This window comes from Lycium barbarum, chromosome 4 (genome assembly GCF_019175385.1).
Source record: "Lycium barbarum isolate Lr01 chromosome 4, ASM1917538v2, whole genome shotgun sequence".
NCBI classification, from domain to species: Eukaryota; Viridiplantae; Streptophyta; class Magnoliopsida; order Solanales; family Solanaceae; genus Lycium; species Lycium barbarum.
This window is the reverse complement of record NC_083340.1, coordinates 146,806,247-146,912,656: the sequence shown is the minus strand read 5'-3', so window position 1 is coordinate 146,912,656 and position 106,410 is coordinate 146,806,247. Positions and strand designations below refer to the sequence as shown.

The window sequence follows — 106,410 nt, the reverse complement described above, 5'->3', positions numbered from 1 at the left end:
GCGTTTCTTTGAAATACTTTTGTGTTTGATTTGGAAAGGAAAGGAAATTATTAAAGTATGGACAAATTAAAGGGAAAAAACAAAAGTAGAGCCACAATTCAAACACGTTTTCTTTTATGTCCCAAGAAAAAGTCCACACTGTACATTCCGTGTTGCGCGGTGTTAGTTATATCATCTACAATTGCCATCATTTTTCTTTTATATTTACGATTTTTGCCCTACTACTCTTTTCGTTAACTTTTCCTTTTTTCATGAACTTCTAATAATAATAATAATAATAACAATAATAATAATAATAATAATAATAGGAGGTTACGGAGGATGTGAATGAGAGTAGAAGACTAGTAGGTAGTGAAGCATTGCCTCGCTTATCCTTCCATAGTAGTAGTCATAGTATTTCCTCCGTAGATTTTGTCCTTCGGTTTTTATTAATATTTTGTTGTTTTTTGTATTTCGATTATCATACTAGTTTGTTGTAATTATTGTCCCTTTTTTATCCGGAATTCTCTGTCATGCTTTTTATACTTCCTCCGTCCCAAAATAAGTGTCGCCTTAGCAAAAATCACGCCTATTAAGAAATCAATAAATACAATGCTGAGTTTACTAAACTATCCTTTTTATTAGATATTGTTTGAGGATTGAACAATATTAAAGAAGACTACTTCTTTAATGTTAAGGGCATTGTTGGAAACATTTATCAATTTTTATCTTGAATTCCTAAGATGACACTTATTTTGGGTGGGAGGGAGTAGTATTTTATCATGATTTCTTCATTTTCGTTATTTCTTTGTCCGACCTGCTTTAATATACTTTTTCTTCAGTCGAGGGTCTATCGTAAACAACCTTTTTATTTTTTAAGATACGGATAAGGTCTGAGTATACTCTACCTTCACTGGACCACACTTATGGGACTACGCTAAATATGTTGTTGTTGTTGATTTAGTTGTTTCTAAATTTAAGCAATAATTTTGTTTAGTTTAAATTAAAATAATATACATCAGTACGTACTTAAACACTATAGGTGTTTGATTCATTTTTAATCAAAGCATTCAAATGTTTTGGTTCATTTTTAATCTAAGCATTCAAATGTTTTTCTTTTTGAAGTAGCGGCTAAGTAAACATCATCAGTATCGGAACCAAAATGAGTTACCATCAAAGAATATGATCATGAAATGGTTGAGATTGCTCTATCTTATAATTAGAAACTGGGAATCTTTTTATTTTTTTTAATATATTTTTTTAAAGAATGACAAACTTCTTTATAGAAAGTATTTTACACTTAGTGAGCCTATTCGCATAAATTTGAATTAATCAGAACAACAAATTTTGAAAACAAAATGGCTAAGCTAAACCAACAAAGAAAAACACAATGAGTTTGTGATACTATAATTCAGATAGCGATGCCTTAATCCTTTTTTCTTTTGTATCATAGTCATTTAAAATAAAAAAAAATAAAAAAAGAAGGCATGAAACACAAATTCACGTGCCTCAATCAATTTAAAATCAACATCCATTAAAGTTGCACCCTTTTACTCGTGACATGTTGTTAGAGGACAAGCACTAAATGGGCATTGGATTCTGTCCTTAATTTCACGAAAGAATTTTGTGGTCCAAGTATATATCCAAACGCATCCTATTTATTTTATTTTTCTTGCTATTTTTTTGTAGGTGAATAATACAGCAAATAATAAAAAAGAGACTACATAAAAATGATAATGTTTGATGAGATTGAAATCTTAAACCTAAATTATCAGTAATGTTATGTCGGAAAAAGAAGTGATTATCTTACTTGAACGATTCTTCTTCTTATTTGTTTTTTCTTGTGAGAAACTTTCCTTCTTCGTCTTTACCCGATGAGCATAATTTTTACTCGGAAATTATGAGTGTCTTGATTTGGTTACCAAAATTCATGTCGACCCTAATGTTATTTATTCAATATATTTATTTTAATTTATTTGACTGGGGATGAATTTTAAGAAACAGATAAAAAACTTTAAATACTATAAAATACCAAAAATACGACATGACATATCAAATTATTTCCTCATCTCCACTTTATATGACATTATTCATATCTGACAAATCAGATAGTAGCTTTTATTGTGATCTATATATTACAGAATATGACCATACGAACAAGTGACACGAGTATGATAAAAGGTCTAATGGATGAGACAAACCATCTTAACATATTGAAAACTTTGTACATGCATATAAATGTATATGACAAAATTATGCTCGAATACGTATGCAAGAAACTAAAATTTAAGCAATGTAAAACAAACTGGCAATCAAAACGAAAAAGACTACCATCAAGAAAACTACGTAAAAGTGTGTTAGAAAATTAAGAGATGATTAGGATCGTTTACTTATTCAACAAAACTGTAAAATTAGAAGATTCAAGTTTTCTAGAATTTTATTAAATCCACTCACGTGTTTGACGATTAACTTGAACTATCAATTAGCTTTGAGTAATTACATTATCTTAATTAATTTGAAATTCCGTCGTGTATGACTTATATGAGTTCATGGTTCCAAATTAGTTGACTCGAAAATATTTAAAAATTAAAAATTGTTGACTCCATTTCTTTCTTTGAGTGCTTGGATAATAATACTAATAATAACGTGTTGTGGATTTGGTCTAATATATTATCGAACTTTCCTTACGTTTTCTACATATGACTTAAATATAAGCCCGTCACCTAATAGCTATAGCCTACTATTGCTTATTAAATGTTTTAAGCATTAAATAGTATTATTGTTTAAATTTTTTCCACGAATTTGTGCTCCTTATGTTATCTTTACTTTACTCTAGCAGTCTACTGTGAATAATAATTATAATATTGTTATTCTTGTTGATTTTATTATTATTAAAAGGACAGATCCCTTTAGGTGCTAGATATGATCAATCGTGAAAAGTCATTAATAAAGGATCTGATTTTATTTAAGGGAATGACAAAAAAACAAGTTAAAGTCTACTATGATTTCATCTAGTCATTTATTTACGCTTGATGAAAATCTTAATTACTAAATCTGTTTGTATTTTAGGCCGGAATCATTTTAATTATTAAGTGTATTCTTTTATAACAATTTAATGGGTTTGAATAAATTTTGTTAGCATATACTTTTTGATATTTTTTAAAAATTGTGTCTTATATCAAGTGGACAGATTATACATATTCAGTAGCAAATGTAATATTAGAGAGCATCCCCATGAACAATTAATTGAAAAGGTCCGAATATGAATATAGTCAGATCAATTTTTCAACATTGGGAAACTGTTAGCGGGAGAAGTATATTTAAAACGAAAGATAATGATAAGAACTTTTAACGAATCTATGAAAGATATATAAAAGACAAGTCACAAATGTTTGGCATAAATTAGGACATCTTAAAAGACAAGTCACAAATGTTCGGCATAAATTAGGACATTTTTCCTATGAACACTAATGTTATAATTTTAAGAAGAATATTGATTGTTGTTAAACTAGAATAAGTAAAGCTTGTACGTATTGTCGAATCATAAATATGGTGCCTAACTATAAATAGGATCCCTATAAATAGCTTAGTGTGAGCACATGTTGCACGAGGCATTGGTTACAAACTAATAAAGGAGACTCATTCAATATTTGAAATCGTCAAAGAATTATGGCGGGTTGAATATTTGTTACTTCAGATAATTTTTTACTTTATCTGAAGATCGGTGTTTGGCTTTGAAAGTTGTAAATCCAACTTGAAGTAGTATCTCAAATATGAAGAACAACTTATAACCTGTTTTCTAGCTCAATTTTCACCATTGAAGTTGTATTTAAGTATATTCAAACATGAACATTCTTTCAAATATTCTTTACAAAAAGTATAACCAAATATAACTCCATCTCCATAAAATCCAAATAAAATTAAAATATTTGGAATCTATGGCCAAACGCCTATTAAGATTTCTTCGCTCTTGACCAGACATACCTGGTTCCAGCCATAAGTATGAAAAAGTATCCCGATAATGAATGGTTCCCCATTCCCTATTTAACAAGCTTTATGCAACACAAATTCAAATTAATCGGGACCTAATGTAGACACGGAGTGAAAATAAAGTATAAGAATACAACATTGAATACTTCTTTGAATTGAATAAATGTAAGTGGTGGAATCTTGATTGTGCTGTACAATTTGTGATGTTTCTAGGAAACTTCTTCAAATAGCGACCCCTCAAATAGAAATAGCTTTTTAAACTTCAGCTTATTCCTTTCTACTTCCTATCCACAAATAGAACAAGAGTGTGTTAGGAGATTTTGGTTTTATAGTAATTAACAACTGTTATTTTGATTATATAATACTTTTTGTATAGAAGATCAGTCAAAAATAACATAGAAAATTTGTAAAGTAATGCATAAAATATTTCCTTATATTCAAATTCTAATTAGGCATATAACATATCGTTTTCTCAGTAGGTAAACAAATTTTTTAATTCACTGACTATACAGTATTATATTTCATTGACTACTGATTGTGTCAATTGATGTAGATCGATTTAATATTAGTAAATATATCGCTAATGAATATTGTAGGATGAATGTGATTCGACCTTCATCTTTAATCAAGGATTTTGAGTTCGAGCCAATAGAATAGATAAATTTCTAATAGAATTGTTTTCATCTTTAATAAGTAGATTTTATTCAATGCGAATTCGAACTAGTAAGAACAGTGAATTTCAAAATCTGATTGAAAGAAAATTACATTGTTACAAATAAATGAAAAGTAAATAAGTGTTGCCACGGTAAGGCTTAAACAATCTAGATTGTAGGATAAGAGGTGTTTTTTAATATTTAAATAAACTTTTTAAAACTTTTTATTTTATTTTTAGGGAAGAAGACAATTTTTTAACAAGCCATACTTAATAATTTTTTTATACAATTTCGCTGCACCTTCCTACATCTGAAAATCGTGCATAAGTACAGATAGCTTCCAGGAAAAAGGAAAGGGAAAAAAAAGATTGTTCAGAAACTTCTTTTGTACTAGCAATAGTAATGACTTTATTAAACTTTGAACGATGTGGTTGTATAAAATTAAAATTTCATATTTATTGACAAGGATCCAACTCATATATGGCCAGATGGTGTTCTGGTAGTTATAAAGAGAGAAAATAAGAAAAATGGTTTTTGTTTGGGGTAGATTCAAAGTAGTCCTTTAAATATATTTTCGAATAATTTTATTTCTTTAAATTTGTAAAAAATGAACACCTTTTATCTCCGTCAAGTATTTAACAAAATATCTGTTAGATTCGATGAGAGCTTTGATGAGAGTTGTGAAGAAAAGCATTTAGTTATTTGGAAATTTAGCTTTTGTAATTTTTGCTATTTTGGTCTATTATACTAAAGGCAGGTGCAACTTTTTGAAAGTGCAAGTTCTGCTACTTTCGATCAATATTCGATGTCAAGTGCTATTTTTTTTTTGTCACGGTTTCTAGAATTTGATAGATAGTGCTTCTTGTTAAAAAAAAACACACACACACAATTTCCCTCATACCTAATCGATATAGTTTGTTAAAAAATTTAACGAAAACTAATAGTGCTATAAAGTTAAAAGACCAAATAACTCAAGAATATTATTTGTCGGCTTAAAACATAGTTAGCCCTTTGAACTAGTCAGGATATTTCATTTAAACACTCGAACTAAGCGTTGTTCTAATTGAACACCTCAATTCTTAATAAATGTTCCTATTAGACACTTTCGGTTCAAATTTTAGAATTTTTTTTGCACGTGTTTTTATTCGTTTATTAGGTAAATAAGTTAACCACATAAAATATATCATCTCCTTTAATTAAGCACATCAACCTCAAGTAGAAAATGCCTGAGTTTTACAACTTATTGAGGCGAATGCGTATAATAAAAGGAGATGATATTATACTTGGTTAACTATCCAATACACAAATGAGAACATACGCAAAATAGAAATTCAAAATTTGAACTGAAAGTGTCTGATTGGAACACTTTATAGGAGTTGAGGTGTTCAATTGAAATAACGTTTAGTTCGAGTGAATGCAATATACTGGGAAGTTTAAGCTGCTGGTTATGTATTAAGCCATATTTAAAACACTACTTTAAATCTAACCACAACTTTAAGGGATCGTTTTTCTCATTTTCTTGTTATAAATGCAAGATAGTGGAGAAACCAATTTAGGTTTAAACTTTTAAAGATATTGGTGAGAATACCAGAGAAAAATAATCTAATTTCAACTTTGACTACATTCAATAATGAGTAGCAAACAAGTGTACCACCAAGAAGTTAAAGACATTAAATTCATGGAACTAACATTCTGTACAAGGAACCAAAGAGTTGCTCTTTACATTGGATTTGTGGATTAACTCATTAAAGAACTTCCTTCTGTATGCATAATGCAGAGATCAACAAAGTGTATTCATAAAAAGAAAAGATGGCCCTGGAAAATGAATTTCAAATGTCATAATCTATATCTGTCGCGTTTTGTGCATCCGAACGTCTGATCAGATGTCCTTGCTCGTCATATAAATCGAGATTCTTACAAGGGGCGGGGAAGATAGTCCCTATAACACGACCTTGAACGAAAGCACACTGGAATATATGCTTCTTCTTGTACGTTAACCCAATCGACATATCTCTGAAAGTAACGTTCTTCACGGGAATTTCTTTACTACCGTGGATTTGAACAGGCACGCGGACTCCCTCACCGTGGATTGTTGTGTAGCTTATGTTCTCCAGTACAGGGACAGCTTTGGGGTCAAATTTCTCATCCGCGTGCTCATTGTAATCTGTTTTGATGACGATGCCAACCCTAACATTTTCGAATGTCAAGTTCCTGTATGTTATATCTCGAACGTATCCTCCTCTTCCAGGCGCTGTTTTGATGCGTACAGCACGTCTCGAGTTCCAGATAAAGAGGTTTTCCACAGTAACATTTGATACTCCGCCGGACATCTCACTTCCTATCGATACACCAGCACTGCAATTTAGCTCGGTCAGAGTTAGTTCCTAGTAAAATATTGAAGGAATAACATGTTACATAACGGGAGTTAAACTAAGTGAGTTTCTACGAGGAAATGACAAAAATGGTCCCTTATGTTTGGGAGTAGGTTCAAAATAGGCCATAAAGTATGCTCTGAACAGTATTGGTCCTCTAAGTTTGTCAAAAGCTGACACTTTGGTCCCTCAAAATATTTAATGAACTGTGTGTTTGATTTGAAGGGGAACTGTAAAAAGAAGATTTAATCAAAAACAGTAGGAAAGTCCCATCAAATCCTAGAAGAAACTACAACAAAATAAACTGTACTAGACACCAAATAATAGACCAAAAATAGTAGAATTTGCACCAAAAAAACTGCAATAAACCCTAGAAAGAGACGAAATGTTACATTGTACCTCCAAATGTGACTTCCTGCTAATCCTTTTTTTTTTTTGCACAGTTCCCGTCAAATCTATCGGACAGAATTCGTTAAATATCTAATGGAGATCAAAAGTTTTAACTTTTGGCAAAACTTAAACGACCAAAACTGTTCGGAGCATACTTTAGGAACTATTTTGAACCTACTTCTGAACATAAGGATTTTGTCATTTTCTACCGTGAATTGCTGCCATTTTTTCATTAAAATGGTATCTATCAGTCATTCAATCAGTCAACTAAACTTCCGTCCAAAAATAATTGTGGAACTTTAGTAAAACAATCATTAACCAAAAATAGGTTATGCCTCTTCACCAACAAGCGGCTGAACTGTCAATGCTCAACTAACATTTGCTAAAATGTAAGAAAAAGAAAAAAAGGATTTGATTTCTTGAACATCTATAACACCCCGAGATGCAATTGTTGTCGGAAACATCCAGTCGTGAAAAGAAATGTAAATGCACGTGCCTATATGGAGACCTCACCTGACATTGGAACGAATGACAAGGTTCCGAATGAGTATATTCTTCGAAGGTCGTCCATAAGCAATTCCATACTGATCCCATCCACTCTTTATTGCGATGCCATCATCACCAACGCTGATGTAACAGTTCTCTATCAACACATCTTCACAGGAATCTGTTCACTCCATTAAAACACATTAGAAGCTAATACTAAGTGACTCTGGCAACAGTAAATAAGAAATAAAAAAGTAGAGAGTGGATATCAGAGCCCTTTACAGTGATGCAACATCAGAATCATCGCATTTCAGAAAACCCTGTCCAGAACTTAAATTTTGTTGCTAAAAAGGATCATATATGAACAAAGAAATACAGCAAATTAATATGTCAAAACTTGAGCTGCTTAACCAAAGTTCAAAAACCAGCAGCACGGCTATCAAGTGACAAGTAATTTTCTGGTATATTTCCTTGCTCATTATTGATTAACTGAATACATCGATAACCTCTTAAACTTGTCAGTATATTTCATTAGACACTCGAACTATAGCTTTTCTGATTGAACACCTGAATATTGATAACGTGTTCCTATTAGACACTTCTGATTCAAAATTTTGAAAAAGCTTCTATGCATGTTCTCAAGCGTCCATTACGTAGATAAGTTAGCCACCTAAAGTATGTCACCTCCTTTAGTTATACGCATTAGCCTCAATAAGCTGTAAAATGTCAAGTCTTTTCCCATTGATGTTGATGTGTATAATAAGAGGAGGAGGCATATTTTATGTAATTAACTTATCTTTGTAATGGACACTTGAGAACATGTGCAGAAATTTTTCCAAAATATGAGCCGGAAGTGTCTAATAGGAACACTTTACCATGTGTCTAGGAGCTCAATTGGAACAGGCCGCAGTTCGAGTGTCTAAATGAAATTTAGAGGAAAGTTTAATGAACTGTCAATGTTCAGCCTTATTGGTTTGATTAAAGAGCCAGAAATCTTTAAAGCCAAAAGTTTACAAAACTTGAGTCTAAAATGTAATGGTGTATGCTTTTCGCAGACGACATAGTCCTGATTGACGAGACTCGTAGCGGAGTTAACGCTAAGCTGGAGTGTTGGAGACATACTCTGGAGTCTAAGCTGAGTAGGACCAAGACAGAGTACTTGGAGTGTAAGTTCAGTGAAGCACCTCAGGAGGCTGACTTGGAAGTAAGGCTTGGTACCCAGGCCATCCAGAAGAAAAGTGGTTTCAAGTACCTTGGGTCTATTGTGCAAGGCAGCGGGAAGATTGACGATGATGTCACACATCGTATTGGGGCAGGGTGGATGAAATGGAGGCTTGCTTCCGGAGTGCTATGTGACAAGAAGGTGCCACCAAAACTTAAGGGCAAGTTCTACAAAGTGGTGGTTAGACCGACTATGCTGTATGGGGCGGAGTGTTGGCCACTTAAGATCTCTCACGTTCAAAAGATGAAAGTTGCCGAGATGGATGTGTGGCCACACCAGGAGTGACAGGATTAGGAATGAGGATATTCGGGATAAGGTAGGGGTGGCCTCAGTGGAAGACAAGATGCGAGAAGCGAGATTGAGATGGTTTGGGCATGTGAAGAGGAGAGACACAGATGCCCCAGTGCGGAGGTGTGAGAGGTTGGCCATGGATGGTTTCAGACGAGGTAGGGGTAGACCGAAGAAGTATTGGGGAGAGGTAATTAGACACGACATGGCGCAACTACAACTTACCGAGGACATGACCTTAGATAGGAGGGTTTGGAGGACTCAAATTAGGGTAGAAGGCTAGTAGATAGTCTCGTTATCCGTTCTTATTAGTAGTCGCATTATTGCAATATAATTTCTTGTGCTCTGATTTCTGTTATTATCTGTTATTTCCTGTGCTTTGATTATCCTGTGTTATCTGTTCCGATTTCTGCTATTATCTGTTATTTCCTGTGCTTTCATTATCTTGTGTTATCTGTGTCGCTTGCATTATTTCATTTCCATATCGCTTTGAATCTCTTATCCGAATCTTTTAACCTTATCTGACTTCTTTTTATGCTTTTATTGAGCCGAGGGTCTTTCGGAAACAGCCGTCCTACCTTGGTAGGAGTAAGGTCTGCGTACACTCTACCCTCCCCAGACACGATGTGGGATTTCACTGGGTTGTTGTTGTTGTTGTTGTTGTTCACAGATGACCCAACCATGTCAGGAAAAGAACAACACTGGTAAACTCAGAAAATTTAGAACGTAAGGCTAGCTCAAGATTCATTTATCAAAAAAAACTGAACCTATCGAAGACTTACCTGGATCAATGCCATCAGTATTTGGAGCCCCAGCAATGGGTGCCAGGATTGTAACATTCCTGATTGTTACATTCTTGCAGTCGTACGGATGGAGTGTCCAAAAGGGAGAGTCTTGTAAAGTTATATTTGAGATTAGTATGTCAGTAGACCACATGATCTGCACGAGCGGTCCTCTCGTATGGTTAAGAAGCTTCGACCGGAATTTCTTCCACCATGCTTGACCCTGCCCATTAATGGTACCATTATGCCCTGTTAACGGTATAACAACATATGCATAATTAGATCCAGCAGTTGTTCCTGTATACTTTCACAAACATTCAGAATACTTCAATCTAGAAAAGGGGCAATTCTACTTTTAGTCCTCAATTACTGATGAATTCTGATTTTGGTCCTTATAATATTTGGTTGAGCATATTTAACCTTTGATTAACTAGAATGTGTACTTTTGGTCCCTTTATATATGAAATATGTGATATTTAGAGTATTTTTAGACTATAGCACCCTTAAATATGGAGTAACAATATAAATTCAACATAATGTCTATCAATTATATGGTCTAGCACGTTACAATTCGCTATTTATGAACATTCACTGTTTAGGGCTCAAAAGTGCACATGTCAATTAATTGAAGGTTAAATGTGCTTAATCAAAAATCACAAGGATCGAAATTAGAATTTCTTAATATTTGAGGGACTAAAAGTACTAATATCCCATCTTGAAAATCTGTTTAAGTTATTTTGAGCATGTAGTAGGTTCAAGTTGCCTTTATCATTACTGGACCTTTAAGAAACATGCAGTACATCTTATAAAGAATATCGATGAATGTGTGAAGGAAGAATCAACTAAGCAACCATGAATAAAGTGGTTAAGTTTTGTTTGCCAAATATCTCTGAAATTTTATGAAGATAATATTAATAAGAAAACAAAACTTTATATTTTATGGCACCAAGAAAATTTTGGATCATCTCTTTCTCCACTAGGTTCCCTTTATTTAATAGACAATAATTCCCATTCCCAGTGCTTATGGAGCATTTATTGACTAAGCACCGTCAAACTATGACAATTGAATCATACATGGATTGTCAAATGAACAATCTCAATGATTTGCATTACTTAATTACCTCAAAAACAGATAAATTCAATTTTCAGCAAAAACAACAGTGATAGTAAGAAATTATCAAAGGATACAAATAAACGACATACTCCCTCCGTCCCATTTTGACACTCTTTCCTTTTTAGTCAATCCCACAAAGAAGAACATCTTTCTATATTTAATAACAATTTAACTTTAAACTTAATGAGATGATTATTTTAGACCTCAAGTTTAAAAAATCTTCATTTCATTCTTAAACTTCGTGTCTAGTCAAATACCTTCACATATACTGGACGGAGGAAGTATAAACCAAGGACTTCAAAATTTTAAAACATTGTGCTGTTTTTGTGAAGCTCATGGTGAGTAGAAGAATTTCAAACTGAGGTCAGAGTCAAAAAAACACCTGTAATTATCACATCTTTGAGTTTTTGGCCATGGATTAAACTTCCATAGCGGGGTCCACGATGCTCTCTTCCATATCCATATGAAGGTAAGGGAGGCATGAGAGGCCAGTACTTCTCATCCTGTTGAATGCCAAATATACAAATACAAATACAAATACAAATACAGAAATAAAATAGCTTCTGTTAGTTCCCTACTAAAAAGAGGAAGAAAAAAAAGGCTTCAATTAAGGGAGGTATACTCATGTTTCAGATGAGACATTATCAAGTTATTTTGATCGTCAAGAAAACAATTGTGAGAGAACAATATTTCCATGAGGTGGCAGAAAAATGCAAATGTAATGAAAAAAATGTAGTCCACTTTCCTTTTGCAAATTATAAATACCTGTCCAAACTGAACTTTGCAGGCAAAACTGTTTCCGCACAAAAATGTTCCCTACACAACACTGTTCGGAACTGACAAGTACATGGATAATTCTTAAGTTAAACTAGTAGGCCTAATATTTTTTTTTTTTGGGTAAAGAATTCCTATTGTGTACTTAGGAGAGTCTTCTCAAAGCTCTCACTCCTAGCAGAATGCATGCTACACGAGATGCTCGAGGAATACAAACCAACGTGTTGTGCAATCTAACTTATAAGAAAGAGAGCATAATATAACACCCAGGAATTTAGATATCTAATGTATAACAACCTCCAAGGACAAGGCTATGAGTCTAGGAGGCTTCAAAATTTTAGATCGTAAAGCCATTTTGCTGATAAAAATTGAGAAAGGAAGGTAGCTAGGCTCTATGTTCGAGCCTTTTAGGATAACCGTACGATAGAACAAGACGTAACAAATAATTAAAATAGAATTGTTGAAATGGACGCGTGCTATAGAAGTAGCACGCGATAGGATGATGCCAACAAAAGTGAAAAGCAAGTTCCATAAAACGGCTGTAAAACCGAGACTGTATATTGAATCTCTAAAAGGGGCAGCCGGGTGCACGAAGTATCCCGCGTTCATGCAAGGTCCGGGGAAGGACTACACCACCTCAAGCCCAAAGGGGGGTGTCAGGGGCTGAATCCATGGCTCGAGCACGTGACCTATAAGTCACACGGAGACAAGCTCCCCTTCAGTGTTGAGTCTCTAAGGTGAAAAACATCCACAAAATGAGTGTTGCAAAATTGGATGTGCGGTGTTACAAAGATTAGACAACATAAAAAATGGTTTGATCACGTCCTACATAAGTGTGATGCCATAATGATTTGAGGTGTTAATAAGGGACGAGATAGACCTAAAAATTAATAAACTATAAGGAAGTTAACGTAAGGTACCTATAAGCTATCTGAATACATACAGATACGGCACAATGAAAGCAAAAGATCCATATGAGTGAATACAACAAACCAAACAGTCTATAACTAATCCCAACATAACTAATCTCAGCATTACTAATACACCTATTCAGTACTACTCTTATACACGTTACCAAATGACCCCTAAACAATTAGCACTATGTGAAACTCACAGGTCTAAGCAAAGCCAACCAAACAATCAAAGAAGAAACCACATACAAGTAGCATAAATGGGAACAATGAGGTACACAATTAGTAAAATATCAAAAAAGCAACTTTCACAGTTCATTGAGCAAGATCAAAACTTCTAATGCTTAAGTAAGACTTACATCAACACCCAATATAACAGCACCCTCAGCAAGGAAAAGAGTCATATGACTAGTAAGATTAAACGGCGCCGTTAGCCAATAACCAGGTGGCACATTAAGCTGCCCTCCACCTTTCTTCCCAAGTTTGCTAATTTCCAATATAGCCCTCTCAAATGCCTTTGTATTAACAGTAACACCATCACCAACACCACCAAAGTCTGTCAAGTTAAATGCCACTGGCCTGAACTTAGGCAACTCCCTAACCGGAAAAACTCGCCGGAAAATCAAGATTCCAGTAGTAGCATCCATTTGCCACCAAAAAATGGTTATCAAGAAAGTGATCCATAGTGAAGTGATTATAGCTTTGTGGGTTGTGAAAATTACTGGAATACATCTATGGGGGTGGTGGGGTTGAGCCCAACGCCACCAAAATGATGATGTTACAGTCTCCACCATATGATATATTCTATTTTTGGATCTTATTAACAACCCCAATTTCTACAACCAATCAAGATTGGATTTTTTTCTAATAATGTTAAGTGAAATATCAAGAAATGATATTAGTATAGAGAAACACTACTAACAAGCCAATTTCTAGAATCAATCAAGATTGCATTTTTTGTTGCTAACAATGGTAAGTGAAATATCAAGAAACTAAAAGGGTTAGAAGATAGATAATATAGAGAAATATTAAGAACAACCCCAATTTCTAAAACCAATCAAGATTGGATTTTTTTTCTAATAATGCTAAGTGGAATATCAAGAAATGATATTAATATAGAGAAGTACTAATAACAATCCAATTTCTAGAACCAATCAAGATTGGATTTTTTTTTTTTTTTTTGCTAATAATGCTAAGTGGAATATCAAGAAACTAAAAGGGTTAAGAGATAGATAATATAAAGAAATATTAAGAGATAGATAATCAAGATTCTATTTTTGTCTAATGATGCTGAATGAAATATTAATGGGGTTGAAGAATTGGAAGGTGAAGTGTAATGGTCAGAACTAGTGGGATTGTTGAGGGATTTGGATTTGGATTTGGTGATAGGTTTAAGTGGAATGAGTACATTCAAAGCAAAAGAGATGAAGAAGCCAAAGATTTGATTAACACAAAGATTTTGTGTTAATCTAGGTGACACTAGTCTGATCCATTTAGGACTTTGCTTATCATAATATATATAAATAAATAAATAAGTAAAGTTAATTAAGATTAGAGGGGATGTAGAATTTTTAGTTACTAGTTGCCATATGAACCTTAACTCATATTCCTTTCGTCTCAAAATAAGTATCACCTTATCATGTCATTAATCAAATTAATAAATATAATGTGAAGTTACTCAATTACTTTTATTTATTATATGGTTTTTGATAATTGAGCAATATAAAAAAGAATTACTTTTTTAATGCTAAGGGCATAATTGAAAATATTTGTGAATTTTTATTTTGAATTCCTAAGCTGCCATTTATTTTCGGAAAATATTTGTTGCTAAGGTAACACTTATTTTAAGACGGAAGGAGTACAGTAATATTTGTGTCTAGTGTTAAATTTATCGAGATTTACTAGATTTCGTAATATATATAATGAGTTTGCCCAAATTTCACGTGAACTCGTTAGTTCTCACGTAGATCCGTCCCTGATTAAGATTATTTAAGATATGAGTAAATTAATGTAATTTCCATAAACATCACTAAACTATAATATCATATTTTATGCCTTATCATATATTTTATAATAACTCTATGTTGTACCTTACTTTTTTTGTAGGTTTGTCTTTCAAATTGTAATGTCTATCATTATGTAACGATGTGAAATGATTCAATCTATCCAAATAATATGTTCATCAAAACAATACAATACAACATAATATGATATAATATGATGTATTATAAAACAATACGTAACAACCATCCAAACAAAGTGTAAGGAAAAAGTCGAATACATAAACGATGGCCCTTCAAAATTGGCTTTAAATTTGATTTGATACCTCAACTAAGGACAATAACTATTAAACACTTTAACTTCAATAAAAGTGTCTATTGAATATAATTGAGATTTTAGTAAGATAAACTTTTCATTACATTAAAGATCCTGCATCGGAAGATTATATTTTTAGCCTTCGATAATCGAGAGCTTTCGTTTCTATGATAAATTTGTGATTTTTATATGGCAAATAATATTTTAAGATATAAAATTAAGAAGAGGAATAACTAGATTTGCTAATAACTACTCTAGGATTAGATAATTTAGGAGTGTATCTATTTGACTGAGTTTACGTCGTTGCGCAAATTCTGGTCAAATTTTTGCTTTACTTAAATGATAGAATTAAATTAAATATGTAAATAATCAATTTAACTACCAAATAGCGTTGACTTTAAGGCTCATATAACTACCAATTTACTCTAGGCACATCACTTCAAGCTTCAAAGACTTTAAGGCTCAATTACGTCAGTCAACTTGGGAACCTGATGGCTTTAAGTTTTTTGTTTAATTTTTGGAAAGAAATTTAATTTGTTTCCTCCTTTTAATCCAAGTAATTTTTCTAGTAATGGTAATTTTCGTTAAAAGACCTATTAATGTGATATACAAGTGTGAAATAGAAATATAACCTATCTAATTTGTTTCATGTGTAAATGTAGGGTGCACATTCGATTTTTCAGTTTTCGATTTTTAAAAAGTGCCACCCTATCCGAATCAAAATAAGTTAGGTTCGGTTTGGATTTTCTCCCTTCCGTTCAAATTTTTCGATTTGGTTTTTCGGTATTCAGTTATGTCATATAACCAAATAACCCAACTTCTTTTTTCTTTAAAACATAGCCAGTGGAACACTCTGTCACCAATTTCTAGGTAGAAATAGCGTGCATCGATCACTTTTCAAACCTATAATTGAAAAATAGCCACTACGATGGAGTTCAAACTTCACAAGTGAAATTCAATAATGATATATGGAATTTCACCTATGCAATTTGAAATTTCATGACAAAAATTATTTTTTAATTATCGGGGCTGAAAAGTGGCCATTTGTAAATTTGTGTAAGCTCAAGCTATTTTTCCAGTAATGGTAATTTTCGTTAAAAGACCTATTAATGTGATACACAAGTGTGAAATCAGAAATATAACCTATCTAATTTATTTCATGTGTAAATGTAGGGGTGTGCATTCCACTTTTTACGATTTTTCAGTTTTCGATTTTTAAAAAGTGCCACCCTATCCGAACCAAAACAAGTTAGGTTCGGTTCGGATTTTCTCCCTTCAGTTCAAATTTTTCGATTTGGTTTATCGGTTATTTAGTTATGTCATATAACCAAATAACCCAACTTCTTTTTTCTTTAAAACATAGCCAGTGGAACACTCTGTCACCAATTTCTAGGTAGAAATAACGCTCATTAACCACTTTTTAAACCTATGATTGAAAAATAGCCACTGTGATGGAGTTCAAACTTCACAAGTGAAATTCAATAATGATATATGAAATTTCACCTGTGCAATTTCAAACTTTATGACAAAAGTTATTATTTAATTAATGGGGCTGAAAAGTGGCTATTTGTAAATTTATGTAAAGCTCAAGCTACATATCCAAACAAAGACAAAAGCCAAGAACTTCTAACTCTGATTGGCCCATTGTGTGTTGCTGTAGTAAGCTTCATCATCCATTTCACATTCTATGTAGATAAGCTTTTTGTCCTAAACAGACTGCCAAAAACATTACCACATTTCTCTTTTAAGAATTACACACTGCCTCTGTTTAGTCCATTTTCCCATGGCTTTAGCCATTCATTCCACTGCGTTTTCTAGCATCCCAATCAGGTCAGTAACAGTTTCTTCTTTTTTTTTTTATTTGTTTTTATTTTTTAACTTGGTATTCTGTAGTTCTATTTCTCCAGAAATTTTGCCAATTTGTTAAATTGCGTAACTAACAACAGCATAGCCAGTGTAGTCACAGCGGTCTGGGGAGGGTAGGGTGTACGCAAACTTCACGTCTACCTTGGCAGGTAGAGAGGTTGTTTCTCAATATGATAAAAGTTTAAATTGTTAGAGAGAACACATTAACATGATATGTCTCAACGCAACGTCTCACTTGTGTCTTATTATTTCTTATAAATCAAATATGTGGAAATGTTTTTTGTTTTTTTGGGTTGCAGTTATATATACCATGTTGAATTGTGTGAATGTCTTATCTGAAAGCATACACTATTTGAGAGAGCATGGGTTGCAGTCATATATACCGTTGAATTGTGCAACTGTCTTATCTGAAAGCATACACTTAGAGAGAGCACACTTTTAGTTACTCAATTATATCAAATCTCAACATGCCGCCTCACCTCTGGGTCTGATAAGACTTTTATGCTATTCGGGTGGCAGTTATATCTAGCATGTTGAGTTTTGTGACCATCTTGTCGAATAATTACACTATCACAAAGACCACACTTTTAGTTATTCAATTATGCCAAGTCTGGATGCATCGCCTCACCTGTGGGTCCGATTTCTTTTCATGGATCAAACATATGGAAATGCTTTTTGCTTTCTGCGTAGCAATTATATATACCATGTTGAATTATGTGATCGTTTCATCCTGATACTTAAACTATTAGACAGAGAACACACTTTTAATTATTTAATTATATTATGTCTCAGAAGATTCTGGTTTTATCTTGATTCAGGGAGCTATCTACAAAAACATTTTCAAGGAAAGTTACCACATGTTTGTTATCTAGAAAAACTAGATTGAATGCTGGTAAAGAAGTTTCAAGTGTTTGTGAACCACTTCCTCCAGATAGGCCACTATGGTTTCCTGGAAGTTCACCTCCTGAATGGCTTGATGGCAGGTCACATTAAGCTTGTGTGTTTTTAGTACATTTTCCTTTTTCTAAATGGTTCATTTTACAGATTTATGATTTTTTTTTCTTGTTCTTGAATTGCAGTCTTCCTGGAGATTTTGGCTTTGATCCACTTGGATTAGGTACATGACATAAATGCCACAAGGTTTTAATAACACTATAGTTTGCGAATTATGAGAAACGATGAATTTCGATGCAATTGTTGGAGAAAATGTGGGAGGTCACCGTTTCTGATCGAAGTCTTAGTGGGGTCGGAAATTATCCAACAAGGACTTTCACTAACTTAGGACCATTATAGTAATAGTTGGCAATTGATGGCTTTCCTATTATCAGGTCACTAACTTCCTTGATCTTCAGGCACTTTAGGCTGACATTAAGGTCCGTACAGTCTTACAAATTTGTTAGACCTGTTGTTTTTGGTAAATAGCAAACCCGGCCAGGTCACTCCTACTTGGTGAGGAGGCACCCCTTCTCGCAAAATTATAGGGCTATGTTGCCGGAGTTTGGAATTAAATGTTAGATCTAGATAGATTGTATCTTGTACTTCCTCCGTCTCAATTTATGCAAAGGTGTTTGACTGGGTCGGAGTTTAAATGGAAAAGGAAAACTTTTAAACCTTGTGGTCTAAAATAAGCCTTAGAAATTTTGTAGCTATATATCATTTCATTAAAGGTAAAACGAGAAGTTTGAAGTTAAATTGTTACTAACTAATAAAAGATTTCGTTCTTTTTGGGATTGTCTAAAAAAGAAAGAGTGTCACATAAATTGGGAGGAGGGAGAAAATTAAAGATTCTTTCTTTTTATCCTTTCCTTCGTATTCTTTAATGACCTACAATTGGATAATTTAACTGAATAATGGTCTCTCTTACAGGGTCTGATCCAGAATCACTGAAATGGTTTGCTCAAGCTGAGCTAATACATAGCAGATGGGCAATGCTGGCAGTAGCTGGAATTCTAATTCCAGAATGGCTAGAAAGTCTCGGATTCATCGACAACTTTTCATGGTTCGATGCTGGTGAAAGAGAGTATTTTGCAGACTCCACAACTTTATTTGTTGTACAACTTGTCTTGATGGGCTGGGCCGAGGGTCGAAGATGGGCTGATATAATCAATCCAGGATGTGTTGACATTGAACTAAAAGTACCTCACAAGAAAAATCCCAAACCAGATGTTGGATATCCTGGTGGAGTATGGTTTGATCCATTTATGTGGGGAAGAGGATCACCCGAACCGGTTATGGTGTTGAGAACTAAGGAGATCAAGAATGGTCGACTCGCTATGTTAGCCTTTGTTGGTTTTTGTTTTCAAGCTGTTAATACTGGACAAGGACCTATTGAGAATTTAATGTCACATCTTGCTGATCCTGGACATAACAACATATTCTCGGTATGAGATTACCATCATCTTGACAATTTTCCAGAAAGTTAAGAACAAATTATATGTGATTTGTTCATCTTTTTAACATTCGTCTTGTTCCTGTTTGCAGGCTTTTGCATCCCGGTGATGGTTTTACATTCAAGATAGAAAAGATTCGGACATGATGATACTTACAACCAAAAATGAAAATGACTACAATGTACCAAGAAATTCTTGTTTATGTTGATGCATTCATGTAAATGGACAGATCTTTGTAATTCATTCTTGACAAATATTACAGTTCTTTATATTATCAGATCTTACACTTATATCTGTTATAACATTGAATCCAGAATTCAATGGACAATGAATTGTTGTCCAAGACTCACAGATCCTTTAATTTAGGATGTGAAACTAAACATTACATTTCAAATGAAATGGAGGATTCTTAACAAAGGCAAGAACGCTAGATGATTTTTTCTCATCTACTCAAGCCTCGGTGGGAGGTAACAAATATCTGATGAAATAATTGAGTTGCGCGTAAACTCACCTAGACATTGTACGTTATATAGCCAGGGTCCAAATCCCAAAAGATGGGAAAAAAATGTTCGATTGATTTTTCCTATCCGTTCAAGCCTTGATGAATAGAGTAACCTAATGCTTGTGCACGTGGAAGGTACTGTCACACCCCAATCCTGGTAGGGCATGATGGGCACCCGACACTTACTTAGAGCCGAGCGAACCCGCTGCTTCTCGTTATACTTATAAATCTCACAGGACTCTTAAGTCATGAAATGAAATGCATAATGGAAGCTTTTCGAAAACATTCTTTTCGTCTTTCTCAAGTCTAATAAGATCTGTAATCATATGAATCTGTAAGTAATGCATAATGATACATCGGCTTAAATAGCCGCTTACAAGACTGGCATACTGTATACATGACTTTGTCTGCAAAGTCTCTAACATAAATCAATATACCATGACATGGATACTCTGACTCGGCAACACTCCGGAAGAAAATGGAGCTCGCCAATCCAGCTGGAACATCTTCTAGCCATATCCTCTACTCATCTGTATACACCTGCGTGGCATGAAACGCAGCGCCCACAAGAAGGGGCGTCAGTACGAATAATGTACTGAGTATGTAAGGCATGAGTAACAACATAACATAGATATGAAAAATAACAAGGAATAAGAGAGATAACCTGTACATCTGAATGCCTCGTAAGGCGGATGTCATGTATGCTTAGCCTTTAAAAAAAAACATTTTTATACATATACATAGTAACATGCTCGGCCATTAAGGCGCGGTGTCATATATGTAATATCATGCCCGGCCATTAAGGCTCGGTGTTATCATCATTAGCCCGCGTCCGGGGCAATATCATAACATGCCCACTGCAGTGGTGTGCACATCTACGTGCCATGCCCGGCCGACTATAGCGCGGCGCGGTGTGAGAAAATACATACATATATATAAAGCATGCATGAGAGCCCAATAAAAGCTATGAGTACATCGGAGTGACGTAAGGTCAGTAACCTCCGATTATATTATGGAATAATCATCGTTGCTTTGTCTCACCTTGAAGGAACAATTATTATAAGGTGAGACCAACAACAATGAATTAAATTGAGAGAGGTCAAAAGATAGCTCAATATTCTCATATCGTCATTGAAATCATAAACTTGGAACCTTTGAACATAAAATCGTTCTCATCATAGTCATCATAATAATATAAAGCTCATGTACATGGAAATCTCTATGAATAAAAATTATCTCATAATAACATGAAATCCGTATGCCTTGGATCTTGGATAAATAAATCCCTCGTAATCATCATCATGGTTATCATAAAAGAAATTATTCATCTTTACCATCATAAAAACTTTAAGGGTCATGAATCTCTAACATTCTTGGAAATGAAAATTTTCATGGAATTCATGCGTAGTTTGGTAGGAAAAGAATTATGCCTTTAAAAGCTCAATAACGTCATAAGGATCACGAAATTCGTGGACTTCTAGCATTTTCGAAATCAATGATATTATGATACGACACAAAAGGTTTATAACGATAGGATCATGCCTTTAGAAAGAAGGGGACTACCCTTAACATACCTGGAGGAAAATTTCTCGACTTCCAACTTACTTCTTGTCTTGCAATCCACTTAAGATTATTCGTCGCCTCGTAATCTACATATATAACCATTCATACCATTGTTAGGCTCGTCATCATGTTCGTCTCAAAACTTTAATTAAAATCTTTCTAAATTCTGTCGAAATTCGGGCAGCATCTCTCCTGTTTATATGCCTAGCCCGAAATCATAATATCAACAACCAATCAACAACAACAATACCAACATCATCAACACCATTATCCATGCCAAAATATCTCCTAAAACATCCCACACGATGTTTTCTAAATTTCTCCACTAACCAACTTGTGATACGACTATTTAATAACTTTATTTCCGTAAAGAAGCCGAAATTAATACCAATAATAACAAAAACAATACCCTCAACATTATACAAGATAATTATATATATATTTTCACCCAAAATGTTGTTCAAACCTCTATCCATAAGCCAACAACAACAACACAACAACTACAACTTTTATTTCTTGCAAATATTCCTTAATCAAGGTTGATAAAGAGAAAGATTCAAGAATTCATACCTTATATTTACTAAAGTGGCAAGATCTTCAATATCCACTTGTTTCCAAGCTCATTCCAACGCCAAACGAAATTATAACTGCGACAACACGCTGCCCGGACCTCGAGTGATATTCCGTAGCTTGAATTTCGCTCAAAATTCTCATTTTTATGATGTATATTTGCTCCCCTTTGTTGCTGAATTTTCTGGAAATTTGGAGAGCTTTTTATGACCAAAAAAGAGGGATTTTGACCCTTTTATAAGTGGCAAAGTCGGCAGTACTGTAGCAGTACTGTAGCAGCCCTGTTTCTGCATCGACAGTTCAGTTTGTAACGTTCATAATTCTTTACTCTGATGTCCTATCAAGGAGAGGTTTGTTTCATTATAAACTAGACTCGACGAACTTCATTTTAGGATTTTTTTTCACCTTAAAAATCGTAATATGCTAGGAGATATGCCCCTCCAAAGTTGACTAAAAATCTGCCCAACATTTCTTAAATTTTCGTCGAATTTATTTTCTTCAATTTGCTTGATCTCGAAATCTTCCGAAACTCTCCATGCATGATATTTATCATTTATTATACATGATAATGGCCATATTATTGTGTTTCAAAATAGTCTTTCCCGATTACGATTTACGAGATCATAATCATCCTTTACTTAAACAATATACTTAATAATGCCTCGTTCCTCATACTCCAAGGTTGTTTTACCTAGTCGTAACTCGACATACTTACATTCCAATTCAACCAGTGCTTCTCCGAGGTACGGGGTGTAACAGTAACAAGAAGTTGGTGAAATAGTCGAGGTGTGCCAAACTAACTTAGATAATGTCCATAATAAAAAGAAAGTCATTCTAAGACATTTGGGGTATATAGTCAGAGTTCAAGTCCCAATGTAGCAATGATTTTTTCTCATTTGCCTAAGCCTCTGGAAGGCACAGTTACCTGATACGTGGAAAGTAGTATCAATGTTTTAAAAGGCAGTTTCAGGACTCGTTCCGGGGTGAGGCACTGGCAAAAAGCCTCGGAGCTCACGTGCAGGGCTTAGTTCTTGTGAGGCTTACACCTTAAGCGCCTGACTGTATGCCCTAAACACGCCCAACTCTCGGGGCTCGCCTAATAGTTCTTACATAAATTATATGTTAAATTCCTTAATTATAATCATTGACCCTCACAATTCTTTAACAAATGAATGATGCTTAATAGTTATTCATCAATATAAATAAGAAAATTGGGTGTAACTCAAATAACAAGTCGTAGTATTGCATATTTACTATTTGAGAACATCGTGAGGGTGAATATCACTTAATATTTCTTTAAAAATACATAGCCGATTTGTGTATTTTCACTTGTCATTGGTCTTTTGTCCTATGCATCAAAATTATCATATTTTAATCTTTCGCTATTTGAAAGTAATTTTAATTTTATTCATGAAGGAGTTACGTTTTAAATTATAATACTGATAAAGTTTATTGATATAAAATGAACAATATGATAGTAATATTGTTTTAAGAAATTGTGATTTTTTTATTGTTTGAACGTTAAGATGTTAGAGTTGATGTGTATTCCATAATAACTTTTATTTAATTGTATTGTTTATACATGTAAAATTATGTTATATATAAGTACAAGTTGTAAGTTGGGGTGGCCAGAGGGTGAGGCTAGTAAGCTTTTGCTTCAGGCTCCCAAAGTTTTGAGGCTCCAAAAACTTTTATTGATGAATTTTACGGTTTAAGTTTCTCTTAGATAATATTGAAGATTGTAAAAAGAAGTACAAAATATATATAATAAAAGAAAGAAAAAACACTATCTATGTTTTAAGAGCAATGTTTTAAAACTTTGAACTAAACTACTCAAAATCTTCATATTATTAAATAAAGTTTTTACAATAACATCCTGGTAGGGGTATTCAAATGAGACCGAAAAACCGATCTGAACCGGTAAACCGAGTCAAACCGACTTAATAAATCGAAAACTGGCTTGGTATGACTTGATTTGGTTTTAAATTTTAAAAAACCGATAACATTTGGTTTGGTTTGGTGTTAAACCAAGAAAACCCGAATCAAAACCAATAGATACATACATATTTAAAATATTACACACACACACACACACATCTTCAAAAATTAGGGCTCATTCCAAGTCCAATACAAATTCAAATAATCAGAAAGAAAAGTGTAGCCTATTTAAGTTTAAGGTCAAAAGAAAAAATTGCAAATAGAATTTTCCTCTTATTCAGTTTTGCGATTCCCTCATTTACATGCCAATTACTACTAATAAGTTAGCATTTTATCCGTAACAAATTAAAGGGAAGAAAATGACAATTGGAATTTAAAAAGATTTGGTAGATGACTTGTCTTTCTGTTTATCATTTTCTGTTTTAACTTCTGTGCTTTCTTCCCAATGCTTCACAAACACAATGAATCTAGATAACAAAAACTCCAGAACGACTGTGTAATATCAAAAGACTATATGTAAGGAGGTTACTAGAATCATGAAAAGTAGATGTTATGTTTCTGTAATTCCTATACCCATAGCCATAATCCTATACCTAAATAAAGTTAATGAATTAATTAAGAAGATTCTTAGATTTGAATGGATCACGGTCAAAGCCGTATTTAGTTACCATTTGATTCAAAAGGTCTTATATTAATACATTCTTAAAATTCGAAAAAATTGAACCAAACCGATAGAATTTATACTATAATGCAGGGGCGGAGCCACACCTATTCAAGGGTGGTCATATGAACACCCTTCGTCGGAAAAAATTGTCAGATGCCTATATTAAATATAGAACTTTGTGGATATATACTAGTAATGAACAACCTTGACATAGAAAAGAAGGATGGCCCAGCGGCTAAGAGTGTGCAAACTCTGGCTGCGGACGCGAGTTCGAATCCTGCCATAACATTTAAAAAGTGTTTTGACTTTTTCTTTTAAAATTAAAAAAAGCCAACTTATTTTGTTTTAACATAGTCAAAATTTTATCTTCTACCCAAAACACCTTTTTTCCTCATAAACTAAAAACCCCCTTTTGCTTCTCTTTCTCGCCACAGCCTGCCCTTCTGCCTTCTCATGATCTTCGGTTGAGATACTCTATAGCTAAGTTGCTCCGACGGTTACACCTGAAGACTCGGTGTCACAATCTTTTGTTTTTCCTTCCTACAAGCTGTGACTGTTACACCTGAAGAGCGTGAGGCCATTGAACGTGTAAGTTACTTATTTATTCTTTAGCTTGCATAAGATGAAGTGTTCTATGGTAGAGCTTATTTCGTAATAAATTCTATGAAGGGGTAGAGTGTCGGTGGGAGCTTAAATGAATAATTCACTGTTGCAAATATTTTGACGCAACAGCGGGCCATATTGATAGTTGGCAGAAGCATTGTGTTTTTTTCATGCGCTATTTTTTTTCCTCACACATCCCCTATCCTAAAATATGAACACCCTTGATAAAAATCCTGGCTCCGGCCCTGCTATAATGGTTTGGTTTGAATATTAGAAAAAACCGACTTAATTAGTTCGGTTTGTTTGTAACCACAAACCAAGTCCAACCAGACCATGAACACCCCTACGTCCTGGGTAACGTCTTTAAAACACATGACTAATATCTTATTTACTTAAATTGATCATCACTAATATAAATACTAATGTTACTATATGAAATAAAAGACAAAAAGTATGAATAATAAAAAAGACAATACTAAATTTTTCTTTTATTTTTTATGTAATTTTACTTTGTTAAAAATATTTATTATAATCATATTATTTTATGGAATACTAAAACTTAAATACTCGTGGGGCTTACACGCCCTCCTTTTAAAACCAGTAGTATATAGACAGCTAATGAAATAGTCGAAGAGTACAACAAAGTTATTAAAAAGTATGTAGAAATCTTCCTAATTACTATAATTAGTTTAGCGGAAAAGCCTCTACTACCATAGACAAGGTCAATTCAAGATTCACCTTCTTTCTACCCAACCAAAATTCTAAAAAATCTGTTCTCTCAAACAACATTATGTGTCCTCTAGCACCCACCCTAACACTAATCTTTGACAAAATTACAATACCCCCCTCAAACCCACCCATCCACCCCCAAATCCTAACCATGACACATCATCATTCCATGGTCCAAAACAACCAAATCCAATCAAGAAACTCATCAAACACCTTCCAACAAAAGAAACAAAGAAACAACAACTGCAGTTTGTTTCTTTAGGGGAAGGTGACATGTCTAGTAACAAACATGGCCGCCGTTCCCCTCATCCTCCTTCTCCTTCTTCAAACAAACTCTCCCAAAAAACACCAGCATTTTCTTTTTCATATCTCCATTTTCTTCCTCACTTTTCTATCTAATCCACATCTTTCTTTCTCCATTTCAGAGGATGAGGCATTGATCAAATTCAAACAATCTCTAAAGAACACAACAGCTTTAGATTCATCTTGGCATAAAGGTACGAGTCCATGTGACAAAAAAAAGAAATGGACGCGTGTTCAATGCCATGGGAACGGGGTCGAAGGCCTCCTTTTAGGTGAAGCTGGCCTATCAGGAGAACTTGATGTTGGTCCATTGATTGCACTTCCAGGCCTGAGAGTTCTTGAACTTGCTAATAACTCATTTTCAGGAACAATCCCTGAATTTTTCTTGCTTGGTGCACTTAAATCCCTTTATATAGATGGAAACATATTTTCAGGAGAGATTCCTAAAGATTTCTTCTCCAAAATGGGATCTCTTAAAAAAGTTTGGATTTCAAGAAACAAATTTTCAGGACCAATTCCTGAATCTTTGGCGAACTTGAAATACTTAATAGAACTTCATCTTGAAAATAATGAATTTTCAGGTCATATTCCATCTTTCTCACAAGCGAGTTTAACATCTCTTGATATGTCAAACAATAAATTACAAGGTGAAATTCCTCAAAGTATGTCGAAATTCGGTGCTGATCCCTTTAAAGGAAATACAGAATTATGTGGGCAACAACTAGGGAAAGAATGCAACAAGGGAGATACCCCTCAACCTCAAGGAACACCATGGTTTAATTTGAAATGGATAATTCTTGCTATAGTAGTTAGCCTTCTATTGGTGACGATTCTCTTTCGGGCCAAGCGCAAGGAAGATCATTTCGACAAGCTTGGGAAAGAGAATCTTGATGAGGGGTTGCACGTGGCAAGCTCGAATAATAGGAAGAGCATGAGCATTCGTAGCAAGGGAGGTGACTCGATTCGTGGTTCATCACGAAGGGCTGGGTCCCAGGCTGGTGGGAAGGCTATGGGGGACCTCGTGTTGGTGAATGACGAAAAGGGTACGTTCGGCTTGCCTGATTTGATGAAGGCAGCTGCCGAGGTACTCGGGAACGGAGTATTAGGATCAGCTTACAAGGCAAAAATGGTAAATGGGATGTCTGTTGTGGTAAAAAGATTGAGAGAGATGAATAAAATGAATAGGGATGTTTTTGATGCAGAAATCAGGAAACTTGGCAAGTTAAGGCACAGAAATATATTGCAACTATTGGCATATCATTACAGAAAAGAAGAGAAATTATTGGTATCTGAATATGTTCCCAAAGGCAGCCTATTATATCTATTACATGGTATGAAAATTTCTTTCAGCTCCAATATTAATTCATCTACAGTCAAATTTCTATATAACAACGTCGTTTGTCTAAATATCTTGTGGCAGCTATAGCGAAATGTTGTTACATAGAATAGATAATATACATAACACGAAATTGATCCCAAAGAAAACTTGGTCATTATAGTGAAATGTTGTTATAAAAAGGTCCTACCGTATATCATATTTTCTACTGTGTTCAACTTCTTTCTGACATTTGCATGAGTGGATATTATCCACTAATGCGATCTGATCTATTCTTACCATTCCCTTCGATGACATTCAATAAAACTAGAACGGTACAGAGAAGATTAGCAAAGCTCGCGAGGATGTGACATGCACAAATGGAGAAGATCTATACTTACCAAATTCTTTCTCTATTTGTTTTATTAATCCCTTGAAATGGCAAATTTTAGGATTCATGGTTTTCAAAAGAATTGCTTTGTGTTGTGGCACCAAACAATTTGCAACAAATTCAATTGATCACAAAATTCACTGAGATAATACTTTCAATTCAAAGAATGCCTACTTTTACTCTTAAAAACTAACATTTTACTCTTAAAAAATAACATGTCAAAATCCAAATTCTAGTTGAGTTGAACTTTCACCAGTAAGCTTGCTGTGATTGTCAGTATATTTATATCCTTAAGTGCCTGGTTTGGAACTTTCTCCTAATATACACTTTGTTCTTTTATGTGAACTATCCTAATTTGAAATTTTACATGTACTTTCAGGTGATCGAGGGGTATCGCACGCTGAGCTAAATTGGCCTACTCGCCTAAAAATCATCCAGGGAGTTGCTAGTGGAATGTGTTATCTTCATTCGGAGTTTGCATCGTATGCAGTGCCTCACGGAAATCTCAAGTCTAGCAACGTTCTACTAACCGAAAAATATGAACCACTTTTATCAGATTATGCCTTCTATCCACTAATCAACAACACGCAAATTGTTCAATCCCTTTTCGCTTATAAAGCCCCAGAAGCCATACAAAATCAACAACTCTCTCCAAAATGCGATGTCTATTGTCTTGGAATCATAATACTCGAGATCCTTACGGGGAAATTCCCTTCTCAGTATCTCAACAATCAAAAGGGTGGAACCGACGTTGTTCAATGGGTACAGTCAGCAATAACTGACCAAAGAGAATCCGAATTGATTGATCCAGAGATAGTGTCTGCAACAGATTCCATCGAACAAGTGGTGAAACTCCTTCATGTGGGAGCTGCTTGCACTGTAAGTGATCCGGATAAGAGGATTGACATGAAGGAAACATTAAGGAGGATAGAAGAGATAAGTTTAACTTGATGGACATCAAATTTCCAAAAGGTGATAGGTTAGATCCGTGTGAAGCTTTTAGTTTCGTTACTGGCCAGAGCTCCTAAGCCCTTTGATTCCATTTTATCTCAGTCAAACTCTACACATCTCTCGAGTCATATATACATATAATTTGTACATAGAAAAGGTATAGAAATGGAGGCTTGCGAATGACACATTCAAACAAATGTCACATTCTTCTTTCAACTTGTTGAGATAAAAGAAGACAAGACAAATGACTGGAGCTGAGGTTCATTTGCCAAACAAAAAGAGTCTATATACAAGTACCAAAAATGACACTTCTAAATAACCAAAACTTGATGTTGATGCATGAAACTTACTTTTCTAATTGTACGTCTTTTTTATTGTATAGTATGGTTTTCTTTGTGTTAAAAAGGGACATGAATCCTCAGGCACTGGTCAATTTAGACATAGATTTTGAATATAACCTTTTGTTGATGTTAGCTCACGTTGCCACACAATCTAACGTGCTCCAACCTGGAGAGTATTATATGAGTTATTTCTAGCGTTCACTGTTCCAAAAACCTATGCTGCTCGAACTCTCCAAAAATATTGTTATACCTGTGTCAGATCCTCCAAAATACACTACCTTGGGAGGATTCAACACGCACCCCTTCAAATTTTTTGAAGAGTCCAAACAACATACCAAAAGTGAAGCATCCGAAAAAAGAAGTGGAAGTCTCTACATGGAAACTATTTATCATAAATCATTTAGTCAATTTTTTTGGTTAACCTAGTTTTCTTAACTCCTAAATATAAATAGAAAATTAGGATCATAAAACTGCAAATAATCCTCAAATTAGAATGATTTGAAATAATAGTTTGTGTACTAATACTTTATTTAGATGAAAATACACATGCATTGAACTAGAATGAGATACCGATCCAGAATTTAAAGTTTATGAATTTATATAATAATTTCAAGTTATGTAGTAATAATAATTGGGTTCACAATCAACTAATTACAAATATTTAATGAATTTCTTAATATATATAGAGTTTGAGCAAAAATTTGAGTTTCTGTGAATTCATATGTTATACTCTAGCTCAGTTCTGGCTCCGGAATGAAAGGTGTAGTCATAAGATACTCACTCAGTTTCAATTTATGTGAACTCATTTTCTTATTAGTCCGTGCAAAAAAAGAATGATTTCTTTCTAAATTTGAAAACAATTTACCTTTATGCAATGATTTATAACCACACAAAATATATGTGACTCATTTAACACCACAAATTTCAAAGTCTTCTCTGCTTTCTTAAACTGTGTGTCCAGTCAAATGGGTTCACATAAATTGAAACAGAGAGAGTATATTTTATGACATAAATGATAAAGACTTAATAATCAAGGATATTTCATTAATAATCAAGGATATTTCCGAAACTCACAAAGGAAAAAAGGAAGTGAGTTAGATAAAAAGAAAAATAACTTGGACAAAAAAAGAAATGAAGTGGCTTAAACAAATTCTTTTTGTCAAGAACTTCAGAGTTCAGACCAATCGATAGAATATTGATTAACACGTAATTAATTGAATACTACTTGAAAATAGTTCTTATACTTTGAATCTGAGTGTTCCCAAATGTTCTGGGAAATTCTTGTTCCCATTGAACCATTTGTATCTATATGCATCACAATGTAGATTCATGGATCTATCGATTCAAGAACCCATAATTTTTATTTTAGTCTTTTAACTAGAAGATCAATTCAAAAACTTTCAATTTTACATATTTCTCAATCTTGGTCAATAGAATTGTTGGGAAACAATGTGAAAAATACAACGGTTAATAATCTATTATTTATTGATGCTATAATAAAATACAAGTAATACTTGAGTTGTTTTGGGCGCTATCCGAAGAAACTATTTCAACAGTGTGAAATGCTTCTCATGTTTAAAGTTCATTAAAATGATGAAGTCAGAATGAAGTATATATAGGCGTCAGAAAAGGGTGGAGGAATATGGGTGCAACACGTGTCAAATGATGAAGTAGAGGTATATGTATGTCAGAAAATTGGTGAAGGAGTATGGGCGCGACACTGGAGAGGCGGATCTAGGATTTAAACTCTCGACTTTCAACTTTTAAGATTTTTAGTTTGAACCCGTTGTGTTTTACAAGTTATGGGTTCATATCTATTAATTATTGCAATTTTAATAAATTTTTACACATAAATTTATGCTCTGCGTGAAAGCTAGGGGTTCAATTGAACCTCCACTAATCATGCTACATCCGCCACTGGCGACATGTGTCACACTGCAAGCCAAGAGATGTGACACATGTTGCCTTTATATAACTCATTCAAACTTGATCATTACTCCTTCACGTCCAAAATAACTGTTGTTTCACAAAACCAAGAAAGTATTTAGTTCTCTTTTTTAAGTTTGCCCTTGACACATTCTCATATCCCATAATAATTATGTCAACTTAAAAAGAAAAGAAAATCATAATTAGGGTATCTTGGTCAAAAGCCATATTAACTTTTGAGAGTCAGTGATATGCTTAATCCAGAAGCTCAAACTTAAAATCTCAATTATTTTGGACCGGTGGAAGTATTGAACCTGACCATTTTAATGACACTATATGTTGGAAAAATCCTTTTTCTTATTTAAAACTGTTGGTCAAACTAGCCATATGAATTGTAACAAATGGAATATTAAATTTAATTAAAAGAAGGCATTTATAATTTCCAACAACTATCAAGAGGATGTACTTCGGAAACAGCCGTCCTATCTTGGTAGGAGTAAGGTCTGCGTACACTCTACCCTCCTCAGACCCCACGATATGGGATTTCAATGGGTTATTGTTGTTGTTGTTGTTATCAAGAGGATGTACATAAGTAAACACTAGAAAGGATAAAGAACACACAACAAAAACAAAAAAATAAAATAAAAATGGCGTCAAATTCTACTGCTTCCAAAATTGTTGCCAAACTAAACTTGAAGCCACGTCTAGAAGGTTTGATTTGTGGGCCTTTGATCTTTTTGACTATAATCTGTATTGATCCTTATTAAGAGAACATGCAAATGCTCTTAAATGATATTTTCCATCGTACCAAACACACCCTATTTTTTATTTTTGTTTGTAAACTAGGGAACCCGCAGAACCGCTACACAGGATATATAAACTGCACTAGATAAGCCCCGTACAACAAGTTCAGATGAAATCGATCCCAAACCTTCTACGTGAAAAAAAAAAAAAAAAAAAAAAACACTTGTTGAACCATCTCAGCTATCCTTGTGGTCACACCTAATATGTTACAAAAGTCTTCTTTTTAAAACTGTGCCGGTCAAACTAGCCAACATATATTAAAATTAATGGAATATTAAGTTTAATTAAAAGAGGGCAGTTATAATTTTCAACAACGACCAAGAGGAGGTACTATAAGTAAACACAAGAAACGATAAAGAACCTAGACAAAAAACAAAAATGGCATCAGATTCTAGTGAGCCTACAGCTTCCAAAATTGTTGCAAAGCTAAACTTGAAGCCACATCCAGAAGGTGGCTTTTTCTTTGAAACATTCAGAGATAACTCAGTTATTCTCTCCAAATCTCAGCTTCCACCTACATGTAAGTCTTTTTGTATAAAAACTTCTTTACTTTTTTGAGTTTATGTGTCTTGAATCTTTATGACTGTTATCTGTTTTGATTCTTATAATTGAGTTGCTCATGGTTTTTTTGGATCTTGGTCTGTTTTTTTTTTCTATGTGGCTGCAGTGAGAAGATAACAAAAATGGTCCTTTGTGTTTGAGGGTAGGTTCAAAATAGTGCTTTAAGTATGAACTTAACAGTTTTGGTCCTTTAAGTTTGCCAAAAGTTAACACTTTTATCTCCATCTAATATTTGTCGAGCTCTATCTATATTTGTCGGTTTGAGCCGAGGGTCTTTCGGAAACAGCCTCCTTACCTTCCAAGGTGAGGATAAGGTCTGCGTACACTTTACCCTCACCAGACCTCACATTGTGGGATCTAACTGGGTATGTTGTTGTTGTTGTTGTTTATCTATATTTGTCGGAAACAGTGGAGAAAAAGGTTTAAATATAGGCGCCAAGAAAGTCCCATCAAATTGTAAAATGTGCAACACAAAAAACTACGCTTAGACACTACAAAAGAGTAGATATTACACCTCATCAGACCCTCGAAATAAATTAAAAATAGTAGAAACTATAAAAAAATTACCTCTAAATATGAATTCCAGCTAATTTCCTTTTTTCTTTATAGCTCCCGTCAAATCTAGACAGAATTCTTTAATAATTGACGGTGGCTAAAAATATTAACTTTTAACAAATGTATACTTAAGAGACTATTTGAACCTGCCTCAAATATAATATTATCATTTTTGTTATTTTCTCCAGTCTGCATTATCTACTAGTATTTAATTAGGTGCAAGATTAGTAGTCAAACTAGCCATATGGATTGAAACAGATGGAGCATTAATTTCCAAAAACTACCTATAGGATGTATAAGTAAACACTAGAGAGGAAAACAACTGAGACAAAAAATGGCTTCAAATTTCATTGAGCCAACAGCTTCCAAAATTGTTGACAAGTTAAACTTGAAGCCAAATCCAGAAGGTGGTTTGTATACTGAAACATTTAGAGATAACTCAGTTATCCTCTCCAAATCTCATCTTCCATCTACATGTAAGCCTTTCTGTATAAAGTTCTTTACTTTTTTATTTATGGTTCTTGAATCTTTATGTCTGTTATCTGTATTGATTCTTACAATTGAGTTCTTCATGGGATTTTTGGATTTGCTTGCCGTATCTGACTCTTTTCTCTTGTTTTCCCTTGTTTTCTTTTGAGCCAAGGGTCTTTCGGAAATAGCCTCCCTACCTTTCACCTTTCAAGAAGGGGATAAGGTCTGCATATACTTTACACTCCCCAGACCCCACATTGTGGGATACAACTGGGTATGTTATTGTTGTTGGTCTGTTTTTCTTTGAGAAAATGACAAAAATGGTCCCTTATGTTTGAGGGTAGTTCACAATAGTCCTTTAAGTATGCACTTAACAGTTTTAGTCCGTTAAGTTTGTCAAAAGTTAACGCTTCCTATCAAATATTTAACAATTGTGTTAGATTTGACGGAAACAGTGTAGACATCAAGAAAGGACCTTAACTTTTGGCTAAACTTAAAGGACCTTAACTGTGTAGTGCATACTTGAGGGTCTATTTTGAACCTACCCTCAAACATAACGGACCAATTTTATCATTTTTTCGGCTTATTTTGTTCTTTCTGTTCTGAAAGTTTGCTATTCCTTCTATTTTTCTCATCTTCCACCTACATGTAAGTCTTTTTGTATAAAGTTCTTTACTTTTTTATTTATGGTTCTTGAATCTTTATGTGTATTGATTCTTACAATTGAGTTGTTCATGGGATTTTTTGAGCTTGGTCTATTTTTCTTCTGTGTGTCTGCAGTGAGAAAATAACAGAAATGGTCCCTTATGTTCGATGGTAGGTTCAAAATAGTCCTTTTAAGTATGCACTTAACAGTTTGGTCGGTTAAGTTTGTCAAAAGTTAACACTTTTATTTCTTATCAAATATTTAACAATTTATGTTCGTTAGATTTAACGGAAAACTGCGGACTTTTTTTAACTATAAACATCATAAAGTCTCATCAAGTGTTAACTTTAGGCAAACTTAAAGGATCAAAACTGTTTAGTGCATACTTGAGGGATATTTTGAACCTACCCTCAAACATAACGGACCAATTTTATCATTTTTTCGGCTTATTTTATACCTTTTGTTCTTTCTGTTCTGAAAGTTTGTTGTTCTCATCTTCCACTTACATGTAAGTCTTTTTGTATAAAGTTCTTTACTTTTTGATTTGTGTGTCTTGAATCTCTATGACTGTGATGTGAATTGGTCCTTACAATTGAGTTTGTCCATTGTTTTTTTTGGATCTTGGTCTGTTTTTCTTCTATGTGACTCCAATAAGAAAATAACAAAGATGGTCCTTCATGTTCAAGGGTAGGTTCAAAATAGTCCTTTTAAGTGCACTTACCAGTTTTGGTCCTTTGCTACATGTAACTATGTAAGTTTTTCTGTATAAAGTTCTTTACTTTTTGATTTATGGGTCTTGAATCTTTTTGACTGTTATCTGTTTTGATGCTTACAATTGAGCTGCTCATGGTTTTTTTTTTTTTTTGGATCTTGGTCTGTTTTTCTTTCATGTGTCTGCAGTATATGTACAATTATGTGGCTTTTGGGATATGTAGGTTCTGGGGTCTTATCGTGCTGTTTAATACTCCCTTCGTCCCAATTTATGTGACACTTTTCACTTATCGAGAGTCATTTTGATGAATCTCTGAAGCTGAATTGGATTAGATCAACTCAATATTTGAAATTAAAATTTAGGTATTCAAAAACTATAGGATAAGTACTATAAGCTGCAATTTTTCTAATCTCTATCGAGTGGAAAAGTACATTTTAAAATGTTGATAAAAGTTTATATAGTTTGAATCTCGAGAAGCGGAAAATGTCACATGAATTGGGACCGAGGGAACATCAAATTTCCAGTGAAAGAGAAGATAATTTTGCTATTTGTGTTTCCTAATGAGAACTGTGAGTTGTATTCAGGTGTTAATCTCAAGAATTTTGTCAAGTTTGTCCAGCATATCTCTTTTGAAAAAGCTAGTTTGTTGGCTACTTTATACCTTTTGTTTTATCACTTCTGCTGGTTATTGTGCCTTCTATTTTGTCTCACCTCAAGTTTGGTGGTGGCTTTTCCTATTTGAAAAAATTAATACCACGTATGCACTGAAAAATGTTCTAGATTGGAGGGTTAATAGGAAATGAAGGGGATATTAGAAGTGTATGTTCTTGGATTTGTGCTTAAACTTTTTGGACTAGTTAATCACTTGATCCCACTGTTTCAGAAAGAGGGCTCTCTGCTTATGCCGTTAGAACAAATCAGGAAGAGACTAATAGGACACTGCATAAAATATCTAATTAAGATCTTCAAGTTATTAAAGACGTAGTAATCCGTCTTTAGCAACAAATTTGGTGTCTAAGAAAATCAAAGCAAGAAGAATATAACAAATTGTTGTATTTCAGTTTTGTGATGCAATCTTTAGATTTCTGTAAGTTTGGACAAAGTATCATCTTATTCTTTGTTAGACACTTGTTGATATAATAGTCCTTGCGACTTTGCATGGACATCCACATTAGTAATATTTTATATATCCATGATTGAAGCACAAGTGTGCTATTGTAATGACCATAGAAAAAGACAATGTCACTCACCTTTAGAATAATGCACCTGTCAACTTAGGGGATATAAATTAAAGTGGCAGTAAAATAAGTTGTCTTATGTGAACTTTCTTGTTCAAAGAATATTACTTTGGTCAGAGTTCTTCAATAATAAGAATGTTGTATCCAACTGAGAAAGGAAAAGAAATACTTGCAAGGTTTGATCATACCAGTACTGATTAACATGTGGTGCCACTTTAAAATTATAGTTTCCTGGGGTTATTTCAAATCTCCAATGGACTAAAAAGCTATTCGAAGTTGGGGAGGTAATTCACTGCTTTCTCATAGTTGGGCCACGTCTAGTGTCCTTATATTTAATAAACCAATAGTGACTAAATAGAAGAGGTATTGACTGCTTCAACTCAAGGTTTAAAAAAATCAGGTGGATGAGAAAGAGCAAATTCTCAAGAAAATAGCATGAAATTGTCTATACAGTACTGCTTCAAGCCTAGTCATAAAATATCACAAATATACACTCCAACAAGTCTTGAAGTAAGGGCATTTATTGACAATTAAATTTTATTGGTTTGAATCCTATAAGAAATTTGGATTATATTCTAAAATCAAGATATATGGATATTTATAAAAAAAAAAAAAAAAAAAAAAAAAAAATCGGTGTACGAAACGTCCTCCGTTCACGCAAGGTTCGTAGAAAGGCCGCACTCCAAGAGAGTGTGATGTAGGCGGTCTATGCTAACACAAGTATTAGTGATTGATTACATGGTTTGAACCAAAGACAATTTAGAGGTTGCTCGACCCTAAATGTCTTACCTAAAATTCAAGATATATTAATCCAATAAATATTTGAACTAATATGAGTGGATTAATTATTTAGATTCAATAAATCAGTTTAAATAAAAACTTATATTATGGGGTTAGTCCATTTAGTTTAGCTTCTAGCAAATGAGCTCATCCATGTCCTTCAACTCCAAAGTTCCATTAAATCAAAGCATTTGTGACGAATAGATCAAAGATTAAGCTTCAAGCCCTTGAATTTTGAAACACAAGTCAATCGAACCCAAGAATATGAGATCAAGCCCTTAAGCCAACAATTGAAGAGGAGTATGAGGATATTTTTTCCCGACTTAGAGAAATTCTAGAGATTGTACTATACAATGTATTTGGAAATTAAAATACTGCAATTTGTTACATTTTTCTTGTCTTTGATTTTCTTGGACACAAAACTAGTTGTCACAAAGGAAGCAAAGATTCTATATATGATACATCTTTTAGTTATTGAAGACATGTAGTAACTTGTCATTTGCTAATAACATAGTTTTTGTGAATGGTTTCAGCCCTTTTGCATGATTGATATATAACTATATGCAAGCCCATTCAGAAGTTTAATCAATAAAATCATTTATTTTAATATATTATTTGGAGCACTTTTTTGTTTGTGAATACAAACCATCTTTTGTTTTCACCAATGACGATTTGATCAAAGTGTTCTATCTCCACATAGAGAATAAAGCATATCTGCTACAAATATCAGTTGGTTGTTATGCCGCTAATTGGTGAATTCCATTGTCTTTGAGCACTTAAAATGTCTCCTCAGGATGATGGAATTCTGTTTCTTGTTCTTAAGTTCTGACTGCGTTTAACTGTCTCGTGTATCACGAGCAGCATTGGCCTCATAAGAGAGAATACAGCTTGAAACTTTCATTATCAAATTAGTTTGTTTTTCCCTGATTATTCTGATTACACCTTTGCAGATAAGGTTGATCGACCTGTCAGTACATGCATTTACTTCTTGCTACCTTCTGGAACTGCGTCTCATCTTCACAGGATACCATGCGCAGAAACATGGCATTTTTATATGGGAGAGCCAATCACGGTGAGTACTATTCCCTCCCTCCGTCCCAATTTATGTGATACTATTTGCTTTTTAGTCAATACTAAAAAGAATGACATCTCTTCTAAATTTAGTAACAATATAACTTTAAAGTTCTCATTTTACCCTTAGTGATATTATTTGTAGCCACACAAATATCTAACTCATTTTAGATTACAAGTTTCAAAAAATCTTCCTTTCATTCTTAAATTACGTGGCCAGTCAAACACCTTAAATTGGGACGGTGGGAGTAATACACTATAGTGGATGACACTCTTTCCTGTAGTCTACATGGATCTTTATGCACCGGATTAGGATTATCTCTCATTATCAATGCTGTCTTTCTGCATCGTTCTGTATATTTGGTGTCTTGCTTTGTGTTAGGTATGAACTGCAAGTGATTTAGTTGGCATGACTCAATCACAAGTGTTAAAGCTAACTTTTAAGGACCTTAAGGTTCCTCAAAGTTCCTTTCGACACAGTTTCTACCATTTGGCTGCTCTGAATACTAAATGACACACTCGACTATGACTACCTAGCATGGGGCATATGACATGAAACAATATCTACATGCAGTTAGTTCAATGCAATTCAAACATTAGCTCTTTATTTCCATGCCTTTTCATCTTACCAAATATTGAACACTACTTGGCCACATCTCAGCAGTGGCTGATGTAGCCTTTGAAAGGCTATAGGTTTATATGAACTCATATCTCTGACATGGGTATAGTTGTATAGATATATATGTGTGAAAAAACCACAAAATCTCGAGGAAAATCTGAACTCACAATTCCAAAAGTACAATAAGGTTAATGTTTAAGAATCTTAAAGGCTGAACCTGTCAAGTCTTAATGCGGGATTCACCTCCGAATCTCAGTTGTCATATCTAGTCTGTAACTCTGGACGTAAACAGACACTTTCCTTCTGGGACAAGTTTCTTATTTTGGATCGTCATAATTGAAAAGAGATCTTTACGATTATAGAACATTAGTTATTCTCGTTAAGACAATTTTTTTTAATTATGTCTCTCACACAACTGACATTAGTTGTGTGAGGCACCTTTTCGACTCACAAACAAGTGGACCCAAAAGTGTGAGATTTGGTCAAGTTGTTCAGTTGTTTGTGAGATTAAAATGTATCTCACACAACTAATATCAGTTGTGTGAAGGCACATATAAAGTTTTTCCCATTAAGACTAATGCACTGCTTATTCGCCATTGTTTTCCTGAAATATGACAATGCTAACACTTTTCTGTGCTTTCAGGTGATGGAACTAAATGAGACTGATGGAAAGGTGAAGTTAACTTGCATTGGACCCAATCCCCTTGTTGATGATCAACTGGTTCAGTACACAGTACCTCCAAATGTATGGTTTGGCGCATTTCCCACGAAGGACTACAACATTTCTGCTGATTTGCAAGCAACAAAATCGCCTGCAAGGGATGGTGAGAAGCATTTCTCTCTTGTTGGATGCACCTGTGCTCCAGCATTCCAGTTTGAAGACTTTGAACTGGCCAAACGTTCTGATCTTGTTTCGCGTTTTCCTGCTCATGAATCCCTTGTCTCGTTGCTCACCTTCCCTGAGTGAACATGCTTATCGTGTCTTTGTTCTTTCACCACTTCCTTTGTGAGATCTGTAATGGTTCACGGAACCTAGTAGCTTTTGCACGGACCTTATATATATATATATATAGCGAGAAATCTACTAAACATCTACAAATAAATGACGGGAGATACTTGCTTGTTTCCTGTTTCGTCTTAGTACTGGTGTGTAATATGTTCAGAGTGGCAATAAAAGGCAATCAGTTAAGTTATTTTCAGTTGGTTCCTTTTTCCATCATGATGTTTTAGTTCCTTGCCATAATCATCCACAAACTTTTATAAAATTATGTAACTTTTTCTATTTATTGTTGACAGTCGAGAAATATATTTTGCTTCAAATTATATTTTGATAGATGTCATCAAAATTGTTTATGTTATTACTGCATATAATTTAAATCCTTTTTTTATTTATTACAAAGAAAAGAAGCTAAAAGGAAACAATACTAGAATTAATTCGACATACATCTTACCAATGGGTTATCTTAATAAAAGGCCATTTTTTATGACGGGCGCAATCTTAAGCTAAGTCTACTCGTTTATAGTGTTAATCGGTGGTGTTTCATGTTTGATTGGATGGTTTTGTGTCTATTACCTGTTCTTTCTCTTGAGTTGAGATCGATCATTTAGATAGGTGAGGGTAAACTAATGAGTGCTGATAATAATTAACCCTATAGAAGAGTTATTGGAACAATATTCTTATCGATCTATTAACAACGGGTATATTTACGCCAACATAATATAATTACGGAACAACCAATGAGGGACGGTCACAATAAGGTTTACAAGTCATTTTCTGATGTAATTGAAGGCAAAGAGGGAAGATTTTGTGAGACTCTGCTTGGCAAACCAGTCGATTATTCAAGACGTTTTGTTATTATCGTGGATCTTTCACTTTCATTACATCGACGTGGATTGTCTCGTGAAATAGCAAATAGAATGTCTCTCTCACTCCAACACTCCACCCACCTCCACACCCATCCCCAACAGTCCACCCAGCTCCACACTCATCCTCAACAGTCCACCCACCCTGCACCCATCCCCCATTCCAACACTCAAAGGCGGATTCAAGATTTAAATTTTATAGGTTCAATCATAATTTTTTTAGTGTTGAATCAGTTATATTTTAAAAGTCATGGGTTCATATCTATTACATATTACAGTTTTAATAATTTTTTATACATAAATTTATGTTTCGTATCGCAAGTTAGGGGTTCAATTGAACCCCAAATCAATAGGCTAGATACACCCCTGCCAACACTCTACCCACTCCTAACCCCAACCCCGACACGCCTCATGCACCCTCGACCCTTCCAACTCACCCTCATCTCTCTGTACCCCCACCCACTCCACCTCCACTTTTATATTGTTTGTTTAAATTATACTATTCGTCTTTATATGAGCTGAGGGTCTCCCGAAACAACCTCTCTGCCTTTCCAAGGTAGAGGTAAGGTCTGTGTACATACTATCCTTTCCAGATCCCACTTGTGCGATTACACTGGTATGTTGTTGTTTAACTATATTATATAAATGCTCTTGGTATAATATTTTCTGTTTACTTACCAAATATATAAAAAAAAAGTGAGAAAAATAACTTATTTTCTAGGAAAACATTATCCTTCCTACTAAACACACCTTAGGAAAACATTATCCTAAATACTGTGGCAGGTTATTCCTTAAGAAAAATATTTTTCTATTTTGTGGAAACCATTTGATCGAAATAATCTTTTGAAGAATAATGCATTACAAAAGATGCTTCCTCTTTGGACATTTAAGGATGACAAGTGGTCCAAGTTAGTACTGATGAATATTCATTGATGTACATAAATATAGTTTGAGTATTATTGTGAAGAAGGCATGCAACATTATGGGAAAGGGAAATAATTAACAATTAATAATAAATGCTAGTCAAAGTCAAGAAACTCCATTTTCCTTCTCATGGCACCCTTGTCTGCCTTTTGAGCCTGCACATGACAAAAGTGTTAGTACTAACATTATACAAGAAGGTAAATATCCATAAAAATGCTATGCAACTTAGTTCATAAGGAACCAGCTGCACCTTAGTTGTTCCATTTATTGGACACCCTTTTACTATTATTATGAAATAAATAATACTGTAACGTCTTACAAATAATTTAATTTTAAGCTCTTAATTTTCTCTTTTTTTTTAATCACATATTGTTTTATAGACACATAAATGTATAATGACACATATTTAAAACCGTATATTCCAAAAAAAAAAAAAAAAAACTTTCTTAAGCAGTCAAATACCATCACATAATATGAAACAGGAATAACTAATATGTAGAAAACACACTTGATCAAGCGGTTTGGCAAAGAAAAATATGCATGATGCTAGTTAAATATTAGCTTATAAATACTCCCTTCGCCCCAATTTATGTGGTCTGTCTGATTGACACGAAATTAAAGAAAGAAAAAAAGATTTTTAATTGGTGGTCTAAAACAAGTCATAGTTGTATAACTATAAATCATCTCATTAAAAATAAAATAAGAAATTTGAAATTAATTTGTTTCCAATTAATAAAGAAGTGGGACAGTACTGAGACAGACTATGTGTGTATTAATATATATGTCAAACTTAACCAGCACGGTTAAGGTTGGGGTTTCGGATTCGAACACTAAGTGATACACAGTCGTCTTTGTTAGAAAACACCGGGTCAGAAACAAAAAATATATGTCATATTTACCCTTTTGATTTCTGCTGCTGACACGCTAGTCATGTATGGCGGAAGCTCCTCCTCGTTAGACTCCTACATCATAACTATTGATCATGAACAAGCACAAAAACTAAAATAAAACACATGGGACGACATTGTTGTCGTTCAAACTTCAAACTGCAGAAGGGGATTCAAATTATTGAATTTATGGATCGAGAAACGTCTGTTAATATTGTAATATGACCTTCATTTGGATATAGGCATAAGCCTATTAGCAATGAACTTGGGCATCAAGTTTTAATATGTGTGGTGGATACATTTGTTCATGACATTACATATAGCATCACAAACTTGGAGACCAAGTACTTCTTGCTATAAATAGAAGGGCTTTCCATAGTTGAAGACACACCAAAAACAATTTGAAGAGCTTCTCTTTCTCTTTGTTTTCTTCTCTTCTTTTAGAGTATTATTGTAAGAGAGTTGTGTGTTGGGAAATACTTGTTTGAACCCTTTATTGGAGTGATCTTATGAGATTATTCTCTTGGGGGTTTTGGGATATTAGAGTATTTAATTACTCTAATTTTGTACTCTCTTTTGTTGTTTTGTACTCTCTTTTGTATCCGTTGGTGTTACTAAATTTGCTTCTCTTTTGGTTGTGGATGTAGGTCAAGTTGACCGAACCACGTTAAATTTTTGTCTCCTATTATCCTTGTTATTGTCTTTAATTGACTGCTTTGTCTAATTCCGCACTATCTCGGACTCCTGATCCTAACAAATACCTATACATTCGAGGAGCAAAAAGAGGAATCCGCCCGAGAGCTTACATTTATTTATGAATATAATTAGGCGAACTTTTTTTTGTGATTGTTACTACTCTATCACGTTTTTATAGTTTGTTGCCATGTTATATTCATTTCCACTATTCATTTTTTCATATTGTTTTGAATTTCTTGTCCTTATGCTGAGAGCCTACCGCAAAAAGTCTCTCTACCTTTTAAGGCAGGGATAAAGTCTGCGTGCACTCTTCCTCCCCAGACACCTCTTTGTGAGATTTCACTAGCTAGGTATGTTGTTATTGTTGTATAATTAGGTGAATTTATTCGATACAAGTATAGAGTTTGGCCAAAGCTATTAAATTCTCCCAAAGCCATAACTAGAACTCTAGATCGGGAGCCCCGGTTCAAAAGCAAATTTAGGATTTTAAGCAAATGGATACGAGTTGATCTCCCCCACTTTTTTTTTTTTAAAACAATGAGTGCAAATTTAATGTAAAATGTATGTTTTTTTATCTTAAAAAAAAAAAAAAACAAAAAAAACAGAATCAATATCAAGTCTCACGTACGATGCAAGTACTGTATAGGTATGTCACTAACAGCAAAAAGAACATACAAAGGTAATTTATTACTTACATATAAATTAGTAAATCATACTTGTTGCAAAATAGGTTTTCAAGTGATAGCTAAAATATTTGATATTATATCCGCGTGTAGAAGTTAAACTTTAGTGTATTACCCGTTCTCCAATCAACATAACATTCTCCCCACGAACAATGTAGAGACCCAAAGGTATGTCACAATAGAGATTTCCCACCATTTCTCGTTCTGAGGTATCTTCCAATACTATATTTGCTATATAAACAATGAAAAAACAAAAAATTGTAAGAAATAAAAGCTTCACAAGGCATAAAAATACAACTAAACAGGAATAAATTGCAAGAAATACTTAAGTTCAATAACATAAGTTACCATATTGATCGAAAGAACGGAATGTTCCCAAGAATTCTCTACCATCTCGTAGTAATATTAGAATTTTTCCTATAAAAAAACAGAAGTGATTCACTCGTATAAATAAAGACCACATAAAGCCAGTATGCATGAGTAGCCAAGATGAAATTAATATGCCTCAGAAAATTTCATGTTAGAGTGCACCAACCAGCAATTACAATAGTATTACAATAAAGGATCGGAAGCACTGATAATGTAAAGATTTTTATAAGTTGATCTACATACAACATGTAGTTCTTCATATCAAACTTAATACGGTAACGTAAAAATAGATTAAAGCCTATTATAATCGATTAAATTATATACTCCCTCCGTTTCAATTTATGTGAACTCATTTGACTGGGCACGACATTTAAGAAAGAGATAAGACTTTTGAAACTTGATCCAAAATAAGTCTTGAATATTTTGTGTGACTGTCAATCATTCATAAAGTGAATTTATTTTCAAATTAGGAAAGAGGTCATTCATTTTGGCACGAACATAAAAAGAAATAGGTTCACATAAATTAAAAAGAGGAAGTATTAATAATACAAAATATATTTACACTGTGTATAACTTAAAATCTTTGACGAACACATACTGAATTACAGATAGGAGAAAAGAATAGAGGGAATCAAAAGAGAATAAGGGTTCATACTATCAAGATAGCTTGCAAGGCTTGATGAGAATAAGTTGTTATCGGACTGTGGCCAATTAGACATATGTGGAATCTCAGGTTCTAACCAGTCTTCACTTAGAACATCTGTTGCGCCTTAGCACATCTGTTTTCTTGCTCGTTAACACTATGTTTTAATTACACAGCAAAGTAAAGAAATTGATTCTATGCCGCGACAACTTATATGAAATGACAGTTTTATTGATGCATTCCTCTTGAAAATGGAGAAGAAGAGAGAATATAAATATAGTATCAAGAAAGTAAGATGAGGACTCTAGCTTAAGTACTTGGCAATGGCATTACTGTGAACTATTATAGGAAAAAGCCATTTACTTTTAGATGAGTTGGTTTTTTAAAGTAGTGTTAAGTGTTTGGTAAGCCTTTTTGGACGGTGGCTTTTGCAGAAAAAAAGATACCATCTTTTTCTTCCAATTCCCAATTTCCCATGATTCTATCCATGACAATACATTTTCCTAGCACTAAATCCTTATAGGATGCTATACACTACATAGAGCACTATAGTGTGTTACTTGTGAATTTAAGTTATGTAAATTAATAGTGTAAATAAATCTTATATTACTAGCTAGTCCATTTATATAATTGATGAAGAGGAGTCTTGAAGTAACAGTAAATTAAGTTTTTTTCGATCCGTATGACTTATAGGTGATGATTTTGAGTCGTTAAATTGGTCATCGATGCTTGTGTCTTCAATGTAGGTTGTCTAATCACATCCCTTTGTGGTGCGATCCTTCGTCAAACCCTGCGCAAACGTGGGATACTTCGTGCATCGAATTACGCTACAGTATATTTAACTAATTATATTTTAGGCAATCATACAATGTTTACTTTATATCATACAATGTTTTATAGGAGGTTTTTGGTTGACATTAAGTTGTTTGGAACTGAGAAGCAATTATTGTTTTACAAAACAAAAAACTATACTTATAGTACAATGTAAAATCAAGGCACGGATTTTTCTCAGTTTAGTTGAGTTGGCGCTTTCTCATTCCAATAATTGCGAGCACTCTAATATTGAAGATATATGATTTATTTTAGTGTAGAAATATTTTGGTGGTTGGTTCAATTGAAATGGGAAAATTTCCTTCAATAATCTACAAACAATACAGTTGTTATCCATAAATACACATTTTTAGTTAATTAATTTATTAGCCCTTGATATTGAAGCATCTACTTTCTCTGTTCACTTTTACTTGTCCACTATATTAAAAATAAATTTTCACTTTTACTTGTCCATTTTAGCATATCAAGGAAAGACAAACTTTTTTTTTCTTGTTTTACCCTTAACATTAATTACTCATTTCCAAATCATTTTCCAAGTTCAATAAGACTATACACCAATTAATATGGGTATTATAGTAAAATACATACTTCATTTATTACTCCCTCCGTTCACTTTTACTTGTCCACTTTGGACTTTTCACGCTGTTTAAGAAATAATAAATGAAGTGCATAATTTACCAATGTACCCATAATAATTGGTCCATATTTTTATTGGATTTGAAAAATGATTTGAAGTGAGTATTTAATACTATGGATAAAACAGGAAAAAATAAATTGTCTTTTCTTGATATGCTAAAAGTGACAAGTAAAAGTGAAAATCTATTTTAGAATACTGGAAAAGTAAAAGTGAACAGAGAGATTAATTCTTAAGGAGCATGCAAAGTTAAAAGTGGATAAGTAAAAATGAATGGAGGGAGTAATATTTAGTGCTAGTCGTTTAATGATGCATCCAATGGCATGGACAGAATATTCTTTCTTCGTTAATGCAATTATTGCTTACTGTATAAAGATCTAGTTTATGTTCTATATATATTAACAGTCTTAAAATGTTTACAATATTTAAAGTCGTTTATTTTTAAATTTTTGTAAATCGAAAATTCTGACAAAATAGCAACTTTACATGTCTTACTTGCACTATAGCTTATTTTTGTATTCAATAATGAAAATGATTCGAAAAAAGTCGTATCAATCTTTAATTTGCTTAACCCATGCAATTTTTAATTAATATGTCCTTGAAGCCATGCAATATGATGTATTATAAATATATATTGTGAATGATTTGATTGAGGAAAGATTTAGTTGCTTCCATCTCTTCTAACATGACATCTGTTTTGCTTTAATCCCATAAGCTTTTGAGATTATTTGCCTGTTTATGCTTTTTAAATCTTAGTTATCTTAATTTAATCGCTGCTCATTGCTTTAATGATTAGTCGATAAAAAGGGTCATCACACTAATAACGCCCAACAAACATTATGACCCTTACTTTGTCCCACAATTCTTTTGTTGGTCGATAATTTGGAATAATTACTATACATGGGATATATATATATTACTTGCAACTTAAGCTAGCAAACTTATTTTTAGGTTGAGTTAGAACAAATTAAAGTTCCAAATAATATACTTTATCATACAGCTTATTTACGCTTTTGTGAACACACACACACAAAAAAAAAATGATAGACCATCAAAAATTATGGTGGGTGGTAAATATAGGTAAAAATTTCTCCATTAGTGGTCTCTGGTTTGAACCAAGAATGAAATTGTCTTTGGTAGGTAGAGCTTTACCCCCAAAGTGGAACTTCCCGAAATCTATGTTAGTCAAACCCCAAAATAGATTAAAAAAAAAAAAGCACTTTATACACATTTAGTAAGCACAAAGTTCTTATAAGCTAGGTGCTTATAAACCATCAGTCAAAGGCTATTTACTATTTACAGTAAGTTGGATAATCTGTCTTGACTGGGTATTTTCTTCTCCCCATTTACAAACATTCAAAACCAATTCAATAGTAATTTACAAATTGACAGCATTCTTGATCAACTGCTTAGTGGAATAAATATGTATACCTATTGACAAATATTGTATTACAATGATACAAAAAGATGGGGAGAAAAAAACCCATGAATATGTTCACTATCAACTAATTGTATAATCTGTCATTAGTTGACACAACATACAACAAAATCTTGGGGGAATGTCAACTTGTAGTAGTAAGTTTCTTCTCATTTATGATCTCCACAACAGCAGTATTGACAACAAGTGAAGCAACCTAAACATCCCAAGGCACCTAGAAACTGTGTGAGTGCAACTGCACACTGATGATTCATCTTTGAACATGTCCTAATGCAGCAACTGCAACAGCAGCATAGACCACACAACTTCCCGCAACAATTGGACGTTGCTTTCGCGATAATCTCTGCTGCTTCGTCCTCTATCTCGATGGCACCAGGAGGAACATTCTCAATTGTGGCAGTGAGGTTACCAAAACCAAAGCCAAGGTTGTGTAGCATTATCGTCTTCTGTACTAGACGCTCCTCTATCTTCTCATCTTCGCAATAAACCTGCTTTATTAAGCTTCGGTTACAGAAAGAAGGCAAGTATGATAGTGAAATGAATCATTTTTCTACCATATGTTAGTTTATTATGAGTCTTGTATCTATTATGCCATTATGGGAACACATTTCTGAAGAAAAAAAAACTTCTTAGTCTGGTGTGAGGTTTCCCATTGCTCGATTTAAATGCCACGAATGTTAAAAAGGGATTCTTTCGATTATGTCCCTTCGGCCAAACTTAATTACCGGTAGCAGCCCAAATATCCAAACCTATACACTGATATGTATATTATGCGTATAATATATGTATATTATACATATAGTATATGTATATCATATGTATAATATATGTATATTTAAGTATAAATATACAAAACCTGTACATTTTCTGGCTATTTTGTAAACTAGACCACCCAAAGGTATTGGGCTGTAATTATCCCAAATAAATATACCCTTAGAATGAAGTTAATACTAGGACATACTTGTTTGACTTGTTATTCAGATTGTCAGTGTCTCGAAAGTAAACTTCTATAGATTGCCATTACTCATTTAGCATGTAGACGAATCAGCTATACTATAAAATGCGTTAAACGAGCAAGTTTAGCCATTTGTGAATCCTATAGTTAGCCATTTGGAGAAGATATTAAAGTTGAAGTTTAACAAATTCGATCCTTACCTTCCTCTTTGTGGTTGGCTTAATAACTCTCACTCTTTCTGTCTCTACCAATGCCATCCGTGTATACTCGGAGACTACTGCATCTTGTATACTCATTTTCGCTATCTGCCAACAAAGTAGAAGGGCTCAGTATTAGTGGAGGGCAAGGACTAAGATGTGAAAACTAGTTGAGAACTAAGTCAAGAATATAAAGGTTGGGATAAAGGATCAGGATAAACCATTCATATGTTTAAACATAAAAAGTAGGAGGTAGTAACCTTTTGCTCAAGATCCTTGTTTTCTGTAAACCATGCCTGAGCTGTGAGTATTTCAATCTGCTGCTTCACCCTTACCTGCTTGTTCAATATAGATGAAATTAAATCAATATAGAAGAGGATCCTCTTAAACCAAATGCACTAATTTGGAAATTGGAAAGAAATAGAGTAATATGGAGTTCCGCGGAAAGCCATAAAATGTTCTCAGTAGTTCGATCAAGAAAACAAACAGATAAACTGCTCACTTAAAACTAAGGACAAAAGTTTAAATTTTCTCAATATGGTATGCACTAATAGATGTAGAGAACTCCTTATTTAGTACAATTACAATGAAATGGCTTGAAGAAAGCAACCCTTTGTTGACCATTTCTAACACTCGGGAAATCTTAAGTTCACAACATAGGAGCCGTTTAAAGGAAAGCAATCTTTCCAGTTTCGATCTAAATGTATAATATAACAATGATACATGGAAAGATATTTATCATTATCATCAAAATTAGATATATAGTCCAGATTGATATGCAATTCCAAAAGCCACAAAACATGTATCTTCTACTGATAATGCATCTATTACTAAGTCTGCTGCTTTACCTTGTCAAGAGGTATGGCTTTGGACTTGAACCCTTTTAGCTTCACAGAGAAAATACTCATGTCTGCTAAGATTCCTTTAGCTTTGAGCATCTCAGGGAACACTCCTTGGTATCTGCCTGATACGATTATTGGTCCTTCAGATGAAAGGTCAGGAATTTGAGAGGGATACACCTACCACAAAATTTAGCAGTTCTTCTTACGAGACATGTATGTACATAGGTAAAGCTGCATCATGTAATTATAGCTGTCTTTTGAAATGACAGTGAGAGCTCATAATAAATCATTAAAGTTGATATTCATTAGATTATAGTACTATCATTAGCTTAAACCATCCAAAAATTATCAGTAAGAGATGTATATTCACAAGCACACCTCGAGTTCTTCAAGACCATCAAGGTTCTCAAAGGCAATATTTGCAAGGACAATAGATGATGCCCTGGAGAACAGCTTCTCCAAACGAACTTCAAGTGATTCTGAAAAAAGCAAACAATATGAGCAATAGTTTCAGGTCACAACAGCTAAGAATTTGCACGACAGAAAGCAGGTAACCTAAATCTAAGCGTCTTTAGAGAAATACAACCAAAAGCTGCTACAAAACACCAGCCTTTGAAACAATGTATTTGTCCTCATGGTAAATGAAGAAATGGTCGAGAAGGCGACCAAGGGAGTGCGATTATTTATGCAGAAACCAAAAGGTAATAACCATGAATAAACCGGTTTAATTATAGTTCCACCATTCAATCATGTGACGCCTAGCATTTTGGCAACAGTTCTCAGAAGAAATACTTTATACAAGCACAAAACTCACCAACATCGAAAGCAGCATCATAATGGCCACGACTCATCATTGCTAATGTGCGCAGAAAATAATGGTTGCAGAATAATCCTGAAAAATTCTCAAATTAGAATCAGATTTTGAAAAAGAATAAACCTACCGTACTAAGGACAAATTATTCATTGCAGAGAGAGAAAATCCAAGCGCAGAGATTCGAAGCCGCATGCAACCATTGGGACTTAAGTGGCTATGAAGAGCACCAATTATATGGTAATAAGCTAGTAATAGCCACGAAGGATAACAGCCTGAAGACCTAAGTTTGCAAATACATAGAACAATGGCAAATCCAAACTATTGCTACATGGATATGGTACAGTTCTGAGATATTGTCAGGTTTCAAAACAAAAACAGAGAAGATCATGCATCTCCTACATACAAGACTCCATTTGTTTCAAGGGTGGGGATGGGGGTGATGATGATGCATATGATGTATACCTATGCCAAATGTGTAAAGTCGGGGGTGTATTGTTCTGTTTTGTGTAAGATGACTCTTCATGAATTCACAGATCTGTCTTTCATCTTCAACAGCTCCATCTGTGACCAGAAAAGTGATAGGTATGGATTCTCCAGCATTAGACAGCATCCCTATGGCCTGAAAAAGGAAAAAAGCACAGCTGTCAGATTTGTGGTAAAAATGAGTAGAAATCTAAAGATGTACTTTCTTGATTTAAGTAAAACTTGGATATCTCAATCAATCAACTACACCTCAATCCCAAACTGGTTGGCTTAGCCATACAAACCATCTTATCCATTCAGCTCTTTTCAAATCCATTTAAATCCAATACTAAGTGTACTATCTTTTAAGGCAAACTAGGATTCTCTAACACTACAAGTTCTCTAACTGTCGCACATCACTCAACTACACCTCAATTTCAAACTGATCAGGTTAGCCATACAAACCATCATATCCATTCAACTCTATTCAAGTCCGTTTCAATCTCATACTAAATACCGGCTTTTAAGGCAAATTAGGATTTCTAAAGCTTCAGTTCTCTAACCGTCGCACTTGCTTGAGAGATCAAGGATTGAACAAGTAAATTAGAGCAATTAATATGGAAGTAATAAATGCATATCTCATAGATAATATTGGAATTGATATTATGTCATGACCCATCACCATCTTAGTTCATACAAAATTAAATAGCAAAGGACTACATTAAGTAATAAATGCATTTCTGCAGCACTAATATTCATAAACATACACTAACTCAGGATTTACGAATTCAGCAGCTTCATAAGCACAAGTCAGGACAATACAGTATTATTGTTTTTCCTTTAAAATAGAAGGTTGATAATATCCCAGGTTTCATCTGCTCCAACTTGAAAGAAAGAATAGTAACAGTGATAAATTGTAGCAAACAACTGAAAAGTAGATGAGAAGATAAGATGACCTGTTTCAATGGATTCAAAATATTTGTACTGCCACCAGCAATAAAGTTCATGTCAATCCACTGAATTGCATTGTCAATAGCCTCCTTGGTTGCAACCTCCAGTGATGATGAAAATAGGTACTCCTCATTGTTGAAAGCTATTATATTAAACAAATCTTGGGAATCAAGTTTTGATAATGCTACAGAGAGTGCTTGTTTGGTATGGTCGATTGGCTTCCCCTTCATGCTACCACTTATATCAACAATAAATATCACTTCCTTTCTGAAGACCTATCACAAAGTTCAAAGCAAATGAAAATATATAAAGCTTTCCCACATAAAGTTCTCATTGCTAACCAATTAAAGAAAAGAAAAGGAGGAACTTTAAGAACCAATAAAGGAAAGCAAGTCACCATATTCATCAAAATGTAGAATCCTTCTAGTTCCAATAGTACATTTTATCCCTCGTACTCACAAAAGATAAAATTGAACAAACAAGAATAAACAGAGGAAAATAAATGTTTTACTTTCTATAACTTATCCTTCCACCTTTTAAAGGTGAAGGTAAATGTGCGTTAAGTTGTATTCGTGATATATCAGTGAGTTATGAATCGACACATATGATCAAGAAACTTACTGCGAAAATTTTGTAAATTGCTGTTCAAACATATTTTAGCTAGTTTACCACATCTTTTGACCTTAAATCAATTTCTGGATTCAATATATGCCAAGTTTACAAGAATAACTATATCAACTTTGCAAATAATTAAACTTTTAAAGAAGTTTAAGAAGAAGGTAATGAAAAAAGAGTTACCAACCTTTCTACACTCCTGGGCATCGGGAAAAAGGTAGCAGCAAAACATCTTTCTCTGGTCAGCGTCATGTTGTTGGGGAGATTGCAGAAGTACACTGCCATGGTAGTTAGGACTCGAGATCTGAAAACACAGTGATGATAGATGAGAGAGTTCCTCAGAATCCAAATTTTGGAAAAAAAAAACATATATATATATATATATGTCACTTTAATGTTGCTAAAATGAAATTGCAATACCTAGTTGACTCATAATTTAAGCTTTCTATTCTAGGAAGTTAAAACCAACCATGATTTTATATCATGAACTCGAAACAGATTCATGAAGGGCGTACCTGGTAAGTAATTACAACGTCATTACTTGACCAGCTAAGGACATCAGCTTCATAGGCTAAGCCCAACTTTCCATCTTCGTCTTCTAGTTCCTAAAATAACAATATCAACTCCACTGTCACATTTATTTCATCAACCACGAATTACAAATCAGTAAATGCATGAACTGTTTTACCTTAAGAGGGTGACTGATAGTCTTACACGAAACCTCAGCTCCTGGACCACAGTTAACATTAAACTGTATCTTTTCTTTCTTAGACATCTTCTTTCCAGCTGGTGTCACGTACTCCGGGAAACTATAGGGTATGCTCAAGGTAAATTGGCCATCGCGATACAATAACTTCTGAGACCATCTAATAGTGACTGAGATATAGGTTCCCCCATCAATCTGAAAAGGTAATTCCATTAGACACCATCAATCTGAAAAGGTAATTCTGATAGTAAAATGAACAATCATGGACGAATTAAGAAAGTAGATTATATAGGGGAAAGTTACCTCTGGTATTGTAAGGGTAAAGCCAGGTAATTCTGATAGTAAAATGAACAATCATGGACGAATTAAGAAAGTAGATTATATAGGGGAAAGTTACCTCTGGTATTGTAAGGGTAAAGATATGGGGCTTCAGAAAGCATCCATCTTCAATTTTGGCTAACTTTTTAGTTTCCCTTTCATCATCCTCGGCTACTAGTTTAGTGCTGTATGATTTCCTGGGTAACTCAACGTCGACACCTAGAATTGAACCCTGTTAGCCAAATAATGCATCACTTGAGAACAAACAATCAGCAATGTTTCACTTCTGTGAAACAAGAGACTAGCAAGGATTAAGAAAAATAAGAAAGCATTCAACAATACAACACTTCCCAAAATCTTAAATGAAGGTGGAAACTGCCTTTTCCAAATGGCAAATTCCATATCATTAAAACACTAAACCAACCAAACATTTCTGCTCCTCTATGCATATCAAGGGAAACAAAAGGGAAGAACAAAGAAAAGAACATTATCCAGAGAAGTTTTATTAAGCCTTAGAACCAGAGAAGAAACTCGATTGCTCATTGCTTTCAAGATATGCTACTTTGCCTTTAAAATTCAGAAGTTTTTGACTTGTGAGGCAAAATATTGTAAATAGTTAAACCCAAATCATTCAAAGCTATAAAACCCCTTTGACATCCTTAATCATGATCACCAACATCTTTGATATTAAAGTTTATATCTTTTTGTAAAGAAACAAACTACAGATGCCATTCTCCCCAGGGAGAACACCTGATTGGTATTTTGAAGCTTCCACTAGTTCACAAACAGTAATTAGACAATATATTGTTTTCTTCTAAAATCAGTTATACCATAATTACCCATAGACAACATGTTAAACTTTTAGTGAGGTGAAAATGCATGTTAATTAATCATGCAAACCAGAGATATCACCAAAGGAAACAACTCCCGTTGCACCAAATTCACCCTCAAAAAGTATTCAAAATAAAGGAAATAATTCTTGGAAAACATTTTCCATCATACCAAACACGCCTTAAATGAGAAAATTTTAAATTTCTGCAATTACCTGCTCGCCCATGGGAACAGCAACACGACAATCACAGCTCTGGCTACTCATAACACAATGCAAACGCCACGATCCCGTTACAGTAATAAACGCCGTATCATAATAACAATCAGCCGCAACCTCAACCCTGTTCATCTGTAACGGGATCAAGGCAGGTGGATCACACCTGCCATGCACATGAGGTTGATAACTCGGTATATCCGGGTTATCAACAAATGCAGGATTCTCAATCACTGCATACATCATAGGTGATGTTGGAAAGTATGATTGCGCCGCCTTTTCCATTGACATCATTGGCTTAGGTGGCGCAATTGCACGGTCTTTTCCGAAATATATACGTTTTGATAGACGTAAACCGTCTTCAACAGATTTAACAAACTCTTCTTCATGATCCGCCATGCAAAAACAACGTAAAAGTTGTACGTAAAAGCGTACGTACGTGTGTTTTTTGTTTTCTTGATAAAGATGAAAATGAGAATAGAAAATATATATATATATATATATATATATATATATATATATATATGTGTGTTTATAATATTATGGAGAAGAGGAGGATTTGTGAAATATGATTCCTTAAGTCCTCTTCTCTCTGTAATGGGAGCAAACTTTCCAATCGACGTTTATGGTGTGATGTTATTTTATATAAACGATGTGAACACGTTATTACCACGGTACTTGACTATGCTAGACAATGGCTGCCATACAATTCTCAGTTTAGATTTTTTTTTTTTTTTTTAAAAGAACTGTGAGATATTAATCAACCATATTTTGTCAGCTGCATTCAATTTAATCTGAGATGATATTCTGACTCAAATTAGAGGTGGCTGTAATTATCACTAATTGCTCGTTCTAGAATAAAAATTTTGGCATTTTGGCATATATATTTGATTAAATTTTCATTTTAATGATATTTTGGTTTTATCTTTGACAATTATTAAACTATGCTATCTTTTTTTTTTTTTTATATATATATAAAAACAAATCAACTTGAATACCTTAGCTTCTTTTCTTTCTTTAAAATAAAGTGTAAAAACAAATCAATTTGAATACCTTAGCTTCTTTTCTTTCTTTAAAATAAAGAAACATCTTTACAAATTATTTTTCACGTCAGCATGCTTTGAATCTCTTAGCCTTATCTGACCTCTTTTTTATGTTTTTATTGAGCCGAGGGTCTTTCGGAAACAGCCGTCCTATCTTGGTAGGAGTAAAGTCTGCGTACACTCTACCCTTCCCAAACCCCACGTTGTGGGATTTCACTGGGTTGTTGTTGTTGTTGTCGTCGTCAGCATATTTTACTCCTAATTACTTTTGGCTTGATGCTATTTTTATCTTGTAATTTCAATGTCATACCTGGAAAATTTACTTTAATCACATAGAATACTGGAAAATTTTAGAAAAAAATCATCTTTGGAACACACTTCTTTTATAAGAAAATGGAAACACATAAGAATCAGTTGATCACCAGATAAATAACCCTGGATAGTTTTCTCATATTTTTGTAAAGAGTACAAAAACTCATGTTAAATTCAGTGTACAAATCAAGGGTAGAGCTCTTGTCCACCCTCAAATCCAAAAAAACTATGGTAGAGCAGCAGCTGTAGTTCTCTCATCTCTGTAGTATGTGTCCAGTCAGAAAAAATACCGAAGCATCTTAATTGTCTAAGAATAATGTATATGTCATCTGGGAGTATCTCCATGGATCAAAGAATTCGCCTCACCGGACATTATTCATGTAGTATTTGCATCATTTGGCAACTCGCAATTCTCCGAAGGCAGATGGAGAATAAGTTCGAGTTTCAACATACAGTCGTTTGCGAGTTTAGGTATATCATATTTGAGCAAAAAGAATTTCATTCCATGTATCTGGGACACCAGGTAAGCACCAATGCAAACAATCCTGGACTCCAGGTGTTGCTTTGATGCTGTATCGAGATATATGCCCCTCATCTCTCAGCTGGGATAAAGCAGTGATGTCCAAAAGCTTAACGGCTGTTCCTCTTACAGCCCGTGCTGCATCATAGTCACTTGATTCATCTTGTATCACTTCTTTCCCCTCGGAAAGTGGAGTAGTGTTGTCACAAGTCCCTCCAGTGTTCCAATCTCCATTAAAGAAGTGTCTGGGCGATATAGACCGATAGAATGCTTTTACATGAGGATATTTTGGCAGCTGTGAGTTCACCCAATTAACTATACTGTGAATTGTGAAATTCTTGGCACCACCGATAGTAGCAATCTTTCTGTTTCTATTAGGAACACCGCCCACGTACATGACCCACCTGTTGGCCTTAAGCTTTCCTCTATTCCAGTGGTGTCCTGTGTTTAGAACAACAACATCGAACCTTGGAAGGAAATGACTCAAAAAATATGGAGGACGGTCCAGGTGCATGGCGTAATCAGTAGCAGGGTCTGATGGATTTATGGGTGTCAAGTCACACAGACTAGCAGACCAATAGTAAAGAATAGTTGTGTTGGTTTCTGGAAGTCGATAAGCCCATCCATCAGGTCGTGCAGAACCACGAGATTGCACAAGACCATATTCATGCCCCACATCAAGAACATCAGGTCTATCTTCTCCACCAGTAATCATACACATAAGTGATTGAAATTGTTGTCTACCAAGAGAATCCCCAATGAAAGCCAGAGTTTTGTTTTGCATCCTGAATGCACCATCAATTTAGTTTCGCTTACATGTATAATAACTAAATCCAAATAATTTCACCTCAAGGAAGAGAGATGGCAATACTAACAACAAGAATTAACCTTCTAAAAGCTGGTGAGGACATATTTTTCATATTTTGCATGTTTATATGAGCAAGGGAGGGGAGGGTGACAAGCCACAAGATACAAAGAGAAAATACGTATTATACATTTCAGGTTTGACATACGTATTAATATATTAGTTCAGTCAAATGCCTATCTTATTAGCCTTGAAAAAATAACCAAGTAAAGATAGGCACTACTTAAAATGTGCTAGAAACAGAATGGAAAAAGTGTTTTCATCCAATTAAGAAAGAATTTTTTGTTTCTTTTGTAGACTGCATCTCAAACTTGAATTCAAGGATCAGAAATAAAGACTGAGAAAATTGCGTTACCTTTTCAGAAATTTAACACCTGTAAACTCTTCCATCTCACAATTTTTGGGTCGCCAACGTAACTTTTCATATTCAAAATCTGTACGTTGTGTCAAGCGGCAAGCCCACATAGATGACAACCACTGCTTGCAACCAAATCCAGAATACAGAGGTCGGCTATCATCTATGACCCATCTGCCTTTATAAAAGTTACAATCTGAAAATTAAGATAACGGTATAAGTATCAGATTACCTTTTCTACCTATAAAATCAAATCCACCAACCAATTTAAGGGCAGCTAAAAGAAGGCTTGTCATATTATAAAGACCCAAAGAAAGGGATACCTCAAAAACTGGTAGACAAATTCTCTCAGTTAAACAACATGAATTATCATGTGGACGGAGAAAATGAAATAAAAAAAATCAATGTTTAGATAAATAAGAATAAAAAAAAAAGGAAGATAGGTCACCTTGTCTTTCCTGAGTGATTGTCAAATTTTCACTATGTTCATCTCCAGAACTCACAGAAGTGGAAACATCAGTTTGCTGCTCTATTAAACCACTTTTTTGGTCAGGAACATCTTTTAGATCTCCTTTTTCAGTAAAGTTGGGAGCAATACCTGCACTGCCAAAAAAAACACAATTAAAATATCAAATTGTAGAGAGTAGAGATCAGTTAAACTTTACAATGCAATATGCCATTTTTGTAAACACAAATCAAGTTTATGAGGGATACAGGTTCAGTCTAAAATAAGCTAGAGTACAAGTTAGTTTTACTGTTACTATTCAGAGAAAGGGGTTTTTTTAAAAATTTGAAAGGACAAAAGGCAGCCACATTTTCAAATACCATAGAGAAGTTAAAGGATGTCTCTAATTCGTCAAGATTTAGGTATTTTGAGGTGAGGAAATTATGATGTACTGAAGCAACACCAACCTCCTATTTCTTCATGAGTAATCAATTCTTCAGTCCCCTTAATCACTGATGAAGAGTTTGCATAAGTAGAATATTTTTCAGATTCAAAGTTGACAGTTTCTTCTGATTGCCCCGATCTGCCTCCTTCTCCCAAAGCTTCTTCATCATTAACCCTAAGATCTGCCAGAGAAGAAAGTATAAATAAGTAATCCAATAGGATCCTGCAACATTTTCACCAAGGAATTGAGTCCTAAACTCCTAATTCAGAATAGTGCCATTATTACTTCGAAAGTAGTGGAGGAAATACAAGAACTTGGCCGTTCTCAGATGAAAATTTGAGAACAAAACAATATGGTCTAGCAAAATGCAGCTAGATAGATCATTGCTGTAAAGATCCAGCCAAACCCTTCAACAAAAGGTGTATGCTAGAGACTCCATGTCCAAGTAAACATGTACCCTAAACTCCCATACAAAAAATGAGATGTGTTCACTTCAAGGAGGGTTTGTTTCCCATTGCCATTAGACAAGCTTTCTTCGTAAGATATACTCCAATCAAAGCTAGCTGCTTTAACTATACTGGTGATTTATGCAAACTTAGACCCATGAATGCATCTCAACTAAAGAAAGACTGCACTCAAAAGATATATAAAATGTTTGAATCATTAATGAGCAACTAAATCATTTTGCGTGAATATGTTCTTGGCCCAAACATCAAAGAGCTCCAACGTAAAATACTACCATAATATTTCAACTTGATGAAGATATTTTTTTGAAAGAAACTTGATGAAGATATTAGCTAACCCATAACGCAAAAATGAAAAAGGATAGCAATGGTACTTCAGGGGTTTTATGCGAACCTGGAGAAAGCTGCAAGACATGCTTCTGAGGTAGTACTGGAGAAGAAAGAAATAGACTTTTCACATATGCCAAAAGAAGAACAGTAGCACATACGATTCCGATAAGAATGAGAGAGATTTGTGACACCTTCAAACCTCCCTTCATTCTTGAAGCCTATGGATGTTTTGTCTCAAACTCATTCCACCACAATGGACATTGTGCTTGCTTCAGATTAACATCTGCAAATAAGTGAAAGGAAAATGTTTGAGGCAAAAATAGGAGTGTTGTTTCTGGTGTAAATTAAAAGGTGCAGTTAGAGATTCACAGGCATAATTTTGAAGACTCTTCATATGGACCACAAAACCAAACACTTATAGATTGTAGAAAGCCGCCTTTGACAGATTATTATGGGCAATAATACTCTATAAATTACTATACGCTCTCAAATCAGGAAGTAGATATTTGTAAGAAACGGCAATCAAATAGTACTTCTATCCTATCAAAAAGAGCTGTCTTCCCTAAGCTTCCTTCTCTAGATTTGAGCGTATAAAATGCCGCTCCACTAAATAGAGACAAATTTTACAATTTTCATTAATCAAGTCCAAGCACAACAAATAATCATCCAATACTTAAAGCCATCACTGTTTACAGACCCTTTCTAGTTCCTTCACTTCATCTCATGAAAAAACAGCACCCTGCTCAAACAGTATCCAAATCAATATTTTTCTATACTCAGTCCAACCCCACCTCTAAAGACTTCAAAGGTTCAGTAACACCATGTAAGAATTGACAGTTTCCAAGTCAAAAGGTTCAGTAACTTCATGCAATCATAGATAGTTTCCACCAAAACCATGGACTGATAACAATAATATTACTGCTTCTTCCTAGTGGCCACATTCAACTAAGTACCCCTTCATCCTTAATCCTAAGATAAAGGAGTTGCCTTTGACCCTGGGACTTCCAGGTGTGAATACGGATTAGTCGGGAGCCAAAGCGGGAACCGGACAATGGATGTGAAACCAAAAATTAGAAGAAAAACAATGTTCGGGTCAAATATTATCTTCAAAGCAGATCCATCCAGCTCGTTATTGTTTTCTACCTGGTAAACTAATCCTAGTCATTAAACTAACAACCAGTGCCAACAATACTACTCCCTCCTCAAATTTATGTGGCACCATTTGACTAGGCACGGAGTTTAAGAAAGAAAGGAAGACTTTTGAAATCTGTGGTCCAAAACAAGTCTTAGATATTTATGCAGCTGTAGATCATCTCGTAAAGTTAAATTGTTTCTAAATATAGAAAGGTGACATTCTTTTTGGGATAGAACTAAAAAGTAAATGGTGCCACATAAATTGGGACAGAGGGAGTACTATAAAACAAAGATGGTAGCTTTACCAACATGAAGGAACTATAGCAACAATTTTATTCAGAGCAGATCGGGACTGATAAGGTGCTTAAATTGAAAATCCTGTACCCTGAATATGTAAATTACAACAATATCAAGGAACATAAAAAAAATTCATAGCACAAATGCATGATATTCAGTACCAATAATTCTAGTAAAAACAAAGATTGCAGCTTTACTAACATGAAGGAGCGATAGCAACAATTTTATTCAGTGCACAGACAAATCGAGGTGGAGACTTGAAAACCCCAGCACCTGGAATAGGCTAACGGTGTGTTTGGTATGACGGAAGATGTTTTCCTACTTTCCATTGCTTGGTTGCACTAAATATCTTGGAAAATGTTTCCTCAAAATAGGAGAAATGAGGGAAAACATTTTCCGGATCAATAAAAACACACCAAAGCATCCCTAACTCACCCCCGCACTATCCGCCCACCCCCTTATATGCCCACTCCACCCACCCCCCACCCCTACCCCAACCTACGCCCCTCCCAAGCCTACCCCCTGCCTATCCTCCACTACCAGAAGTTGCACTCCGAATTTAAAAAAAAAAAAAAAAAAAAAAAAACTCATAGTGTTTTGCTTTGAATATAAGCAAATGCTCTTAAAATGACATTTTCCAACTTGTGTACAAAAAACAAGAAAATAAGTAGGAAAATCACTTATTTTCATTAAAAACATTTTCCGTCGTAACAAACACACCCTAAGTCCTACAGATCAAGGAACATAAACAAATAACTCAAATCACAAAATTACATAAACAAGAAAAACCAGTAATAAAAATTCAGTAATGCAATCTGTTCAAGCTGCAAAAAGGTTAAATCTTTAACAATCTTTTTAAAGCAGCAAAAACCAATCTGAATTATAACAGTAAAAAGTATATATATCCTAGAAAAAATAAACAAATCTTGAACACCACATACATATACAGCAATTTCACAATTCACAAAACAGTAGACTGTTATAGTAGATTTGCACTAAAAAGATACTAATACTATATTATAAATAATCTCATTAACAGTACACTAATAAAGAAAGGTGTTTTTTTTTTTCGAACTGATTAAAAAGAAAAAAATGTCACATAAATCGAGACGGAGGGGTTAATAGATTTGCACTAGAAAGTACTAATATATTGAATCTGACAAAAATAAATATATAGAAGATTTATATATAGGAATGCATACCTAAAGTTGGATGAAATTGAACCTGGAAAAAAAGGTAGGATTTATGTGGGAGAATTAAATCATGTAATAATGATGAATTTGGGTTTAAGCCAAAAAAAATAAAAATGTATAACTGTTAAGTAAGGTGATAAGGAAGAACTGTGACAGTGATGGTAATGGAGAAAATCACGGTTAAAAAATAATGTGGTGCATTTGATGACCACCGCTAATAATTCCTATGTCCATATTATTTGATCATATTATTAAAAATATATATTTTAAATTATTTGTTCATTTATAAAATTAAGATAACATTAATTAAAAAAAAATCATTTTGTTCTTAATATTAAATATTTTTAAAAATAGTTAATATTGATTAGAATGTAAATTATTGAAGAGAGATAAGGCTAATATTTTTTAAAGAGCGTGTAAAAGAGAAAATGGTCAAGTAATATGAAATGAATGAGTATAATATTTTTTGAAGCAAGATAATAATCCTAGAATTTTAAGTAAGCGTTTGGCCATAGAAACCAAAAATAATTTCACTTTTTTTGGAATTTTTTGAAATTGGAGTTGGAGTTGGAATTGTGTTTGGCCATAGTTTTTGCAAATAATAGTTGGTTGTTAAAATGTATTTTTCCTAAGAAAAAAAATGAAATATATATATACCCCCAGTTTCTCAAAACTTGCAAAACCACTCAAGGTAATTAATAAATATAACTAGTGCAAGAAATATAGCAATTATACTTGAGTTATGGAGTGCTCAAAACTGATGGTTTCTTTCTATCAAAAAATTGTAACTGGGAGACTTACTGGTGTACACAAAAAATATATCATCTTTAAATATAATTTTATTGCAAAATTTCCACCTGCTTCGTTTCTTATAGAGATTTTTTAGCACGTGATGTTCAACTCAGCAACATCCGGTGAAAAAAGTTATATGAACTTTTAGGGTAAAAATTGAAAATAAAAAAATAAAAGTAAAAGGTCCAAAATAGAAAATGAAAAAGTGAAAAACAAATTTTGGTTGTTTTTCAAATTCCAAATAGAACTAAGTTGCTTTTGAAATTTTTATGATCAAATACCGTAAAGTGAAAAAAAGTGAAAAAATATTTAAAGATGGCCAAAAGGTCCAACTTATTACTATTTCATTGCTTGGGGTACTTAACCATTTATAAATGTCTACTTCCGTACGCTGTTATGCACCCTTATCGATAATCTAACTTTCTAGCTTGGGGTCTTTGTGTTATAGTTGAAATAACTTCAAATTGCCCAAAAAAAAAAAAAAAAAATATATATATATATATATATATATATATATATATATAATCAAACATTTTTGTACCAAAGCATCTGCAAAATCAAATTTATAAAAGTTTGCAATTGTCATATCTTATGAACAACAATATGAAAGTATATTCAATAGAAAGGTACATATCAAATTGAATGACACAAGATCGACATTTTTTACACCTTCTAATGAGGCATCTAAAAGTCCAGCATATTCTCGAAAATGCAGATACAAAATTGTTAAAAAAATTCTATACAATAATACTAAGTTTTAAAAGTAGAAATAATACTTATGATGAAAGGTTAAATAGCACACATAAAGAATAAAATGATAGAAAGTCGTTTTAGATTATTTAGTTACTATATAATAAATGATTAAATGTACACACAGATGCAATGATTTGTATATATATAAGCATCATGATATAACATGCTAATAGTGGACGATGTAAATCTAAAATACATAGAAAAAAATTGTCTAATTTATCTTTACGTGGAGAAATGGTCCAATTTGTCTTTGAATTATGCGAATGATTCAAATTTGTCCATGAGCTTTGAAAAACAACGTCATTGTTTCAGCATTTGCATTATTATTTTCTTTAACACTCACAAAGCTTCAAGAGTGGGGCTTATATTCAACACTCAATTGCACCGCTAAGTTGAATTTTCTTTTTTGGCAGATCATATTAATACAACTCCACCACTAATTCTTCTTAGATCACCAATAGTGATACCAAACTCTACATCGACCTTCTATTGCTAAAATAAATTGAAGTACATAATATTCGATTTTTAAATCATTTGTGACAATTATGGTGGTCAATGCATGTTATATTGGGTTGAACGCCCTTGGTCTTGTAGTGGAGGTAAATAATGACTTTGAGAAAGTTGTAAAATGAAGGTGTAAGAGAGATTATTTGAAAACAGAAATTATATGTGATTTTTTCCAGAATATCGTGGGAGTGAAAAGTGATTGTAGAGTAATGGTGGTCCTCAAAATGATATCTTTAAGAGTAAATAAAAGAATTAATTATTATGGTAGTAACGATTCAACGAGATGAAGAACGATGGCTGAGAAAAATCGGGATCAAATCTAGACTATTAAACTAAGTTCAAGGTAGATATAAATTATTTAGCCTAATTATATTCAAGAGCAAATTTGACCATCTAAACAAGTTTCTGCCATTGGTCAAAAAAAGCAATAGTTAAATACCATTCAGTCATCTAATATACAATAATGTGTACATAATGTATACGTAGTGTATAGTTTATAGTATTAAATATGCATATACTACATATATCTATACCTATACATATAATATACACTACTTATACAACCTAATATAGTGTACACTTCGGCCTTATCTAGGCTCGTTTGGTACGATGGATAAGAGATAAATAATCCAGAAATTAAATTTGAGATGAGTTTATCCCACGTTTGGTTGGAATAAAATCGCGGTATAACTAATTCCGGAATTGTAGTATTATTTTATTCCTGTGGAGGGTGGAGAACTAATCCCACGATAACTAATCCAAGTATAAGTAATCCTGGGATAACTTGTTTCCAAACATTCGAGAGATTATCCTCGGGCTGAGGAGTGTCCACATGAGTTCGTTGAGGTGTTTACACAGGCCTGTGATCTTCTTTTATATTCAGTCGAGAGTTCGGATTGCTCCACCTAAGTAGAACGAAAAGAAGGAATTGGAACGGCCCCTTAATAAATTAGATGGTCGAAGTGTATATTTATGAAAGTATCATTAGAGCCCGTTTGGATTAGCTTATAAGTTGGTCAAACTAGGTTATAAGCCATTTTTAACTTATTTGAATGTTTTCACAAAAAAAAAAAAACTTAAATTAAGTTAAAAAATGCTTAAAATAAGCCAAAACCAAAAAGCTGCTCTACCCCCAACTTATTTTTTTGGCTTAAAAGTCATTTTGGTTTGACCAACAACTTTATCCCTTATATTTTCTATTAATTTCAATCTTCTAAAAACTCTTTCAAATACATAATTGCTTATTTATAAAATAACTTTTTTTCCAGCTAATCGAGACGGGCTCTTAGCAACTTTTAAAATCTAATTTTAAAAAATAAATCATATTGTTGGATCAGACAAACAAAGCCTAAAATGAGGGTATATTTGGAACTTCAGTAGACAAACAAAAGTTCTCTCTTCTTCTCCACGAAATCTAACCATCTCTTATACACTGAAAAAAAAAAAGAAAACCCTAAGCAGTTCAAAAAAAACAAATTGAAAAATGAGTAGAGGAAGTGGAGGTGGATACGATCGTCACATTACGATTTTCTCTCCTGAAGGTCGTCTCTTCCAAGTCGGTAAGAAAATTTCACTTTTTTTTTAACTTTTTTTTTTTTGTTGTCGATGTAAGCAATTTCATTTTGTTTTAACTTATTTGTAACTCGATTCAAATTTCATATCCGATATGTGTTGTTTATTCGTTTAAATCGTAATTTTTTTCCATTTTTTGTCATTTAGGTGAAATTCTGAATGTCTAATATCACTCCGAATACGAATGTTTTTCACTTTTCAATTTGGATCTTCACTGTGAAAATTATTATTAGTTGTTTTAACTTATTTGTAACTCGATTCAAGTTTCATAGCTAATATGTGATTTTCCTTCAGTTTAGTCTCTCTCTCTTTTTTTTTTTTTAAATTTTTTTTATGTCATTTTTGGAAAGTTTTAGGGTTTTTTTGTTTTCTTATGTGAACAGAATATGCATTACTTCTTAGTTGTAACTGGATTCAAATTTTGTAGCTAATATATGATTTTTATTCAGTTCAATCGTAATTTTTTTCGATTTTGTGTCATTTGTGACAAATATTAGTGTTTTTTTTTTGTGTGTGAACAGAATATGTGTTTAAGGCTGTGAAGGCAGTTCGATCGGATTTTTTTTTCCGATTTTGTGTCATTTGTGAAAAGTTTTAGGGTTTTTTTTTTGGTTTTATGTGAACAGAATATGCATTCAAGGCTGTGAAGGCAGCTGGAATCACATCTATTGGTGTCCGTGGGAAGGATTCCGTTTGTGTTGTTACTCAGAAGAAAGTCCCTGTAAGTTCAAATTTTGTTGCAGTTGTTAAATCATTAGCGCTTTTGTTTTGTTTAGAGATTTTTGTGTGTGTGTGTGTGTAAGGAGAAGTGTGAGATCTAGAGAACCTCTAGTTTCGAGAGGTCATAATTTGCAATCAAAGACTAGTTGTGAAGTGTGCTTGAAAAAAAAACAGAATAGATGTAGAGGATTCATAAAACCAACCCCAATTAGGTTGGAATTGAAGCTTAGTTGTTTGAATCTGCTTGTGTTGTTACTCTGAAGATCGGTTTGTTCAATTTTCTTTTTCCCACATTTGTAAATCATTAGTGTTTTTTATTCTGTAGAGAGACTTGTAGGTCCATGTAAGGAAAAGTTAGAGGTTTAGAGAACTTCTAGTTTCTAGAGCTTCTAATTTGCAATCAAAGATTAGTTTTTGGTATTCCAGTGAAATGTGCATGAAAAAAGCAGTATAGATGTAGAGGATTCATAAAACCAACATCAACTAGTTTGGAATTGAAGCTTAGCTGATTGATAATATAGTTGATTAAATGATATTGAATATATTTTCCACCCGATGTAGGATTACCGATATAGCAAAGGCTGGGGTAATTGTGAGAAAAGGAAGCCACTGTTTCAAATATATGAATCAGACAGTGTTGTAGTTTGTTCTCGTATAGCCTATTTATATTTACTTGGGGTTTTGAAAAAGTAGACTTCTAATTTGGAAATTTGGACCTGCTATGGAGTTTGAAGTTGTGTTTATTTTGGCTGAGCAGGACAAGCTATTGGATCAGACCAGTGTATCCCATTTGTTCCCAATTACCAAGTATCTTGGACTATTGGCTACTGGCATGACAGGTTTGCACTCTTCGATGGGGTTAAAGGAGTTTTATGTGGCAATTATAATTTTAATCTTTGGTTGGTAAACTATCAGTTAATAACGACTCTTTATAGTCTATCTACTTTTTCTCTGAAAGCAAAAGGAAACATATTGATATATCTTCCTTTTTGTGATAGTGTATATTGTTGACAAAAATGTGAAAACTTGCACCCTTTTAACTTTCAAGTATGGATGCTCATCTTTTTTAGCATTGTTGCTTAGTCCCAAAAGAGAACACTTTGTAACCGAGATTGTTGGTTTAATGTTTATGAACTGATTAGAGGCAATTTTGATTTAAAAAATTATCGACTTATACTTTTAGGTTTATTTAGCTATGGATCATATTGCTTTCAATTTGAGACTGAGAAGAGGAACGCTCCTTCCAGAGCTCATGATTCCATTATTTGGTTTGACATGTTTTCAATTTCAGCTGATGCAAGAACCTTGGTTCAACAAGCTCGAAATGAAGCTGCTGAGTTTCGCTTTAAATATGGATATGAAATGCCAGCGGATGTACTGTCTAAATGGTATTCCTTTTGCTTCATTATATTCCTCTCTTTGTACTTGTCTAGTTAATAGTGTAGAATGCCATCCTCAATGGTCCTTTTCTAGGTCAAAAGGAAGGCAAATTGCTGATAGGGTTGGAGCGGCTTATGACATGTCACTTATGTTTTACATATTTCTCCATTAACTTTTATTTTCTGAAGCTATTAATTGTTTATTTGATTCATTAGAGGAAGCAAGTTAAATAGCTTGAGAATTTTATGAATGCTATTTAGTTGACACTATGTAAATGCATAAGCTAGAATGCATAACAGATATAACTACATACACGAGAAGACTGCCCAGCTTTAATTTCCAGTGATAAATGTATACTGAGCTACTGAGCATGTATTTTCAGGATTGCAGACAAGTCTCAAGTTTACACACAGCATGCATATATGAGACCCCTTGGAGTAGGTTCGTTGCTGGCCCCTTTTGATCTTTGTGAAGCGTCTATCCCTCCACGTTTCTTTTTGTTGGTGTCTGTGATGACAATGGAGGGGAATTCGTTTCTGCTTCTGCATTTTATTGATTCATGTTTTCTATTTCTCTTTTTTTGATGATGCACAGTTGCTATGGTTTTGGGCATTGATGAGGAGAAAGGGCCTCAACTCTTCAAATGTGATCCTGCTGGTCATTTTTTTGGTCATAAGGTATTTGAGGAATTTGCTGTTCTTTTCTGAATAAAAGATGATTAAATATTTTATCTCTCAAATTCACAAGATTGAATGGCTATCTTTCATTTTTCATACCACTGTAGCATAATCTCAAGCTAGACACCAATTTTTTCCCAACCCTATTGTTCCACTGTCTTCAATCATATCCTAGCACCGTTTTGTGCCTTTGTTGTATACTGCGCATAAGCTAACCAGTGGTTCATATTGTGATTTGAACCAATTGACGATTTCAAGTGGCACATGAAAATTCTAATCTTAAAAATCCTTTAGTTCATTCTATTTAAGAATAAAAAGTTCAAAGGAGGATTCTACTTTGGATCTGAAAACCTGATTTAGATGCTGTAAGGACATTACTGATATTTTAATATTATACCCACCTTTTCCAGTATGAAATGAATGTGTTTCTCTATTAATTGCTGAACGTACTAGAAATTTTATAAGTTGAAGCACGCATATGAAAGGATTTCTGGATGAATTGAAAGACGGATGCTAGACTTCACTACTCCCTGCCTTGCTTTTTTAATGTTGAGTTATAGCTTCCGCTCACCTTATAAGACCGAAAAGTAGGAACACCATGTCTTATACTACTAGCAAATGGCGACCACTTCCTTTAGATCTGCTCCCATGTTATCCTATATTTATAGTTTACGAGAGAATGTTAAGGACTTTTAACTTTTAAGTCCAGTCTATAGATTCCTCCTGAAGTATTTATACTTTTCCGGCTTGTGTTCTTATTTATGATGGTATTACATTAATCGATCTTGGTGCAGGCTACAAGTGCTGGATCTAAAGAGCAAGAGGCAATTAACTTCTTGGAGAAGAAAATGAAAAATAACCCTGCTTTCTCCTATGAGGAAACTGTTCAGGTAAAAGGAAAGGGGAGTACTCAGATATTGTTTAAGGCTTTTGTTCTCCTTGTGTTGTTCCCTTCCTCACTGTATATACTAGCAAAGGTCTACACAATTCCCATCTTATTATGTAATCGACTATAGAAATTTTAATAGAAAATCGAACTTGAGACTTTGTTAAGGTTAATTTAAGATATTAGAGTTGATATAGCCTCTTAATAAAATCTATAAGTGGCTTTCTCTATCATATACTGGCACAAGTAAATGGATTCTTCTGTTGAAGGCCAGGAACTCTTATTTTGTCCTTGTGCTTACAGTTTTGCAGATGTTTCTACTAAATTGTAAACAAGCTCTATATTTGATTGAGATCCAGCACAATTATTTGTGAAGTTTCAGCATATCGTGTTCATATAATTTTTAGAATTCTGTGTGTATGAGGTGTGATGTTAAAGTCCGGAGAATGCACTTTAGTGTTGCTGAATGCTGATACGTTATTTTTTGTTCTTCAGACAACAATTTCTGCTCTTCAGTCTGTTCTGCAAGAGGACTTCAAGGCCAGTGAAATTGAGGTAATTTGTTTCTTTCCTCATATTATCCGCCATTTGATTATTGAAGTTATAATTACCTATGTTGATCACCACTTGAGCAGTAAGAGAAAAGTGGGGAGGGGAGGGAGCGCAGTGCTTTTTGCTATTCCTTGGTTTTTCTTCATAGGAGTCGTGTCTTTTTCTTGTTTGGGATTGATTTCTTTATAACACACTTGAGTTGCACCCGCGGACGTTACCATTCCACTACCATGAGATACGTATTCCATTAGATGGTGTAGTTGCTTAATCTTCATATAACTAGCGACTAGGACGATATAGTTGAGACCTTTATTGCAATTGGTTCCACTTTTGTCGTCTTAGTGGATTGCAGTGTTTCTTTGGATGATACAGCTGCATCATTTCGCTGCTTAGTATCATGATGTCTTCTGGTCTTTGGCAGGTTGGTGTTGTGAAGAAAGAAGATCCCGTCTTTAGAGTTTTGACTACTGAGGAAATCGACGAGCACTTAACAGCCATCAGTGAGCGTGACTGATTAGCCAGGGGATACAGTCTGTTTCAGTTTGTGTGTTCGCTATCAGGACTTGTAAGATCCCATTTGATCGTTTGTTGGTGGGAATAGACAGATTCCTTCTGCATATGCTGATAATGAGTTTCTAATTGTTGAATGTAACATTTCTTGGGATCTTAGTTTCAACAAAACGTTACTGCCCGGGATTATATTTACATTTTATGCTGAGCGTTTCACATGTTTTATATCTGTTTTATGAGGCACTAAAAAATGAAGAAAGAATTGCTGTGTGAAGGGCGGATGCTAAGGTGACGGTTCAGTCGGTTATTTTAAAAAAATTATACCATTTTAATTTTTTGGTTATTTTATTTTGTATAACCAAAATTAGACTTTTCAAGATCGGGTATAGTTCGGTTAATTTTTGGTTATTTTAGTTTTAAAGTGTAACCTAAAAATACACCGCCATGAAAATGTAACAACACAACCTCCACATTTGTGGTACACAACCAAATAAATCTTTTATTTCTTTCTTATGAAATATTTAATGTAAAAGTTATTAAAAAAATTATGCAAAGTAATTAAACTTAAATGTGTTATATCAAGTAGCAAGATAACAACGTATTGATTGATCAGGGAGAAGAATAACTTGTCAAAGATAATACGGTTGAATTGAGCCAAAACAAACATTGGTTTGTAGGTCACAGAAATCACAACTTTAATTTGATACATACACATCAAGTAACATAGTAGAGGAGATCAAGTTTAATTTGATACATACACATCAAGCAACATAGTAGAGGAGATCAAGATGGAGATAAACTTCTGTTAGTACTAACTATAACAAAAAATGTCTACTTAAATCATCTAAATCTATGACCCTATGACTATGTATATGAAGTATCCTTTTGAAATTAAATCCAATCAACTCAAGGCCCAAAATTTAGTGGCCAAAATTCTTTTTTATATTTAAAACAGAACTTATAAAATATATTTTATATATACAATTTAACATATTTGTAATATATAAAATATATTTCATACATGTAAGACTATTCGGTTTAGTTCGGTTCGGTTCGGGAATCTTTCAATTTTTGTATATATTAAAAAGACCACCTTAATTATTCGGGACGGTTATAAGCTTAAATAAAAATTCATGATTTTATTAAAAACACTATATTCGATATGGCTAGATTCGGTCGGTTCGGTCGCTTTTTCATATTTCGTTGACACCCTAGTGAAGGCCCCATTCCCACACTGTGAACTTAAACATCTTCCATTGTACTTCTATTAGGCGTCTTTCGAACCACAGTTTGTTCTTGAATTACTCATGAAACCTGCGATCTGCTTTGCCATTTTAGTGACCCAACTTAGACTGGTTCAAAGTGCCAGCACAACTTTTTGTTCGAAGAACTCTATTTCAACAGAAATTTTAGTTAGAAAGTGCTATAAATCTAGTCACTTTTGTATTATCTTATTCTGTAAAAGCATAGTTCCTCCTTACACAAGCCAAATTATCTTGAATTTGGTATCCTGAAACTACAAACTCACCCGAAAAAAGAAGTCTGTTTTGACCTTAAATTTTTGGGTTGAATGACTGCTTAAGTTTTTATCTTCCCACTTATATGTATCCAAAACAAAAACTAACGATAATAAATCGAGAATAATTGTTTGATACCTCCATGAACTTTATTTTTGTTGCTTTATGCTTTATATGATGCTCTTTTCAGCCAAGTAGTGGCTGACATGATTTAACGAAGCTTCTCTTGATTTTACGTAAACCGTGTCAAATTGTTCACTCAGGAGCATCTTACAAAGCATAAAAGCAAGCAAGTTAGGGACTAGGGAGGAGGGAGAAATAAGAAAAAACAAGAGAGTTAAAAGTCTTAATTTATTCCACATAAAATTGAGATGAAGGAAAGTAATATGAACAAAAACAAGAGAATCATTCGTCCTTTTGAAGGTTCATTTTAATTTTCTCTCAAAGTTTTTATATTGTTTTTCTTTTTCTAAGTGAGTTTTATATACTAAATTTAAATTTAAATCCTGCTGATTATTCATTTTCTTTAACATCCAAAATAATATTACACTATCTCTGTCTTATAATACTAATGGATCTAAGAAAAATTGGGATGCATGTAACTAATTAGGAATAAACGAGCTCAATATTTGACGTATCAAAAATGAAGGCTAGGTTTGGACTTCGGAGAAGAAAACAAATTTAGAAAAACTATTTAGTAACAGAAATTGTGAGGGGGATTTGACTGAAATAAACTTTATTTCTTTCTCAAGTTAACAATTTACGACTGTATGCCTTCTATAGTTGTAAAATAAAGGTGCAATTGAAGATTAACTTTTTAACGTGTTCTTGTTTTTCTAAAGTGACATATATATTAGAGTAAATTTGTTTGACTAATTAAGACAAATGAAAAGGACGGAATTAGGGACTTGGGAGTACCGTTTATGATCTAGACAAGCCAAATAATCTGGCATGAAAATCAAATGCATGCTTGTCATGTGGAAGGAGACTACAATGATTAAAAAAAAAAAAATGTGCATGAAATATTTCACATTCATACAAAATTTGAGAAGGCCATCATTAAAGAGAATGATATGATGCAAACATGTTGGAAAACTTTACACATTCCACACAAGATCGCAAGTAAATAATTATTTAATTAGACAGAGATATAAAACTAGGAGAATAGTAAGGACATTCACCTTTGATCCATTGTAAGAATCAATTGAAAGAAGTCATGATCTTCTAAGTCTTGTTACGTTCTTTATGATACTTTTTTTAATGGGGCAGAGAGAAAAATAATCAGTAACAATATATAATAGTGAGACACCTTTTCGGATAGACATAACTCTTCAAATGTAACCTTTCAGAAGAGGTGTAACTTTTCAATTATGAACCCATCAATTATAACTAAAAAGTTAATTAGGTGTCTACACATATAAAATCCATACCTTATAAAATAAGATTACATATATCCCAAAATGAACGTCTTTAATTTATAGCATATCTATATACAATTCTATTAAATAAGTGAGTCCACTAAATAGAGAATTTCTAACAAAACAACCTATTCTGAACCATTGTGATAAAGGTACTATGAAAACGAGAGAATATTTCCAGCAACTAAAGTCCAAAAAAAAAAAAAAAAAGAGTGTACAGTGGTTAAACTTTTCTTCCCATGAATATTACAACCTATTCTTCCCATAAAGATAAGATGGAAAAGATTCAATCTTGATATTATATATTGACAAGTAATTTGGGATAAATATATTTTTAGTAATGTAGACAGTAATATAAGATGGAAGCTAAGGAGTATATCTTTTCTTTTCTATGGAGAGGGATGCGTAGCTAATCATTTTATTTGAAAGTTACCTTTATAAAGTTCGTGAAAAACTAGAATTCTTTGATGGTTAATACGGATGTTAATGTTTCTGTCTGTGTCACGAAAGAATAGGATTCTTTTGTTCCCTACATAGTAATACTAAATAAAAAATGTGGCAGCTTAAAAACAATCCGTATACTGCATGCCCATTCAATATCTCTTATTCTTTATTTTTTACAAACATCTTAATTCGGAATTCTACAAATGATAATGCACTTTAGCAATGGAAGGAAATTAAAAGGCATGCAGTTGATTTTCCTTTTGAAACTCAAGTTCTTATTTAGTATTATAACTCAGTTCGTTCTTTTCCATTTATCCAGTATATATTATAAAGGTATATTAAAAGTTAAGTTTTCGTTTAACTTGGTCATTTTAGTAAATTGAGATAGAATAATCATCTTCTTCTTTCTTTCTTTCTTTCTTTTTTTTTTTCAAAAAAAAAAAATCAATTTTAAGTTTATCATTAAGTAATCATTTTCCAAATCATTGGAGTCTTAGTAGTCAAATTTGGATTTTCAAAGTACCATCTACAAGGAGAGTAAAATACACACTTATTTTATATTTTCTTAAAGACATAGGTGAATCCAAAATTTTAAGTTTATGGATTTTGAGCCACATTTAATTATTTATACATATTAGGTGAATTTCTTACTACAAATACAAATTTGAACTATAGTTACTAAATTGTGCCGACCCGTAACTTTTATTGTGGGTCTGCCCCTACTTAAGGAGAGTGCAAAATGCAAACTGAACAAATAAAAGATAAAAAGTATTAGATATGTTCCAACTGAAGGGAAAAGAAAAAAAGAGTCTCAGAGAGATTATTCAGACTGTAGCCAATAACTTCAAGTGTAACTGATACACATTCATTGAATACAAGGTACGTAATTGAATTCATCAAGTAGCTAGCTTGTTTACATAATTAAGGAAAACAAGTAATTTAAAGATTGTAATGAATATATTCTCATCAATTCAAGAAGATGATGACAAGATTCTTGCATACAACTTTAGGAATAATAATTAATATGTAGTGAGCATTATCTTCTTTGCCAATATATAGATATAGGACTAGCATCTTGTAGATCCATCATATATGTAATCAAGAATAGCAATAACTCCAACAACAAAAGCTTGATCAATTCCTGCCTTAATAGTCAATGTATACACATCTTTGCTTGGTATCACTTGTTGTACCTCCTTCCTAGCTCCAACCTGCAACATACCATGACTTATTTAACTATTTATAAATGATTTTAAGTTATGTACAATTCCGACTGTTCAAATACTTTTTTACACATTACTATAACTTTTAAAATTACTAATCCAACATTTACCGAATCCCTTCCCCTAGAGAAAAGAGGTATTCAAGGTGAACAAGTTAGCTGGCTGGCATGAGACCTCAAAATGGAAGGAAAGAAAATGGAGAGAGGTTTTGCTTTAGTTTTGAGAATGGGTTCGATCAATTGAATAAGATGGATGGATGGATGAAAGGAGAGCTAGCGCTCCGATTAAATTCAAGTACGAAATTAATGTTGAGTCGACAATCATCGAGAGGGTTATCACCAAGCGAGCTCAAGTTGACCAACCCCTCGTGCAGTCGTGTCAGGTCGGCAACAACCACTTCGTCAGAATACTTATTTATGGGCTAGCAAGTCATACTTTGACCAAATAGGACTTTCTTTTTTCATGATATACCAATCTAAATGAAGGGCCCTACTTATATACATAAGGACAATAGGCTCAACAGGCTTAAAGAGCTAGCTTGGAGCAAATATAATAGCTTGAAGGACTGAATTGAGAGAGACAATGCTTAAGTCCAAAGCGATAGAATGGATTGAGAAAAACAATTTAAAAAATTGACTCACCAAAATTTGGCTCTAGTAGCATGTTAGTTTGATCATGTGATAAAGGGAGGAGGAACAACATTGTTGGAAAGTTTCATTTTCATGTTTTTTCAAGTTCTTAAGAGAACCAAAAGGGCAGCCCGGTGAATTAAATCATCCCGCGTTAGCAGGGTCTAGAAAGTTCTTCAGAGAGCCAAGAAAGAACAAAAAATATATGAAAGAGATATCACCAATAAATCACCTTTGCAACTACATTGCCAGAGGAGTCAATAATGCTACAGGCTCTATCAGGGAAATATCCAGCAATCTGAAAAATCTTGTGATCTTTGTAATCATTTGATTCAATAGAAATCTTGATTGGCATCTTCTTGAAGAAACAAGAGTTATTGGGCTCTTTCAAGCAAAACACCAACTTTTCAGAACCTTCAAAGTCTTTACTATAACCCCTCCATTTCCTTTGCATGCTTAATGCTTCAATTACTCCTCCCTGAAAATTGAAGGCACGAATCACAAATAAATTCCTTCACAATTGTTATAAACAAAGATATCAACAACGGGCGAATTCAAGATCATGACCCGATGAGCTAATTTGCAAGGGACCTCACGTTGAAATTGGTCTATGGGAAACTACCTCTCTACCTTTACCAGGTAGGAGTAAGATTTATGTACACTCTACTCTCTCCAGACCCCACCTGATGGGATATATATATAAAATTTGAGCAGAAAAACAAGCCTCCAAATACCACACGAGTAAAATATGCATGATAGTTGAAAGTAGAAAAATAACTAACAAACGTTACCTTTTTCCTAATAAGAAGCAAATCATGTCCATCACTATCTCTGAGAATAAGTTCATCTTTTTTTCCAAGAACCCCACATCCATCAACTTTGAAAACAACATTTTGGGTACAATTATTTGTGACTATAAAACCACCCCCATTCACAACATGTGGACGCCTTCGTACTACAAGAACTATCTCGGAATTTGAACAAAACACCTTACTTACTACAGCAGCCATATTTTAGTTGATTGTAGAAATTGTTGTTGAAGCAATAATTGATATAGTGTGTATTTATAGGTTATAAGTGTATTTATAGGTTACAAGCAATGAAAACCAACTATTCAAAAAGTCAAAGTTTGGTATAGTCTTGATTGACTTATTGTATCAACCTCAAGAATCTTCTTGACTACAACAGGTGGAGATTGAAAGTTTGTATGGCTTGTATCTTACGACCCTTAACAACGAATACCTTGTATGTGTTTTTGGATTTTAACTTATATATACTGAATGCAATCATTATTGTGTGAGTTATATTTTAACATGTTGCATAACAGGTTAACCTGACTTCTAGTTAAGTCGTATACCTTAGATACACCTGACTTATTCTTCAACTTATTAATCCGCTTAATTTCTATCTAGCATGTTGTATAGCAGGTAAGCCTAACTTATTCTTCAAGTTACTAATCCGCACAATTTCTATATGTGGATGGTTATCTATAGTTATTATTTATGTGATAGATAGAGTTAAAATTCTTGATAGTAGGGTCATATGGTTCATTGTATGGAATAATTAGTATACCACCTAAAAGCCTGCATCAAATTATTACAACTTTGGTTGGTCGCATAAGAACAAAATAATTGTCGCATTATTTAATGCCACAATTGGTAATTGACGGTGGCAAATAATACCCACATTACGTTACACAAAATATATATATATTATTGTATATGAGATAAATATGAAATAAGTATATCTGTCTTGGCAATACATGGATCAAACTACTTAAAGATAAGGATATGCACTTAGACTAAGAGCCTGTTTGGATGGGCTTATCGCTTTTGACTTACAAGTTATTTTTATTATTTTAGCTTAAAGACAAGTGCTTAAAAATACTTTCATCAATAATCACTGCATTCCTATGTCTTAATTATTAATTACAATATATAAATATTTTTAATATTATAAGCCCGCATAAATCATACTTAATAAATGAACCTAACAGGTCACCAAGTTAATTACCTTCGTTGAATGTCTTTTACAAGCAATTCAAAAAGGGTTATGTTCTTTCTTTTCTATTGTAACTTTCTCATGTTAGTTATATTGAATGTCTTTTACAGGCAATATATTCAAAAAGGGTTAGGTTTTCTTTTTCATTGTAACCTTATAATTTTAATTTAAATATAATGAATGTCTTTTACAAGCAATTCAAAAAGGGGTACTTGAGCCTTTTGAAATTTGGTTGCCTAATTACTCTATAGGGGAGTATCTCGTTGAAAATCAACCCTCTTCATGTTTTCTTTACTTGTTTGAATGATATTTCTTCAATAGGGGTAGACTTTCTTTGTAGGAGAATCTTATTGACTTTGAGTTAGAATTATTTGCTACTCTATACTAATTTTCTTTTTTCTTTTTAATAAATAAAACATGTAAATTTAGAAGCTTTATAGCCTGTTTGGCCAAACTTATTTTTCTCCCAAAAATACTTATTTTTCCAGTAACTGCTTATTTTAAAAAAAGTGATATGTTTGGTCAAGCTTTTGAGAGAAAATAAGTGTTTTTAGGAAGTAGCAGAAACAGTTTTTCAGAAGCTAAAAAAATAGCTTTTGCCCAAAAATACTTTTGAGAAAAATACACATAGAAACACTTTTTAAAAGCTTGGTCAAACACTAATTACTGCTCAAAAGTACTTTTTGAATTAATTGGCCAAACACAAACTGTTTTTAGCCAAAAGTACTTTTTTGAAAAGCATTTTTAAAAAACTTTTCAAAAAAGTACTTTTTAAAATAAGTTATTTTTAAAAACTTGGCCAAAGAGAATATTACTCTTATCCTACCCTTTTCTTGGGGAGACCGACTTTAAGATTCATTACAAATGTTCTTTTAGCTATATTATCTTTTTCATTGAAGATCTGTAAAATACGAAATTGATAAATAAAATACAAAAGTTTTTTTTTACACCATTAGATTGCTTTTATCATGTTATTCTGTAATTTTTTTTTTCATATTGACGATATATATAATTGACTTAAGCTCATCATAAAACAAAAGGTATTGACTGAAGAATCTTTTAGTTAGGTGATCACTTTAATTTTTTCAGTTATAGTTGATATTCGGTAACATGTCTTATTTTTAAGATTCAAAATTCCATATTTCAAGGAAGCTTAATTTTCTTTGAGTAACTTAATAGTTAAAAAATATTTTCGCTAACGGTATATATAACATAATGCCACAAAGATTCAGCATATGACTGGAATCTTGGAACAAGCTCTATTTTACATTTTTCTGGAAAATGTATATTTAGGACGTTGGCGATTTCTTTCAAGTTACGTCAAATCAAAGAGGAAAACGTCTAAAATGTACGGAGTAGTTCTACTTTCAAATACTCAAGTTAATTTTGGTCTACTAACGTGAAGTACGTAAGAATAAAATAAGAAAAAGGTAAGGTAATTTTTTTTTTCGTTTGACTAAATTTTTACCTCTTTGTCTAATGTATATTAAAGGATATCTTGAAAGGTTCCTCCAAGTTACGTAAAATCCAAGAGAAAAGGGTTTACAAAATATTACTATTTCTCGCGCTATATATGTGTATTATTCCTAATTTTTAGGCAGCGTATACAATAAGAATATTGAAAATTAGTAAATTAAAATTAGGCTGCAAGAAATATTGCTTTGTTTTCTTTCATTTCTTCTTTTTCATGAAAAAGAAAAAGTAGAACACCAAAATGTTTCTCATTGAAGGAGACTTGTAGTAAACGTATAAATTAGAGGTTTCAATCGTGGGAAAGGATAAACATGTTTGATTTGCTTGTCATGAACAAAATTCTGAATATTGTAATAATTTAAACCTTAATTTTTAGCTAGTGCATTTCCAATTAAGTTTCGAGTGAATGTATAAGTTCATAATATACTATTTATGACTTAATTTTGTCAGCGCGTGACTGAATTTATACTACATAGTTGATAGTCCGTTTCGAAAACAATATTACCAGAAAGAATTCAGTGTAGATATCAAGCACCTTATTTTCAGCAAAACAGTTCATGGAGTTGGTGAAGGGTGCAATAATGGATCTAAGCAGGCTCTGTTATTTAATTGAACTTATTATTTGTTTCTCGAACTGTATAAACATATAACAACAACAACATACCTAGTGTAGACCCATAAGTGGGGTCCGGAGGCAGTGGCGGAGCCATAGTGTCGAAGACAGGTTCGGCCGAATCCACAAGCTTTTGTTCAAACCTTATATTTGCCTTAAGAAATTTATGTAATATGTATAAATTAGTAATTTAGAACCCAGTAATTTAAAGAGTGTGAATTTGGAACTCACAAATCTCAAATTCTAGCTCCGCCTCTGTCTGAAGAGGGTAGAGTGTACAGACCTTACCCCTACCTAGTAAATAGAGAAGGTGTTTCCAATAGACTCTCGGCTCAAAGAAAGCATATCAAAATAGTTTGGAATGCATGACTAATAAAAGAAAAGCATAGCATAAAAAAGCATCCTGCAAAAGGGACAGTAATAACAACAAAATAATACAATAACCGCAGTACAAGAAACACTTATAGTAACAGAAATCGATGAACAAGAGAATTATATAGACACATATAATAAAAATATTTATAATGTGTACTCTAGAAAACTCTCCATTGTTCTGGTACAATAACGAGTTAAAGACGCATTCAACAACAAGCGTCGCTTTGGCCGAGTGGTTAAGGCGTGTGCCTGCTAAGTACATGGGGTTTCCCCGCGAGAGTTCGAATCTCTCAGGCGACGTTTAACTTTTTTTGTTTTTGGTTCATCCTCTTTTGCTCCCAACTTGTACTTATCTGTCAAGTAATATACTGTAGTATTTCTATACACTGTCAACAGTATTTCTACAGGTTTAAGTTAATACACTGTCAACATATATATAAAAAATTATACTATCAGATTATTCAAAGGATATCTAGAGTATTGAATTTTTATTTTTAAAATTATAACACGTTACATTAACGGCGTATATACCTTAAACTCCATTTTATTTTATCGAAGAAATTGGTCCGTCCCTCTAAGGCTTGTGTGTGCGCGCGCGTGCGTGTATTTATATATTGCATGCATGGACACACGAAGACTTATAGACTTAGTTGTGAAAAAAAAAAAAATAGAGCCTTGATCCATCAATATCTAGCCAATGTTTTTTCGAAGGAGAGAAATTAAACTTCATTTATTTTTTAGTTCCGCGACAAGTCCTAGCATTGTCCATGAGAGGTTCAAACACGTCATTCGCGTACACAGAAATTATTATTAGTACCATGCTATAGATAAGGTGTGTTGAGGCTTATCCTAATTCTGAATGTATACCTCCGTCTAATCTGTTCGTATTTGATTGGAATGTCTTGAAAACACAATGAGATATTAGGTAATTTCAATTTGCAGAAGCTCCCCTTTCTTATCATGACATAATGTAATAAAATGTTGATGTACTATTTATTATTCATAGCTTTTTCCTTTCGATTTTAAGTAATTAAGTTGACAGTCTCCAAAGCATTTCTTTTGCCTTTTGATTTATATAACATTTTAGTCCCTTAAAATCATTATTCAAGATGTATATTCACAAAATTTCCATTATCCGAATTGCGCATCAATCTTTGCGTCTTTATGATTTTTTTTTTTTTTGCATTAAGAAGTAACAAAGTTGAGCCGAGGGTCTTTCGGAAACAGCCGTCCTACCTTGGTAGGAGTCAGGTATGCGTAGACTTTACCCTCCCCAGACCCTACGATGTGGGATTTCACTGGGTTGTTGTTGTTGTAAGAAGTAACAAAGTGACTTCACAATTCCCTTTTCTACCATCATTCTTTATTAGACAGCAAACAAATAAACCATTTGAGCTCCACATGATGATCCCAATGAACTTTGATCTTTTTCAAGTGTTGGTAGAGAATATGCAATAAATTCTTTGGTTCTTTGGATTTCAGGATAATATCACTGCTAAAATTAAACGAGAATGACCAATAGTATCATTGTCAAATTCCTCAAAGATGATTCTATTTCTACAAGAATTAGCATAAGATAAGGAATACCTCCAATCACAATTTCATTCTTTTGAGGAGACCTAAAACAGACATGAGACAGTTAAAAACATAGTTTGAGTCTTTGATTTGGATATTTGCAGAACAAAAACAAAAGGAACATAAGAAGGCAGCAGCATTGTTCTTTTCAACGTCGATGACAGCAAGACTGCAGTGACCAGACCACTGAAACTCCTCCCATTCACTGTACACCAACAGTAAATTCTAGTGACCGTACTTTTGAAACTCCCACTCGCTGTTATCTGAAATATAAGGCAGGTCATACAGTAATTAGCGGGTAACATACAATCACGGCCAACGTATTTGCAGAGACATCAAATAAACAACTTACCAAGTGGACATACTTGACGAGTCTTAAGCCACCTACTAATGCAATGGAAGTGGAATGCATGGTTGCAAACCCCTGCAATGATCAGCAGATATGGCAAAAAATGAACTCCTAATAACAGATTGAAATCCACATCCAAAAAGGCGTAAACAGCATTAATGAAAGTAGCGCAATTTTTGCCCCATCACAAAGAGAACATACTCTTCATACAGGAATATTTTACGCCTTCTGTACCTAGTCAAGAGTGTCTCAAGGAACCCAGCTCTTGTCATTTCTAAAGGATCGGATTTGTTATCTTCCAGAATTCTTGGCAAAGGATGTCACATTCTTCTATAATCACAGGGTTGATACCAGCTTAGAAGGGAAATTAACAAACTCAAGTAATGGCAAGTGCCGATTATCTAACGATCCAAAGACGTGCACTAGAGCTGGAGCAAACCCAATGTGACATTTTCTGCAATAAAAACTTAATACTCGCTACAACAAAAGCCTTGAGGGAAAGGTATGATTTGCAGATCCTTCTACTGTTTTTGTGACTATGCCTTATCAGTCTGCACCTTATTGATTAACATCTTATTCTACAAACAATAGTAGCACTATAACACAATTATCGTAGGCATTCAGCCACCAGACTACATTAAAGCACATTAATGAAATAATATAAGCAGCAATGCAGAATAATATTTTGGTTTCTGGTTACAATAATATCTGGTAAGTCACTCAAACTTAGAGAAAAATATAACATGGTTGTTAACTTGGAAACATACAAGTGGACGACCAGCTGATTGATGTAAGGTTTAATACCATCAACACGAGGCTTGCATATCTCGAGTTGCCACAATTTCAATTTTGATCAAAATGCAGGAAGATTATTTTCCTACCATACAAAATCTTATTGTCGACGATGACAAGTAAAATCCCATTTAAAACAGACACAATCACCTTGACTTAAATTAGAAAATACAGAGCACTCTCATTTGAAGAATGAAAAGAACAATTTCCCAAGCTTGTTATCCTATGCGCCAGACAAGTTGCTATCTCAGTATTACGGTACTACTTGCCAACTATCTATTTCTTCAGCAACCTACAAACCTTCAACCACGACTTTCCCCAACCAGTAAGAAACAAAATCCAAGGAAAGAGATATTCTCAATAAAAGAGAGGTTTTCTTTTGTAGAATTAAAGGAAGAAATAGAAAGCATGCTTTCATTGTTATTCTAAGAAGAAGAAAAAAGTACACTCCAGGCAACAAAAATTGATAAAACCAAAAAAAAAAAAAAATTCTTTATTTCCTTTCTCAAAAAGAAAACTTCTCTTCTTTTTCTTCCCCTAATAACTACATGACTTCCTACTTCATCCTTTCTTTAGTGATATACTGACACTGGTCTTTCCTATTCACCTAGCATCAGGGCTAAAAGGGAGGATTACAAAGCCTGCACTGTGGGTCATTCTGTTGGTTGATGGAGCGTAAGGGCAAGATATAGTGGGAGGAGAAATTAGATACTAACCGTAATATCTTTTGAACTCACTAGGCAGAACAACAAATAATCTTTCAGTTGCAACTCAAAACTAAAGAAGGCAAGATGAAAGAGAGAAGATGAAGGAGAGATAGAAGGTGAAATCATCACGAGTTTGGTGTGTGACAGAATATTAAAATAGAACAAATAATCTTCCATTAGAACAACCATGATAGTCAAGTCAAAATTGTAAAAGCAAGAAAGTAACAATAAACAATCTCTATTAACATCAGCCATGATTGCCAAAATCCCAATTCAACTCTTAAAAGGGGCGGCCCGGTGCACTAAGCTCTCGCCAACATGACACTAACTTCTTCTTGTGTGTATGGTAATTTCTTGTCGAGGCTTTAGTCCATCCAAAATATTTCTATCTTTGAACACTATGGGCATAAACATCATCTCTTCACATTACCCAAAAGAAATCCATTTTATACTAGCAAAGCCCAATTTCACTAAATAGTTAATTTTATCCTAATTTTCCTAATTCGTTTGTATTAACATACAAACTCTTACACTAAGATTTTTCACCCATCAAAATTATACAACCAGCATCCTTCATCTGGCACAATTAACAACATGCAAAAGAAAACTAATCATCTATTCCAATACTGTCCAATAACTAAGGTATAGCAACCACCTAAACACTAGGAATAAGGAAATCTCCCTTTAAATAAAACTGAATCAAACATTAGATAATAACTGCATGGTCATTGATGAAAACACATCCTTCTTATTTTTTTTATTTTTTTATTTTTTTTTAAACAAGGGGCACATCCTTCTTATTATCTCAACAAGTAAGCAGAATCAAGTAGTTTTTGTCTCGACAAAATCTAAGATATCAAAAACGTATACACATAAGATGCAGCAAAAGTTGATTATTATGCAAAATAATTTGACAAACTAATATGTTAAATCAACATAACAAGAGCTACATACCCCAAGCAACAGTGCATTCCTCACTTGTTGCGCTAGCTTGATTGGCTTGACACTCGATACCTAATCAAAATTAGCAAAAAGTTAAATCAACTACTAAGAGGATAAAAGATTTCATGATGATATCATTATCAAAGAAAAGGAAACATTGAATTGAACAGTATCGAAAAGAGAGCGAAAACTCACATAGATCCATGATGTGATTCCTACAGATAGCACAATTATCTACCACGATATCTGCAACCACAAATCACAAGATTGAATAAAAGAATCAGAAATACCATCCCAGTGCAATTCAGCCAATGTGCATGTTATATATAATGAAGTATACTCACAAACATAAGACAATACAATAATGGCATATTATGTGTAATACAAAATCATGCAAGTACCGCATCTATAATATATTTGAATGTGAACCGCAGATAGTCGTGTATGATGTAACAATAGATTCGGAATATATTTTTAGTCAGGTAACAATAAGTACTACAAGGAGAAAACTAACACAAATTTAAACATAGAGGGCAAATTGTTTGTAAATGTAACATCTATGGTCAAATCCCCTCCTAAAAGCATAACAAACAACTTTCAAATTGCTGTAAGCACCTTCCAGTCAATGTTGCTTTCTAATTGATTCGTGGATAGCCACTAAAAGCACTGGTAACAAAACAATATTACAATTAGTGCAAAACTGAATTTAGATTTTTGGATTGACATCCACCACTAAATTCACGTAAGCTAATACACATACAGCTGCTGTTGCGAAACAGGATTACAGAAACAATACAAACATCAACGGTACGTCCAATTTTTCCGCATTGAGTGTAGGTACATTCTTCACCTTTGCCTAGAAAGGAATACATATAGTACAAAATTCCTAAACATATATTTACACTAAGGGGTCGTTTGGTAGGAAGTATTAGAGAAAATAATAATGATATTAGCTATGGTATTATTCAATCCCTTTTTTGGTAGTATTATTAGCTATGATATAACTAATAAATTACTATTCAGTATTATTCTTATACATATTTTTTTTTTGAAATTGGTAACTGTATTATTCTTATACATATTAAACCATAGAGCATTAACAATACCAGTATTATTCCTACTCCAGTACACCCTATTCAATACTATTAAGAAATTAAGCAATACATGTTATTTAAGGAAACAAGCCAAACAGTCGATAAAAAATAATGTCAGCATAACTAATCTCAGCATTACTAATACACCCTATTTAGTACTATTCTTATACACCCTACCAAATGACCCCTAAGTTCACAAAATTATCAAAAATCAGCATAAAATCGTCAAATTACATTATAAAATACGTATAAAAAGGACAGTGTAATTAATTAGGGTTGGAAATTGACCCCAAGCCCGGAGAGAAACAACCAATCCATTTTATGAGGGGTCGTTTGGGAGCTAATTAGGAGGTAAGTTATTCATGTCTTAGATCTTGCATAAGTAATACCACATTTGGTAGTTGGTTAGGAGATAAGTTATTCATGTATAAAAGTATATAAGTTATAAGAAAATCTATGTATTATTTTTATTTTTTTTTGATTAAGCACCGGGTGTCCGGGTCTCTTTGAGCCCCGACTAATCCCGGGGGTGCACAGGCCCTCGGCAAGGAGTTTCCCGCAAGTGCACCACGGGTAATTCAGGGTTTTACCCTATGTTGCTCGGACCCTTCACTTTTGCCGCCGTACCCGTGTCCGACACGACACGACACGGGTTTGGGTACGGAATTCGTGTCGGATCCGGTCAATAGAGATCGGATACTTTGACCGAAATTCATGACCAAATTAAAGAAAATTTTGAGATTATGATTTCTCAAGATAACAAACAGTAGAGATTTGAAGACATGAGATGGCATACCTTCAATATTATGTAGAAAATTTAACTAGTTTCTCGGAGCACGCAGTCTAGCACCTAGTAGAATGGAAGATTGAATCACATGTCTGATACAAACTACATGTAGGTGCTTCCACAAAAAGCTCTCATAATCTAGGCATATTCTTGTAGCTATATTATTAGAATTTTGAATTATTTTTGCCGAATCCCCGCACCCGTATCCGTACCCGGATCCGTACCCACGAATTTTAAAATTTAGATCATGCCGAGTCCGACCTCTAGATCCATACCCGTATCCGACACCCGCACCCGAGTCCGAGCAACATAGGTTTTACCCCAGTCCGATGGCCCTCAGAAATTGTTTGCACCCAGTGGGTTTCGAACTTGAGACCTTGAAAAGGAGCAAACCCCAAGGCTCAAGCCAATTACCACCAGGCCAACCCCTGAGGGTTAAAATCTATTATTATTTTATGCAGGAAAACTCTGCATAACTAATCCCTAACATATATTCCCTCATAACTAATCCTTGTATTACTAATACCTACATAACTCTAACTAGCTACCAAACGATCCCTAAGTTCACAATATTATCAGAAAAACTAAGCAAGTGCAATGGATTGAATAGGTCACCATATTGCACTACTTTAAAATCAGCATAAAATCATTAAATTTACACTAAAAATACGACTATAAAGGACAATTGAATTGATTAGGGTATGAAATTCCTAAAACATATATTTACACTACATTATCATAGATTTCCTCATAACTAATCCCTGTACTACTAATACCTGTGTAACTCTAATCAACATAAAATTGTCAAGTTTACATTTAAAAAAAAAAAAAAAAAAAAACATATATTTACAGTTTTACACTAAGTTCACAACATTATCAGAAAAAAACTAGCAAGTACAATGGATTGATTAGGTCACCAGATTACGGTACTTAAAAATCAGCATAAAATCATTAAATTTACATTTAAAAATACCTACGCATATATTTATACTAATAATTTCATAACATTATCAGAAAAAACTACAATAAAAATAAACATATATTTACACTAAGTTCACAAAAGGTGGAATAACTAATAAAATAAGATTCACTCGTAACTAATCTCTGTATTACTAATAATAATCAGTAACATAAATAAATTACGTATAATAAGGGCAATTGTAGTATTAATTAGGGTTATAAGAAAATAGATAATACCCCAAGCCCAAAGAGCAACAGCATTCCATTTTTTAATCTCAAATCTTTTGGGCTTTTTAGTAATTGTGCCCGTCTCGCTGGCGGCAGGAACCATTGCCACGTCAGTATCCGGTGATGCCATTGATTGAATTTTGGAAGCTTCTAGAACAGTTTTACGTATTTTTTTGAAATTTTATTTTCTAGTGTCTGTTTTTTGATTGATGGAAAATTTGTAGTATTTCTAAGTTTGAGAAGTTAGTGGGCCTGAGATGGATTGGGTTGGACTTGAATGAAGCCCGATTGAATAGGGCGTATTAGCCTATTATTTTGGACCACTTGTCCGAAGGATATGTGATATTTTGCTACAAAGAAGCTACTTTTCGTTTTCACATAAAAAGGCTATTTTTGTGTGGAGATTTTAAAAATGTCCTCGGATTTGATAATGACATAGAAGTTATTTTTTGAAAATTTAATAATTTGAAATTTTCCCGGGGTGGGACAGGTGTGGAAGGGATAGTGTTTGATGGAGAGGTTTTTTTCTTAATGAGAAATGGGTTGTGGGTTATGGGTCTTGGGTCGGGATGAAGGTAAAAGATCCGATGGGGATGTGTTCTAATTTTGATCAATAGGGAGGCGTCACGTAATAAATAACAAAAATAAAAAAGTGGGTTGTTAGTTTAAGGGCATAAGTGAGCCAAAATAGGTGAAACAAGGGCATTTTTAGCCCAATAGATGGATGAAGATATTTTTAAACTTTTTTGGATAGCCCAAGGGCATTTTTAGACTTTTTTCGTACTTTTTATGTTATTTTCTAAATGTGTAAATTATTTTTCAAAATCCTTAAAGATTGTATGGCCGAATTCACAGTAAAAAAAAAAAGAAGTTTGACTCTTGAAACATATAAATTGACACAGAAGGAGTAATTTTTTTTTGTTTAAAAATCGATAAAATTTTATTTTATTTTAAGCAAAAATAAACCGAACAAAACGGACCGATACAAATACCTATTTAAAATTATAATTACACATAATTTTTAAGTTAGAGATTTAAGTACATTTTTTTCTGCGGATTTCCCTTCTTTTGGGTGGTCTTTAAATTTTTGCTCTCATATTGGTGGTCTTTAAGTTTTGCGCTTCGCTTAAAAAGGTGGGCGAATATCTAAGGTTCTAGATTTGAACCTCCTCTCAAGCATAAAATAAAAAATAATTTCGTAAGGCAAGGTTGGGGGGCGTGTATGCCGGATCTGGCATACACTCCTTAAGGAAAAACTAAAGTTTTACCGGATCCTGCATAGCTATGAGTCTGCCCCATAAGGCAAAAAAATTTCTTAAGGCATAGTTTAGTTATGCCTTATAGGGCAGACTTTTAGTTGAGGCATAACAAAAAATATGCCCCATAAGACGGAACTTTTCCTTAAGCACAACTAAAAGTTTGTCTTGAAAAAAAATATATGCCTCAAGGCAAAGTCTGCTCCCTCCGACAGACTTTAGTTAATCATAACTAAAAGTCTGTTGGAAGGGGGCAGAGCGAAATTCAAACTCTGTCTTGCGATTTTTTAAAAAAATATTTGACTGAGTGGGGATTTGAACCCGGAACCCAATGAATTTTAGATGAAGGGTAAAACTTAAAGACCAACAATTTGAGGTACAAAAATTAAAGATCACCCCAAAAGAAGGACAATTTTGCGAATTGTCCATTGGAGTAAAGAGAAGTTAGTGGGCCTGGGCCTGAGATGAATTGGACTGGGCTTAACTGAAGCCCGTTTGAATAGGTCAATTTTACTTAAGGCTATTTTTTTGGACTAATTGTCCAAAGAATATGTGAATTCTCCTACATAGACGCTACTTTTTCGGGGTTGATTCACACAAATAGGCTATTTTTGTGTTGGTTATTTAAAGGGTTAATTTCAGTAATATACAATTTTACATAAAACATTACATCCACGTAATCATAGTTGTAAGTTACATCGGCATAGCCATTTTTTTTCCTTTGCAACAACTTTTATACATATGATATACAACATTATATACTCACTATAGATAATGTATCAACTTTGTATAAAAGTCTATAATAATGTATAAAAAGACCAATTCGGGAAGAAGAAAAAAGGGTCATTTCAAGTAATATTAAACATATGGGCCATTTCGGATAAATATTACCCCAAATAAACATGCAGTGTTATTTAAAAAGGTCCTAAGTTTTGATAACGGTTTAGAAATAGTTTTTATAATTTAATTAAAAAAAATATTGGACGAAAATTATAAAGTTGAAGCGCAAAGATAGTAAAGCGGATAACTGTGGCATACAAATTAGGATTTCATGTTATCTTCAACGAGCAGATGTCTTGTCAGATTACTAACAAACCATGTGCAGTGCAGTGGTCATGATTTTAAAAATACAAATATATATATATATATATATATATAAGATTGGTGGCATGCAATTCATGAAAAATTAATAGGATTTCATAATATATTAAACCTAGCTATCTTGTTAGATAATTCACAAACTCTATCTAATTGTCATGATTCTAATTTTCGCTCATGATACCTTATCTTAACCTATTTCATTTACTCTATCGTTGCCGTGATTTTAAGTAGGGGTGTTCATGGTTCGGTTTGGGTCAGTTATTGGTTAAAACCATAACCAAACCAATTTAGTCGGTTTTTAAATATCTAAAACCATAACCAAACCAAGTAAAATAATAACCACCGGTTTGGTTCGGTTTTTCGGTTTATAACTAGCCGTAACAATTCAAATATTCTCTCTCTACATTCTTCAAATTTCTTATGAAGCTCTTTTTTCCTCACAGCCCACAAGGGCGAACTTTGCTGCATATTGAGGGAAAGACATGCTGATGGCAAATCAGGTGGACCAAACTTGCAATGCAGTTTAGATTCTAAAGAACAAGTCAAATAGAGGTTCCAAAATACAAATGAAAAGCTAATATTATACATATAAATAATTATAAATTTTATGTATATAATTATCGGTTTGGTTCGGTTATTTATTCAGTTATTTTTTACTATAATCATAACCAAACCAAATATTATCGGTTTTTCAAATTTAAAATCAAACCAAATATCAGTTTTTTTATTCAATTTAATTTTGATTTTAACCAAAATTGTGAACAACCCTAATTTTAAATTTGGGAAAGGTCTAAATATACTTCAGTATTATTTGATCTAGAACAACTATGTCCCCCATTTAAATAAAAAGGGGCCTAGTTATACGCCGTTTTTAGACAGCGAAAGTCCGGCACCGCACTCACGGGAGAAAGAAGAGCATATCATATTTAGTACTCCTCCATTCTAAAATAAGTGTTATTTTAGACTTTTTATTTTGTTCTAAAATAAGTGACGTTTTTGGATTTCAAGAATATTTTGGATAGATTCAATCAAAATTTTCCTTGTTTAAGTAATCAAGATTCATTAATTACATTTTCTTTTTCTAGGCATTTAATTATATAAGCACAATATTTTACGTATCATGCTAGCATAACTCTTCTCCTATATATCAAAACAAGTACATCGTCTCCTTGAAAATAAATTTTGGAGAGTCATTTGAAATAGTTCAATACTTCATGGATATGAAAGTTGGAGAGTCACTTGAAGTAGTTTGCCTCTTATCACGTTTTTAATGATCTTTTCTCTAATTATTTTATTTTCTTTTCTTTTTTTTCTTACTGAAGTTTTTTGTTTTATATTTTTGGCTAATTTGTTAAATTATTGGTGATGAATTATGAATAGATAGATTGAATAGGTATTTTATTAAAAATCATGACAAGGCAGATTTGTACTAAATGTTTAGGACTTTAAGTTAATGATTTTATTGGAGTGGATTAAAAGTTCAATCTAGCCAATGGTTTCATTTAATCCAGCTCGGGCATGGGTAATTTAATTTTATCGGCAATGTACATTTAACAGCTCCATTAAATTGTCTTCATAATCTAGATTTACAATTGAAATTTTTGTTAGTTGAAGATTTAATGATACCCCTTCGTTAATTATTCATCCAGCTAAAGTTTTAATTAATCACTACTCAATACCCAATGTTAACTTAAAATATAATTAGGGGTAAGTTGATAAAAACACACTCCTAATTTTTAAGAGTAAATAATTTCTTAAGAGATATGCATAAGCTAAAAGAGTCATTTATTTTGGAATAGAGGGAGTATTATAGTATTTTTCTATTATTAGTAGGTGAAGTGTGGTCGTGGCTAAGTGCGGAAAACTCTTTTACACGTATTAGAACATATTTAATAAACCTTAGTCCACCTCCCTAAAGCAACAATTAACTTTTTCAATTTGAGATTCTCTTTTTCATTTCCCCAATAGAATAAGGTGCTCTCTTCATTCTCTCAAGGACAAGAAAAAAAAACATCAACTACCATTTTGGATTCATATGTACATATTCTTTTTGGTTTATTTGCTATTATGATGATAGGAGTAAAGCTTAAATAAAATAACGCGAATTCATATAGCTAATCTCAATTTATTTTTGACTGAAGCAATATAATTATTATTGTTATTATTGTTGCAGTTTCTCATTTAGATATTCTGAACACATGATTTCCCTCATACATCTTGGCTAAATAATGAAACGAAGCCACTCGCCATAATTGTTCAAAATGTGTCAATACAGTCATACAGATGCTTACACAGTTACACAATGGGAAACAGCTTTTGCATAGAAAATACATCCACGATATTTATGAATAATTTGACTAGTCTTTATAACAATTATAAAAAAGTGGCAGGAAAATTCACCAAATCAATGAGCTCACAATTGAATGAGTGAAAGTTTATGGAAAATTGAGTCAGCCGACAAGGGCATATTCATTAAATCAGCTTTTTATTGGTTTGATCTTGTAAAAAAAAAATCCTTAAATATGTTACATAAACTTCCAAAATTGTAGCATAAACAGTACTAATTTAATTACTTTTTATGAAAAATGTCATTTATCAAGATATCTTGATAATAATCAATTAGATACGGATGAATAATTCAAGAACTCTACTTAAGACAAGTTCTTTGCTTTAATATGAAATAAATAATTGGATAATTGACTTATCAAAATAAAAAGACGACAATTAAACTAGAATGCAAAGATAAATGTTAAAACCAGCTCGAATTCAGCCATGGAAGCTTAAGAACCTACAATGGAGGTTCATCAATGGAAGAAAGGAGAGAGAGAGAGAGGGGAGTCAGTTAGAGAGAAGAGAGAGAATGGGAAAATGATTTTTTAACTAACTCAATTCCAATCTGAAGATTACAGTTGTATATACAAAAATATCTAATCTAACAAATTCATCCCTAATTTAATTATTTGTACAGCTCATTAACTAATTAATTTCTACCTGATCTGGTACAATAAAAACAGCACTGTGTACAACTGAGCTTACTCTATCCTTTATCTACATTTCTACAATAAATTACACAAAAAGGACTGCAAATCAAAAGGGTGCACTTAGCTGTTGGCATTCTCCTTAAGAAATACTAATTCCTAGGCAAAAAATTGGCAATTTAATTAAACTATTCCTAATTAAATAGTTATTAGGATTTGGTCATTTAACACTTAATAAGGGCAAATTTGAAAAAATAAGGTTAATTTTTTTAAGTGAACACTCTTTTTAAATGGGAGGGAGTAATATATATTGTAAAATTTTAACTTTTTTATATAAATAATACGTGCAATTATATTCTTAAATAGGCATTTATATAATCGGTTTGGTTTGATGTTTTCAATTATTTTTTGCTTAAAACCAAAAACTAAATTTTATTGGTTTTCAAAGTAAAGTGACTCTTCAACTTTCATATCCATGAAGTATTGAACTATTTCAAATGGCCCTTCAAAATTTATTTTCAAGGAGACGCTGTACTTGTTTTGATATTGGAGAAGAATTATGCTAGCATGATACTATGTATAATGTGAACACTATTTCATTTGATATAAAATATTGTGCTTATATAATTCAATGCTTAGAAAAAGAAAATGTAATTAATGAATCTTGATTACTTAAATAAGGACAATTTTGGTAGAATCTGTCCAAAATATTTTTAAAATTCAAAAACGTCATTTATTTTGAAACAAAATAAAAAGTCTAAAATGTCACTTATTTTGAAATGAAGAAATATTAAATATGGTATGTTCTTCTTTCTCCCGTGAGTGCGGTGACGGACTCTCGCTGCATATGTAGGTTGATGTATGATTTGACAAATCATCTCAAGTGACTTTTTGTTATTTTATCATCAATGTGTGCTAGTATCTTATGACACTAGAATAAGCATGCAATAGATGAGAGTGTCAGTTGACACTATTCTATTGAAGGCCTTTTAAAAGGAAAGGACAAATCTCAATAGTTGCATGCACTGTAGATTCGGCATTAATCAACTTAATATTTACCTTTCTAACATATCATGCATGCTCTGGATCATGAGTTAGGTACTAATAGCCTGTTTGGCTAAGTTTATTTTTCCCCCAAAAGTATTTATTTATTTAATAAGTGTTTATTTTAAAAAAAGTGAGATGTTTGGTCAAGCTTTTGGGAGAAAATAAGTACTTTTGAGGAGTAGCAGAAGCAGTTTTTCATAAGCTAAAAAATATAGTTTTTGCCCAAAAGCATTTTTTTGAAAAGTACTTTTGAGAAAAATACCACTTTTTAAAAGTTTGGCCAAACACTAATGGTTACTCAAAAGTACTTTTTAAATTAATTGGCCAAACACAAACTAGTTTTAACCAAAAGTACTTTTTTGAAAAGTACTTTTAAAAAAAATACTTTTTAAAATAAGATATTTTTAGAAGCTTGGCCAAAAACAGGCTATAAATTAACTGAACAGTCAATTGATATGAGACTTTTGAAAAGCCACTTGGAGTACAGATAGGTGACTTTTAGATGTTTATACAAGAAACTAGACAGCGTATGTCCGCGCACGTGCCCAACACTTTAGATTATAGTGCATCTATATATATATGTAGTTGTCTTTGAATAGTGATTATTTATATATATATATATATATATTATGTTCAAAACACAATTAATATAACATTGTAGTTTGTGCTCCGTATCTAAAACTTTATTATATTAATGTTTGCTACGAATACAAAATCGGCAAATTTATTAATATTTTTTAAAATAGAAGACTTGTTTAAAAGGAAATTATTTTCCTCTCTTTGATATAAAACAATATCAATATTTAAGCATCAGTGGATACTTTCAATTTTAATTCGATTAATTTAAAGGTGTAAAATACTTATTATTATTTTATCAAATTTTGATTTGGATAATTCTAATTCAAATTATTAAATTAATTTTACATGTTTAAAACGAAACAAAGTAGAAATTGATTTTCTATTTAAACGAAGAAATACTATTTTTAATTGTTGTCTTTTTGCATGGGTTTTTAAGAAAACGTCGATTAGAATTATAATTTGACTAATTTACCTTATTCATTATTTGATCTCCATTTGATATATTTTTTTACGATATTAATTTCTTTTCACATTTAGTAAAGTAAGAATAAAAGTAAAAAATTAATTAAATTCTATCTTATTTTAAAATATAAATATTTTAAGTATATTTATTTTAGTAAACATAACAAATAAATGACATCGCGGAATAGCAAATACAATAGTTTAATATCTAGATTAGATCTCAGGTTAATAAAAAAAAAATATTGTATGGTTTGACTACTTAACCTTTTGAAGAAAAACAATTTCATTTGCTCCCATTAATGGATTGATACGCATGTGGCAATGAATCCATCATTATTGACTTAATGAGATACTTTGAAAATTACATGAATATTGTTTGATTTTTTAATATGGGATGCACTTTTTTTTTACATTATTAATTTGCAATATATATATATACTATGTTCAAAACACGATTAATATAACATTGTAGTTTGTACTTCGTATCTAAAACTTTATTATATTAGTGTTTAGTACGAATATAAAGTCTGCATTTTTTTTTGACATTATTTTTTTTTAATATGAGGTTCACTTTTTTTTTTTCTAATATTGCTTGATTTTGTTAATATGTGGTCCATTTGTTTTTCACTGTGAGTTTGGAGATGGTGGGTTCCACTTTTTTTTTTTTTTTATATTGCTTGATGCTTTTTAGTATGAGATCCACCCTTTATGAGGTGCACTATTTTTTTTTGACATTATTAGTTTGCACTATTTTTATGCATATAATATATATACATATACTATGTTCAAAACACGATTAATATAACATTGTAGTTTGTGCTCCGTATCTAAAACTTTATTATATTAGTGTTTGCTACGAATACAAAGTCTGCACTTTTTTTTTAACATTATATTTTTTTTAATATGGGGTTCACTTTTTTTTTTTATATTGCTTGATTTTGTTAATATAGGATCCACTTTTTTTTTTCCATGAGTTTGGAGATGGTGAGTTCCACTTTTTTTACTTCCTTTTTTTTATTTTTTTTAATTGCTCGGTGTTATTTCGTATGGGACCCACCCCTTTATTTTTAAGGGACAACGGACGACGAAGCATGGGTCTAAACCCATGCTTTATATAGTTTCTTCCTTTTTTTTTTAATATTGCATGATGTTGTTTAGTGATAACGTCCAAATACACTCCTCAAAGAGAAAGTGTACACGGTCGTATGCAATATATTTACCCAACTATGAGTCGGGGTCGATCCCACAGGGAACAATATGCTAGGCGATTAAGAAAGTAAGGAACTTTCACCAACTACGCTAAAGCCAAACGATAGGTAATATTTTGGTTTTTGAGAAAATTATGACTAATGCGGAAATGTAAACTAACCTAGAAAGCAAGTAAAATGATCAATGGCCACAAGTTTGGATAATAGGAAATTACGCTCAAGTAACGATCCAACGTATTTTATGATTTTACAACTAAGAGCGGGTTTGTGTCAATAGATAATGATTTCTCAAATCTCATTGAAAGTCTTCCAACCAAATCAATGAATTTCACTCTAAGCTTTTCCAAGCCTTAGAGTGTGATATTAGGCACAATCAATTTAATCTCAAGTAACTATCCTCTTCCGAGCTCAAGTTATTAGATGAGTTTAATGACCCAAATTCTTGTTAATTAATCTTTCCCAACCTAGATTTCCTTTTCCAAACTCAATCTAAGTAAATGGGTGAGTCCTAGGGTTAGCTAATCCCTTTGGAAACATTCAAGAACGAGATTAATTAAATCAACAAAGACCCACTTCAATAGCAATAAAAATCATTCAATACATAAGCAAAACAAGAGTTTCATTCAACACTTTAATCATAGAATATTTCCATAAACAAGATTCAAGTGAAGAAAATAAATACTACACACTTAGATATACAATACAAAACAAGGAATTGAAGAAAGGTTTAAGAATTATCTCATTAAAGAACTCCAATCTTCTCCTCCAATGGTGTAGGTGAAAGAAACCCTAGCCTCCAAGCTTGTAAAATGGCAAAAGATGAATAAAATTGCTCCCTTCTCTTTCTTTTGTAATTACCTCATTTTTTCAAGTTCCAAAAATGACAAAATATGCCCCAAATTTCAGTTTTTGCAGTTCTGCCCGTTTTTTGCAGTTCTGTCCCGTTTTTGCAAAACTGTCCACTTTTGACAGTTTTGCAAAACTGTGCAGTTTTTGTCCAATTTGGCCTCTTTTTGACTTGGTTTCTTCCGATCACTTCTAAATCACATAAACCTATAAAATGGAAGTAAACGACATTAAATGCACTATTTTTTTAATCAAAACATAGCAACAATCTAAGATTAAAGAAGAAATAAGTTGGTAAAATACCAACTTATCAAACCCCCAAACTTAAACTATTGCTTGTCCTCAAGCAAATCAAATTATAATTTCCTTCAAAGGACTCCATTCAAAAGTGCACCAACATCATACCAAGTCAAAAAGGTCTACTTTAAGCACAAACACATGACTTTGATTGGTACCAACAATTAATCCAAAACATATGAATCACCAACTTCTTCTCAAAAACTAAATTTTCATTTCAAGTGCTCAAACACCAAGTTAATCAAAGTAGCAATCACGTCATGACACTAAAGCTTCAAAATTTGCCTCATTATCACAAAACAATTTTCTTTTGTTCATTCATCTTAATTGGAAAATGGAACAAATTCACAACATAAATTCTCATGTGCCCTCACAATCAAGAGAGAATCCCAAACTCACAAAAAATGCAATTTGAAACACAAATGGGATATCAAATGGAAAGAATTAACTCTCTTCTCTCACAAAGATGTTCAATTGCACAAGTAGTACCATAAGCTTGTCCTTCATGTATTTCTCCGCTAATATAGACACACTTGGTTCAAAATCAATTAGGACTTAAAGGGTTGTAATGTAGGCTTTTGGTTAAGGTAGGGATATAATTTGGAAATGGTGACTCAAAAACCTCCCTAAGCACTACAATTTTCAACAATCAAAGTACACTTCCTTTGAAATTTTTCCACCCTTTTTTTTTTTTTTTTTTTTTTTTTTCATTTTTCATTGCACCACTTAGTCTTCCCATTATTCACAACTCTTTATTCTTTCTTCAATTCCTTTTTTTTTTTTTTTTTTTTTTTTTTTTTTTTACCTCTTCGCCTTAAAAGTAACTCCCACATAACAACTTTTTCCAACCATCACCCCCAAACTTAGGCTTTTAGCCTATATTTGCACTTTCAACGCACTTAAGGAGGTAGGGTACCAAAAGATGGATCAATGAAGAACAAAAGGTTAAAGTTTGTAACATGGTTGCCAAAGAAAAGGTTAAAGGCTCAAAAGGGGTTGACTAGGGAGAATATGCAAGGGTAGGATATTTAAGGCACAAAAGCGGTTCAATGAAGGCCTAACATCATTTTTCAAACCAAGTGTAGTCTAGGATTTCACCTTGAAACTCATTCCGGGCAAGTTCTAGACCACAAATAATGCAACAGAACTCACAAATAAACCTCATCACACATGGCACATGAAAACTCAAGTAGAATATGTATCCAAGAACAAATTGAAACAAATGAACTCAAAAAGTCACTCATAGCCAAAAGAGACTAATTAGTGAAAGTAAGAGCCAAAAATTGAATCTAAAAGTCACAACAAGAACCCTTACTTCAATCATTTTTTTCTTTTTCAAAAATCAAGAATTCATATGCCAAGATTTAAATATGTTGGTACCAAGTAAGCCAAAAGTTAGTCAAGAGGCAAAAAAAATCACATCCCAATACCATTTTTACTCCTAAACTACCTAACTAAGAATGAAAATAAATTAAGTAAAGTGACTAATCCACAACATGCCAAAAGAACGACATTTTCAGAAATTTGAGCAAGTTCCATTTGTAACAACGTCTATCCACAGCCACAACGACAGTCACAAAACAAGCCCGACAAGGTTACAAATAAAGCATAACCAAAATATAATGTGCTAGCTATCACATGTCACCCCCAACTACAAACAATGTAGTGTCCTCACTGCACATAATCAGACAAAACATAAAACAGTAAGGAAAGAGAATTTTTTTTTTTTTTTTTTTTTTTTTGCTCACTGGCACGACCTGCGACCCGTCCTGCGATTTCGCAGGTATGACCTGCGAGTCGCAGGTACGACCTGCGAAAGATTTTTTTTTTTTTTTTTTTTTTTTGTTGTCTCTGTCACACTATGCGACCAGACCTGCGATTTCGCAGGTATGACCTGCGTTTCGCAGGTATGACCTGCGTTTCGCAGGTATTACCTACGTTTCGCAGGTTATGCCACCAGATTTTTTTTTTTTTTTTTTTTAACTGATTTTAGGGGCTGTCCGGATATCCAACATGCTCAAAACAACTCCAAAAATTCTGAAACTTTGTAGATTAGTCAAAAACCATAAACTAAACTATTCTAAAAAATAAAATTTCAAAAACGATTTAAAACTTTTAAAACGATGGGTTACCTCCCACCAAGCGCTTGATTTAACGTCGCGGCACGACAGTTACCTTTACCACTTTTCCTTCCATTTGGAAGATATGAATTTGCGCCCCAACTTTGAATCAAGATCATGATGGCGCTCATGGGGCGGTGGCAGAAAAACGAGGCCAACTTTCGGGTATCGCATTTTGCACTTCTTGGCCCTTAAGTGAGGCATGCCATTTTGTCTTCTTGGCATAGCAAACTTCAAAATGAAAACGCTTTCTTCTTCATTTTCACAATTCTCCATAGGCTCGGTTAGTTCAACTTCCATATCATCAACCAAGCACAATGTTGAAAAATGGTTGGAATGTGGTCTAAGGCGCTCCATTTTCAAATTCACTTCATTTTTGACATCCTCACCCAAAAATGAACTAGAGTCTTCAAAAACCATTATATGAACTTTTTTATGCAACTCTAGTATCATTTCTTCAATTTCGGCATCTTGCATTATATTTGGATTGGTCGGTTGGCAATTTATCATTAGCTCTTGAAAATCAATGTTGACCACTTTTTCATTGGAAACTAACTTAAAACTACTATCCATGACTATTTGATGTTGAGTATTGCATACCTCAACTTTTGCATTCAATTCGGCTTTCAAGTCACGGATAGCAATTTCAAGTTCCTTCAACTCTTGCCTTTGCTCAACATGGATTTTTACAAATTCTTCCACCATCCTCGAAATGTCTTCTCGATGATCCCCATAGGCTCTAAGTTGTTGAGCTTGAGACATAAGCCAATCTTGGCTCACTATTTCCACTTTGTCAAGGCTTTCTTCAAGTTGAGAGTCATTCAAAGCTTGTAGAAATTCACTCTTGGAGACATTCATGTTTTGGTCACTTTCTTGCCTACTTTCAACATCCTCAAGTTGTTGAGCATTATGAATCTGAACCAATAATTTCATTTGATCCTCCAAGATGTGAATAGCTTTGTCATTGCAATTAATTGCTTGCCTCAAGTCATCAAGTGGTTGCCTCAAGTCCTTAACCGCTAAGTCCTGTTTTTCAACTTTTTCAAGGATGGTCTCTAACATGAGCATTATCCTCTCATTTTGAGCATTTGAGGCTTCTTCCATTTCCTTATCCCTACTATCATCAAAATCACAACTAGAATAGTCATAGTGGGGGTTCGGGGAAGGGAAGGACAAATAATCACAATTATCCCAATGACCATTTTGACCACCACATCTATCACATATACTCCACTCATAGGTTTGGGATTGTGCGCACAACCCGCCCCCGGAAGAATTCAAACAATTTTGCCATGAGTGTGGTCCTCCGCAATAAAGACAAGGGTCATCAAAGTATGCATAACTACCATCCGACCAATTATCATTATATGATGCCATTTTTTTTTTAAACTGAACAGTTTTTGCAAAAAATAAAAAACTGGACAGTTTTTCAGAACTGGACAGTTTCTGCAGAAGCAAAAACTGGACAGTTTCTGCAGAAGCAAAAACTGGACAGTTTTTCAGAACTGGACAGTTTTGCAATTCTGCAAAACTGGTCAGTTTTTCAGAACTGGACAGTTTCTGCAGAAGCAAAAACTGGACAGTTTTTCAGAACTGGACAGTTTTGCAATTCTGCAAAACTGGTCAGTTTTTTTTTTTTTTTTTTTTTTTTTTTTTTTTTTTTTAAAGCAATGAAAGTTTGAACCAAAGCAAGTTAGCTTAAATCCCAAACTAACTCAAATACGCCAAATTGTTCCCCGGCAACGGCGCCATTTTTGATAACGTCCAAATACACTCCTCAAAGAGAAAGTGTACACGGTCGTATGCAATATATTTACCCAACTATGAGTCGGGGTCGATCCCACAGGGAACAATATGCTAGGCGATTAAGAAAGTAAGGAACTTTCACCAACTACGCTAAAGCCAAACGATAGGTAATATTTTGGTTTTTGAGAAAATTATGACTAATGCGGAAATGTAAACTAACCTAGAAAGCAAGTAAAATGATCAATGGCCACAAGTTTGGATAATAGGAAATTACGCTCAAGTAACGATCCAACGTATTTTATGATTTTACAACTAAGAGCGGGTTTGTGTCAATAGATAATGATTTCTCAAATCTCATTGAAAGTCTTCCAACCAAATCAATGAATTTCACTCTAAGCTTTTCCAAGCCTTAGAGTGTGATATTAGGCACAATCAATTTAATCTCAAGTAACTATCCTCTTCCGAGCTCAAGTTATTAGATGAGTTTAATGACCCAAATTCTTGTTAATTAATCTTTCCCAACCTAGATTTCCTTTTCCAAACTCAATCTAAGTAAATGGGTGAGTCCTAGGGTTAGCTAATCCCTTTGGAAACATTCAAGAACGAGATTAATTAAATCAACAAAGACCCACTTCAATAGCAATAAAAATCATTCAATACATAAGCAAAACAAGAGTTTCATTCAACACTTTAATCATAGAATATTTCCATAAACAAGATTCAAGTGAAGAAAATAAATACTACACACTTAGATATACAATACAAAACAAGGAATTGAAGAAAGGTTTAAGAATTATCTCATTAAAGAACTCCAATCTTCTCCTCCAATGGTGTAGGTGAAAGAAACCCTAGCCTCCAAGCTTGTAAAATGGCAAAAGATGAATAAAATTGCTCCCTTCTCTTTCTTTTGTAATTACCTCATTTTTTCAAGTTCCAAAAATGACAAAATATGCCCCAAATTTCAGTTTTTGCAGTTCTGCCCGTTTTTTGCAGTTCTGTCCCGTTTTTGCAAAACTGTCCACTTTTGACAGTTTTGCAAAACTGTGCAGTTTTTGTCCAATTTGGCCTCTTTTTGACTTGGTTTCTTCCGATCACTTCTAAATCACATAAACCTATAAAATGGAAGTAAACGACATTAAATGCACTATTTTTTTAATCAAAACATAGCAACAATCTAAGATTAAAGAAGAAATAAGTTGGTAAAATACCAACTTATCATTTAGTATGGGGCCCACCCTTTTGGACAATATTAGTTTGCACTATTTATATATATATATATATATATATATATATATATATATATATATATATATATATATATATACTATGTTCAAAACACGATTAATATGACATTGTAGTTTGTGATCCGTATCTAAAACTTTATTATATTAGTGTTTGCTACGAATAAAAAGTCTGCACTTTTTTTTTGACATTGCTTGTTTTTTTAATATGAGATTCACTTTTTTTTTTATATTGCTTAATTTTGTCAAATGGGATACTATGTTCAAAACACGATTAATATAACATTGTAGTTTCTGCTTCGTATCTAAAACTTTATTATATTAGTGTTTGCTGCGAATACAAAGTCTGCGTTTTTTTTTTGACATTGTTTGTTTTTTTAATATGGGATTCACTTTTTTTATATATTGTTGATTTTGTTAATATGAATTCACTTTTTTTTTCCGTGAGTTTGGAGATGGAGGTTTCACTTTTTTTACTTTTTTTTTTTAACATTGGTTGGTTTTTTTTTTTTTAATATTGGTTGGTGTTTAATATGGAGATCACATTTTTTTAATGCATCAACGGACGACAAAGCGTGGGTTGAGACCCATGCTTCTATATAGTAGTAAAATGTTATCATTTTTAATCTTAGCTAATCTTGTATGACCTCACATTTATCTTTACATTTGCATCTCTACAACACTTATCTCGTAAATATATTAGACCAATATTCGCTACCACCTGATATATACTCCATCCGTTCATTTTTACTTGTCTATTTTTAACTTTGCACGCCTCTTAAGAATTAATAAATGAAGTATATATTTTACCATAATATTCACATTAATTGGTGCATGTTCTTAATAGATTTGGAAAATGAGTAATTAATGTTAGGGGTAAAATAAGAAAGAAAATATTATTTTTCTCTTGATATGTTAAAGTGGACAAATAAAAAAAAAAAAAATTTAGTATAGTGGATAAATAAAAGTGAACGGATGAAGAATATGAGAAGAAATGGTTGAAATTGCTCTCGGAATTGGTACTTCTCAAACTTTAAACTTTCTAACCTTCACTTCGTGTCCCAACTATAATAAGAATATTCACCGATTTATTTTGCTCTTCATTAATAAAAGTTTCTTATTTTACCAATAAAGGACATTGCGCGCACACCTTCGCATAAGTACTAGTAAAACATATGAGTACATCGGAATTTAGTAAATTTTGTCCAAAATCTTGTATAAAGTTGAATGCGAGTTCGGTAGAACCCAATTATTTTGATTTAAATTTTGTATTTATCTTAAAAAATCGTTTAATTTAAAATCCAGTAATTTTTAAATATTAGAATCTAAAATCATAAGTTTCAAATCTTTTAGTTCTTCCACTATTAGATACGCCACATTAATTTATCTTAAGAAAGACAATTCTCCCCAAACTGTAATATGAAGTGAAAGTGATGGATCATAAGTGAGACCTGGTGATGTTAAAGATTAATAAATTTTCTCGTGTATGAGATTGCCGTTTTCACCATCATTATTATGTTTAGTGTGTTCAATATCTTCATTTATAAGATATAAAAACTTACATTCAATTAGTTGAAAGTTAAACATATGATAACCAAAAGCTAAAGTCGAAGAGAACTAACCGACAAAAATAATGCAATTATTCTTTGTCGATGAGAAGGAAAAAACAAAGGTATTATGAGAATCTCCTGGCCAAACCCTAGATACATACTTTAGGGGTGTATCTAGGATGATAAGTGGCGCTAACTTTTGACATGGAGTATAATTTTAGAGTCGAGATTAAGAGGAAATAAATCAATGCTTCCATAGATTTGATCGTCATTTACAATTATAGTTTTTTTACATGTTTGTTTTATTTTCTTTAGAATAAAGAATGAACAAAAGTAAAAATAAAGTTAATTCAAATAAGAGTTTCTTTTTCTCATGTAATCTTTCTTTAATTAGTTTATTCTCCAATCGTGAAACATGTTGGGCCAGAGGACGATCATGTTGGAAAATGTGTCATACCTAAGATTTTAAGTGAGTAGTCACAGAAGTTACAACAACTATTAGACATGAGATACAGAATTATTATATACATGCATTATTGCCCACAAAAATTAATATATTGTCAGGCAGTTGGATAAATAATAAAGAGGAGATGCAGGGCAAGGCAGTATCGACAGCGTAGTTGGTTAAGTTTATAAGTTGATTGACGCGTTTGTTAAATATTCAAAATGTTTATAAGAGTTTCTTTGGATTAGGTAATTAAAAGTAGCTGATGAACATCAAGCGTTGAAGTTGATTTTATAAAAAAGTTGTATATATTTGGATAGAAATGCTAAAGTTGATAATAAGTACTAGTAAGCTTGGTTAAAAGGGGTTGATAAACACTTTTTTTATGTTAAAATGACTTAAATACTTGAAGCTATCCCCAAAAATATAAAATTTTAAAGTATTTTTACATAAAATGGACGAATAATAAAAAGTTGTGATTTAGGAATAGTAATTAGCAGAATACAAAAAGTATTAAGGTTAAAATCATAAAAGACTTGATCAGCTTATAAACAAAATCATAAGTTAGGAATAACCAACTTATGACTTTTGGGTGATTTTGACTAAATAAGAAATTTTGTGACAAATTGGCGCATTCGTATATAAGCCAAAATAGTGCTTATCAGCCATTTTGACAGGTTATAAGTTAGCCAAACACCTTATAAATCAAGTGTTTATAAGCCAAAATTAACAAAAAATCATAAGTTGATCAACTCCTAAGCACTTTTGGTTTGATGACACTTTTTACTATTTTATTTTTAACATTTTTTTTTTGATTCTCAAAATACTTTTTTCAAGACAATACCGAAAATTTATCTTCACTTCATATCTATCATTCCCCATTTTCTCAACAAAGAAACTTTCATATTTATATTTTTTTGTTAAAATAATAAGGAAATTTTAGTCATTTATCAAAAGATCAACTTAACAATAATATTTTACTACAAAAATCATCAATCGTTTATTATCAGTTTCAACACACATATCCAAATGCGTAAAATGTCTGTTAATTAATTAATTTCAACACTTAAAACTTATCAACTATTTATAACTAACTAAGCCAAACAAGAATTGTGGTGGAGGGATATGATCCCTTCACCCTTAATCAGAAGTTTCGAGTTCGAGCTTTGAGTAAAAAAAATCTGTTAAGGAGCGGTTTTCCCTTAAACGGGTCTTACATTGGGCGTAATCGAATTAATCGGGGCCTCACTTCTAGTATTAGTTACTGGATAGAAAATAAGAAAAAATCTTCTAAAAAGCGAGATTGATAAATAAACCCAATATTCTGTTATGGGTTGGGGATGATATATATCTGAAGATGACAAATTTATTACTATAGAAAAAAGGGTCATGCTTGCCCCTCTACCTTCAAAATATTTTCTACATTTAACCTCTGTTATACTATCGGAACAAATTTACCTCTCTAATAAGCAAAGTTTTCAAAATTACCCCCCCCCCCCCCCCCCCGCCCGCCCTAACAGAAATCTTCTATTCCCAAATCCCAATGATTTAAGTCATTTATTTATACCAGTAAATTCAAAAAATGGCTGCAAATTCACTAAAGAATTCACACACATTTCAAGTTTTTAGAAGAATTACAATATATTTATGGGCAAATTCTAATTTTTGAAAATTGTTTCCTTCTTCTATTAATTATTTGAAAAAGAAGAAAAGTTTCAAAAGGGATAAGAAAAAAAAAAAATCTCAAAAGTGGTGAATCTCAGATGATTTTTACATTTTTTGGTGGGCCAAATTAGAGGAACCCCACAACAATTAAGAAACTAATCTCCCAAAAATGCATGCTCTAACACTTTTTCTTCTAGAAACAAATTAAGTACAATCAATAAGGCAACTTTGTCTAATTATTGAGTTAATCATTGAGATCCATTGTTATTTGACAGCTACTTCCACTACGGGTGGGCGTTCGGTTGTTCGGTTCGATTTTTTTAAAGTTCGG

The 106,410-nt window shown here is 33.2% G+C and overlaps 10 protein-coding genes and 2 non-coding genes across 15 annotated transcripts; 6 read left to right on the top strand and 6 right to left on the bottom strand.

The window, feature by feature from the left end:
• Nucleotides 1–6,270: 6,270 nt before the first annotated feature.
• On the bottom strand, nt 6,271–14,458 carry LOC132636929 (probable polygalacturonase). The gene is made up of 5 exons (XM_060354021.1): nt 13,321–14,458; nt 11,659–11,779; nt 10,163–10,411; nt 7,898–8,051; nt 6,271–6,977 (listed from the first exon to the last, which is right to left on the bottom strand). Exons 1-5 carry the CDS (start codon nt 13,753–13,755, stop codon nt 6,452–6,454), a joined length of 1,485 nt encoding a protein of 494 aa, XP_060210004.1. The 5' UTR covers nt 13,756–14,458; the 3' UTR covers nt 6,271–6,451.
• Nucleotides 14,459–16,904: 2,446 nt separating this feature from the next.
• Nucleotides 16,905–19,823, top strand: LOC132636928 (photosystem I chlorophyll a/b-binding protein 6, chloroplastic). Its single transcript, XM_060354019.1, has 5 exons — nt 16,905–17,107; nt 17,962–18,126; nt 18,223–18,260; nt 19,010–19,524; nt 19,625–19,823. The coding sequence occupies exons 1-5, from the start codon at nt 17,061–17,063 to the stop codon at nt 19,640–19,642; spliced, it is 783 nt and encodes a 260-aa protein (XP_060210002.1). The 5' UTR covers nt 16,905–17,060; the 3' UTR covers nt 19,643–19,823.
• A 6,250-nt stretch (nt 19,824–26,073) lies between these two features.
• Nucleotides 26,074–29,452, top strand: LOC132636927 (pollen receptor-like kinase 3). Its single transcript, XM_060354018.1, has 2 exons — nt 26,074–27,736; nt 28,491–29,452. Exons 1-2 carry the CDS (start codon nt 26,392–26,394, stop codon nt 29,060–29,062), a joined length of 1,917 nt encoding a protein of 638 aa, XP_060210001.1. The 5' UTR covers nt 26,074–26,391; the 3' UTR covers nt 29,063–29,452.
• On the top strand, nt 28,019–28,121 carry LOC132638877 (U6 spliceosomal RNA). The gene has a single exon (XR_009581938.1). It is a non-coding gene; the product is annotated as a U6 spliceosomal RNA (small nuclear RNA).
• Nucleotides 29,453–32,434: 2,982 nt separating the features above from the next.
• On the top strand, nt 32,435–39,979 carry LOC132636925 (uncharacterized). Of its 2 annotated transcripts, none has more exons than XM_060354016.1 (3): nt 32,435–32,653; nt 38,047–38,168; nt 39,430–39,979. In XM_060354016.1, exons 1-3 carry the CDS (start codon nt 32,512–32,514, stop codon nt 39,751–39,753), a joined length of 588 nt encoding a protein of 195 aa, XP_060209999.1. In that variant the 5' UTR covers nt 32,435–32,511; the 3' UTR covers nt 39,754–39,979. The 2 variants fall into 2 exon arrangements, with proteins under 2 accessions (XP_060209999.1, XP_060210000.1); XM_060354017.1 differs by lacking the exon at nt 32,435–32,653 and adding an exon at nt 32,698–33,725.
• Nucleotides 39,980–41,436: 1,457 nt separating this feature from the next.
• On the bottom strand, nt 41,437–45,178 carry LOC132636924 (sm-like protein LSM1B). 2 transcript variants are annotated; one of them, XM_060354014.1, is made up of 5 exons: nt 44,864–45,174; nt 44,188–44,256; nt 43,955–44,070; nt 42,473–42,535; nt 41,437–41,728 (listed from the first exon to the last, which is right to left on the bottom strand). In XM_060354014.1, the coding sequence occupies exons 1-5, from the start codon at nt 44,925–44,927 to the stop codon at nt 41,669–41,671; spliced, it is 372 nt and encodes a 123-aa protein (XP_060209997.1). In that variant the 5' UTR covers nt 44,928–45,174; the 3' UTR covers nt 41,437–41,668. The 2 variants fall into 2 exon arrangements, with proteins under 2 accessions (XP_060209997.1, XP_060209998.1); XM_060354015.1 differs by lacking the exon at nt 42,473–42,535 and having other exon boundaries at nt 44,864–45,178.
• Nucleotides 45,179–47,725: 2,547 nt separating this feature from the next.
• On the bottom strand, nt 47,726–55,166 carry LOC132638808 (uncharacterized). The gene is made up of 13 exons (XM_060355573.1): nt 54,660–55,166; nt 53,694–53,846; nt 53,279–53,491; nt 53,106–53,195; nt 52,778–52,894; nt 51,981–52,250; nt 51,025–51,181; nt 50,563–50,640; nt 50,127–50,227; nt 49,755–49,925; nt 49,167–49,241; nt 48,910–49,014; nt 47,726–48,242 (listed from the first exon to the last, which is right to left on the bottom strand). The coding sequence occupies exons 1-13, from the start codon at nt 55,056–55,058 to the stop codon at nt 47,904–47,906; spliced, it is 2,268 nt and encodes a 755-aa protein (XP_060211556.1). The 5' UTR covers nt 55,059–55,166; the 3' UTR covers nt 47,726–47,903.
• A 950-nt stretch (nt 55,167–56,116) lies between these two features.
• On the bottom strand, nt 56,117–62,233 carry LOC132636923 (protein trichome birefringence-like 16). Of its 2 annotated transcripts, XM_060354013.1 has the most exons (7): nt 62,072–62,231; nt 60,878–60,957; nt 59,503–59,721; nt 58,667–58,825; nt 58,203–58,352; nt 57,755–57,950; nt 56,117–57,319 (listed from the first exon to the last, which is right to left on the bottom strand). In XM_060354013.1, exons 3-7 carry the CDS (start codon nt 59,645–59,647, stop codon nt 56,491–56,493), a joined length of 1,479 nt encoding a protein of 492 aa, XP_060209996.1. In that variant the 5' UTR covers nt 59,648–59,721; nt 60,878–60,957; nt 62,072–62,231; the 3' UTR covers nt 56,117–56,490. The 2 variants fall into 2 exon arrangements, with proteins under 2 accessions (XP_060209996.1, XP_060209995.1); XM_060354012.1 differs by lacking the exon at nt 60,878–60,957 and having other exon boundaries at nt 62,072–62,233.
• A 3,281-nt stretch (nt 62,234–65,514) lies between these two features.
• On the top strand, nt 65,515–70,636 carry LOC132636922 (proteasome subunit alpha type-6). The gene is made up of 9 exons (XM_060354011.1): nt 65,515–65,673; nt 66,313–66,407; nt 67,164–67,245; nt 67,698–67,794; nt 68,169–68,227; nt 68,381–68,463; nt 69,258–69,353; nt 69,845–69,904; nt 70,323–70,636. Exons 1-9 carry the CDS (start codon nt 65,598–65,600, stop codon nt 70,413–70,415), a joined length of 741 nt encoding a protein of 246 aa, XP_060209994.1. The 5' UTR covers nt 65,515–65,597; the 3' UTR covers nt 70,416–70,636.
• A 3,968-nt stretch (nt 70,637–74,604) lies between these two features.
• Nucleotides 74,605–76,732, bottom strand: LOC132638807 (protein LURP-one-related 6). The gene is made up of 3 exons (XM_060355572.1): nt 76,434–76,732; nt 75,875–76,120; nt 74,605–75,001 (listed from the first exon to the last, which is right to left on the bottom strand). Exons 1-3 carry the CDS (start codon nt 76,650–76,652, stop codon nt 74,858–74,860), a joined length of 609 nt encoding a protein of 202 aa, XP_060211555.1. The 5' UTR covers nt 76,653–76,732; the 3' UTR covers nt 74,605–74,857.
• A 3,590-nt stretch (nt 76,733–80,322) lies between these two features.
• TRNAS-GCU (transfer RNA serine (anticodon GCU)) lies at nt 80,323–80,404 on the top strand. The gene has a single exon. It is a non-coding gene; the product is annotated as a tRNA-Ser (tRNA).
• Nucleotides 80,405–81,628: 1,224 nt separating this feature from the next.
• Nucleotides 81,629–87,851, bottom strand: LOC132636921 (RING-box protein 1a-like). The gene is made up of 5 exons (XM_060354010.1): nt 87,548–87,851; nt 84,665–84,715; nt 84,482–84,541; nt 82,032–82,103; nt 81,629–81,942 (listed from the first exon to the last, which is right to left on the bottom strand). Exons 1-5 carry the CDS (start codon nt 87,666–87,668, stop codon nt 81,905–81,907), a joined length of 342 nt encoding a protein of 113 aa, XP_060209993.1. The 5' UTR covers nt 87,669–87,851; the 3' UTR covers nt 81,629–81,904.
• Nucleotides 87,852–106,410: the final 18,559 nt, after the last annotated feature.

Bases quoted from the DNA above. Each gene is read 5' to 3' on its own strand.
- LOC132636929 (XM_060354021.1), bottom strand. From the start codon at position 13,755: ATGGTGGAGACTGTAACATCATCATTTTGGTGGCGTTGGGCTCAACCC. The intron at 11,780-13,320 runs GTAAGTCTTACT...GGCATTCAACAG, and splicing joins CTGTTATATTGGGTGTTGAT to GATGAGAAGTACTGGCCTCT. The intron at 6,978-7,897 runs GTGAGGTCTCCA...GCTAAATTGCAG, and splicing joins GTCATTCGTTCCAATGTCAG to TGCTGGTGTATCGATAGGAA.
- LOC132636928 (XM_060354019.1), top strand. From the start codon at position 17,061: ATGGCTTTAGCCATTCATTCCACTGCGTTTTCTAGCATCCCAATCAG. The intron at 17,108-17,961 runs GTCAGTAACAGT...ATCTTGATTCAG, and splicing joins TTTTCTAGCATCCCAATCAG to GGAGCTATCTACAAAAACAT. The intron at 18,261-19,009 runs GTACATGACATA...TCTCTCTTACAG, and splicing joins CTTTGATCCACTTGGATTAG to GGTCTGATCCAGAATCACTG.
- LOC132636927 (XM_060354018.1), top strand. From the start codon at position 26,392: ATGGCCGCCGTTCCCCTCATCCTCCTTCTCCTTCTTCAAACAAACTCT. The intron at 27,737-28,490 runs GTATGAAAATTT...ATGTACTTTCAG, and splicing joins CCTATTATATCTATTACATG to GTGATCGAGGGGTATCGCAC.
- LOC132636925 (XM_060354016.1), top strand. From the start codon at position 32,512: ATGGCATCAGATTCTAGTGAGCCTACAGCTTCCAAAATTGTTGCAAAG. The intron at 32,654-38,046 runs GTAAGTCTTTTT...ACACCTTTGCAG, and splicing joins ATCTCAGCTTCCACCTACAT to ATAAGGTTGATCGACCTGTC. The intron at 38,169-39,429 runs GTGAGTACTATT...CTGTGCTTTCAG, and splicing joins ATATGGGAGAGCCAATCACG to GTGATGGAACTAAATGAGAC.
- LOC132636924 (XM_060354014.1), bottom strand. From the start codon at position 44,927: ATGTCTAATTGGCCACAGTCCGATAACAACTTATTCTCATCAAGCCTT. The intron at 44,257-44,863 runs GTATGAACCCTT...GTTTTTTTATAG, and splicing joins CCTTGCAAGCTATCTTGATA to GAAAAATTCTAATATTACTA. The intron at 41,729-42,472 runs GTAAATATGACA...TGTCATGTGCAG, and splicing joins CAGCAGCAGAAATCAAAAGG to GCTCAAAAGGCAGACAAGGG.
- LOC132638808 (XM_060355573.1), bottom strand. From the start codon at position 55,058: ATGGCGGATCATGAAGAAGAGTTTGTTAAATCTGTTGAAGACGGTTTA. The intron at 53,847-54,659 runs GTAATTGCAGAA...TTTGGCTAACAG, and splicing joins CTGTTCCCATGGGCGAGCAG to GGTTCAATTCTAGGTGTCGA. The intron at 50,641-51,024 runs GTATACATCATA...AGAATTTTTCAG, and splicing joins ACTTTACACATTTGGCATAG to GATTATTCTGCAACCATTAT.
- LOC132636923 (XM_060354012.1), bottom strand. From the start codon at position 59,647: ATGAAGGGAGGTTTGAAGGTGTCACAAATCTCTCTCATTCTTATCGGA. The intron at 57,951-58,202 runs GTGACCTATCTT...CTTAATTTTCAG, and splicing joins AATCACTCAGGAAAGACAAG to ATTGTAACTTTTATAAAGGC. The intron at 57,320-57,754 runs GTAACGCAATTT...TGGTGCATTCAG, and splicing joins GGTGTTAAATTTCTGAAAAG to GATGCAAAACAAAACTCTGG.
- LOC132636922 (XM_060354011.1), top strand. From the start codon at position 65,598: ATGAGTAGAGGAAGTGGAGGTGGATACGATCGTCACATTACGATTTTC. The intron at 65,674-66,312 runs GTAAGAAAATTT...TTATGTGAACAG, and splicing joins AGGTCGTCTCTTCCAAGTCG to AATATGCATTCAAGGCTGTG. The intron at 69,354-69,844 runs GTAAAAGGAAAG...TTTGTTCTTCAG, and splicing joins CCTATGAGGAAACTGTTCAG to ACAACAATTTCTGCTCTTCA.
- LOC132638807 (XM_060355572.1), bottom strand. From the start codon at position 76,652: ATGGCTGCTGTAGTAAGTAAGGTGTTTTGTTCAAATTCCGAGATAGTT. The intron at 76,121-76,433 runs GTAACGTTTGTT...TTCAATTTTCAG, and splicing joins TGCTTCTTATTAGGAAAAAG to GGAGGAGTAATTGAAGCATT. The intron at 75,002-75,874 runs GTGATTTATTGG...GGTATGTTGCAG, and splicing joins CTGGCAATGTAGTTGCAAAG to GTTGGAGCTAGGAAGGAGGT.
- LOC132636921 (XM_060354010.1), bottom strand. From the start codon at position 87,668: ATGGCATCACCGGATACTGACGTGGCAATGGTTCCTGCCGCCAGCGAG. The intron at 84,716-87,547 runs GTATTATCTATT...TTGTGGTTGCAG, and splicing joins TGTTGCTCTTTGGGCTTGGG to ATATCGTGGTAGATAATTGT. The intron at 81,943-82,031 runs GTAAGTTGTTTA...CTTATATTTCAG, and splicing joins TCGTCAAGTATGTCCACTTG to ATAACAGCGAGTGGGAGTTT.